The 144,179-nt window shown below is 32.2% G+C and overlaps 2 protein-coding genes across 6 annotated transcripts in view; both read right to left on the bottom strand.

Moving 5' to 3' along the window:
- Nucleotides 1-21,264, bottom strand: part of LOC108904672 — a 56,635-nt gene extending 35,371 nt beyond the window's left edge. The window contains exons 1-4 of the mRNA XM_018707314.1: nucleotides 21,139-21,264; nucleotides 11,319-11,454; nucleotides 2,568-4,037; nucleotides 1,153-1,838 (exon numbers count right to left, since the gene is read on the bottom strand). Of these exons, the coding sequence (XP_018562830.1) occupies nucleotides 1,153-1,838; nucleotides 2,568-4,037; nucleotides 11,319-11,454; nucleotides 21,139-21,214 (2,368 nt within the window). The 5' untranslated portion in view covers nucleotides 21,215-21,264. The remainder of the gene's footprint in view (nucleotides 1-1,152; nucleotides 1,839-2,567; nucleotides 4,038-11,318; nucleotides 11,455-21,138) is intronic.
- Nucleotides 21,265-38,944: 17,680 nt separating this feature from the next.
- LOC108904702 (probable nuclear hormone receptor HR3) lies at nucleotides 38,945-90,284 on the bottom strand. Of its 5 annotated transcripts, XM_018707356.2 has the most exons (11): nucleotides 90,230-90,284; nucleotides 88,482-88,858; nucleotides 80,002-80,229; nucleotides 58,352-58,517; nucleotides 51,688-51,875; nucleotides 47,087-47,392; nucleotides 45,310-45,582; nucleotides 43,929-44,153; nucleotides 43,719-43,872; nucleotides 43,435-43,591; nucleotides 38,945-39,927 (listed from the first exon to the last, which is right to left on the bottom strand). In XM_018707356.2, exons 2-10 carry the CDS (start codon nucleotides 88,642-88,644, stop codon nucleotides 43,486-43,488), a joined length of 1,809 nt encoding a protein of 602 aa, XP_018562872.1. In that variant the 5' UTR covers nucleotides 88,645-88,858; nucleotides 90,230-90,284; the 3' UTR covers nucleotides 38,945-39,927; nucleotides 43,435-43,485. The 5 variants fall into 5 exon arrangements, with proteins under 5 accessions (XP_018562872.1, XP_018562864.1, XP_018562881.1 ...); XM_018707348.2 differs by lacking the exon at nucleotides 90,230-90,284 and having other exon boundaries at nucleotides 88,482-88,909; XM_018707365.2 differs by lacking the exon at nucleotides 90,230-90,284 and having other exon boundaries at nucleotides 47,108-47,392; nucleotides 88,482-88,909.
- Nucleotides 90,285-144,179: the final 53,895 nt, after the last annotated feature.

Below are 144,179 nucleotides of genomic sequence, written 5' to 3'. Positions count from 1 at the left end.
GCTTTTTTCTGAAAATGAATAATATGGAACATCTTTTTTTAATTAGAGGTGGTAGACATCATATATACTGCAAAACCTTAAAAGTATTTTGAGATATCATCTATTTTTATGGGCCTCTTTAATGGGCTCTACCCTTGAATTAAAAAAAGTCAACTTAAACCAACTTACCTATACGCATACAGAAGTCAAGGCCTACTGAGATATACCCCTATCAATGTGATAATTCGAAGAAATATTTGTTTATACTTTAAAATGATTTGAGCTAGAGACTGCTGGTTGGTAAGCAGCTAAAGTTATTTAAATCTAATATGCTACTAAAATATGGTAGAAAATTGTTCATCTTGAAGTCTTCTTAATTATCTACAAATGAATATTTTATAAAATGGAATGGAAATAAAGCAGTTGAGAATGAAACACTGTCACAGTCCCAAAACTACCTCTTACGCTACATGTGTCATTTAGATAATACTGTAAAAATTAGTGCCGGGGTACCCTAAGTGTAAGTTTAAAATGTATAAGATATTCCACAATTTTAGAGATATCTCAAAACATAAATTTACCATTCCTCTTCAAAGATGTCTTCTTTATTATTAATTTTCGGAAAAAAGTTTATATCAAAAAATGCTTTAATTTTTTCGATCATCGAGGGATAAATAAAAATTAAATTTCACCATTTTGGAGATATAAATTAATTGAAACTTTTCTTATTGCGATTTTCATCCTATAGATTTGAAGAATTGTTTTGCTATTTTGGTACCTTTTTCACAACAAATTTGTACATTATGCATATTTCGAAAGAATAACATTTTCATTGGCTTTTAACAATCAACTAGAATTTCAGTGTTATAGACTTAGGCCATATAGTTACCAATAACAGTAAAATTTTGACTTTAAAACTCGTCTCGAGTTTGACCTTTTAAGTACATATAACGATTGTATTTATGCACAACGTAATAAACTTAGTTTTAGATCACAGAATAATTTAGTTGATTTACACAACTGGATTTTATATATCATTTATGGTTTTCGAGAAAATTCTTTACTGTTGTTATGTCTATGTTATGCCTTCAATGTTGACTCAAATTATTTCAATCAACGGCTTCAAATAAATACAGGTTACATACAGAATCTACAAGTGGTATAGCTACTTACGGTCTTTTATTTCTGTGATAATAGAAGTTATCTGTTCTCCATGGGGTCCAATGCTCGATGAAATTATGGACCCATTCTCGCTATAAATTATCTTCTGCCCACCCGGTTTATTATAATTATAGCCACCATTTGGATTATTTGGATCACTTGGTTCAGTCGGCTTATTCTTTACTGATTCATCACTATATCCATTACCATTAGAAGGCCCTGGACTGTATGGGTAAGGCATGCCACTGTCTGGCTTCCCATCAGAATCTAAACCAGGTTTCAAGGGTTTGTCGTAATGATACCCTGGACGATCTCCATCAGGTTTACCGTTCTCATAAATTCCAGATCCTGGAGCTGGTTTAGGTGGTTTACCGTAATGATAGCCAGGACGAGAATCTCCACCAGGGCGGCTATCGCCATAAATATGAGAGTCAGATGGTGGCTTAGAAGGTGGTGCGTCGTAATGATAACCTGGATAATCTGGTTCATTTGGGTGGCCGTAGAAAGGTTTCCTTAGTGGTTTATCAAATTTGTCACCTTCTGGATAACCATTAGTGCCTGGTCTCCTATTGTAATCATCCGGATGTGGTATAACGGACCCATACTTCGGAGGAAGAGGTCGGTCGTAGTAAATTGAGTTCAGAGAAGGGTCATAGGGGCGATCCCCTGGTCTAAATGGTCCCGCTGGTCTGTCGTACCTAATTGAGAAAAAAATGTAATTTAGCCAACAAGTTTGTAATTCCATTCTTCTGATTAAACTAATGAATACGATATCTAAAAATTTTTGCTAAATCTATATACAGGTTGTCCGGAAAACCGAAATGGTGGAATTATATGGGAAGTGTTCTACATATATAATTTTATCAATCTGAGCCTAGCTAAGAAGTTGCAATCCATTTTAAGTGGGGGTTGAAATAATATATTTTTAACATTTCTCCAAAGTACCTGTAGTTAAAAATCATTTTATCACTAGTTTGCATTCCATTTATTTTATGCTTTTTGCTGCTCTACAAGGACTTGACATAATAAAAATATTGATAATAATAATAATACTGATCTGATAATAGCAAAATTAACTAGAAATTTTAATGAATACAAAATGTACAAAAATAAAGGCAATACTGAAATATTATAAAACGTATAATATTTTGAAATGGATAGAGCAGAGCAAAAATATAACTTTGTTTTCAGTTCCTTAAAAATAAAGGATGAAAAGAACGAAAAATATTACAGCTTACATCAGTCCCTTGAAGAGAACCAGGAAATAGTGTATGAGAACTTTTTTCTAAGTGTAGTTTCGATTTTTATGGAACACACCTCGCCCCCCCAAAAAAAGATTTCCACCATTTCATATTACAATAATTTCCGGAATACCCTCTATATCCGAATTTTATGAAATTGTATAATTTGTTAATTACCCGACGTACCCTTTATCATGTGGTCCTTGGGGTTTGAAGTGGTCATCGGATCCCAGTGGTCTCTTAGGAGGCCTATCATAATCTGAATCAGGTATACGATCCCAACGTCTGGTATCAAATGGAAGATCAGGTCTGTCATAAGAATCCGGTCTATCGTAAGGACGATTTGGCCTATCATAAGGAGGATCAGGCCGATCGTAGTCAGGACCCGGTTTACTATGCGATGAGCCTGGTCTATCATAGGGCCCATCAAAAGAATTTGGTTTGTCAAATGGAAGGTCTGGCCTGTCATGAGGTTGATTTGGTCCATCATAAGGACGATCTGGCCTGTCATGAGGTCGATTTGGTCCCGGAAGATCTGGCCTGTCATGAGGTCGATTTGGTCCATCGTACGGACGATCTGGCCTGTCATGAGGTCGATTTGGTCCATCGTACGGACGATCTGGCCTGTCATGAGGTCGATTTGGTCCATCGTAAGGACGATCTGGCCTGTCATGAGGTCGATTTTGTCCATCGTACGGACGATCTGGCCTGTCATGAGGTCGATTTGATCCATCGTACGGATCTGGCCTATCAAATGATGAACCCGGCCTATTATGATCTGGTCCATCGTAAGAATTTGGTCTATCATACGAAGGATCTGGCCTGTCATGGGGTCGTTTTGGCCTGTCATAAGGGGGTTCTGGTCTATCATAGGATCCATCTGGCCCGTCATAAGGAGGTTTATCATATGGCGGTCTATCATTTGGTGGTTTATCATATGGCGGTCTATCATTTGGTGGTTTATCATATGGCGGTCTATCATTTGGTGGTTTATCATATGGCGGTCTATCATTTGGTCGTTTATCATACGGTGGTCTATCATAAAATGGTCTATCTAAATCATCTGGTTTTGGTCTATAAGGCCTTTCGTCATCGTACGGATGGTTGAGAATCGAAGGTCTAAAAGGAGGTAAATCGCTTGACGCACAACACTCTTTATTTTTTTCGCAACATCCGCTTGGTCTAGGAGCTTTGTGCGGTCTTCCGTAGCTATAAGGTCCATCACCTACTAAAATCTCATGTACTGGATGCAGGTAAGAGCGAGGTCCACTAGCTACACTAACAAGTGTTTGAACATGATGAACTTCATCCGAACTTGGAGGGAGGTAGTGTTGGTTATTGAAATTGGATGCGTATGGAGATTTTGGGTATTCATTTTTCGGATGATGGTACTCATCATCAGGACGTGCATCACCATAAGACGGGTTAATATGTGAATCTGATTCAGAAACGGCATCAGTTGGTCTCATGTCTGTGTCAGAATCAATGAGGGGTGGTTTATCGTGTGGGGTTTTGTCGATAACCACGCTGCATCCCAACTTTTTTATATATAGATCATAATCAGTTTCTGCTACGGTGCCGATGGGTTTTAGATCGGCCGTTTCTCTAATGAGGTCGGAACTCAACTCGCAGGTTCCATTTCCTTTTGTACCAATCCTGAAAAATGATTTTATTTATTAATACAAAAAATCCTATTGCTATTTTCAAAGTTGGAGACAATATTTTTAATTAGAGAAATATTTTTTGATCGTTGTTTCTTTATTATTGACAACTTAAAAATTGATTGCCATATTCATTGACATATGCTGACAAATACAGGAAAGCATTCCAATATTTCTGTTATCAAACAATTATAGCAATGCAGATAGTTTAATACAATTACGAAATACATATATTGTACTCCTATTATCGCTGTTGTATATAAAGTTGCCTATAATATAGAAAGAGAACGATCTCGCTATAAATCCCATCTAGTTAAGAAATATGTATGAATAATAATAGGTAATTTAGAATTTTCCTTCAAATATATTTTTGAAAAATAACGGTTCTACAATTGGAATCAGTTATTATTTTTTCTACCTCCTTATACGTAAGTATATGTTAAATTCTATTTTATTTCAAAAATGAGAATATGGAAAGGACCAGAAAAAACAACAAGCAAAGCAAAAAGATTTTGTGTGACTTGTTAATCTTTTGCCTAACTAAAGATGGTAATTGTCTCACATTTACACAGCTGATTATAATTAATGAGAAGTACGGTATGCATGCTTTTAAAGAATTTTAGAGAATTTAATAGACATATTCTGGTTAGTATAAATTAAGGGCTACCAGTTTTTATGCCGCTGGCTAAACGGTACGTATCGCCATTAGATCAACAGTCCCTCTTATTTACACACATTCAAAAAATGTATCTGCTCTTTTTTTAAGTAAGTGCGTTCTATAATTAATCATAAGTATACAGACGCAAGAGAAAAATTAGTTCAAGTTTTAGCCACATAATTATCGAATCTTAACATAAAACCAAAATTTATCATTTGTAAAAAATTGAGGAATCCATTAGAAATAATTTACTGATGGAATGTGCAAAAAGATAATAACGACAGTACATTGGCACTGGTAGAATGAGAGAGCAGAAAAATTAAAGAACTATATAATTTGTCGTCGGCATTTTAGGAATGTAAAAAGCCCATCTTTTGATTTAACAGGAAATCACAGGTATTCAACTTCTTTACTAGAGAGGTAAGTAAACTTGAGTAACATTTTAAAATTACAGTAAAAAAATATTTTTTTCTTACTGCCACTACTATTATGTTTAACTGCAGAGATTTTATAAGACGGTTGGGACTCTTTATCACTTCATTCCTTTTTGTTTTGGTCTTCTGTCTAGACAAAAAAAAATCTAAAAGTTAAGTTTTAGGAAATCTTCTTGCGATTTCAAAGAAATTTCTATTATTATTTAATGGAGCATACTGTGTATTTGCAATTTTTTTCTAGTTACAATATATCTAAGTCATCTACGTACAGTGCCGGCCCTTTGAAAGTGGACGACTCTTATAAGCAAATTGTCTATAATTGGCCTTTGTGAAACTGACTTGAAAATGTGAGGTTCAAATCGGCTGTCATTATGTCAAATTTAATGTGTGTCTATCCTACTGGTTCTAGTGAGCAAAACAAATCCAAATTAGGTAACAAATTATTTATTTTTCCAATACTGAAATATATTATACATTCTAACGACCATTCATTCGCCATCAAAGAGATCTAAAAATGAAACACTTTTCGTCGTCAAAAAAACGCGATTCGTAAAGTTAGTATTTTGCCCAAGCACCATTTTTGTCTATAAGACTGCAATCTACATGGCATTGATAAAATTAATGTCCTTGTTATAATCCTCAGTGATGTTATCTCATGCGTTTTCAATTGCCTCCCAAAGTTCTTCGACGTTAACTGGACGGAAGTTTCTGCCGTAAATTTTTTTCTCCATATATTCCCAGGACTTTGAGGGCCAAGGTAAAACATCGATGTTGTTATCAATGAACCATTCTGACGCAGCTCTTGAGGTGTGAATTGCACAATTATCCTGCTTGAAAGTGAAATTCTGAGGATACAGCATGGTTACAACAAACATCAGGTCTTTGGCTTAACCAAGCCCAAACGTTAATGGAGAATCTATCGCTGCGCTGTGTGGGTTTCACATAAGGCTCCGAATACCACATAATCTCTAGTGGGTAGACACGGACAAATATAATATTCTCCCAGAAGTTGTCTGCGCTTCCTGCAAATTGTCTTGCAAACTCTAACCCCTGTTCTTTATACTGGGGAGTCAAAGCAACTGTTACACACTACGTTTATCTCGGAGGTTTCAATCTGCTCGAAAGTGAAAAACAAATTGTTGGCTTGATGGATGGAAAAAGACTAAGAATAGTCGATGTTTTTAAAAGTTTAGTTGGGCCTATGGTTGAAGCGGGTTTTCAAAGGGATGCGTCCCAACTGATCATAAAATGGAAGAATTTAAAAAGTGAGTACATTAACATTAAGAGAATAGTAGGTACCTAACACAAGTTATTTTCAGGCGACTATTACAAAAGTAAAAGACACAATGCAATCAGTGGCAACAGTCCACATTATTGCGATTTTTTTGATGCATTACATGAGATTCTTGGCACGAGACCATGTGCCCAAACTGAAGGGTTTGATTCGAGCGTACCAGAAATACAAAATGACTACGAATAATTCCGAAGACCTACATGTTAATGCAGAAATAACGGTTGAGGAAGAACTGGGTAGGTATTTTTAAAGGGTTTGTTTAACTAGTTTGTCTGTATGCAAACAAACGAAATTTATTTTAAGTTTGTACGACATAAGAGTATAATCTAATTTATATTATTTTGTAGTGGTACTAGAAAATTCCACAGACTGTGACAGTGATATATCGGCCACAACACCAACTACTAGTAACAAAGCCAGACAAACCAAGGTCACAAACACACGTCGAAATAAGAAATCACTGTCGGAAATACAATTACAAATACAACAAATGAAAAAGGAAGAAGGGGAAGCAGAGAAGGAAATGTTCGATCAATTTTTAAAAAAAACAAGAAGAAATAATGTTGAAATGCATAAAAGTAATGTTAAAAGGCTTGAAAGAAATTTTTACTGGTTCACGGGATGATGATGAAAGTGATGAAAGTGAATATTAATATAAAATATTAAATAGCAAATAGCTCTTACTACTACATAATAATAATAATAAAATATAATACAGAAAGTTGGTAATCTTTTTATTGGTTATTTATTTGAGTGTTAACAGAGGATCTAAGTGGGTAATTATCACAAAGAAAGTTTGTTAAAAAAGTACGTATGTTATGCCCTTCAATACTATTTTTTTGCCGATTTATACACTTTTTTGATGGCTCCAAAATCATTTCAGCGTCTTGCACAGCTTTCATCCAATTTTCTTTAAAGTTATCTTTATGAAGTTCAACAATGTTGTGAAGTGTACAACAAGTTGCTACTACCTGTGGAACAAACGAGTGATGAACAACTAATCGTTTCATAAGGCACCTCCATCTTGATTTTAGTCGTCCAAAGGCAATTTCAACAGCCACTCTTGCTGAATTTAGATATACATTAAACGAATCCTCAATTGCTGTCACTTTTCCTGTATAACCCTTCAATAACCAAGGAAGTAAAGGATAGGCTGGATCGCCAATTATTATGTAGGGTAATTGCCTTCCCTGTAAATATACTGTGCCCTGCAAATATCATTAATAAGTTATACTTTAAAATACAAAATAAATATATTCTACTTACTTTGGGCAAGATGGTTTCTATATTTTGATATATTTTCGACGTAGTCAAAATTGCAGCATCATGTGTTGCACCTGGATTTTTTATGCAAATATCCATAAATTGATAATTATGGTTTACCACTGCTTGTAATACTTATGATGCCCAACCTTTGCGATTTATATAATCTCTATATTCTTCAGAAGGAGGAAGAATAGGAATATGAGTTCCATCAATTGCGCCGATAATATTTGGAATGTGGGTAGTTTTTTCAAAAAAACTTGCATTTTCAATAGCTTCAGCTTCATTAGGCATTTTTATATGTTTTGGTGTTAGTTTTTTTATGCACGCCAAAATGAATTCATGTGCAATTTTACACACAGTTGATTTATGAACACCAAACTGATTTCCAATAACTCGATATTCACAGCAACTAGCCAAGTAGTACAACGCTATGACTACTTTTTTTTCAACTGAACATACCATATTTTGTTCTTTAAAAACTGGATTTGGGCGGGGTGAAAGTTGTTGCCTCAGTTCATTACATATATACATAAATGACTTTTTAGACATTCTAAAATTTTCTATCCACTGGTTTTCACCAAATGTGGATTGCTGGACTATATTTTCCCACCAATCATAACTCCTCTTTTGATTATGTGCACGCCGTCCCTTCATTGCTAATTTAATTTTGTGTACATAATAACACCTGCAAGGTAATTAATTAGTAATTAGAATGAAATCTTTTCAGAAAGATTTGTACCGACTTGTGGATAATGCGTCGTTTTCTCCGGACTTGTCTCCATTTCAAAAAACCATTATTAATAAATGCAGTGAGAAACGTATTATATGCTGATAAAATCATACCACTATAACTTTCCATTTCTTATTCGATGGGTTATTTCATTACATATGGTTATTTTATTGATAGATACTTAGGTTATTTGACAAATAAACAAATTAAGTTAGCTTAAAAATTCCGTTGGATGTTAACAGAACCACCAATAACACAAATTGATTATTTACTAAATATTCTCAGTAATGCCAACACTGATGTTTAAAATTGGATTGGCTCGATCAGCTTTAAAAAATAAGCCACACAAACGACATAAACGCTAGTGGCTTGGGAGCGAATTGATTTGATTCTATCCGATCGAGTCAAGCCGCTCGACTTTTTACGAGATAAACGTAGTGTGGTATTTGCGGCCACAAAATTCTTCAGCTTCAAATCTTTCAGTTCGCACTGATCCAGGAAAATTCGTCTCAAAGGAAGCCGCTACAGCCATGTCAAAAGGATTTATTCTTACGTGGTGCTTACTTTTCGACGTCCACCTCCGTGAACATACGTACGTGGCCCTTCGCAATCCATTTTTCTTTGAGTATAAATATGCTGTTCTTGCATACATGCAGATCATCCGCAATGACCAATCATTCTGAAGTAAAGTTATAGCTTTCACTTTCTCTGGTTCCGTTAATCGCGGCATCTTGAATTACCAAGCAAATTACTAATGACACTGACATATAAAAACTTGTCATAGTAAAAAGTAGACCACATCACATTAGAAAAATAAATCGTCCACTTTCAAAGGGCCGGCAGTGTACTTCGTCAATTTGCACACTTTTAAAGGGGCAATTTTATTGGTCACCAAGAAGTTTTGATTTAACCCTAATGTGCTACTTAATATGAGGAATTCCGAATGATAAAGTAAACAAAGAACGAACTAATAATAATTGAATCTAACTAGCAATTTTCATAAGGTGGATAACGTCGGGCATTAAAAAAAATTTTGCTTGGAATATACGTTTATTTTATTTTATTTCTTAACAGAAAATATAGAGATCTGTTTGATAGACTTACATCAGATGAATACACATCAGTTGCATGGCAATGTTAACTATATTACTCAATGTGTAGGATCAATAAATAAACATAAACAACCAAAAAAAAAACGCAACATTCAATTGCAATATTTCTTTGAAATCTCAAGTAACTATTTTACAATTATGAATTATTATTTTTTCCTAGACACTCTTAAACAAGCAATACTCCTTTCCGACATCTAGAGTATCTCTCTCCGTGATTTAGAGTATCTTTCTTCGAAATCTAGAGTATCTCTTGGACATCTAGAGTATCTCTCGACATCTAATGTATCTCTCGACATCTAGAGTATCTCTTTTCGAAAACTAGAGTATCTCTCTTAGACATCTAGAGTATTTCGACATCTAGAGTATCTCAGAAAATATTGCAGACACAAAGTGATAACAAATCATTGAGCTCGGTCAAGACATATTCAATTGTCAAATCAGAAAGTTCATCTTCATCTCTTTCGATTTTTACAGTTACAGGGACGTAGATATACATTTTATTCACAGTTTTGAATACCTTTCTGTGTCATTTGCTAAATCAATCTGTTTTTTTAATGAATTCATGGCTATGAAGATATTAAGCGAAATTGCATTTTTTAATGGAATTGTACCGGAAATTGTATTATATTCTCCTTGGTGTTTTATATACGAATAAAACGTATTTTTACTTTCCGATGGAAATAGTTGGCTGTGATAATAATTTATTTTTAACTAGATAACCATATATGCCATAAATTTTTTTCTACATTGAAGAGTTTAGTTTAACTAAATTACTATTCGTTAGTTTTTACATGTGCAAAAATATCTACATCCTGTATAGAACTGTTAAAACTTATAGCTGAGCAAAGTAATCAGAACTTGTTTAGACAAATTAACAGTTATTAATAACGTAATTTCAACAATATAATGACATCATAAAGCATATGATTATTTCGATTTTATAAATTGTTTGTGTTACAAGTAAATCTTAGTGTTTAAATTTAATCCTATTTAGCCTTGCTGTTTTTTATGTAACGGAATTACACTCCATAAGAAGGCTTATTTAGCATGAAAATGTGCCGAGATGATGAGTTGATTTAAAAATAACTAATGCGTTGCAAAACCTGATTTCTCTGTAACTTCGCAGGGTGGGTTAAAAAAAATATAAAGCACATAAATTTTTTTTTAACCGTTATCAGAATTCGCACATATTTCTGTAATTTGATATTCAAAACTTTTCTATGAGAAGGTATGTTCAGAGCCATCATAAATGATTACAAGCCAATTGTTTTGATTGAAACAGTAATTTTATTTCCTTCATGTTGGCAAAAAATTTCGGTAAAATTAAAACAATAAAATCAAGGTTCATTAAAACACAACATTCTGTTTCATCAGCCGTGTTTGGTGTAATTCTTCACGAGATTGTAATCAACCTCGTATTCAACCAATCAGCGATCGCATTATCTCGAGCATAAACGTAGGTAACGGTTTGTCTTTGTTCATTGTAAACGAATCATACTGGTGACTACAAAATTTAGGGAATTTTCGTTACAGTACCAATCGTGCAATGTTGGGTTGCCTAATCTCAGCGGTCACGTGGCTTCTAAACATTTAACAAGGTTCTCTATTTTAAAAGTAAAATTTTCTTATTCTTATTTTCTTTTAAAAATCTGTCACTAACTACAAATAAATAAATATGAATTTGATATCATCTGATAACAATATTACTTACTTTTTAATTAATCTAATTAAATATCTCATTATACAATAAGGACAGTTAATAAGACATTATATTTTACTTACCCAAAACTGAAAGCTCTACAAGCATTTTGCTCTTTCGTGCAAGCTTCCTGACATTCGGGCAAGGTGTTGTACTCGAAAGATTTGTAAACATTTTTTGGATTCAGTCGTTGACCGATAGCCAGTCTCTCAAAGCAATCTGCAAAACATTAAAATTTGTTAGATTAGATGAACCAATATTGTCTGAAACAATTAACTTGCTATATTTTTAAGTACTTTCTTTTTTAGTTTTTTTTGTTACGTATAAATTAATCCTTTATTAATTAGCACATAAACCCCTGCATTATAAGCATTAGTCATAGGTTGTTTTTTGACAAACCTATTTTTGCCATAATGAGAACTATACTATACATATTCTCATATCACTAAAAAAGATAAGTGTGTTTAAATTTTTCTAGAGACGTTAATCAGTACCTACTGGTTGAGAATCGTCAGAAATTAGGCAAGTAACATTTCGAGAATATTAATAATTAATTAATTAATTAATTAATTAATAGAAACACAGGGATATTAAATATTATATGATACGTCAGCTCTTCATGAAAGGATATAAAAAATACATTTTACGTACGACACAGCAAAGTGCTGTCTCTATGAGTGGTCACTGCTACTCAAATAAAAAATGTATGTATCAGTCGTCAACTGCTTCAGTTAAGGCATACTGACAAGGACTAGTAAGTACGAAATGTTTGTTGAGTTGGGCTAAAGAATGATCGTAGCTGTTTATTAGATATTGATGGTATAGTTCAATGTCGATCATGAGTTAAACGCATTTGAAACAGTTACTTTTATGACAGATTCGGCTGACAAATGATCCTGGCTATATAATACAATGCTGGTCGAGGCGTATAGTCTGTAGAGTAGTAGTTTCCAGAAATATCGTCAGTTAGTACATTTTAAAATATCCCATTTTAATTTTAGACAATAAATACACAGTTTTCAAAACGATAGAAATAAATATCTAGAAATGTATCTTACATTATGAAATGCGTTTTTGTATTTATCTACTTCTTATAGAGAAATTTCAATAGTATAAGCAAAAATACGAACGTTAAAAAATAAACACATTTTTTAAAATCTAATTTACATTGAAATAAAAACTATATAGACTAATATTCAAAAGTAGGTATCCCTATGTACAGGGTGATCGAGAATGATTGACCGTGCCGCCTCATACTGATTTTTGTTGTGCGGCGTACCAGTTTTTGATACCAATACTAGAATCATGAGCGCAGGTTGAGGGATTTTAATGGTAAACAAATAATTACGTTCAAACGTCAAATAAATTACGTTACTGTCAAAAATGGAAATTCATAATAAAAATATCAATTATTTAACAAAAATCAAAGTTATTTCACAAATTAAGCAATACTGATGGACCAATAAATGTTATTATTGTTATTATTATTAAAGAGGATGACAGAATCAAATGTAGGTTTAGCCTAACTTTTCCAAAATTCTTATTTCATTTACAATTAGAAAAACTTTTAAATCAAAGTTTGATGTAGCTAATTTTGAATAACGACTGTAAGTGCTTCAGCGATTTTATTTTTAAAACGTTATGAGTTAATTTTAAAACAGAAGCACTATTGTGGCTACATTCTTGGCATCTAAGACGATTCAGCTATACAGCGATACGCTGCAAGCTGCTGTTTTTCATCAAAGCAAACTGCTGTATGCTTATAAGACGACTATTTTGCAGCTACTGCTTTCACACTTCTGAATATCCAGCGCAAGCGATCCAGCCCAAAAATTTATGCTGAACATTTTAGTTAGCTGTCGAAATTCAGGAAAAGTGTCTTAAAAAAATTTGCTTCAAGCAAATGCAAGCAGTTGGAAGTGCTTGATTATGTTAGATGGTAGGATTGTCTGTATGACCGAGAGCAATAAACAACAGTTACATGCAATATATAATAACAGAGTAATTGGAATTTTTTCACATTTTATTGAATATTTTACCTTAAAATTACATAAAATCCATAAAAATATCTATATTTTTACAATAAATGTTCAATATGATGTCCATTGTTGTTCAAGCAGGTATTAATTCTTCTTTTCATATTATTAAATACATTCTGTAAAACATTTTGTGTAATACTCCTAATTTCGTTTGTAATTGCCTCTTGAAGTTCTTCAATCGTGTGTAACCGTTGAGCAAATACTGAATTTTTTAAAAAACCAAATAAATAATAGTCTAGGGGTGTAAGGTCAGGAGAACGTGGTGGCCATCTATCTCGACTAATTATTCGATCATCATAATACTCTCTAATCAACTCTAAAGTTTCGTTAGAGGTGTGAGCTGTTGCGCCATCTTGCTGAAAGTATCCATGATGGATTTCATCGTCGTGAAGTTCCTCAAAAAATGGTAACAATATTTGCTGCCGATATACCTGCCCAGTTACATTTTCACGGAAAAAATATGGTCCGATTATTCTTCTACGTGACATAGCTACCCAAACACCAAGTTTAATAGGGTGCAGAGTTGTTTCACGCAAAATATTAGGGTTTTCTGTGTTCCAAGAGCGATAATTTTGGGAGTTTACGTACCCACTTAAATGAAACCACGCTTCATCAGAAAAAAATGTTAGATCTAGAATATCGTCGTCATTCAGATTTTCGTTAAACCAATTACAGTATTGCACACGTTTTCCAAAATCTAACGGAAGTAGTTCCTGCACAACACTAACTTTATAAGGATGAAAATGCAACTTCTTTACTGCTTTATGGCATGATCCATATGATATTCCTATAAACAATTTAGGAATAATGATACAAATTTTAGAATAAATATTTGTTATTAAGTACCTGTTTGAGCAGATAACCGACGTAGTGATTTGGTTGGACTAGCTCGTAAGCGGTTTTCAACATCTTCCAAGACTTCCTCTGTAAGAATAGACTTTCTGCCTGGAGATTTTCCTCTACAAACACTTCCAGTGTTATGGAAGCGTTCCACTAATCTCTTCACGTGTCTCGAAAAAATTTCATAATCAATTTCATCATTTGGAAATTGTTCTTGAAATTGTAAATGACACGAATTCATCGAATATTTCCAACCATTACCATTGTTTTGTCCACTACGAAAATAGGCCTCCAGAAGAAATTTATCATGTTCTAATGAAAATGCCATGTTAACCTAAATTAAAAAACCGATTAGGTTAGAGAACAACATACGCAATAAATTAATTACTCACGTATAATATCCACCTACTCTAACTGTAGTATTGAAAAATACTGTTTTATAATGTCGCAAAATATATCAGGTAACAACAAAATCTACAAAATAATATTCAAGCCAAAAAATCCGTGCGCCAATGAACAGAACGTCAAATTGTGAAATCGCCACAGAACACCATGAAATCGCACGGAAAAAAAAGTAATTTTAGCAAACGGAAATCAGTTTTGATAGCAATTGAGACAGGGTACGTTCAGAATCCGGTCAATCATTCTCGATCTCTCTGTATTTGGGAATATACTTATTAGTACTAACGAAAGAAAAGTCTGGAAAAAAGTCATCATCAGGGTTAGTATGATGAAAAACTTACATACGTATTTAAGTTACCATGTTTTTTGTGTTACTGTGCCTATGTTCCAAATCGCAGTAATTACAGATTTATAATCACTTCCTTAGTCTTAGATAGAAATCTTTGACGTGCCCCTCTAGGATATGTGTGGGCGGACCTGCTATCAGAATTAGTCCCTCTCCTGATACTGTTGTTGGTCCTAAGGTCACTACGGACGGGGCCGCTTCTCAGACAACAGTAATCTTTTGAGGCGTTCCGTAGCTTCTTATCTGCAACTGGTTTCCCCTAACACTTCAACACGTTTCATTGTTCTACATTGTCTGTACCTTCAGTGGTGACTTTGTAAAATCACTCAGAAGACCACCATTATCTGTATCCGTCGTGTCAGCCCCCACACAGCCTAACCCGAGAACAACCAGAGCAAGGTCAAAAATTCATAGCTCAGGTTAAGAAAGTGCATTATAAGTTTGCAGCTAGAGGCGAGCAGATATATAAACTACGGCCTAACAACCCAAAAAAGAACCTAAATAACAGCAAAGAGCGTGAAAGCCTTAAAACTGTTACCCACTACAAATCCCAATTAGTTCGTAAAAAGCAAAATTTTGACTGACTACTATTTAAATTATATAGTTATGAATCAAAATTAGAACTAAAATATATGAAACTTATATTTGAAGCGATATAAGAACTAAAATTATTACGTCATATTTAAATTAAAAGTAGGCATATAAAAAAAAAATTGCGCCATGTCGAATTGAATTGAAATTTGTACCTGTATTCTTAGATCGAGTTAATTTATTCTATAATAGGTGTTTTTTTTTTATTGAAGATCTTTGTTGGTGTCGTCTATATTTTGATGTGGATATACATGTTCAAGGTCATCTAGTGCATATTTATTACTACATAGCAGCTCAACTTTAAGTATTAGCTAGCCCACAGTTTAAATTACACCTGCTTCAAGATTCACAATACAATAAATCGACATATACCCTCCGATGACACATAAACCACCATTTATTATACCATTTAGTTTCTCCATCTCTTCGCGGCTTTTTACGAACGCCTCACGTTAATAATTTGACTAGGAGGTCAGAAAAAGTTCGTTAACATTCTCCACATCCGAGGACCAGATTTGCAACAGTTATACAGTTATTCGGATTTTTTATTCGATGCGTATTTAGATACGATTGAAACGAGCTACTTTTGGCAAGGAAGTCGCTGAAATTATCCGCTTGTTACATTGGCGAGGGTCAAGACTGTAGTGAGGCCCCTTTCAGATGTGGAGCAAAAAAATTATAAAGCATAATCATCTCGTCGAAATTAAAGCCGATAAAAAATGGCATGTGAATCGGTCCAGTTTTTTCTTATCAAGCTTGTCAAGATCGGATAGATAATAAATCATAACCAGGTTATATGAAAGGATATTGGACCATGTGTAATTATTGCAGTAATCATTAATTAATATACTGTCAAAGACCGGAGAAATATAAAGCTGTAGTAAATGTGTATAACAAATACTGCTAATAATAATAACAACAAAAATCGAGTTGAGCAGATTACACTTGCTTATTCTAATGTATTTCGAAGTATGTTGCTTTTCCTTTCAGTTTTGTTTTATTAATATAAGAACGTTTTTTATATAAACATATTTTGATTTTTTATAAACATTGTGAGTAATAGTTCTATAAAGGGTAGACAATATTCTTAAAAATAGTTCAAGAAGCCACTATTGCAAATATCCACAATTTGGATTCATGTAAGAATATTAATTATATTTTCTTATTTTTACAGGGTGTAAGGACTTTGACTGCCCTTACTTCAGCATGAGATAGAGTAACCATAAATGAACAAATTAGTTGTATATTGCAGAGGCGTAAGATTAACGGTATTCAAAATACAGCGAGTATTAATATTGGGGCGTTTCATCACAACGTGAAAACAGGGCTTAACTTGCTGATGCACACCACGTGGTCACGCTGCAGATTTTCCTATGGAAAAAATGTATACAACAATTATTGTGGGACACTTAGTAAATTTTAAGTTTTCCCGTTTTTAAATAAATAAAATAAAATGTATCGATTTTGTAGTACGAAGATAGTGTTGTGCTAAAATTTTAACTCGAATTTTTGTGAATGTTTAATTTATTTATTTTACAAAAATCATTGGCGCAGAAAATATTTTTTAAGCATTTATTTTTTATTTCATTGTTTTTTTAATTTAATATGTATTTGGAATTATAAGTCCTAACTATTCTATACATATTTTTTACGAAACAAATAGTTTTAGAAATATTTTCTTTTCGACTGTGTGGTAAATGTAATGTTAAATTAAAAACTAATGTAATAATCTTATTTTAAAATTAGAAAGACAAGTGTTTCCAAAATACAGTGACGTCGAAATTCTGGTGATCTTATTAAAAGTGCCTCAGACAAATAAAAAAGAAAAGAGCTACTGGTTAAGAAGATTATATATTAGTTTAGTGAATGTTTTACTTTAATTAAATAGGTATATTATTAAGCCAAGTTTCTTATGTTGGTACTAAATATCTTCAAAGATATTTGATTAAATGCGACATATCTTTTCAGACTTCAGCAAGTGTATCTCAAAAATGAGTAACCCTCGAGTCATTAAGATCAGTATAAAATAATTATGACAGTTATTGCTTTATTTTGCTAGTATTCTTCTACTAATAAATAAATCGTATTATTTATTTTATTATTTTATTATTTTAATATTTTAGTATTTTAGTATTTTATTATTTTATTATTTTAGTATTTTAGTATTTTAGTTTAGTAATTTAGTAATTTAGTAATTTAGTATTTTAGTATTTTAGTATTTTAGTATTTTAGTANATGATCATCATCATCATCATCATCATCTTTTTTTCCAAAAATAGAAAATACTGCAACCATGTAAACAATGTCAATATCTATTTTCAATAATTATGTAACAAAAATACATGTAACATTTGAACGAAGAAAAAAATTACGTTAATATAATAAAATACAAGAACAAAGAGGGAAATATGAAACATGAAACAAAATAAAAATAAGAATTGAAAGAAAATTTCAGTGTAAATCAATCAAGACTATTGAACAGCATAACCAACTTCAATTATTATTTCAGCGGATATTCTACATAATAGAAAATTATTTCTTTAAATAACATTGAAGATGACACGTTAGACTAAAACAATAACTATTGAAAATTATTTACGCATTAAAAAACATAAATTCATTTGATTGGAAAGTACAGACACAATAATATTCAAATGATGATTATGTCGATTCAGAAACAAATACTAAATAAAAATTATTTTTAATAGTATCCTATGCAACAAACTTTGGACCTACTGTTCCATTGTCCCTCTGTCGTCCTTCTTTTAATAGTGATAACTAAAAGGACATAAATTACTCACATTTCATAATGCATCTAAATATAAATTCTATACAAAATGTAACGACCACATTGCAATAAACTTTAAGGACTGATTCCTCTCACCCAAACAAAATAGGGCTTCGAAAAAACTGCAGGACAGCTACAACCTTTGAAGGACCTTATAGTCTTTGGAAATCGTTTTGAGAAAAATCATTATCATTATTTGCTTTATATGTTTTAACGAGACGGGCTTCGTAACGTTTCTGATACATCTCGTATATTGAAATTATAATTTTGATTATTATTATTATTATTATTATTATTATTATTATCATTATTACTATACACCAACAGCTAGACAATTACAGGGTAGAAAAAGTACATAATATACCAAATAAATCAAGAAAAATTAAGTAAAATTGCATAGTATCTCTTTTGCCTTTGTGTCAACAACAACAAACATTGTAAAAACTAAAAATTTTCTTGTGATCTCAAAGAAGAATATAAAAAACAATTCAAATATGCACAGATTCCATGACGATTGTGATTTAAGACATGTATATGTTGGTGTAATTAGAGCACAAATAGGATTTTAAAAAACGATAAATTTGTCTCTTAACTCTTAAATTAAGTCGATAAATGTAACCGTTTAGCAGGAAATCACTATTAATCGCAATTAAAGTGTTATTAAACATCAAATTTTTGATAATACTTTCTGCAATTAATCAAGTTGCCATGTTGCAATACCATCTCTCGTAAAACCAGCTTCGTTAATAAATAAAATTTTATTAGTAAATTCAGTATCCTCATCGTATTTTTCCACAACGATATTACAAAACCGAAAAAAATATATTATGGTGAAAAATACAAATATACCTGCTTTAAACAATTTTTATTACAATTCATAACACCAAAATTATCTACCAATGATATGTATTTGAAGCATGGTAACTTGATTAATTACAGCGATTTCCTAGTAAACTGTTACATTTATCGGCTTGAACAAAGAGTACATAATTTTTTCTGATATTGTTTCTCTTTTCAATAGTGTTTAAATTTCTACGATGTCTAGGAAGAGAAAAGAGTTATGAACAAAACAATTTTTGAGTTCTAGGTAAAGTGCCCTCTAGCGGTGCATAATAAAACTTTTCTCTGGTCCAATAGAGCTTCATCTACTTAGTTTGTGTGCCAAATGAGAGACTAATCGAACTTGAATGAATTAAATAAGTTATTTAAAAGGAAAAATAAAAAAAAATTGAACTATGACAAGCTATAACTTGCAAACAATTGACAATTCGAAAAAAAAAATGTAATTATATATTGCTGTTACTTTAATCCGTAGAATCACCTCCTGGAGTTTCCTGACGGACTTTCAGAGCACCCTAGGTATATACAGGGTGGGCCATTAGTGTGAGAAAGTTAAATAACTCCTTTGTTATTCATAATACAGAAAAAAGTTTATATAAAAGTTGTACAGAATCAAAAGACCTAAATAACAAAATTAATTTGAAGCATACAGGGTGATGAGTAAAAACGAGACACGCCAAATATTACATATTTTAAATAGAACACCCCAGATATGGCTTTCTGAGAAAATTCTATATATGGCAATATAAACAGTTTAACATTTTAGTGCGGGGTTGCCAAGTTATGTAGAAAATTCTTCGAATTTTGGAGAAAACATGACCTCGAAGAAGTTGTATAAACTTTCAACTACTAACACTTGGAGCAAAGATATTTTATAGAGTTATAGGCAAATGTTAGACAAAGACTCCTATATTAACTAATATCGATATTTTATACACGGCATTTGTTATAATACGATAATTTTAAGAAAGTTCAAACTTGATTTTCTAAAATTTTTCAAATGGAACACCCTGTATTTTATTGTTCTATTTTATTCACATCTCAGTCCACTTCAACTGTTATTAAGTACGTTCTACACCTAAAATTGTTAGTTTTTAAGATATATTAACATTTTTGGAAAAACCTAATTTTTAATATTTTCGGTCGCACGGCTTTGGAAAAAACTGTCACATTGTGTCAACTTGTCAGTTCATAATTTACCATTCCAATTTGAGTTAGCTTTATTAATTAATATTTATTTTTGGTATTCTATAAAATAATAAAAATTAAGTTTTTTCAGAAATGTTGCTATATATTAAAAACTAACAATTTTAGATATAGAACATGCTTAATAAAAGTCGAAGAGGACCGATATGTGAATAAAATAGAATAATAAAATACAGGGTATTCCATTTGAAAAATTTTAGAAAATCAACTTTCTTAAAATGATCGTATTACAAAAAATGCCTTGTATAAAATATCGATATTAGCTCATATAGGAGTCCTTGCCTAACATTTGCCTATAACTGTCAAATATGTTTGCTCCAAGTGTTAGTAGTTGAAAGTTAATACAACTTCTTCGAGGTCATGTTTTTTCTAAAATTCGAAGAATTTTCTACGTAACTTGTCAACCCCGCACTAAAATGATAAACTGTTTTCATTGCCATATATAGAATTTTCTCGGAAATCCATATGTTAAAAAATATACAGGGTGTTCCATTTAAAAAATGTAATATTTGGCGTGTCCCGTTTTTTACTCATCACCCTGTATGTATCAAATTAATTTTGTAGTTTAGGTTTCTTGATTCTATATAACTTTTGTATAAACATTTTTTCTGTATTATGAGTAACAAGGGAGTTATTTTACTTTCTCACACTAATGACCCACCCTGTATATACCTAATTAAACACTTAAAATTATTTAGGTACATTACTAGTTTAAATGTATTTTACGTGAATGTACAAGAAACGTAAAAACATAAAGTCTGTTTTCTAATTTTTATATTGTTTTGGAACTGTAAACAATAATCGACAATTAACATACTAGTAAAACGAATAATTAATTGCATGTGACTTACCGCTTTTTATCACCGTCAATTGATTGTCTATGGTCAAAGCTGTAACTATGCCTAAATACGCTAAGCCGGCTGCCATCCCGAAAAATAAATAATTACTAATACATATACACATCTTAGTTCTGTCTAAACGTAGAGACAATTCAAAAGCATCACTATTTCTTCACAAACACAATAGATTAGAACACCCAGGGGAGCGTTATCCGCATAAACAATCGCCTTAATTCATTTGTTTAATTAAAACGCGCTCTCTTGCATCCCATCGTAGCAGGTTTTGCAATCACAGCATGCCTTGAGGAGCGTCGGTAAAGTCTGAGGTGGTGCGTCTGAAGAAAACAACCTGCGACCTAGAAGGCCGTGGACAGCAGCTTAAATGCGGAGGAATCGAGTTATCTGTGGTCTTTATCGGCGCTATTTAGTCTCTACACTGAGAGAAGTTTTATATACAAAAACTGTATGCTGCTACCACGAGTTAGGAAAATCTCACAAAACACTGTCTCTGACCAATAAGAAATGTCCAACTTTCATAATCCATGGGTAGTTTACATTTTTATATTACACGAAGTAGACTATGAACGAATGACTCTGGAGTGAAACAAAAGCTTTCGTTTTTCTTTAGTGTCAATTTTTTTTCTTTTAGGTGGTAGTCCTTGTTTCTCTAAAATATTTTCCGATTCTTGGGACGGTCGTGGAAAAATTGGTTCTTCTGACAGAAATTGTCACCATAGCAAATATTTAAAGATTATTTATGATGCATCTCATTTGCTGTTTTTCGAATTTTAGTCCATTACAAAATGCACATTTCATTTTATTTTGTAATTGATCAGCATAAGTTGACCAAAAGATCAAAGCTCGTCAAAAGATCAACATACGCTGATTAGCATAAGCTAATGATGATCAAAAGATCAACATAAGTTAATCAAACGATCTTTTGACAAAATGTACTAACACCTGTATTGATACACAAATTGTATTTTCAGTGTACCTAGACCGGCAGCCGAATAAAAGGGGGAGGTGTGATTTTGTGTGAGGAAGGTCGAGTTTCTTGGAAGTCTTATCGATCAGGCCAGTCATAGGAGCCGGCTGTTTTTTAAAAATAAATATGTGGTTCATTGTAATTCATGGCCAGCAGATCCCTTCCCGAGATACGCTAATTAAAAATCGTAATTAGATGAGTAAGATGAGCGTTGTTTGGTTTTTGTTAATTACGTAGATAATTTTCTCATTCTTGAAAATGAAGCGGCGATTTTTATATCTGTGATGTCATTCACCGAAATGCGATCACCGAAACGAAAATCTTCTTCAATACATATTCATGTGTTGTGGAATTAATTGCCCGTATCGTAACAATCACATTAAATATGGTGTAAGTAAGAATTATTAATTATTATAACAGAAAAAATATAGGATGAGGCTAAGATTATTCCAATATTTAAGAGAAAAAGACGAAGTACAATCAATCAAACTAATCAAACGAGGCGTTACAGGGCATTGTTTTCGCCCTATTTTAAAGATATTAAGTTAGGAACTCAAACAAATAAAAAAAATTCTCAAATAAAATTAAACAATGTGAGATAAGTTAGGAACCCAAAAAAATTAAAGAAATTCTCAAATAAAGTTAAACAATGTTTTTCGGTACCTTCTAGAAATGTAGATACCCTTAATTGGTCCGTTAGTGTAACTACCTTGTATACAGGGATGGCCAAAAGTACGGAATAAAATTAATATTTTTTGAATGAGTTAATTTTTTTTAAAACGCCGAAACACGTTAACTGATTTTGATTTTTTCCCATCTTTCGGTTATATAATAATTAATTTTTCTTCAACCCTCTAATCCCAGCTACCCCTACTTTCTTTCTTCAAATGGAAACATAAGGCACGAGGGGGCTCATTGAAAAGCTTATAGAAAATTGAATCCAGCCATACCAAATAAACAAGTTTTATTTTATCAATAGCAAGGTTTTTAGGGTTGTATAAAACACCTACTTAACAAGTGAAATAAAATTTAATTATCTTCAGTGTTATCCTCCATGAATCTGTACAGAATAAAATAAAGAATTTGAAACTGTACCTATCACTGCTAACGCAAAAAAGATATATTTTTTATGTTGCATTTTTTTGGCACCACTTACTTGCCAGGCTTTCTGGTTAATTTTTCGCTATAGTTGTAAATTGGAGTTCGAAAAGTTACTATTGTGTCAAAATCAAGTTATTTACTGAATTGCAATGGTATTGTCGAAAAGGCAACGCATCATCTTGATATTGATTGGATGTGGAGACAAAATAAGAAGTCAGACTGAAGTGCGCGATTTATTTAATGCAAAATATCCCGAAAACCAAATCTCGCAAGGGACAGTTAGTAAAATACTTCACAAATTTGAGGAACACGGTACAGTACAGACTTTGCCCAAAACTGGACGGGCACGTGCTTTGAATGAAGAAAAGAAATTAGACATTGCATTAGAACTTGTTGAAAATCCTCATACTTCAACTGTTTCATTGGTCCGCAATCACGATGCTTCTCGAACTGTAATTCGAACGTTTCTGAAACAAGAGAAATACCACCCCTATAAGGTATGTCTTGTCCAAGAGCTTTTGGAAGACGATTATGATAGGCGATTACAATTTTGTGAGGAAATGATGAGACGGTGTGACGACAATAATGGTTTTCAACGAGACGTACTTTTTTCGGATGAAGCTTTTATTTACATGGAGTGATTAACAGGCACAACTATCGCTTTTGGTCCCAGGAAAATCTACACTGGACATGCGAATCGCATACGCAGCATCCACAAAAAGTTAATGTATGGGCAGGTATCATCAACAACAGAATCTTGGGCCCATTCTTTTTTGAAGAAAATCTTGCTGCCGCACGCTACCTGGATTTTCTAACATTTGACCTGATACGTGCTCTAGCTGTGATTTTCCCTCGTGAAATTGATCCAGATATACCGAATGAAAAAATTTGGTTCCAACAAGATGGCGCTCCCTCACATTTTGGTATTGATGTTCGAAGATACTTAGATGAAATGTTTCCAAATCGCTGGAATGGTAGATGGGGTACAGTTGAATGGCCGTCAAGATTCCCCGACTTAACACCCCTCGATTATTTTCTTTGAGGATATTTGAAAGAAAGTGTCTACCAGGACAGACCGGATAATATTGAGAATTTAAAGAACAAGATTAGGGCGGAGATGCATAATTTACCAGCGGAAGTCATTCAGAATACTGTGGACAGCTTTTGCTATCGTCTTGGAGAATGCCAAATAGTGAATGGAGGGCATTTTTAGCATTTGCGACATTGAGTTTGTTTTTGTAAATTATCTAGTTGTTACAATTTCTAAATGAAAACTTGTTATTGAAAAAATAAAACTTGTTTATTTGGTAAGGCTGGATTCGGTTTTCTATAAGCTTTTCAAGGAGCCCCCACATGCCTTATGTTTCAATTTGAAAAAAAAGTAGGGGTAGCTGGGGGTTAGGGGGTTGAAGAAAAATTAATTATTATATAACCTAAAGATGGGAAAAATCAAAATCAGTTAACGTGTTTCGGCGTTTTAAAAAAAATTGACTCATGCAAAGGATATGAATTTTATTCCGTACTTTTGGCCATCCCTGTATAAATAAAATGAACTGGCGAACAGAATAGTATGCAGATATTATAATTTTGTTGTATTAGATTTATAAAAAATTGTGAAATGGCTATACTTAATAGCTAAAATATATAATAAATATTTATTAAAAATTATCAGTTGAGAAAATCCATAGAAAAATTATTCCTGTGATTTATTATTTCAAGTCAACGTTTTTTATGTTTTACTAATGCAACTCTTCCCGTCAATCCAGGAACATCTTATTATAAACACAAGGATCTCGAACATGAAGGCAGTTTTGGCGAGTATTCGTCTTCCCATTCACTCAGTTCACTGTTAACATTAGTACCTAAACCGGTCTTAGAGGCAAAGTTGGGAAATTCGAGATACAAATTGCTCATGGGTGACCTAGGAAAATATGTGTCTAATTGGGGGCTTTGTAGACCTGTTGTAATTTCAGAAAAAAAGTTAATGTCCTTAAGTATACACGACACCACATACGAAAAATAACGGATGAGTTTCGTAAGTTTAAAACGATATGGTGTGATTAACCTTCGGTTTCATACATTCACAAAAAATTTGTTGACACAAAAATATATTGTTGAAAGACATATTAATAGAAATTTCGAACATTCTTGGAAAACATGGTTCAAACTAAATTTTTCTGACATTAGAGGCAGAAAAAATAGAATCCCACGTAAAAATTCAAAATTAAAATTTATACAGATCACAAAAAATCTACTATATCAGAAATCAAAAATGTTTTATTTGCCTCAGTTGAAACAGACTTTGTTTAGAATATGTTTTAGTTAAGCCCTATTCGTTATTTTTACCAAGATTGATCTGCAGGCAGACGTCGGTACCAGTTGATAATAGTTGAAAGTAAATATATGAAGAATTTCATAGTTGTCATCGTTGGTTTAGATTTCTTCAATTTCGAAAAATTCGGTTTGGGGAGTTCTCCTGAAGCTGACTTTTTTATTAGGTATACTGGGTTTTCAAAAAGTTTGGAACCCCGGCTCTATCTCAGAAACAAAAGTTGCAGGGTTTTGAGTCAGCAATCCAACGGTGACCTTGACCATGACCTTGAAAGTCATTTAGAGGTCAAGTTGAAAATTTTAAATGGAACCGTATAAATTTAATACGGGAAATGGAAATAATAGAAATTTTTACGTTCAGATATGACCTTGACCATGACCTTCAAGGTTATTCAGAGGTCAAGTTGAAAATTTACGATTCCATTTAAAATTTTCAACTTGACCTCTAAATGACCTTCAAGGTCATATCCGAACGTAAAACTTTACATTTTTTCCATTTCCGGGGTCAAAAGTATATGGTTCCACTTAAAATTTTTAACTTGACCTCTAAATGACCTTCAAGGTCATTATCAAGGTCACCGTTGGATTGCTCACTCAAATCCCTGCAACTTTTGTCCTAATCATTTTTTTTATTGAGCAGTATTTTCTGAGATAGAGGGGGAGTTCCAAACTTTTTGAAAACCCGGTATATCTAAGTTATGTAAACATTAATAATAAGCGTTTTAAACACAATTAATATTTTCGGAGACTGAGAGACGTCTATGTTGAGTGGAAAAGTATTTACAGTTAAAAAAAAGATAACACCATCGGTAATAATTATAATTGGTAATTATTACACGTGATTTAGGTACATGGCGAGTTTTATGAGCCCGAGATTTGCCATCTGTCAAAAGAACCGCTGCAGAGATAGATTTAAAGACAATCCATTTGGCCAGCTATCTTACCTCGTCTCCTGGAAACAGTAATAATAATAATAATTTTCCATTGAGACAGTATTCATGTAGGTATAGGATTCGTCACACACTTAATCTAACATAAAAAAAATAAAAAACTTCAATATAAAAATTTAAAAACTCCGACACACTAAAAACATTTATCGAGTAAATGTAGCTTTAACTTTCGTTTAAAAATATTTACAGACAAACAGTATTTAACATCGTTTGGTAAACGATTAAAATATTTTGGACCCAAGCAACAAGGAGCATTCAGGGCTAGTTTTAGTTTAGCAAACGGCACTCTAAGATCACCAGCATGTCTCGTGTTATACCATCTTATCACGTGTGCTGTTACATCTTAAGGCGTCAAAGATAATTCCAGGTACCTAATAATTCCAAAGATTTCAACTTTTTTACACCAAATGACATATTAATGTTAACCATAAGTGTTGGTACATTTGTAAATTGAAAATTAGTCTAAGATTAGTATAAGTTACACTCCCGCAAGGGTAAGGCTTAGGGTAGTATGTATGTATGTTCTGTCTTGCTGAAATAATATCAATAATTATATTGAATGTTTAGTGGTTTCCTCATTATAGTTCTCTAAGTTAATATACTTTTTTGCTGAGAGCACCTAGAAAGAAGCCAAAGAAATCACTTGGCGCCCTAAAGTTTATACATTTTTTCTGTTTTGTTATATTGCTTTCTGTCAAAAGAACCCACGCCGCGCTGAAAAGCTAACTAGCCAAAAAGGATTTTTTTATATTATCAGGAATTACTGCACTATTGAGAAAATAGAGAGAAAATAAGATGTAGATATTTTACATATCTACTAAAACGCGAACGGAGAAAACAATTTGTATTAAATAAGTCATTTTATATGCAAAACAACGTTCGTAATGTAATTCGTGATCCGAAGTGAATATTTTATGAAAATAGAACTAAAATCTTAAAAAATAACTGTTAATCTGGAAAAGATAGAAACATTTAATTAATAAATGTAAAAAATGACACTGATAGCATTTTTGAAACATAATAGTTCATGAAAACCTAGATAATGAATTTAAAGATTATTTCACGTCAAATATTGAAAATTACCTAAATCATGCTATAAATATTTTATAGAAATATTAAAAAATCATTCATTAGCACCAAAATAGCAGAACATGAAATCAACTCTAAATTAATAATAATACATTGCCTTATCTTTTACGTGCATTAATACTTCTTTACGTATATTTATTATAATCCCCTCATACCAAGAGTATCTGGTACATATTAAAAATATAGAAAATTTGACCATGAACACTTTGCCCTGTTTATATAAAATGTTGGAACTCACTGTTGATGAATCTATCAATGATCAGTCAGGCTTTCGAAATGGATTGCATTGCAAAGAGTAATTAAGTAATGATGTTAAATATACCATTGATAAGGGTCAATATCAGTTTTCTTAGATTCACATCAAGCCTTCGAAATGGTTGACAGAAGCATTTTATCAAAAAAAATTTATTTTAGAATAAATGAATATACTTATTGTAATGATGTACCATAGGGTAGTGTACTTGGCGTAATGGTATTTATATCCATCAATGATCTTATTACATGTAGACTGTGAATGTACAATGCATTTGTTTGTTGATGACACTATTTCTTCATTTTTGAATCAACTTTATAGAATATCTTAATCTTGACCAGGATATAGAAAAAGCTTGAATTCGTATATATAATTAATTAGTAATAATAATATAACACCATTATTAAGCTACATTTTGAATATTCTTCAGTACTATTTATATTACCATTCGTACTTTCAAAAGCCTTAGATTTGACAGAACAGAGTTAAACGTTTTCTGCATTAAATAGATACAAGTCCAATATAACTGCGTTTAACTGCATATCTGGAAGTTCATTAATTAATTAACTAATGCTTCCTGTATGTATACAATTTCTCTATGAAATTCATTCGTAAAAAATTCTAAAAAGTTTTAAGCCCGGTACTTTGAGTCTCCGTTAAAATTTGGACAGGACATAGCTAATACAATGCGAAACATCGCCTTAATGTTAAAAGTGCTGTCATCGACGTTCTTGGTGGTGAAAATTCGAAATATTTGAAATTATTCAATTTTCGTGATTGAAAACAGTGTTGCATTGTCGAACGCAAGAGAGTTGCATGAACAAAATTTGGACAGGACATAGCTAATACAATGCGAAACATCGCCTTAATGTTAAAAATGCTGTCACCGCCGTTCTTGGTAGTGAAAATTCTAAATATTTGAAATTATTCAGTTTTCGTGGTTGAAAACACTATTGCATTGTCGAAACCAAGAGAGTTGCATGAACAAAATTTGGACAGGACATATATAGCTAATACAGGGTGTCCCGAAATTCATGCAACAAAATTTGGTCACGGATTCTTAAAACAAATTTAGGGGACCCGTATTTTTTATTTTTGCAAAGTGGCCCCTCCTTTCGGAGTTACAGCCCCCTGAAGTCCGCCCCTAAGAATAATCTTTTTTTTATATCTCAGAACCCTGTTGTAGGAGAATCACTAAATTTAGTACACAGGGGTTTTATGACATCTGGAATCTGATGGTGCTACGTTTTTTGGCGGGGAACCCCCTTCAGACAATTTTTCGTGGACCCCCTTGTCTTTGGAGCCAAAAAAATTTGCTCGCATATTTAAATTTCTTAAAAATTATCAGTCCACTAGAAAACTATTAAATTTAGAAACTTTTTTCGAGAAAAATATGTGATTCGCCATTTTCCTCAAAACATTGCGTTTTTCGAAACAAATATCAAGAGACAAAAAAGTTTCTAAATTCAATGGCTTTCTGGCTAACTAATTATTAAAAAAAAAATCAAATTTGCGACCAAATTTGTCTGGTTCCAAAGACAAGGAAGGCCACGAAAAAGTGTCTTAAAAGTGTGTTTTCGCCAAAAAGCGTAGCACTGTGAGATTCCATATGTCATAAAACCCCTGTGTACCAAATTTAGTGATTCTCATACAACATGGTTTTGAGATATAAAAAAAGCTTCTTAGGGGCAGATTTCAGGGGGCTGTAACTCCAAAAGAGGGGGCCAGTTGGCAAAAAGAAAAAATACGGGTCCCCTAAATTTGTCTTAAGAATCTATGACCAAATTTTGTCGCATGAATTTCCGGACACCCTGTATAATGCGAAACATCGCTTTAATGTTAAAAATGCTGTCACCGCCGTTCTTGGTGGTGAAAATTCGAAATATTTGAAATTATTAAATTTTCGTGGTTGAAAACAGTATTGCATTGTCGAAACCAAGAGAGTTGCATGAACAAAATTTAGACAGGACATAGCTAATACAATACGAAATATCGCCTTAATGTTAAAAATGCTGTCACCGTTGATTAACTGATCAGGCGATCAGACTGTTGGTACATATATTTTATAAAGTATAATCGCAGTCTAATCTCCTCATAAGTTAATCAAACCTTAACCGACACTCAAAGTACCGGGCCTTAAAACTATATTTATATACAGGGTTTCTCTTAAGTATGTGTACAACGGAGACCGCAAATTACTGAATTCGAAATAGGCCGATATAGGTTAATAACCTATATCCGAAATCGCTTCATTTGGCCACTAGATGGCCTCAAAGTTACTGACATTTTTTTGAATATTTTAATTAACTTTAATACGCGTTAATCGATTTTGATTATTTCTGGGGTGTGAGCTGTGGTGTACCTACATTTATATCCATCGGGTCTCCCCTAGAGTAATGTTGATGCTGGGTTTGTCTTTATTAATATTGTGAATATTTATCATCTGCAATAACCCTTACACACTACATTGGTCACATCGATGATGAAATTTCTGTGGTCTGTGGCCTTCCGTTGTACAGTCCGGGATACGATGTAGGTATACATATGTTGGTTTTTATTTTATGTAATGTCTATTAGGTATATTATGTAATTTTTATTGTTCGTTACATATATAAATGATTAAATAAATAAATATATATTTAATATTTTTTTATCGACCCTCAATAACTCTTCTACGGATCACATAACAAAAAATTATTGATTGATGTGCAATAATCGGGACAATTAAGATATGTGGATGGTTACTTACACTACAAAAAAAAATGTCGGACAATATAGAGTACCTATAGAGCATTAGATGCTGAACTTGGTAACCTATAATCAAACAAAGAGGTTTGGAGTCTAGACCTAGACCATGATGTCGAGTTGGCGAGAAGAACACCTTGTTATTTCCGTCAAAATACCTTATTTGAATATCGCAAAACAGCATATCGCATCGATTGTTTAACACGAAGCAATCTTGAATTTGTATGTATGATTTCTCGGTAAATAGATGGATAACAACTTGAAAATCTTCGGAGCGTGCCGTGGAATACCTTGTGATTTGTGATTAGCATAACTCACTCCGCACTGAACCTCTTGGGAAGGAAGACACCTTTGTTTTAGTGTCAAATACCCCAGTAAGATTATTTTTGATCTAATTAACTTCAGGAAATGTTGCTTACGACTCAATGTCACTTTTTCTCACATCATACACGTCGTTTATACCTAAGACAGGAATTGTTTATCGTATGAATCTTTGTTTATAGACATAAATACATAGTAGTGATAGTGAGTCTGTCCCAGAGCATACCTCGGCGATGAAGATTTTATTTTATTTGCGTTATATTTTTGGAAATAAGATGTCACAAATATATAATTATTATCAATCATAAGATATCTATAAATAAGTAGATATATAATATGAATATGAATCTACAATATAAATGAGAATTATATTAATCGAAACAAGAAAAATGAAGAATTTTTGTCTTCTCACATATGCGAAAATAAAGATTTTCTTTGTCTATAGATATTAAAATAATAAAAGAAAAGTGATTCATGATATTTATAATTAAAACACCAAATTAACTAAATTTACATTTAGCGATTACACAGCCACACAAAAAAGTCCAAACCCAAGAGAGTCATATAGCATTTCCGAAGGAATTCAATGCGCTGAACGTGATGCTGTAGTCAAAATTCATAACTACACGACAACTTATGGAGAACACTGAAATTGATTTTTTCCTAAATTGTCTCTAAATATATCAATTTCGAAGTATTTTGGGGCGCTGAACACGCTGCCATTAATTAAAATTAACCCATGATCATGATATTTTTCAGAAAATCCACTATTTGGGTCCTAATATGGGTCAAAACTGATTTTTTCTAATTTTTCTCTAAAAATATAATTTTTCTAGTATTTTAAGGCGCAAACACGATGCCCTTAGTAAAAATTACCCATGTCGACCTTGATATTTCTCAGAAAATCCACTATTTGAGCCCAAATATGTTTCAAATCTGATTTTTTTAAAATTTTTGTCTAGAAATATCATTTTCTCGTATTTTGAGGCGTTAAACACGATGCCATTAGTAAAATTTAGTCATGATCTCTATATTTTTCAAAAAATTCACTACTCGTGTGATAATTGGCACAAATATGGGTCAAAACTGATTTTTTCCTAAATTTTGGCCAAATATATTATTTTCGTAGTATTTTCGCCAGCTTTGATGAATAAAAGAAAGTCGTTTAACAAAAATAAAATAGACTGAACAGTACATAAAAGAAAACCTAGCAGGAAATCAGCTTTTTTAAACTCCACCGCAATAAAAAACAAAGTACCTATCTATACCTAAGCACACGAATAAACAAATACAAATTAACTTCCAAAATAGTACAAAATTTTGCAAAACTTTCCTAATGTAACTATATATCTTTTTTAAATAATAATCAACATCTATTAATGTATGGTTTCTTACCTACCTAATTTTTTCTAGTAAGTAGTAGATATTAAATATTTTTGTCGTATTCTTATCTACGTCACTTTACCCACTTTTGTTTTTCATCGCAATGTCCACAATCCACATTGTCCATCAAGATCAAGAAGTTCTTTTTGTTGTTGTTGAAATATATCTGTGTGTATCGGTGTGGAGCATATTAAAGAAATGTAAGTGGTAAGTCCTTTCTATTAATTTTATTAGAGCTACATGAACCATACTTACTTAGTTATTAGGTAGGTATAGAAGAAATAAAGGATAAATTAAAAATTTAAAAATGTTATAAGAACTTCAAATATTGTTTGTTTATAATTGAAATAGGAGGTAGATGTGTTTATATTCACAGCGATCTTGCTTCTGCCATTTACTCGATATTTCTGTACAATTAATAAAATTATTAGTGATGGGCAGTATTGAACAAAGATTATTGTACCAAACTATCTGAATTATTCGATAGTCCAAAATATATTTAAATGAATATAGTAACGGTTAGCAAACAACTACTGGTTTCAAGTCACACTGAATTATTAGTCACTGGCCGATAGTAGTGATGGGTACTATCGAATAAAAACTATTAACATATACAATACTACTTACCAAATTATTCCAATTATTTGGTAGCATAAAAAGTGTTCCGATGAAAATAGTAATGGTAAACCACTAAACTGAACATGGTCAAAAGTTTAGTGTTAGTAGACCAGACGAGACAAGCACAAATATTAAGAACGATATTTATCTGCATAAACGAATGACTGTCATACCAACTGACTCCTGATGAATCATCTTTTGTTCTAAAAGGAAATAAAGATATTTCATAGTCCCCCAGTGAAAGTATTTATTTGATACCTACTTGAGGTCTATTAATAGTAGGTAACTATTCCATAGCTGAATTCATTCAGCCATCACTAATAATAATAATTCTTACTTGAGAATATGTATTAAGAAGAGTTGAGATTATTTACACATTTACACAGCTACATATTTACACCCTTAAAAAATACAAATACTTATCTATGTAATATGCAGTTATTAGTACATATATTCAGTTATATGATAAATCTACCTAGTAGAATATTAATTATAAATGTCTAATGATGAATTTAGTTTATTCTTTCTTTAAATTAATGTGTGACAAAAGAAATCAGTTCGACTAGGTAACATGTTGTCATTCTAAAGGCAGGTATCCACTTGTGGCAATGCTCCGTAACGTAACAACGAACATGTTACGGCTTTTTGCAAAAGGTGACACGGTTTGCTGCGAAAGTATGTGTGGTTTTGGTCGTATCATTCATTCTGTAACGTAACAAAATAAGGTTATGAGACGACATAGGAACATAAACTCGCAGTGTGAACCTGACTGCAATAATGGACTTGTCACTGCAATTGCAGTTAGCATCAGCGTCATATATTTTTATTCATCATACAATATTGAAGAATAAGAAACGGAAATTTCCGGAAATCTTTTTTTTACTCCACTTCATGGCACAAACACAGAAAAACACACTCTTCCTAGTCACTGCAGAAAACATACTGACCCCAGACCATATACAAAAGACTGACAAAACAAAAAATAAGACAAAATCACATGTGCAACAGGCAACGTTACAGCCAAAAGGGTAACCCTGTCTCAACATGTGGCAGAAGGTACTGTTGCATCCCTTTGATGCGACGACTAAAAACTGACAACTGATGATTCGTCCCGGATTAGTTATGCGTGTCAAATTTGTTACACGTACCATGCAACAATTTTCCGTCTCCAGTAATTGTAACGTAACACGTTAGGTGTTACGTTACGGGGCATTTGACACAAATGGATACCCGCCTTAAGATGCTGATAATTTTTCTAATTTGTGGGCAAATTGCTCAATTTGTAAATAATTTATTTACTGGTAGGTAATGTTGGTGTTATAAAATTATAATAAAAGGAAAATTTGAGGCTGATTTTCATTTTTAAAATGGAATAAGTACTTAGTCTAAGGTAATTTTTGATTAGGTATATTTTGTACCTTGTACCTAGTGTTTACAAAGAAAAGGATGGTGCAACTGATGTTAAACAATTTCAAGTATATTACCTTGTCTATGAACCTATTTTAAGTAGGTACAAGTAAATAAAAATAGCTGAATGTTCTGTATATCCATCGTACTGTAAACATACATTACATGAAGCCTCGTATGAAACATAGATTAAGTTTTCTGCAACCAGAAATACAGTGCAACACTGATCATTTTATATGTGTAAAACATAGATTTATTTACTCAGTTGCGATACCTACTGATAATAAAATTTCTTTTTGGAGATGAATAGTCTACTGTTATTATTTTATATTAATAATAGTGATTTAAACTCGAGCTTAAAGATACAAAAATTTGTAGTCATGATCTAATCACACCTGTTTTTAAGCATATCATCTTATCTTAAATTGTATTACCATTTGATGTACATTTTGATACCCAGGTATACACAAAATGTTGATTTTGTGCTAATTTTATTAATAATTTTGTTAATTTTTAGTATGAGATTAAGTACGAGAATAATTTGTTATCATTTGGAAAGTGTATTAAAAATCTATTTGACTTTAAAACTTGTTTGCAAATATTTTAAATTTTTACAAACAATTTTATATAGCAACTCGAAACGATGCATAACCCTTAACACTTTTCCCATCATCATGAAATGATTAAACGTCTTGTTTTATAATATGCGTTATTAATATTGAGAAAGAAAGGGAAAATATTTCAATTAGAAAATAAACTACCTATCTATATTTTTCTATAAGTAGCTTTTAACAATCTGCAGTTACAGAAGCCATTGGGTGATCAACACATCTAAACGCAATCGTTTTTTTCAAAATGTTTTATTTTATTTACGATCTTATTCATTTGTAGATAAACTCTTTAGTTAGAAAAATTAGATAAAAAAACGTATAAACATTGTAAGGAAATTGCATGCATCCTTAGACCACAACATCTTGATGTAAAAATGAAAATGCATGTATGAATGTGAATAAATAAAAGGAAATGAGGAGAGGGATGAAATAAATGCAAAGAAATGAATACAAAAAAATATATATAATTTCTACTGGTGCAAGAAACAATTGATTATATTTGTAAATATTTTTGTTATTTCTCATGAAAATTGCACTTTTATTACACTAATATGTCATACAGTAAACACAAAATATACAACATATAGGATACAATTTAAATGATGACAATGCTTGGAAGTATAAGCAGTGACAGCGTATTTGAAGATGTAATATAATATAAAATTAACACTCAAGTCAAAGTTTAATTTAATTTTTTGTTTTTGATAAATCACCGATATCCAATATGAAAAATATTTTTAGACCTTATGAGAAATTTGTAAGTATAGTAATAACCAGAGGTGTATTATTAATATTACGTAATTTACTTTGATTACTTAACTTTTCACAAGTTTATTAAGAAATTTTTTGCCTAAATGTAAACGTCATGTTCACTGTTATCAATTAATTTTCTTCTTTCAGTTATGAGTGCACGATAAATAATTATATTAAATATAATCTAGTAATGAGTAGTAAATCAAAGTAATACTTAAAACTTGACTTAAAATTTCTTCAACACTAAGGTGTCATGTACCTCTTGTTCTAAGAATCATCATCATAGTACATAGGATGGGTATATTTTAAAAGACAAAGTTAACAAAAATATTAACAAAAATTAACAATTGCAAAATACCAACAGAAATAAAATATATAAACAAAAAATGTTAGATACATCTACACTAAAATTTTCACCAGTAGTAAAGTCTAATAAATTAAGAAAATGTACAGTTTTCTCTTGTAGCAAAGGTACATTAGAAATATGTTTTAAACACTTTTCCTGTAATCATTTAATATTTAACAATAGCGATACCATTACCCATTGCCAACCCTCAATTTTACAAAATGGCTATTCTACAATGTTGTAACGCACGTCCTGTTAACTCTTCATTAAACATGATCGCCAGTTCATCCGCCTTATATATAAAATGTATCGAGATGAGAATATCCGTCACAAGAAATAAGATAATAAAAAAAGGTATTTCTTTATTTAACAAAAAGTTAACACAAAAGGGCACATTACATATCATAAAAGTTAGAAGGTATGTAACACAGCCATGAGTTTAGCTTATCTCGCAATCTCTAAAACAGCATGGTTCGTTATATGACCGACAACTAATAATAGCCTCTCAATGTTAAACTTGATATTAACCATTGTCAAATGTCCATTCTTAACGACTAAAAAAAATAATATAAAATCTCTATACAAAATTAATAATATAATATTTTCTTCATAAAAATATAAAAGTTGTGATGTTAATTCCATACTAACAACAAATTATAAATAGTTTTATAACACTGGGTTGAAAACACTATCTTAACAATTTTTTGGCAGTGGTTAATATCTTCTCAAGCACTTTTAAAACTAACTTAAATTAGAACTATTTTGCCTGGCATTTTTGGAGAAGAAATTGCATAAACACCAATTATTATATATACAATTCACCATTTATAAACAATAAGTTTTTATAACAACGTAATTGTATTGTAAATTTTTATTGTTTACAAATTAAAAAACTGGTTTGTTTAACTCACGATTAAAAAATGTATCGCTGTAGTAAAGCAAAACTTTATAGGTATCGAATACCAGTATTTTGATATCACGATACCTGTCACAAATCAGTGATTGAGTTTCGCGAAAAGCAGCATTCGTGAATCTCATTTCTTTAATACAATTAGTTCTTCCTTTTAGATGGGTAAAGGAACTCAAATTGAAAGAGGCTATTAATATGTTTAGAAAATTTGATGACAAGGTAAAATAAAACTGCAAAATAAATTGTGCTTTTAAGTCTTCATACAACTTGGTAGTGTGAATTACCACAACAAAACTATTCAACAGCAGCAAATAGACTAAAATTTTTATATCGTTAAAAAAAAATTTACCGTCTATCAAAACTGCTATGATTAAAAAAAAAATAATAAGAAGAAGCTGTTTGATCAAGTTTGCGTCAGTTCATGATTTAATATTGCACATTACTTATTTGTATTTTTTTCTTTAAAAAGAAGTAACAGTTATCACAATCCATAGCAGTCCTATTAAAGATATATTACTGTCTCCATTATCATGTATTTTTTCTAGTTTTCTGCTGATAAGTTCTTTTCACAAATATTTGTAAATTTATTATGATCCAACCTCAACAAGTGCGATAATTACAACTAAATTTTAAAACCTTGAATCGATTAGCTAGTCCTTATAGAAATAAAAAACACTGCTTTAATTTTAGTGGAATACAATTTTAAAAATTTTGGTTACTGTTTTATTAGATTTCACTTTGACTTTAATGAAATAAAGTTTGTTCCTATATATTATTCAATATTAATTTCAACATACTTAGGCATATTTAAAATTGATCCAATTAGAAAATAATAATAACACAGCCACACAAAAAAAAAGTTGTCTGTACTTTCCATGCAACATATGTTATCCGTAGTATTTTTGCCTCCTGAATCCGTTGTCAGAATTGAGCTATCACATCATAGGAATTTCCTAACTCAAAAAACAGGTCAAAAATAGCAAAAATTCACGAAAAAGTGCTACGAAAAAAAAAAAAATTATATGGTTAAGACCCCGTCGAACGTGAATCTGCAATCAAAATTGATGGTTCTTTTTCTAACCTCAAAAAAACAGGTCAATTTCGCATTTTCAAAAAATAACAATTTCGCGCCAAATTTGGTATACAGTTGTTTTCGGGGTCGCTGATCACAGATCCGAGGTCAATTTTGCAAAATTCAAGATGCTGGATCAAAGATGGCCGAACAAATTTTCAAAAAATAACATATGTACCAAATTTGGGACACTGGGGTTTTCGGGGTCGCTGATCACGGATCCGAGGTCAATTTTGCAACATTCAAGATGGCGAATCCATGGTGGCCGACCAAATTAAAAAAAAAAATAAAACATTCGCGTCAAATTTGGTATACAGGGGTTTTCCGGATCGCTGATTACGAATTCGAGGTTAGAATTGCGAAATACATTTTATAATGCTTTTGTTTACTTTATAATCTGGGTACTCAATCATGTTTTAACCTTCTTAAAGTACTTGGGTAATTGATTAAATTTTTAAAAACGAATTTTGTAAATCTGATTCGGATTCGTGATCAGTGACCCCGAAAACCCCCGTATATCAAATTTGGCGCGAATCTGTTATTTTTTAACATTTTGTCGGCCATCTTCGATCCGCCATATTGAATTTTGCAAAATTGACCTTTGATCAGCGATCCAGAAAACCCCCGTATACCAAATTTGGGGCGAATCTGTTATTTTTTGAAAATTTGTGATATCTGACATTAATTGGCCCGTTTTTTTAGGTTAGAAAAAGAACCATCAATTCTGACCGCGAATTCACGTTCGGCGGGGTCTTAACCATATAAATGAACATTTGAATATAGAAAAAAAAATTTTGTGTACTTTTCCTAGCACTTTTTCGTGAATTTTTGCTATTTTTGACCTGTATTTTGAGGTTAGGATATTCTAGTGATGTGATAGCTCAATTCTGACACCGGATTCGTGATCAGGAGGCAAAAATACTACGAATAACATTAGTATGTCGTATGAAAAGTGCAGACAACTTTTTTTTTGTGTGTGGCTGTGTAATCAATCTGAAAATGAGTAACCAGTCGATTGTCTCCAAAAGAGGTGTTATATTAGCTTGCTGACATAAAATTTCAGGAACAAATTTATTAAAAATGCGGTTGTGTTTATGTAATCTCTGGTAGGTAATGAATTGCGAGTCTATCTGAAGCTGAAAGTAAATTTCTGTTTATCACGATTTTAATCCATTTCATTCTGGAGTGAGCTCTTGCCCGATTCCACAACAAAACAAAACAGTGTAAATAAGAATCAGATATAGTTCTATTTCATAAATATTCTATATTCTATCTCATATACTTTATACATATACATCTCTTTATATATAGTACTTTTATAAAACCATGTGTCACCAAGTAAAACTTAACTAAAACACACCGTGTTAAAAAATAGTAAAAACTTATGGATTTAAGCATACAGTCTTTCTATATTGTATTGTATTTTAGCTAGAATAAGTCTAAAACTAAAGTGATTTAAATATTATTTCAGTATACGTTACGTATATATAAACGCAGTCTAAACTAGTATTTTTAAAAACTAAAATAAATCCTTACTATTTTGAAACAAGGTGTCAATATATTATATATCAGTAGTGTATAACTTTAATCTTACGTGTAGTAGTGTGTTATGTTAAGTGGCAGATTACGATACGTAAACATTTCATTTAAAAAACCGCAAAAAATATTCCAAACAAAGAAATCAGCACCTAGGATTCAGAACCGTTCAACACTCTGCATAGATATAATAACAAACAACAAACAATAAGTTGTACTTTGAAATCAGGGCCTGGCTCGACAGCTTTTGCAGTTTTTTAAACGATATCTCAGAGATCTGCGATTCTTTAAATTTCTATGTCACAACAATAAATTTTTATTCCATAATAACGAAATTATATTTTAATATTATTTATGTATTTAAGGCCGATACATTCAGTATGAAGGAATCTGAAACAAGAGAAAAAAAGGTTTTTACTAAAATATCACAATTGATCAGTCAATACGTCACAAGTAAAATGTAATAGGTACATAACGCATGCCATAAGACAAGGCAAAAAAAATTTCATAGATGTCAGAGATAGGTATTCAATACAATATTTGTGTAACCACTATACAAGGGTTGAATACGTTTATTAAACAATATTCATCACTTTTGAATATGTATTCAGAATTCAATACTTAGAAATAGATTCACGAGCACTGAAAGAATTTTATGAATAATAGGGTATACATGGATTCCCAAATACTGATGAATAGCGAGTCATTAGGGAATACTGAGTATTCATGAATAGTCAGGAATCATTATATATGTGCATATTACATCCGTTTTGCCCCCCTACAACAAAAGGTCCTATCTGATATTTGGTTCGATACATACAGAGTCTTCATAAATGATTACAAGCCACGTGACCTATGAGCTTAGGCAACCAACATTGCACGGTTGTTACTGTCAACTAAAAATTCCAAAATTTTACAATCATCAATATTAAGACTCGTTTAAAATCACCAATGACAAACCGTCGCGACTATGCTCGCGATAATGTGACCGCCCATTGAATGAATAAAACATCGTGCAAAATTACACCAATCACAAAGCCATGAAACAGAATTTTATGTTCTAATGTAACCTTGACTTTTAATTTTACCAAAATTTAATTGCAAACGCAAAGGAAATAAAATAACTTTTCCAAAGAAAGTTATTGCATGGTCACATGGCTTGTAATCATTTATGGAGGATCTGTATTAAAGTGGATTCACAGAAATGTTATGTACGCTTATACTATATTTTGATGTCTATTCATATATTTTGAAGGTATAGAATATCAGATAGTATATTAAAATTTAATATGTTTATGTAACATATCTGTAAGCTCAGTCTACAGGGTGATTCACAACTTATCCAAAAAAATTTGGGAATGGATGCTGCACGAAAAAATTGGGTAAATATCTTAAAAAAATTTTTGTAAAATTCTTATAGTTTCCAAGAAAAAAATTATTGAAGTTGTGTACTTTCCACCATTACATCGCCGGACAAATGTCTCTAGAGTCATTCGCGTTGTACGCTCTGAATACTTAAATCCGATTTTACAATTAGTATTAACGTCATTGCGATAGTATTTACAATAGTTTTTTAGTAGTTAGTGTCAAAAATGACTTACGTGTATAGCAACTAATTAATTTCATTAATTAATAATAACAATAGCGGTAAACTCAGTTGAATTTGCCGATATAAAATAGGTGTTATAAAATTCTATTTATTTCTTTCTTTGTAAAATTCTTACAAGTTTTTGTCTGTTTTTTTACTACACTTCACTTTGTGTAAGGTCAGGTTACAGTGGACCAGTTTCCAGTGCTATGCAGAAGTGTATTTTTACTATTTTCAATCATTTTCGAACTGCCTTTTTTATTTTTTTTACAAAATTGTAGTTCTCTGTACATCCAAAATTTGTTTTTTTTTGGATAAGTTCTGAATCACCCCGTGTAATAGAGAATTAAAAATAGGTATTTTACAGATACAATCTTTTGTTTTATGAGGGCAGTATAATATTACTTAACTGAAATATATTTTAATTTGAAAAACTTAGATTTTACAAAACTTTTGCATCATTATAGGATTTTTTTGTGCCAAAATTGTCAGTATTTTATTATTCTAACTTACTGAAGAAAAGCATGCGACCGATACTTGTGTTTTACGGAATTTTTTTTAAGCTCACAGAAACAACATTTATGATGAAGAAACTTCAAACGAGATTTACGAAATAAAAAATTAAAATAGGAGTTGCCAACCGTGAGATCTTGAAAAGGGTTTCACATATTTGTGCAAAATATTTTTCTCTTCATTCTTGACAAAATTAAATTCTGTATGTAGTTATACCTATTTAAATTTGAATTTGATACTAGCCTTCCTATGTTTCAATTTTCATAATGCTGTAACTTTATGAAAAATAACAATTTTGAGGAAAATAAAAACAGCTGTTTGTATTTATCAGTGGATTACAGAAAAAACATTTTGCAAATATACAGGGTGATTCAGAACTTATCCAAAAAAAAATTTTGGATGTACAGAGGTCCCTTACAAATGCAATTTTGTAAAGAAAAAATCAAAAAGGGCAGTTCGAAAATGATTTAAAAATACACTTCTGCACGGCACTGGAAACTGGTCCACTGTAAAACTCGACCTCGCACAATGCGATCGAAATGGCGGTGTGATAAAAACGGACAAAAACTTTCGCAAGGAAAGAAATATGTAAATAGAATTTTATCGCACCTATTTTATATCGGCAAATTCAACTGCTTTTGCCTTTATTAATTAATAAAATTAATTTGTGTTTTTAAATAATAAAATCATTTGACATACCCGATGTTACAACAATTGTTCAAAATTTTATCCACCAATGTGTAAACACATTTGGGTCCGTTGTACTCAGTTTCTACGAACTAACACAAATGTTGTCTTGTTTCACCATAACACACACAAATGCTTCACCATAAATTAAAACGATATCCATCAACACACAAACCATTTTTGACACAAACTACCCATTTTTTACACTAACTACTAAAAACCTGTTGTAAACACCACAGATAGCAAATAAATATCGCAACGACGATTGCAAAATTCCAAATTCAGTATTCAGAGTCGCTGAGGCCACGTGGCGAATGACCCTAGAGACTACAGTTGTCCAGCTATGTAGTGGTTGAATATACTATAACTTCAATATTTTGTTTCTCGGAAACTATAAGGATTTTACAAAAATTTTTTTACGATATTCATTCCATTTCTCATGCTGCATCTATTCCCAAATTTTTTTGGATAAGTTGTGAATCACCCTGTATATGCAACCCTTTTGAGATCTCTAAGTTAGCAACCCCTATATATTGACTTTTATTCTCAAGTTTCTGTAGGTATGCATATTCTTGATAGATGTACACCTGTTTCATCTTTTTCAAACATATTTCAGAAATATTCAACTTAATTTTAGAAAACATAACAATTTCATCTCAGTAAATTTAATTTCACATTTTAATAGTTTTAAAAATTTTCAGGGTTTGTCTGCTGAGAAAACCTCTGCTAGAATTATTTCACATCTGAAACTGTTGTTGATTTTAGGTCTTGGCATAGGTAAGTACTCAATGGTAAAACTATATTTTGATAGTAACTTACGAAGATTAAAAATTTTTCTAAGGATTATGTTTCTGAAATGCTTGTTGTTTTTAAGTTTCTTGATTATTTGCCTACAGTGACAGAATTAAGTAACTAAAATTTTGAACGCTATCTTAATTTTTTAAAGAGGGATTTAAAAAAAAAAAATCATATTACAGACTTAGAGGGTAAGGATTATGGATAGGAGTTAAGAAATTTGAGAGAGAATAAATTTTAAGTATTCTCACACCAGTAATAATTTATGAGTTACATATAATTCATGATCCTCTGCACTTTGAATCAATACTTACAGTAGCTACACAAGGCTGCTGCTACAGATCAGGAGATGTGTCAGAAGGTTCTCAACTATCCACACTAAATAACTCCTTATGTAACGCTGGAAAGTCCAGATGGGGCGCAGACCTTTTCAGTTTCCCTAAAGCTTCCATGTGAAGCATACTAATTTCCCTAAAATGAAAATGAATCATGTTATTGGACATCTTAATTCCTTAAGAGATTCAAATTATTAAATGTGGAATAAATCTGATAATTTAAATATATACAAGTCTTTTGTGGTTTAAGCAAAATATTTTACCTTAATGTAGGTATTTTAGTAAGCAAGGCATCACAAACAGTAACGTCTCCCTTAATAGGTAGACTGTGGTTTCGGTCAAGTTCAAGTCTTAAAGCTTTAAGAACAGCTTGGCTAAGTCTTCCAATCTCGCCTATACCTTTCAATCCGGGTCGATCTGCAACAGGATCAAATGAGAAAACATAAATTTTTCCATAAAATAGATACACTTACCTGGAGACAAGAGCACGCATGCCGAGTATAAAGCTAATTCGGTTTCTGTCAGCTTTAGTTCTGCTATACTCTTAGCCACTTCGAACACATAAGTGACCAGTTTCATTTCCGTGGTGTCTGAACTGAAGAAGAGATTCTGTGGCAGCATCGTATCTCCGTAAAGGACACTGTTCTGAGATAGGTCCAGATATCGGGACATTCGTATTATTGCTAATTCAAAACTTCCTGCAAAAGACATGACTTATTAACAAACAGGAAGAAAGAAATAATGGTCTTCCTCAAGTAGTAGTTCTAGGCCTATAACTATATAACAATGAGAATGCATCACAAACTTTAAAAAACTTGAACCAAGGACCAGTCTCCTTGTAGTTAGAAATACAGAGCCTTCATAAATGAGTACAAGCCACGTGATCACTGAGTTTAGGCAACCAACATTGCACGGCTGGTATTGTCAAGTAAAAAATTTCCAAATCTTTGCGCCAGCAATATTACTGTCTCGTTTACAATGAACAATGACAAACTGTTACGTCTAAGCTGGAGATAATGCGATAGAATTTCGTGAAAAATTGTAATCTTGATCGCATTGTTTTAAATTTACAGGAATTTAATTGCCAATTTGAAGGAAATAAAATTAGTTTTCCCAAAAAAATTACTGGTCAGGTGGCTTGTAATCATTTATAAAAGCTCTGTAGATGTAATATCTGAATACTGTCAATTTTATAAAATCAGAATCAAAATCGCTTTGAAGACAACAAAATAGCAGCTGAGACTATGTTCACATTAACCTTTACATTTTGGTTATTGGTGATTGTCACGATGATAAAAAAATTTTGAATTTAGGATTAAAAAGGGATTTTAATTGACTATTCAAAATAAAACAAAATATTTAATGATACATTTCAATGTGAGTGGGCAGAGAATAATAAGAAATGTAGAAGAATATAAGAAAATACTTGGGAATGAGACGAAATGTGAGATAATAGCAGCCTATTGGTTTTTTAGTATTAAAGTAAATTTTTACATAGGGCATCGTGCACGATCAGAACACAATGAGTGTCATCTGATTTTGGAATAGCAACATGTCCTATTTAAATAATATGATTGTGGGAAACAACTACTCTGTGGACTAAAACTCTAACCAGCATTGAATTACATCCGCAATATCCAGTAAACAGATAGATGTTATCATATCATCGGTAGAATAATCAGAAAGACCGGTTTCGAACCTATTAGTTCTCAGCAGTATGCTAGATGTTTGGATGTCTATCTACTGATACGTTTTTGGCGTGGTGCATGGTCGATAATGTCGAAAGGCACGCAACAAGACAGACCGGATGCGACGCCCTACGTGAAAATTTACCTTTCACCTTAACTTCCTTACCTGCTTTGAGTAGGACGATTTGATCATCTTGCGATAATTTCATGAATCCAGGTACCATTTTAGCAAATTCAATGATTTGTTGTATGATTGTTGTGAGTTTTTGCGCGCACTCCAGCCATAGGTCCTCGTGCACCATGTTCTTGTAGAATAGCAGTCGGGTGAGATCATGCGGTTTCCGAAACATTTCGTGAATATGTTCGAGCGAATACAAACAAGTACGGGTGTGTGCGTCTGATATTGTCTTTGATAAAAGTTCTGATATCTGACTTGGATCTGAAAACAATAATATAATCAGTTTTATGTAACAAGAGATGAAACATTGATTGTCATGGAAATGAGTGCATTTCAATGATGCCAAGCTGTGTTGCGTCTATATATGAAACAAGGATTTAGCTGCTTAAGTTCAGTCCAAATCTACATACTTCTGTTCACAAATATGTAAAAAACTGCAAATTTCGTGTAAAAATATTTATACAAATGCATCTGAGTTGTTTGTTTTCCATCTATGATGGAAAACAAGAGTTTTAAACACGAACATTTGTCCGGAAATAACTAGTGTGGACATATTTTGTATCTTTTAAACATAAAACACCACAGAAATGAGACAGCCCTCAAATCCAAAGCCAAAGTCTGTGCGGAAGGGGGCTACACTTGAAAAACGCAGATAAACACCCATTATCTATCGACTTTGCCAGTGCCGACACCAGGGATCGAATCCGGACCAGAATAGGAAGTCTGGCCGAGAAATGCTTGCCATCGCAACTTTTACGGACTTACTTTAAGTTTCGAAATCAGTGAGTAAAAAATCTCGGAATCCAGTATTATCATTATTTTCAACTCCATTGTGAAAAATGTCATCCTCAAATAATAACTACTTGAACACAGAAAAATGTAGCCTGCAAGTTGCTTCACTTTGAAATATTGAAACCGAATGAATAATATTTTCTGACGTAAACATACTATTTCTACCCTTAAATTTTCGTTCAGGAGCAATCAAAACCCTTTATAATTGACGTTTGGTTTCGTTTACGGGCAGATGTTTCTGTTTTTACATCGGGTATTTGTTTAAAAACATTTATATCTAAACATTGTAGATCTGCACTAGGCATTAGTATGTGCGAAATTGGAAACGTAATCCATTTACATTTTTATGGTTTAAAATGCAATAGAAACGGTGATACTACAAAATGTTTTAAATACTTCTTAATACATAAAACATGTTATCCTTTGGATTTCCAAAGACTATCATGATGCTTCCTTTCTAATGACGTCAGAAGAATGGGAATTGCACTTTGATTACGCAAAGTTAAAGATTTGAAACGTTGTGCCTACGAATATAGAAAACTGGGAAAAATGATGAAACTTGGTATGAAGGAAGGGAATTTTATAGTGAATCTGGATGCATCAGTGAGATACTGAAGGTGCAGCTGACCATATTGGAATTTTAGGTAGATACGTATGGGAAACATTAAAACAGGGAAATGTCATGGAAAAGAGGAATTTTTCTTTGGAAATCCAGAAACAGCTTATTAAAGAATTCAGTGCTCCGTGACTTGAGGAAATCTTTACTAACGTGACGTTTTTATGTTTTGTAGCCACTCAGTGCAAATGAAACATCTGTTTATATAGTGGACCATCGTACTTATTTCCATTACGTAAGATTATGCGAGGCTGCACATGAAATGCATGCATTTGCAAGGTTAAATATTTGAATTGGCGTGACCCACGCGAGCGTTAGTATCACAGACATTTAAGTGTTAGTTAGGAAGGGACTTACTGGGTAAAGCTACAGACTCACAATCGTCTCCGCTTCTATGCTGCACACTTTGCGCGCTACTCTGTTGCCGGATCGTGTTAGTTTGTTGCATGTTCGGGGAACTAACGAACGTCGTACTATCTACATAACTGGGCACCAGGTTCTCCACCGCGCCCTCCTGTTTCACCGATACCACGGTACCACCGGAGAGGGTGGTGCTAGATGACGTCTGACTGACCCGTTTAAATGTGCGGGAATCGGACAGGGACAGGGTTGTTTGTTTGTTGCCGCCACCACCTCCACAGCCGTTATTTGTGTTAGTATTCCCTAAACCATAAACCAGGTTAACAGGCCGGCGAATGAGACGAAATAGGCATCGGTGATTCGTGAAGATTGAACGGTTTTTGGAAAATGGTCTATCATAAGTGTTTTTGGAGAAGAAAATGGCATTTTAAATTATCATCGTTATTGAGTTCGTTTTTTACAATCCTAGAGGTTTAAAATTAATTAATACTTTCAGTTTTTTTTAAGAAAAGTGATTAGTTTCATTTTTTATTTGATAAATTGTTATTAAAACACGCTTATAGTCCACGGGCCCACGTACAAAGAAAAAAATGTTTACCACCAAGCTGTAACTTTGCGTGCAGCTTAAGTTTGACAAGTCTCCCCAGATTTGACTATGAGGAAAATTCAACAATGGTAAGTTTTCCCGTGATTTTCAGGAAAACATGTCAATCTGGCATAAACATGGAATGTTATTACTTAGCACTTTTATTTAAGTTTAAATGAAAGATATATATTTTTTTAAAACCCCCAAAAAATTTGTCCGACAAAAATGTTGGTATTTTGAGTTTGTCCGCCACCTCAAATATGTCGATTTGGTGACAACCAGCAAGCTGATTTTTCTGGGAGGGTTTCGTAATAAGATTTGAAATGAAAGTATTTTATTGTCCGACAAAATTCTTGAGAAGTTTTTGCAGTCCGACACCCCGAAGATGTCGATTTAACGACAACATGGTTGGTGATAACCAGCAATCTGGTTTTTATTTTTTCCTCTAATAATTGAAATGGATAATACAATAATTTACTTGTCCGACAAAACGATTGGAAAATTTGCCTTAAAAATGGGAAAAATAACTATTTTTTTACGTAATGTTCATTCCGCTATAAAAATAATTAATTTTTTAATGAAAAAATAAAGAAGAATAAATAAGAAAATTATCTTGTTAACAGGAGCAACAGAAATTGAAATTCGTAAATAATTACGTCTAACTAATTTAATTAATATCCATCAAAATGATTTCATTGTTCAAAAAACTTATATGTACATTTTATTTTATAAACTATTGTAACTATTTAATAAAAAATGGTAACTGTGCAATGAATGCATACATTTTTGCTTGTGTTTTTTAAATTAAAATTTGCAATCTTGTTATGACAAACAGTTTACACATAGTTTTGTTCTTGAAAAACCAGTTAAACCAATTTTAAAAATATTATTATACATTTATCAACGCGTTTATTAAAAGATTGTCTTGTTGTAAAGTATAAATCTTTAATGCGAAATGACTTTGTACCATTTAAAACCTGCTGCCAAAGTTCTTAACAAGTGTTTATAGTTTCTCCATAAATAACTGATTTGTAACCCCAAAAACGGAAGTCTCGGTAAGACAAGTGGAATATGTCAATTATTTGATTTTCGTCCAAACTTCAGAAACTTCACCGCTAAATTAATAATAGGTAGGTACTTCATTGTAATTTAATTCAACGGCATTGGATGTTTCAAAGCTAAATATCTCGAAAACGGTGCGAGACAGCTAGTTTTATAAAGTGTAACTATTTTGTGTAAAAAAAAACTTGGAAAATAAGAATTTGATACCAAAGATGAGATACCTTAAAGTATAAAAAAGTTATGTCGTTTTTAACACATTCAATCTACTTCAGCTAGCGCCCTCTATGAACTTTAACCAAAATGTGAACACATTTCAATTCCTCTACTTAAAGAATTTTGTGAGGATATTTGCATTTGTTAAGGAATAAGTAAATGAAAAAAAACTAAAATAATATTTTACATTTAACACCCTGTATCTTTTTAACTATCAACTTTTGGACTAAGGTAAGTTCGGCTAAATCGCAATATTTTTGCTTCGAGAATCTACCTATGAATTTTGACCTATTAGCTCGGGACCACCCTGTATACAATTTTTTTGTAATTGTATAAAAAAATAAATTTAAATTAGTCATATTTATTTTGAAATTTGAGAAATTTAAACAAAAATTTTTTTATTCATGTATTTTTGTTTATTAAATATAATTTTTTCTTCTACATCATGCGTAAGTATTGTTTAATTTTGTCCGACAAGCAAAAAAAAACCGATAATTATGTCGGACAATTAAATTCTCAGATTAATGCATTTTTTTAAATAATGACGCTTTTGTCCGACAGCTGATTATCACCAACCATGTTGTCGTTAAGTCGACGTCTTCGGGGTGTCGGGCTGCAAAAACTTCTCAAGAATTTTGTCGGACAATAAGATACTTTCATTTCAAATCTTATTACCAAACCCTCCCAGAAAAATCAGCTTGCTGGTTGTCACCAACCATAATGTCACCAAATCGACATATTTGGGGTGGCGGACAAACTCAAAATACCAACATTTTTGTCGGACAAATTTTTTGGGGGTTTTAAAAAAATATATATCTTTCATTTAAACTTAAAAAAAGTGCTGGTCATAACATTCCATGTTTATGCCAGATTGACATGTTTTCCTGAAAATCACGGAAAAACTTATCACTGTTGAATTTTCCTCACAGTCAAATCTTGGGAGACTCGTCAAACTTAAGCTGCACGCAAAGTTACAGCTTGCTGGTAATCATTTTTTTCTTTGTACGTGGGTCCATGGACTATTATTAGAGACCATTTTCCAAACATGCATAAAGATATGTTTTAAATTACGGTACTGATATCGAGAGTATTTTTTATCATTAAAAAAATGTTTCTGTAGTAGTATCAGATCGCAATTTCTATTCTGGCAAATATCAAAATATGAACTTATAGATGTCCTATGAAGAATAAGACATGGTTCATCGATAGTCATGATATATGAGTGAGGTAATTAGAAATCGAATTTTGGCAACAAATACATGTTCCGAAAACCACAAATTGAAAGTTTTACTAGATTTTTGTGGGTATTAATTTCAGCACATACAGAAATATTCAAATATCTATTATCATGTTTAATCTGCGATACCGATTTTATATCGAAGACTGCATCAATAGTGTATTGCTTAACTAAGTATTAGATTTTGGAGTTTTGTTTAATGTCGACCGAATATTACTATTGGTGAATTTTTAAATTCAGTTATGCAATCCATGGAATGTTTCTTGTTTTTTTAATTCCTAATAGACAAACCTGTCAACACAAAGCATCTCTTTATGAGTGACGAGGTGCAATTTCATCTGAATGGTTATGCACAGATACAAGTTTCGTTATTAGCAAACTCACCAAATACCACTCTATGCATCTCAAGACACGCTATGAATTATTGAACTCTGGTCAAGACGTAGCAGCTTTGTTTTTCGTGTTTTTGTTTGAGTTGGTTGTTTACTGTCATATTGACATCAATACAGTTTTCGAGTCCGATCTCAATGAAAAGGACCTACGAACTGCGGCTCCTGCAATTCTGTCAAATTACTACATGGAAGTTGTTTATATTTGATTTTATAAAAATGTAGTCCAAAAATAAAAAGGGTCTTTCATTAACATTACAAAGTTGGTCCTTCGAGCCGGATTGGATGACGTGTGGAAAATTTGTGTATGCTGGAAAGGATACAAGTGCCAGAGGTTCTACACGTGAGCGCCAGCAGAAGTATAAACAACTTCCTTGTAGTAATTTGACAGGCTTGCAGGAGCCGCAGTTCGTAGGTCCTTTTTATTGAGATCGGACTCGAAAAATGTATTGATGTCAGTATGACAGTAAACAACCAACTCAGACAAAAACACGGAAAACAAAGCTGCTACGTCTTGACCAGACTCTATTACTGAAAGAGAATGACCATTCTGTCACAATAACTTCGAAAAACATAGAAAAATGTGACAGATGGAACATTTATCTCGAAATATCTATGGAATACTCTAAGAACTTTTGCCCCGGCGATATCATCCAATCTTACCATACCAAATTTTTTTGGGGCTACCTTAAGCAGAAGATGTTTATGAATAAACATCTTACTGGCTTCAAAAGGGATAAACAGGATGGAATTTGGCGAACAAATATTGCAAAATCTAATTAATAATTTTGTTGGGCGCTTAGAAGAGTGCATTACGGAAGAATAACATCTTTTATTAATGAATCTTCAAATTATTTCAAATATTGTGCTGTTACTAGTACTACTAGTATTAGATATTTGATTTTCTGTATCTATTTTAATTTTCAAAGTGACCAAAATTCAATTTGGGGAATCACCTTCATTGAAGATACCTTACAGATTTCTACAAAAACTGCCCTTAAGAAGCACTAACTTTCCGATAAACGTGAACCGTCGATCTCAGTACCTAAATCAGACTACTTAATATGTATCGAACCTCTGGAAAAAAGCCAATCACGAAAGAACTCGGTACCTGTGGTGACGACGTTGGTCATGAGGCTGCCATTGTCGCTTAGGGCGTCGAGCCCCGGCCGTGGATCGTAGGCGGTCGTGCTGTCCACGAAGTCCGCCGAGATGTCATAGCCCATGGAGTTGGGCGGTACTTGCGTCTGCCCCGTGTAGTACGGCGTGTATGTGCCCACCTCGCTGTTGTAGGCATATCTGGAATGTAATAAAAGAGTTAAATGAATTAATAAGTCAACTAAACGATTTATGCAATTTCATTCTTATTGTAATAGTTCCCTAAAGCGTGGTTCTTCGAAGATCCTTTTTGGGAAACTTATTTTTAATTTTTTTAAGCGATAATTTAAAACATTTGTAATTTATAACGCATATCTATTCGTGTATTTCAAGAAGAAGTGCAATATTGAGAGTGTCAATTATTTAAATCGTATCCTAATAAGGTAGAAGAAGAAAGAGTAAAAACAGAAAATATAGTATTAAACAGTCGCAAGAAGATGATATCAATAATAATATTTTGAAAGATTTGAAATATTCTGAGAGCAGGATTTGAAAGAGTTTACGTTCTCATGACACTTCAACAAAAAATCCTCTAACAGCTTCACACTGTTGGTCCCGCGCTTCTTCGAAAAATGCGTTTGCTAGGCTCTATTCATTATATCACCTTTTTCGATCTATTCTAGAACAGGTTTATCTGTCCTAGAAAAGTTGAACAGAACCTTTCCAGCAAAAAAAATTGCTCTTGATCCTGTTTGTAGCAGAAAGATGTGTATCTACATCGCATGATCTTATCTATTAGAGAGAGTATCTTCACTCATTTGGAATGTCCTTTTGAAGAAATATTTGCTTTGCCGTTACTTTTTTAAATATCCTCTGAACAAAATTTTCTAACAGTCAATTTACGCTTATAAGTGATCACCATCAGATTCAATTTAATTCTTAAATACTCCAAATATATCTAGAAAAAAGTTTTGAGAACAATTTATGAAGGCTTAGAATGAAGATGTAAATGCAAGAATAATAAAAATAAGCAGAATTAGAAAATGCAATAAATATTAAAGTGTCGCAGAAAGAATGCGTCATTGAAAACATCGTTAATACGAAGGTATTAGGAAAATACAGCAAATCTAACTCAATTAGAGATATAATTATTAATTTCGTCATAATTTCTAAATATTCATTTTCTCAAAGCGAGCTCCAAAGTTTTTGAACACTTTTAAATACAAATTCTTTACAACTGCTTCACATTGCTGATTTATTAATCCACCCGTTTCATATGTTTCAATATAGGTATATCTATATCCTAGGAAAGGATTCCAGAGAAAAATTTTGGCTTGAATCTGTTGATTGCAGAAAGGTGGTTGTCACCATTACATGAGATTTATCTATACCTATATCTTCTCTGTTACTTCCGAATACATCTGAATATTTTAAATATACTTAAATAGAAATTCTGAGAAGGATTTACGGAGAAACAGACACTTAAATGATAAGATGGTCAAAGTATGTTTTTAGAATACTGGTTATGACTGGCAAATAATTGCAAAAAGAGTGGATGAGACAAAAGATGAAGAGCCTAACGGGGAGTGATGCTATTAAGAAAGACCCAATAAAATGAATAGGCGTATAGATAACTGTCATAGAAGCCTGGAACGATACATTCTGTACCTCTTGTAGGTGAATGATTTATTTTGTGCTAGTTAGACATTGTATATATTTTTGTTTTATATTACCACACAAATCGAACTAAATAAAACTTGTCAAGAAGGAATTTAGGATTTTAAACCCATGATATGGCGGGAACCAACTATTTTGCGGAATTTTACCCGCAGTATGCAGAAGAAAACAGCTAGCATCAATCTTCAGCTTAACCACCAGATGTATACCGTCTTCAAACTTATTAATTTTCAGAAGTAGTGTGTTAACTAGAGTGAGTGTAGGTGAGATTAAAAGTGCTACTTCTATGAATGATCACTGCTACTTAATGCGTAACTTTCAAGCCGCGTAACTGACAAATAACTGGGATAATTCAGTGCTTGTTGGGGAACTAGTCTACAGAGTAGTTATTTCCCACAATCTCGTTTTAAAAATAGCAGGTCGCTCTCTATCAGTATACTTAGCCGTTTCAAAGGTTAAGGCATCGAGTAGCAGTGGCATATATTGAATATAGGATTATTTGTATCAATTTTCTGAAAGACACAGGACTTCCATTAGTATAATTTGCATAGTTCAATTAAATGATTGACATTTAAACCTAAAAAGAGTAACCCATTTATTTAGCAACACTTTTTTAAAATTAAAGAACAGTATATTGATAAAAATCATTAAACATAACTAGATTTATTGAATACCAACTGGTTTTAGATATTAACCACTGTATTTAAATTTGTATATAATGCTCTAAATCATTTTATAACGAGAAAGAATAAAAAATTTAAAACTGGCTCCTTCGCCAAAAATTCAAATATGACGACACATGTTTGAATAGCGATGCGTATCTTTAATTTTGAGAAATTTGTAGTACAAAATTATGATATACATATGTATACCTTGAGTTATATTATTTGGATTAGACACTACACAATATTACAACCATATTTAAATTTTATTAAAAAATATATTTTAAATCTCTCGAAACCACTTAAGAAAATAAATTATTTTTATTGTAATTTTAAAAAATGGTATAAATATTCTGTAAAGGAAGCAATATAAAAAACATTAAAAGTCCGTCGTCATCAAATTTGTTGTTTTAATGACGTGTGATAATCCGACCGGAAGTGTGCTTCGGAAAGGAATCCTGAACCGCAACACAGCGAACATATTTATTTCCTAGCATGGCAAAATGTAGGGCAGCCCGTTATGCCGATCCGACATCAAAATGACCTAGTTTTCCCTCTCTAAACAGGCCATTTTACATCGGTCTGGGTTAAATGGACGTAATTTTTTATGGATTTACTTTATCCGTCGATTCCGTTTTCGGCAAAACTCAATCTTTTAAGTCGGAAGTTGTGGTACGCGTCCTCTCAAATAGCAGAGTAACGTTGGCGATTGTCTGATGTAGATGGATAATGTCGGTATTTCCAAGTTATCGAATAATAGTTAAATTTAAATCATTTTAGGGAAAAAGTCAATTCTAAATTGGTTTTATTTACTCAGAAAAGAGTCAAAAGTCACCCAATTTATAGTTAGCAGTAACTCGCATTTGAGTAAAACTCTCTCATTTCTGATGCAATAGTTTCACTCAGTTGTACTCATACTAATAGAGTGAAAATTTCACTCAATCGGGTGTGGGCAGAAATTGATACATTATTGAGTAAAATTAAGGGAAATTTGAGTGAATTTTTTTTACAACGTATGCTTGCTTCTGTCACTACTTTCTCTGATATACTACTAAATATTTTCATATCAATAATAAAAAAAATAAGGCAGTATCATACAATCATCGACTTTTTCTGCCAAATGACATTAAAAAAATTAACGGGGAAATTTTTAAAGGATGTTTTCTAAAATATATTTTTTCATGTTTTATTAATTTATTGTAACAAGCTATAAAATGAGGAAAGCTTATGGTATTAAGGTCTTGAAATTATAGTTTGTGAAAATAAATGTAAATTTAATTCCTAAAAAAATATATCATATTGTAAAAATATTAGCGAAAGGTACTTCTACTAATATAAATACTATGAAATTACTTACTATACAGGGAAAGTGATAACTAGATAAAAATAATTTTGTTAAAGCTTCTTCTCAAAATAAAGCAGGCCTTTCTTAAAACAGGACGTTTCAGGTCTTCTAAATACTCTTAACACTTTTTAATAAAATTTTCCGTAACTATTTAGATGGAGATTTCTAGTTTATAAATGTAAAGAGTGATCCTAATAAAAGTTGCATTTATTAATCTATTTTGACCGGAATTTTTTTTTCCATAAACTTTTCACTTTAAATACAAAACATCGTATTCTATTTTTTGTGATCTAGGCCTGCCGCAATTTCTTATTGGGGCCAAAATTGAAGAAATCGTAGATATATATTAACAAATTACTTTATTTTAAATTTTAATATCTAATATCTCTTTACTCAGTACTCTCCTCAACCAACCAATTTCATAAAAATTAGGAAATTTCAAAATTTTTACAGATAAATTTTTATACATTTACTATTATAGACAAAGCAAACTATGAAATAAACATTAAAACCAGATGACAAAATTAATTCTAATAAACTAATTAATATAAGAGGTTTAGACTTCTCGGAACTTAGTTCTTTACAAATAATATATACTACTTTTTCAACGGCGCGCGACGTTTCGGTTTTGATCAAGAGCTTTATCATCTTATTGTTTCATATTCCATTTAAATGAACTTTTTTAATGTCAATAGAAACAACGAAAAACACGAATTGAAATTAATAATTATTATTTGTGATTGTTTTGCTGTTTAAACTTTAATTTATTGAGTACAATTACCTTATACCGCTATTGGTTACATGTTATTTTGCTTAGTTATAATAATGAGAATTTTGTTGTCATTGTTTTGTTTGTAATCGATGTTTATTCCATGACTTATTTTGTCTGTAATAATAATAGCATATTTTCATTATTTTTATCTGCAAAACTTCTAAAATTTCATACTCATTTAAGGGGGTGCTGAATATAAGAGTGTATTCAAGTATTACAGAAGATAATCGCTAATGATATTTTTTTAATTTTAATCCCCATAAGCCGGTAGCCGCACGGTTTAAGGCGCCAGTCCTTAAATCGATGTGCGCTAATTTTGCCCGGGTTTGATTCCCGCGGCCGGTAGATCGTAAATTAGCTATGCTTGTACGGAGGGTTGACACCCTCTGTGCAGGTATGGTAGGGTGGAAGAATGTTGGTTTGGATCAATTTGAGAGATTGACATCGGTTGGCATTTGACCAATTATGAGGTTTTCCAGGTTTCCCTTATACCTGCACTGAATGGTGGTTAGGACCTACCAACATAAGTCGTTCCTGGGCGCAAATGCGGCCTGCTTAATAATAATATGCCGTCTCCTCTCCCGCACAAGTCTTCGACTTCTGGGCTAATTCTCGTGGTTAGAATGAGGAGTAGAGATATTATTATTATTATACTATTATAAGTGCGATATGCCTTGATCATAAAAAATTAAATAATGTGTTTTGTACAAAAGTACATCAATATTAATGAATGAATGAATATTATCACTAAATGTAATTTTGTCTCAAAAATAAAGTGAAAATGATGTGTGTGTTTCCAAAAAATGTTTTCGACATTATAGCATTATCATGGTAGTAACTAGGACTACCAAGAGCCATTCATGTGGCTGGACGATGGGTGCCTGCGGTGGATGAGGTACGTCATCACTAAGCTTATAAGTAAATTGTACGTGACCAAAAAAAAAGGAGTGTATTTAGGGCATGGCGCTGTCACAGAAAGAACAGCAATTGATATGTTATCCTAATTGATATGTTATCCATTATATCGCTATTTTGTAAAATAACAAGTTAAGGAAAATTACCGCTAAATGTTCGTAGGTAATCTTACAATTAGTCATTAATCATCAAAAATAAACTAGGAAAACAATCGACTAAGTTTTATAAGTTGTATAAAAAAGAGATCTCCGGTACATGACCATAGATTAGAAATAAATAGAAACATATAATTGTCCCTTCGATATCGTTAGAAATAGTTGCCACAATTTATCATTTTATTCATAAAGGACAGTCTAATTCGTTAATAAGAGTGATTATGAAAAAATATCCAAAAATGCATCTTAGTTTATATACACCTACACTGTAAAAAAATTTCACTCAATTTTACTCAATAAATTATCAATTTCTGTCCACACCCGATTTAGTGAAATTTTCACTCTATTAGTATGAGTACAACTGAGTGAAACTATTGCATCAGAAATTAGTGAGTTTTACTCAAATCCGAGTTACTGCACTATCAATTGAACGACTTTTGACTCTATTCTGAGTATATAAAACCAATTTACCTATTTCTCTATTATGATTTAAAATTAACTATTATTAAGTCATTTTTTACTCAGACTTGGTTTTTAATTAACTAAATATTCTGTGCAAAAATAAATCAGTCATAAATGATTAAATAGGATATACAGTGTTGAAATTAATTCCCGGGGCCTCCTCCTGTCCTGGCCGAGACCCGCCAGCTGAGACCCACCGCCGCCGGCTAAGGCCTGTTCTCCTGGCGACCACGCTTTTCTGGAGCATCTAACGGGCCCCTATTAACTGTGGTCGAGATTACAGAAGCAATATGTAAGTGGTGCCATCTTCACGGCGCCATTCGAATTACTCGAAATTAATATACATTTAAACCCACTCAGTAACGAGGAGATTTACTCTGATTTAGGTATACAAGTACACCAAATACGAGTTTACGTGAAGAATTTATTTAGGGAGTACTTATATTTGAGTGAAAGTACTCAGTTTTAGTTTAAATATAATCACAAATGAGTAAAATGATCAAAATGCCCGATATTGAGTGAAAATGTACTCAATAATTTCACTCAATTTTTTTACAATGATACAGAGAAAGGCATTAATTGTTCCTTGTAACACTGAATCAAATAATAAAGAAGACATACATTTACTGTGTTGCATTCGAAACTTTCCAAAATTACGCTCCACTAATAAAAATGTAAAATCCACTTACCCTCCGTTATAACTATGATGTAATTGGTCGCTACTCGAAGGCGTCTGCTGCTCGAAAACGCTGTCAGGTGCGGTGTCACTTTGTGCCCTTAGTTGCGCCCGGTGGAATCTGACTTCGTCCTCCACCTTCTCCCTCTGCTTCTTCGACATCCGTCCAAACTTTACGGCTGTAAAAAAGCGTCAGAATTACAAGGGGGAAGTTAACCTGAGCATTTATATTACGTAGGTCACGTATAAGTCCGTTTTAGATGGTGTGGATGATGCTGAAAATGAAGACGCTGGTTGATCACCTAGCGGTCCCTTTTATCCGCTTTCAGGATGATTCTAGGGTACTCGTTGATGAAAATGTAATTGATTATGGTGATTACAGTTTAGTGTTAGTGATGCGGTACGCTGGTGATTTTAATTTTGGTCAACATGCGGATTTACTTATTTAAAAACATGACATTTATGCAATTCCGATCGCAATTGAAGAACCAAGAGGTCGGCAGTATGTACCAGGTTTGGTCGCTGACGCAGCAACTCGGCATTAAAATATTTGAAAAACTTATTCCCATATTTATTTAGCCATACTCATATACACGTCTGGTCGAACTAAATGTGGAGGTGGTAGAAATGTATACGCCCAGTTGAAGAATGCACGCGCGGGCAAACGGCGTACACAGACGAACTGGACGATTGCCTAGCAGTGCAGTGCAGCACTGCGGAATTTGGTGTGATTCAGGTAATTTTAATTTATTATAGGCACTTTCTATTAATCATTCATATTACAATCGCGAAAGGGAGAAATAACAGGGTTATTTTGTGTACTAATATTATTACAACATGGTATTTTGGAGACCTTTTGAAACGGAACAGTACGAAATTTACCATCAATATAATAAAATTGTTTGAGGACATAAATAATTAAAATATGTTGTTGGCCAAATGAACATATAATATAAATTTTCTACACATTACATACAAATTATTATAATTTTTATCTTTAGCAGAAAACTTGTTTAGGGACGCCTATGAATCTCTTTAAATTTTATTGCTATGCGTTTTTATACATGTTCAACTGACTTCGGAAAGACTATAGATCATAATGCACAAAATGACATAAACTGTTATCTTGTCTATATTCATTTTAATGTTAGTGAAATTAAGGAAAACGATATTCTAAAGAATGTTCAAAGAGAAATGTTACAAAAACTAAGTATTGAATATGTAGACAAGGGTTTAATTATGATCAAGTCAGGGATGTAATAGACGATAAGTAGATAAGTAAGTGGATGGTGATAACTATGATGCACTGAAGATCAAAATCTGGATAATCTTTGCTGTGACGGGTAACATATGGACATTAGTCCTATGCGAATACAATTTTTTTTCCATAACATTGACCATTAAACCAAATAATTTAAAAAGTAAACAATACTTTATTTTGTCCATGTTTCCCTTAACTGAATCTTAGCTGAAACCATTTCTATACTAAGTTATATTTATTGGTTTATTCTCGATGGTATTAACCTGTATACCTACTGTACACTACGTTTTACAATTTTAGCAAACTAATTCTCGAAGGAGTTTCTTTTTGAAAATAAGGTATCGGTCCAATCATTGTTTTTTGGTCAGCAGCTCGAACCTGACTTTGATTAAAATAGAATTAGTAGTAATATTTACATGGATTTATTTGGTTTTGTTATCTTTAATTATGTTTTTATTTTAAAAATCTTTCATTAGTTTTCAGGAAATTACGAAAGTGAAACATAAAAGTTGTTAACTTCTGAGATTGTCTATTTAATAAGAAACAAAAAGAGGTAATTATTTACTATAATGGCACCCTCTCCAATTTTCACAAAATGTTCTCTACCCCCCTATTTTCGATAGTGCTGAACACGAATCTGAAGTTTTTTTTGTGCGGTCGAACCCAGTTTTTGAGAAAAAATTTTTTCTAAATTCTAACCTGAATATTTCAGATAACACAACGTAGAACTCTGTATATTTTATGTAGCTATCAGAACATCTGTAATAAACAATCAACATTATTTAAGAAACACATTTTCCCAAATTTGAACTAAAAAAAAATATGTATTTAATAAATAAAATTATAGTAAATTTATGTGGGATGAACAGAGATGAATGAGAGTGGGGGAACTCAATGTTGTCATCACGAATTACAAATGGCGGATTCAAACTACAAAATTTTTATTTATTAAATACATATACATAAAATATACAGAGTTTTACGTAGTGTTATCTGAAATATTCAGGTTAGAATTTCGAAAACTGAGTTCGACCGCACAAAAAAACTGCAGATTCGTGTTCAGCACCATCGAAAATAGGGGGGAGACAAAATTTTGAGAAAATTGGAGAAGCCCCGATCAACTTTTATGTAACGATAATTATAGATATTTTCTAAAACTTATCAGTTGGTGACAATGAATTGTCAGAATACTTTTTGAAGGCAGAAATTGAATTGAATTGATCTTATTTTCTGCATATATCAATTTGAAGCTCTGCGTACTCTGCCCAATTGATGAACAAGATCAGCAAGTTTTTAAAAAGAATACATTTTTGAGAAGTACCTTACCAATTACTAATTAAAATTTTTAGTGCCGCTAAATGTTATGTCAAAATGTGTTTCACATAAAAATTAACCTGGTTCTACGATTATATATGAAATTATATTATAGAAATAATGTTGATAATGCTTATATGATTAAGGAAACGGGAACTTGTTATTATGTTTTCAAATTTTGTGGAAAATCTTGACTTCTGGAACTGCAGCGAGACAATCTTGGTAGATTACTTGCCAAAAGAAATCACAATTATTGTAAGAATATTATCGGAACTCTCTGGCTCACTACTTGCTTGATGAACAAAGGAAGTTTTAAGTAATTTAATCCGGAAATTACTTCCACAATCACGCCATTCGCCAGGTCCAGTTCACAGTTATTTTCATCCATTTCCAGAGTTAAAAAAATCTTTGTAGGAAGTGCCGTATCAAGATTTAAATGATCTAAAGTGATAGATTGCAGATACTGCCAAAAAGTTCTTTGAAAGAGGTACCTATTCAAAACTTGGTTACGCATTGGAATACGTGAATGCAATTAAACGGAGACTACAGGATGTTAGAAGTTTGACTGCCTTAATTTTAACAGACGATAGAATATGTTCAAATAAACAAAAAACCTTATATGACATGGGTCCTAAACTCGACCATTTCCGAAAAAAAAAATTATCAAAATCTCCAACTTGATGTACAAAGTTCTATTAATTAAGGAATATTGACATAACTGCGCGCATAGAACACCATAAAATACAATGTTTACACTTTTTTTAACTACTCTATGCTTAATTCTAAAAAATAATTAACGTAATAAATTTAAAATTCAATAAAATTCATATCGAGCAATGTGACAACGGCGCGGCGGTTTATTAACACAAGATATTAAGGTGTACAGCAACCACCAATACGTAATTCAGTTGGTATCTGGATCCGACCGTGTCGGAATGTTTCTTGCGTACCACTATTTCCTTTTCTTGAGGTGTTTTCCAGCGAGTGCACGAAAATTGGATTCGAAAATGTCGTGTGCATCGAAAAGGGTGGTGGACATTTTGAGCATACGTTGTAGTACGAGGCGTTTAAAAATTACTGAATTTTGCTTTTTGGTAGGTACCTAAATTATTTTTTATACGTATGATTATTTGGACGACGTGAATCTTTGGGTACTTTAATTACATATTTTTCAAATACGCAACTTGATTAAAAGTTAAGTTCCTGTTTTAAGAGATTCATAATTACTAAAATTCGAGCTAAAATTTAAGCACAACACTATCTTCGTACTATAAAATCCATACATTTTATGTTACCTATTTAAAAACTGGGAAACAATTGTCTTGAAGTTTACTAAATGTTTCACAATAATAGTTGTTTACATTTTTTCCGTAGGACAAGTCTGCCGCGTGCACACGTGTGCGCATCAGCAGGTTAAGCGCTGTTGTCACGTTGAGATGAAACTCCCCAATGTTAGTACTCGCTGTATTTTAGAAACTGTTAATCTTACGTCCCTATAATATACAACTTTTTTGTTAATTTATGATTATCTCATGCTGAATTAATGGCAGTCAAACTGCTTACACCCTGTATACTGAAAAACTACATTGTACCTAGTATTGATATAAATTAGTTAAGTAAATAAAATATTTATTGCAAAACTGGGAATTTTACAAACACCACTCGTATCATAAAACTTCTGTTTAAATGTTGTGTACACCTAAGTGATGTGAATTTAACAGTAGATTTTAATTACACTCTTAATGAATGAAAGTTTGCACTGCAGTTTGTATTATAAGTACAGTATAATGTTGAGGGCTATAAATAATTCTTTTAATAATAATTCAACAGAATACAACTATATTTAAAAAATGTTTTCTGTTGGAAAGACCTTTTATTCCTTTTGGAAGCAAATGGAGACATTTAAGTAATTTATACGGTGCTCGCAACATCAATGAATAGAGTGAACTAAGCTGCACCATTCGAATCGGAATTAATTGCGCTCCTCGGGAATCCGGAGGAGTCTAATGACCTACAAATGCAGCAATAACTGTCCGCACTTTTACAACGAATCGCATACCGACCAAGTGCTCTTCGCATGTTGGCAGTTACGTGCCACGTAATAGCGGAAAATCGACCGAGTGGGACGACCGATCGCCGAACCATCGTCCAAGATTCGTCTGCACAATCGGCATAGCGGAGTCCTGCCGCATGACGAGGATTACGTCACCACACGTTCGTCCAAGAACAGCTGATATTTGATATTGGCCGATGCACGGGGCTGATAGCGTCCCAATCCGCTCCCCGATGCCTTTTGCCGAACAGCTGATCTCCAAATAGGGAATCAAGTTTCTAGAAGACAACATCCTGGTTAACCACTGAGGGAATAGGTGCATATTTCAAATGAGATATGGAAGAAGTGATAGGAAATATAGGAATATAAGAAAATATGTGGGAGGAAGAGGGATTTTATGGGAATATGAGAAAATACGAGCAGATAATCAGGAACACTAGGGAGTGTATTGATTTTTGTTTACATGGAATGAAAACTAAAATATTCCCTAAGAAAGAATATGTGTGTTTTTCTGATGTAGATGAATCAAAACCATATACTTCGCAATCGAAGTACGTATTATACAGGGTGGCCAAATGAAAACGAAACAGAGCTATTTTTAGGAACTGCGTCAAGATTGTAGAAAAACGCTGAGACCCGTTGATTTTAGATTAAAGGGGGCATTCTTTGCTGATATTTTTGACTCCGCCACTTTTACCCCCAAGCAAGGGTAAGCATCACCCCAAAGTATTTAAATGGCACTAGGAGTTGAGTAATATTTCTTTTGAAAGCTCTTACAATTCTCTTTACAACAGACTTTAAATTTTATAATTCCATCCAATACTTTGAAAAAAATTTACATTTTAAAATTTAAATTATGTTTAGTTGCTTACTTACTACTTAGTTGATTAAATGTTCAAACTGATGACCGATAAGAAAAAAGATTCGTCGACGATTCTTTGACGTAAATCTTCCAGCGACGCTGGCTGTGTTTTATAGATTTTACTTATTAGGTATCCCCACAAAAAGAAATCAAGGGGCGATAAATCCGCTGATCGTGGAGGCCACTCAATGCTGTCTCTTCTCCCAATCCAATTCCGTAAAAAACGTTGGTCCAAATACTGACGGACAATTAACGCATAATGCGGAGGAGCATCGTCCTGTTGAAAAATCAAATGATCTTCATCATACTCTGGAACATTTTCAATAATATCAGTAGGTAGCGTCTTCCAGTAATTGGAAATACATTGGGCCAGTCAAATTACCAGGTAAAAAAAAGGACCCACCAGCCGGTCACCAAAAATTCCAGCCCATACATTTAATTTTTCTGGTTGCTGTGTAGGCACCTCGTGAAATACTCTTGGGTTTGAATCGGACCAATAGCGGCAATTGTGACGATTTACCGTCCCGTTCAAGAAAAAACTGCATTCATTAGAAAACAAATGTTAAAAAGGAACTATGGATCGTTCCCTGCTCGCTCACCCATAATTTCGCAAAATTGCAAACGGCAAATGTATTTTGTATGGATGGAATTTATTCTTTTTCAAAATGGTTTGTATGCTAGTTCGATTGATCCCAGACACAGATGCCAGCTGCCTCGTACTTAATGTATGATCAAGATGAACTTGTCCCAAAACTGCAGCTTCACTAGCTTCATTAACTATAGGTTTTTCAATTTCTCGTTTTTTATTGGCTACGTTCCCTGTCTCTTGAAATTTTTTTACTAACTCTAGAACATACTTCCTCCTGACATGTCGGTCTTGATGTTGTTCATTAAATAGCTGAGCTGTTATATTCACACATTTATTGTTCACAAAGTAAAGCGAAATGATATCTATCCTTTCCGCAATGGAATAAACCATGGTGTTTAATTTTCAAAAACAAAATTAAATAAACTATCAACCAACGCTTCCAGAAAATACTAGAAAATAATTTGGAATCCACTAATTTTACGTTCATTGTGTGTGTATAGCATTCATTTCTGTTTTTTACAATTGTGTTTTTTTTTACGAAAGTGATAACAAATCGCCAAAAACCAATATGACGCAAGAAATACTAAATTTATACCATTGGCGTACTTAACTCGAATGACTGACATTTTTACCGTTACTAATTGTTTGTACATAAGTTTCAACTTTAAAATAAAAATTCTCAATAAGTATTGGGCGGAATTATAAAATTCCGCCCAATACCGCCCGTCTGTTGTAAAGAGAATTGTAAGAGCTTTCAAAAGAAATATTACTCAACCCCCAATGCCATTTAAATATTTTGGGGTGATGCTTACCCTTGCTTGGGGTGAAAGTGGCGGAGTCAAAAATACCAGCAAAGAATATCCCCCTTTAATCTAAAATTGACGGGTCTGAGCGTTTTTCTACAATTTTGACGCAGTTCCTAAAAATGGCTCTGTTTCGTTTTCATTTGGCCACCATGTATAATCATTTCTGTGTGCGTCTTTATTGATTTGGGTAGTTTACACCAAACAAGACGAGTACCGTAAATAACAAATTAGTAATGTCCAGATGGATACTATAAATTTTCGATGAGAGAAACTAAAAGTAGTTTAAATAATTGAAAATCACTACCAAACTAGAGAAAAATTGACATCTTGTAGGAAGACCTTGATGTGAAATTGTCATAAAATCGTGAGGATTATGAAGATGCTTGATCCGCCAAGTTCGTAACTTACGAGTATTATAGTAAAGTAATAGATACTGTTCTTTGTCATTGTCAATAGCATAGGTAATATGCTAGAGCTACTTATACAGAGGATTTTGCTAGCTTTGTACGTTAAAAATAACCAGCATTGTTCTAAACGCATGTGGCCGCAGGGTATTCCTAGTGGGTATATGTACTGTGCGTCCATTTTCGATTGTCTTGGTAGGGTAGTTTGGTCATTATTAAAAATAGAAAATTGTGATTTTCGTAAACGTTAGTCACATTTAGAGAAATCTCTTGAAAACAGGTTTTCGATATATTATTTATTGGTCTTGACGTTATAGTAAAAAAGTCAATTTTTTAGCGACTACTTTTTTCTGATCGACTCTATCTTAATTTTTTAGTAACATACTGGTTTTCGAGTTACAGTTTTATAAATGGAAACCATGGCCTAGTTTTGCACCTTTCAAAAATATACAAAGTGTCCCGCATAAGAACCAACACAAAGCAGGTGCATGCAGAATTGTCCAAAATATTGTGAATCAACCAAACTTACTTATATAGAAACTTGCACCCAGACAGAGTCACAGACTTTCAAAGTGAGTCACAAATTTCGAGACAAATTAATATCTGCAATGTTTTAACTTAGAAGTACCACATTTGGTATACAATTTAGATATAAAGTGACCATGAGTTCAAGGTTATTGAACTATCGCAAGATAGTAATAAGGGGATACCCACCCTTAATTTCATACGATTTTTTTGGCCCTTTGACTAGTTTGACTAAATATATTATACATAATTTTTATTCTAAACCTTTTCTTGTGCTTGATAACATTGCCATTTTACAAATAAAAAGTAGGATTATTTGAAGTAAGCACTGTGAAGTAGAATCAACAAAACATCATTAGTCAGATATGTATTTATCACTCAGATTTGACAATTAACAGATGAAGATTTGGTTTCTGTCTTCAAGAAATATTTTTGAACAAACTTAGTCTCTAAATTTCTTATTTACCCCATCGCTTTTTTGTATTTGTTTTTCTTCATAGGCAGCTATAATAATAACATCATATTCTCTTTGATAAAGCATTTGTTTTTATTTATGGCTAACTTCACCTTTATCTTACTACATTAAAAGAACCGGCTACACCTGTTTTCTGCTTTTTGAGACAAATAAACTAATTTTTGAAAATGTACTCTTTTTGACTATGCCATGGTGAGCTGCAGTTTCTATTAAAAATATATTACTTTGATTTGAAGGTCCAAAACAGTTTGAGTTCTGACCGAATTCTACCAAAAATCTATTCTACCAAAAATCTATTTGTAGCCCCTACGCGAGTCAAACAAAATACCAAAATGTAATTTTTTTCCACTATAATCCTAAACAAAATCAGAAAATGTGTGTGTGACCTGAAGATTTCTTTCAAAAAAGTTAGGTAGGATAACATCGAAATTAGGATGCACTGTACTCTACAAATTGCTTTTGTTTGTGGATAGCGCTCGTCATCAGTGATATTTAAAAATAACCGGAAACCACCGCGAATATAGTGTACGTATGGGTTTGTCTATTTTAAACGTTGTTGACTATTTTATATACATCTTTCCAGCCTAGCAAACACACTAACAGTATCAGTATTTTTAATGTACACTATGTTTTAGAAATATACCTATACATTCTCCCTAATGCGATATTTTTGATAAAGCAAGAATAGTTTTACAAAACAGCTCTTAATCTATTAGACGTTTTCAGTTTAGTTTTAGTTTTCATTTCGCAGATGGCGTAGTACCCAATGGAATGGAAAATAAACAAAAATGTGTTAGAATTGGGTATCAAATGGTCAATTGTAGATATTTGTATAGGTCGTTCTTAGATTCAATGTATTTATTTGGTTTTTCAGTATTTCTTATGGCCATAGGATGTTTCCTGAAAGTTGCCAAGGTATGAGTTTTATTATGAAACATTCAGACTGTTAGGAATTGCACCAAACAAGATGGTATTCTGTAATATGTCCCAACATGTTAGTGATGAAACAGATACGTACTTATAGCGTTTCAGTAGATACTATTATTCCAACTGTATGACTCGTTCCGAAAAAAACTGTATTGATGGATGAATTTTGAATACACTGTATAATCACACATATATGTCGATCACGGTTTAGCAGTTATTTTTTAGTATAGCTGTACCTGATATAGTTACAAATATTTCTGTTTTGCAATAGGTAAGGTACTAAATAAATATAAACTAAGCATGTCTACGTAATGGGTTTCCCCATGGCACCTACTTAAGCGTTTGTAGAATATATACAAACATATATGTTGTACTATATACCTACTACTACTTTTTGGAAATTTTATTGTGAAATACTGCATAAGGATTATTATTTTCCAAAAAATAAAATATAAATGTACCTTTATTGTATTATTCATCTTTTTTGTGTATTTTGAGATCACAAGTATGCGTTTTCTTGCGATTGTAGTGATATTTTAAGGGAAATATCGACATATACTGCAGCTACAACAGTACTGACCGTTTTTTAAATTTGATGGCGACATGGCTATATATTGCCTTTACCCTTAAAGCTTTATATTGTTCTAGTTGTAATAAACTGCTCAATCTAAATATGTAAAAATGTAGTGTACCATTTTCACGTTTCCCAATGTTATTTTGGAAAGAGAAAAAATCTTATATCATTTTTATACAACAGAAAATTGCTAATATATACTTTTGTAGTTCTTCATTTTCATCTCAACTAAATTTTGTAGAGTATATCATAAATTTTTGTATTAAGTAATGCATAGTTTTATGTTTTAACGTTGAATCGCTAGGTTGACGTATGCATCGAGTTGTTATTTTTATAAACGGTGCTTTTCTGTTAAGTTATCACAAATAATTTAGATTTCATATAAAGAGGTGGAGTAAGAGTTATGTTTAACACCGGCAAGTAGAGTGCGGTTTTCAATAAGTTTTCTATTAAAAGAATCAAGTATACTTATCTTAAATTTGACTCATTATATATTAAATGGACTAAATACAGAGAGAAAGAGTATAATAATATTTCAGTCATTAGGCCATGTTACCTGTTTACAGATATTTCGATGTGTAGTTTTTTATGTATATGTGTATTTACTTTGGGCTACTGCAAGTAGACAAACATATAACAGCGTAATTAGTATGTGTTCTTTAAAACATCCCCTTTGTGTAGATCTGCTTTTGGTTGCTCATTTCTCTTTAAAACGTTCTACAAATAAAAAAAGTTTTATCTTCTATAACCGGATCCTTCGCCATTTATTAGAAATTTTCCTCTGTGATCCAAGAATGGCTATAGAAAAATTTTCCGATTTCTTTTATACCGTTGCGAGACCAAACTTATGACAATAAAACGTTTTTTTCGTTTCGAAAGTAGGTAACAAATTCCTTGGACTGGAAGATAAGAGGTTTGTTACCAACTGTCGTGACGAGATCCAGTCCGCTTGATATTAAATCCTACCTTAAATGACGATTTGGCTTGCAAATACCTGGATCGTATCTGGTTATCGGAGTTTCAGCAATCTTGAGCCACGAAATCGTAAAGTCGGGTATTATGGACGGAACGACTGCATAAATTCATTAAAAATGGAAGTATGACCTGTAATTAAATCGAGCAGCAGTAAGTTCCCGAGAGGATTGAATTACGAAACCCGGTGCTGAAAAATGATTGGAATTTTAGGGATGTTGTACCTAGGCGGTTTTCAAAATATATCAGTTATTTACTTGTACAACATTTCAAAAAAGTAATAAATAAATTTATACAAAATTATAAATGTTCTCTAAAAGTCAGGAAAATAAAAATTACTGTCTCAATTAAAATCCAGAATTCCTAATTTTTATCAGAAATTGTATTCCAGGAAACGTAAATTGTTTTTCAGAAAACTTAATTTTTATTTCAGAGCATGTAGTGCACTTGTTATATTACAAATAAATCTATTTTAATTGTCTCTTGAATATACATAAGTGTGAATGGACGTGTTCTATAACAAATCTAAAATTCCAATCATAAATACTATTCTGAAATGCAACTGACGATTTCTGAAACAAAATTAGTTCCCTCAAATACAATTGATATTTTCTAAAATGTATATGGCAAGGATGTAGAACCTGTATGTTTGTATTTACAAATATGGTTAATATAATAGACATTTCTTCAGTATGAGTAAGGCTTGGAACATTGCTGTTGCTGCAATATAATTGTTAACATTATTGAAATGTGTCGTATTGTATACATATCACTTTATCTGATATACTTATGAGTATTAGTTAAGCAACTCTATGTACCTATATTTCAGTATTACGGTAGCAATATTTATCGTTATCATAATTTATCAACATTTTCTTCCTTATAATTCAATATTTACTAGTAGCACTTCTTATTACCAGTTTACATTGTTATTTTCTTTTTATTTATTCAAACCATGATTTCAAATTACTCGTTAAGATTTTAGTTAAAGTTAAGCTTTAAATAATATTAGTTATTCACCAAACATTGTACGAGGTCTATTCAGAAAATAACCGAACTTTTTGAATTATACGCTAATGGAGGTATTTAATGACATGCGGTGGGCAGCAGTGCGTTGCTCATAGTCTCCTCTAATCACACACATGTTTTTGGATTGTTGATATATTAATGAATTAATGTAATATTGTTATTTGAGTGCAATGTGTTTAAAGTATTAGTGGCTATTTTTGAAATGTGCGATTTTCTGAAACAACGATGCAACCTAAAATTTTGCGTGGTTTACACGATTGAAAAGTGGTCGTTAATCAATTAAAGATGATCCTCGACAAGGAATCCCTTCGAGTTCAATTGATGACTCTCAAGCTTAGAAGGTCGAAGATCTGGTGAGTGCAAATCGACGATTAAATGTCAGAGAAATTGCAGAAAAGGTTGATTCATTTGGGTCATGCCATGAAATTTTGACTGGAAAATTGAACATGCATCGAGTTGCAGAAAAATTTTTCCCTCCTTTGATGACCCAATAACAGAAAGGAAATCGTGTGGGCGTTTGTCGGCAACTCCTTGAACAACCCAATGACGATGAAACATTCATTCAATGGATTGGCAAAGGATATCCACGCCCCAAGAAAGCACGTCGATTCAATGTTAAAGTGATGTGATGTATTTTGAATTCTTGACACAAAGCGATACAATGTGTACCATCAAAGCATTTTACAACGGTGAAAAAATCCGCAATAAGAACCAGAGTTCTAGCGAGACAACTCATGGTTCTTGCACCATGACAATGCGACCGCAGCTTTGTTAATTCGTCAGTTTTGTACCAAAAATCAGATTACTGTCCTTCACCCTCCTCACTCGCCAGACCTAGCTCCTTGTGATTGTTTTTTCGAACATAAAATCAGTGCTGAAAGGACGCCGTTTTTAGAGTATTGATGACATAAACGCAAATTCGTCATACATTAAAGGCCATTTTAATTGAAATTGTTCAGGAAATGATAATACCGCCGGGAAAAGTGTCTGAATAGGGGGCAGGAGTACTTTGAAGGAAACAAGGACCAATAATGTATAAAATTAATACTAGTGTTAAAAAAATAAAGTTCGGTTATTATCTGAACAGACCTCGTATCTACTCACTTTTTGTTTTTTTTTTGTGAAAAGTACTTATTTGTGATATATCACCTTTGTCGGATGCAAATACATTATATTATTTATTAAGATTTAAGGCGTGTTTGAAAATTCCCCCCTTACCCTGTAACTTTCTATGGAATGAATTTTTAAAATGTCATCGTAGTAAGTAAAATTTTATTTCTAATTTTACGATACATGTGTGGCTACTTGCGTCACTAGATAGATAAACAAAACTTAGACAGTAACACTAGTAGTAAATAACATTAATTTTTGTTATACATCTGTCCTACATCTAGTACACATAAATTACATAAAACGTAATTTATTATTGTCACAAATTTCGTATTAGCAGCATCAAAGGAACTAAAATCTTCGGAGACAAAGAGAAAAATAATGAGCAAGAAGAATATTAAAAAGGTTAAAGTTCAGAAGAGAAGATAAGGCCAACGCATATTTTTTACTTAGTGATATTGAAATTTATGAAGTGACAGATGCACAGCATACAGTAAAGAGTCATTTAACGCTAACAATGAACTTTCAAATTGGAACGAAGAAGAGTACCTAACTGCTTATGAGACGCCTATTGAAAACGTTTTTTTTATATAGACGGTAGCGTATCAGTTAGGTACACTCATACACATTTGTAACATACTATGAATTGTTAATTGGCGGTAGAATTAAAAAACGTTTTATATCTAAGAAAGGGGGTTATCCTGATCAGATATCGAATGAAGTTATTTGGAAAATGTGTTCAGATTTTAATTTCCGCATAGAAATTTCAAAAGAAATAATAGTAAACCTTGAAATTTTTCATTTTTGGCAATGGCCGTTCTAATCTTCTTAAAATTCTAATAATATCAAAATTAATACAAAATAAAACTTTTTCACGGTGTCGCAGTGCACGGAAAATAATGGAATAGGCATTACCACCTAGATTATCAAGGCTGCCACGCTTCACGCATGACGTCACTTTAGAAACGACAGACAGATTACTCGGTAAAGTAACAAACCGTTAACGGTACAGATTTATGAATTAAAAATTCAGTGAAATAAAAATGCAAAATATACTTTTACATGATCAGGATTTAGTAGTAAATCATAAAAAAAACCTAGAAATATATTTTTTAATTGAACTAACTTTGTTTTTTACTTAATTGTCATTTCTATCGCCATAAAATACAATATACAAGTGCAATATACGTTATTGTGATACATCTAAAATAAAAATATCCTCTGTAGATCATTATATGAAATCCACTTTACTGTGAATACTATACTGTCATTTTTAAAACAATGCAAATGACTAATCTCTGCTTTTTTTTGCGGTAATATCGTATGGAATCAGGAAGACACAGAAACCACAATATGACTTGCACAAAACTTGATCTCTTGAGAAACCAATGAAAAAAAGTTAAAATCCATTTTTACTACTTCTACCGCAAACAGGTAGATATACAACACTGTCTTTTTATCACCCAACAGTTATTAAAATGCAGTACACAAACTAAAAATTTTCTCCTCTGTCTAACCTCAAATTTACGTTACTTGAAGTTCTAGAATTAGCACTTATCGGGTTATTTAAGGAGGTTCGATACCAAAAAAAAAATGGTAAGAAAGTTTTCAAAATCATTGAAATCTGTTAATAAATATGCCAACTGCCTCGTGTAAAAATATCAGATCGATTGCCAATGTAGTTTTTTTGAAAAATGATATTAAAAATTATGCTCTTATACACAGGCTCTTATGGGAGTTGGGGAAAAAACTTTAATCAAACGTGAATATCGCTCTTAAAAATGGTTAGGATCGGGAAAATAAAATTGTAATTAAAGAATTAAGTATTACTAAACATTTTAAAACAATAAAAATATGCACTTACAATGTAATTATTGAGATAATGGAATGAATATACAACGTTTTGACAAATTTGAACAAACATCTGATCCAATGAAAGGAAATATGGCAACACTGTACGCTGTATTTAACGCTTTGACTGACGCGCTATATTTGAATAGCTCGATTATAGACTATAAAATTTTCCAGTCGAAAACATATGTAGTAATAATTAATATTAAATAAATTGTTCGTGATCTAATGCAATATAATAGCAATTTGAAACAAAAATTGAAAGGATCTCTTTGCAAAACGAACAGTATAGGTGTTCTGTCATAATCTTCAATTTGACAAGGCGACGTCTCACTATCCGGCATACACTGAGCTTCTTGATAGTTATCATATAGATTCTCGGTTTGCACATTTTACTTTTTTCTCATCAATCCATATTATGTTTCATACGCATTTTATATTGCTTTTCCTTTGTATCTTGGATGTTCATCAAGTTTATAGAATATGCGCAAAGCACAGTTGACAGTAATGACAGTTGACCCAACTTTTACCACTACGGCATGGCAATGGCACTGTTGCCAAATTTCATCCAGAATGAATTTTACAAGCTCCTAATAAATAAATAGACACTTTTATTCAAATAAAAAGTTAATTGCCGTGCATTAAACACGAAAAATATATGCAAGCTAATATGTGTTGTATAAATTTCATTCGTATATATTATATTTAGTTCACTCAAATTATTTTATGTAAGGTTGGTACTACAACGAAACTACCGTGTATAAGCATAGGCTTCCCTCCCGCACCGCCTGCCCCGCAAGAGATGTATCGAACGTCCTTAAATCATGTTTTATAATAATTAATCCTGTACAATTACCGAAATTATTATTAAAGTAAGCTAACAAGAATATGCGGGCAGTTTCTGTAATTTATAATTAAAGAGTAGCTACTGGCCATGACGACACCAATCAAAGGAGCATCGGATCTGAGGCTTTTTAATATAGGTGGTTGTTTTGTGGTTGATGATTGAGTGGACTGTATCTTTTTTAAAATTGGTATATTTGTTGGATGAATGATACATACACAAGTTGACAAGACGTTATATCTATTTTTTTTACTTATTTATATACATAGTGACACATTAGGGCCTACTTGTTTCGGCTCAACAGTGGTAATGTCAAAGGTACCGAGATGGTGCGCATTGCAACAGTGGCTTATTTACGTATTTTTCATTTAATACTGTATGGGAGATAGGTGTTAATAAAAGAAGCTTATAACTAAAAATTTACCATAGTAGGTTGCCTATAAATCGCGGAAAAAATATTTTTTTAATAGTACGCACCACTGTTCTAGAACTGCTGACTTGTTTAAAAGCTAATCCTGTATAACCGAATGCTATACTGTTTGATGCCAACGGTTCCTATTTAGTCCAATATCGAAAACAATGATCCTTTTCCTAGCTTCCTCATACAATCGTAAAGATTTAGTATTTTGAGGCCGTTTTTTGTTTTCCCTTGAAATTTCGAACGCGAGACAAAAATTTTATTTCGATCATTTCCTTTTAATAACTTGTTGTGTCACCTGGTTAGGAAGATCCATATTTTTTTTCGATTTAGATATCATATTTTTCAGTTTTCCCACCAAAAATGTTTCGGATTGTTTAAAGTGCGGAAATGACTGCTTAAAAAATTTTTTGTGCGTACACTGTGGTAGCAGGATAGAAGCTGTAAAAATTCATTATTTCTTGGATTCGACTGCAGCAAAAAACGGTAGCAATAAGGAAATCAGTTAGCGGACCCATGCCATTGTTTCAGTCGAGTATATATTTGTTGCGAATACAATAACTCTGTTGCCATTAGTTATGCTTTATAGGTTACCAAGTGTAACATTAAGCAATGTGGGAAGTTGGCTAAACAATGAACAAAACAAGCAGATATTAAAAACAGACCAAGCGAGCAAGTAAGAGATTTGTGTGAACGCTGAGATTAGAGACATACGTGAAGCTTTGGTACAATAATTGGATCGAGTTGCTGCTGTGGTTTACCAGAGTCTATAAATTGCGAATGCGGTAATAGGTTATGGTTGCGACATTACTGGAGTACCTATGTCACGAGACATTGATATTTTGATATACTATACCATTAAATTTAATTTGCTGTAAAGCTAAATGTACGGTACAATGTGCAGGATGAATCGGCGCAGATCATTTAAATATTTCCATTTCTTGGATTGAAAATTATTCTAAATAACAACCCGAGAACTCTGTTCCTCGGTTACTTCTCAGGAGTGCGACATAATATAAAACCGAATATAAAACTACCGTTGCTAAAATACGGTTTAAATTTAAAAACATAGTTAACGTCGGTTTCCTACAGAAACGTTACTATTTAACGTTTTGGCGGGTACATGCGAACGTAGAAAGTTACTTTAGTTGAGTTGAATTTATGGAAAGAAACATAATACAGTCCGTATGATATTTGTTAAGATAGAATTCGAAGAAGACTCCTGCGTCACTTTCTTGAAATTAAATTTCAAGACACGCCCCAGCCGCGGTAAATTGTTACAGTAGTTCCGATAACAGATCTTTATTGGCTTAACCTTTTTTTTTGGAATTCTATCTCAACAAATATTGTTATTTATACAACTATCCCGTCATCCACGATATTAATGAAAGTTTTTCGATACCTACATTGACAATTTGTAAATTTCATTTTCATGGCCAATGAACGGTTGGCAATAAAAAATATCCACATATACATACAGGGTGTTTTCACTTTAAATTTGGAAAATGCAGGAATGTATTCCCTATCCAAAATTAAGTGTAGTTTGCTCTATAAATTTTTTTTATGAAAGCCTTTGTTTTGGAGATACAGGGCGTTGAAATTAAAAAAAAATAAACACTTTTTGACATATCTCGGCTATCCACGAGTAGATTTGATTCAAACTTGGTACACATTTTGCGTATTGGGGGTTCTCATAATTAACAGAATATTAGTCCTATCGGATTAGCCAGTGGCGTGCAAAGGTAGGGATGCGTGGCACCTTTTTCAAAAAAAAGTACGCCATTGAGTTTTTCGAAGAATGTAAAGTAAATTTAAATACTACCATACAAAAGTACTCTAAAAGGTCTCTTGGTATTTTTCGATAATACGCAGCGTTCATGAGATTCTTGGACTATTAAGAATTCAGTGCATAAAAAAAAAATTTCGACATTTAGTTTTTCGAAGAATGTAAACTAAATTTAAATACTACCATACAAAAGCAATCTAAAAGGTCTCTTGGTATTTTTCGATAATACGCAGCGTTCATGAGATTCTTGGACTATTAAGATTTCAATGCATGAAAAAAAAATTATTACGACATTGAGTAGAGGAAAGTAATGAAAATATTTACAGGTTCTTGACTTGCTGCGAAACAAAAAAGTTGCTATAAATTTTAATGCAGCATTTGAATTCAAAGAAAAATATCTCTTTTTCTCATTCAGCACTACCGTGCCATGTTATCATGCATTGGAATCTTGATAGTCCAAGAATCTCATGAACGCTGCGTATTATCGAAAAATACCAAGAGACCTTTTAGAGTACTTTTGTATGGTAGTATTTAAATTTACTTTACATTCTTCGAAAAACTCAATGGCGTACTTTTTTTTGAAAAAGGTGCCACGCATCCCTACCTTTGCACGCCACTGGCTAATCCGATAGGACTAATATTCTGTTAATTATGAGAACCCCCAATACGCAAAATGTGTACCAAGTTTGAATCAAATCTACTCGTGGATAACCGAGATATGTCAAAAAGTGTTTATTTTTTTTTTAACTTCAACGCCCTGTATCTCCAAAACAAAGGCTTTCATAAAAAAATTTTGTAGAGCAAACTACACTTAATTTTTGATAGGGAATATATTCCTGCGTTTTCCAAATTTAAAGTGAAAACACCCTGTATGTTCCGAGCCACCTTTTATTCTTCAAAAAAGTTAACTCACTAATTAAGTAGCAATAACAGCACGTTGAAATAATTTGATGAATTTATAAATACAAATTAATATCTTTTGAAAGTCAATTAGCATATTTTGAAGGATAATAAAAGTTCTTAACAACTACTCTGTGGGCCATAGACATACACCTACGACATACTGATGATAGCTAATAAATTCGAAACTTCTCTATATCTGCTGGCCCTGCTGACGAATGATCTTAACTGTTTAATTATTGCGGGTATAATTCCAAAACTTATTCCAAATTCTAGTCTAATGGGGTCATTCAGTAAATTTTCAAAATCGTTCTTATTTTGTATAAACAAAGTATTGCTCATGATTACACGATCCTGAAAATTTCAACTCAATCCGTTGAGCGGTTTTCAAACTACTTATATGATTTTTAAATTGCGAATACTTGTTTCAGCCGTGGCAATACAATGACGTCACCGCATGGGACGATCAGCCGACTTGGCGCTACTTCCAGATGAGTTGCTGCATCTACAGAATGTTTTAGCGTTTGTGCATGTTAAATTTAAAAAATGGAGGCAAATTTCGTAAAAGCAGATTCCTCTAATTTGCCAGAAGTAGATTTGTTAATGGTTTTTTTTTTAAATAAAAACCACGACGTTATCAGTGCTGAAATGAGAGGATTGAAAATGCAAAAGGTTACGTTTCAATAACATGTAAAGCTTATTTAAAGTACGTTTGTAGCGAAAGTTTTGATGTTTTGGTACAATAAGAATAGTAAATAAGAATAAGGATTTTGCGTTTAATTGTACGAAACCGTTTCTGTCACAGGTTCAAAGATTTACCTAATCAAATAAAAAATTCCTATTAATATTTTTATTCCCACGGAAACTACATAAAATCTACCTAATATCTTATAAATATATTAACAATAAACAGGGTGATTCACAACTTATCCAAAAAAAAATTGGGAATAGATGCAGCATGAGAAATGGAATCAATATCGTAAAAAAATTTTTTGTAAAATCCTTAGTTTCCGAGAAAAAAAAAATTGAAGTTATAGTACATTCAACCACTACATAGCTGGACAACTGTGGTCTCTAGCATCACTCGCCACGTGGCCTCAGCGACTCCGAATACTGAAATTGGATTTTGCAATCGTCGTTGCGATAGTATTTACCTGTTATCTGTGGTGTTTACACTAGTTTTTTAGTAGTTAGTGTCAAAAATGGGTAGTTAGTGTCAAAAATGGTTTGCGTGTAGGTATAGCAACTCGGAGTTGATGGATATAATGGTTTTGGATGGATGGTTTTAATTTATGGTGAAGCATTTGTGCTATGGTGAAGCAAGACAACATTTGTGTTAGTAGGTAGAAAGTGATTAAGACGGACCCAAATGTGTTTACACGTTGGTGGATAAAATTTTGAACAATTGTTGTAACATCGGGTATGTCGGATATGTCGGGTATTTTATTATTTAAAAACAAATTAATTTTATTAATTAATAAAGGCAAAAGCAGTTGAATTTGCCGATATAAAATAGGTGCGATAAAATTCTATTTACATATTTCTTTCGTTGCGACAGTTTTTGTCCGTTTTTATCACACCGCCATGCCGGTCGCATTGTGCGAGGTCAGGTTTTACAGTGGACCAGTTTCCAGTGCCCTGCAGAAATGTATTTTTAAATCATTTTCGAACTGCCCTTTTTGATTTTTTCTTTACAAAATTGTATTTGTAAGGGTCTCCTGTACATCCAGAATTTTTTTTTTGGATAAGTTCTCAATCACCCTGTATATTGTTTATTATGTTTTTTTATATAAATACTTAGTACCTATAGGTATTTGTATAATATTCACAAAAAAATCAACAATGGAAAACACAAGTGTATAGTGTTTCTGGGAACAATACAATACGTATTTGTTTTTTGTTTTGTGTCTTCCATATTGCTATGAAGTTATTTTTTATGCGCATGATCAGGAATATTGATATAATTTTAATTTATTAATTATTATAAAAGTCAATATTGTTCTATAAATTTAAATATATAAGTTCTACAATTCTTTTAGTTAGTCACTTGGGGTTTGAAACTTCTTAAATATTTTCTAATATTGCCAGAATATCGCGACATTTAAGGTCGTGACAAAGAAGACATTTTTTGGCACTATTTTCGAAGTATATAAGGTCGAAAATCGATCTAGTAAAAATATTGAGAAATTCTTCATGGCAATGTGCAAAATGGGGTTGCCTATTATTTCACGTATGTGAAGTCACTATTAAAAAGGTCTATTAAAGAAAATTTTTATAATTTGTAGGTACCAGCTTAAATAATTTGTGACATAGTTTTTTTCCTTTTTAATTTGTGAGTATTTTGTCACCTGCCAACAATTTAAAAATTAGTGAAATAAACCATTGCGCCAAAAGGATCGGTCAAGGATTATTTTTATGAAAATAATTTTGCCCAAAAAATCCCACACTGAAAAAAGCAGACAAATACAAAATATAGTACAAAAAATACATTATTTTGTATCGTGCACGTCAATTTGTTGACGTTTCGTGAAACTATGTTTTCCTCTTCTGACCTTTTTTTACTTTTGGTTTTAATTGCTTTGACAGTTTAAATTTCTTATTTTATGTACGTAATCATACAGGCAGTAAAAAACTACAACTGCATCATTGAATATATTTTTATTTCGAAAATTTGCAATACCTACCAAATTAAAATTTTAAAACAAATTCCTTAACGGGTTGAAATAAATTTCAGAAGAAGCGAAAGACGGTTTAAGAATTTGAATTCGATATTAATTTTTTGAAATACCAAATTTGATCGAATAATAAGATAGTTCTTCACCACCGAGCGACTGACCGTAATGAAAGGTTTGAAGTTGGTAGCTTTAAAGCACATTCTTATCAAAATTCGACATATTTTCATCACCAGCGTACCACCGATTTGCCTGCCCTGTGGAAAAATTGAAAAAGCATTTCGAACTTACCATCTCGACTCATCCCCAACCGAAGACATTTCTGTAATCTACAATATTGACACCGATTTCTGTTCACTCTATCCACTACACAGTTCTTGTTCCTCGGACACTGATAGTTCACCACCGAACTCTGCGAACGCCTGAAGAATCCCTTGCATCCTTCACAAGTTATCACACCGTAGTGCACGCCACTGCTTTTGTCCCCACATACTTTGCACGGGATTATTTCGATTTGTGCTGAAAATAAAAAAAAATATTAATCTACCAAGTCGTAAAAGAACGAAGGAAGAAAATAAAATGTCTGGTAGTGTATCAGAAAGCTAACACTGACTAAAAGATGTCACGTCCTAATAAACACTGCAGTGAAAATATTGTGTGTGGTACTGAACCAAAAACAAATATTTTACAAGTTCATAAAATCACTAAAAGTCCTGCTGTAAATTTATAAAGTGGCAAACACAAGCAAACGGTTACCTTTAAAAATCATATTGCCCGTTTATTAGCTAAATTGTGTCTGAGCGGGATGAGATACATTTGCAACTAAATATATTATTGAACAAAATATATCTGGAAGCACTCACAGGTCATTAACCTTGCGTTGTTTCCTACACACTTGAAAAATCCGATGCTATTTACCAAATTTTATCCCATTGATACCAACGTTGATTTGCATAAGCAACAAGTATGTTCAACCGACGAAAAGATCTGTTTATACATCCGGAGGTTATAAAACTATAAATTTTCGTGTAATGAACGTTTGTCATTTTTCCATTATTAGGGATAAAGGAAAATGTCCTAACAAATAAATGTGAAACTGATTATCCAGAGCTCAAAGCATTCACGCATATTGGAAAGGTCAATGACCTCCGTCGGAATGATATATTATTAAATTATACATATTTCTAAAAAATTGAGAGTAAAAGATTTCCTGTACACTGTTTCCTTATTACAAGTACTTGGGTAATTAAATAACATTTTTAACAAAAATAATATCACCTTTTATTATTTTCGAATAGACGAAACGGGTATGACTTGTTAATTTTATATACATACATCGTCTAAATTTAAAATACTATAAAAAATACAAGGAACATAATATTTTCAAATGAATCAGAATATTTGAGTACTCCACAGGGTCAGCGACCTTTCTTTATACATCCTACAGACGAAAATATAAATAATTTGTTTCTACTGTTTATCGCATCTTTTTTAATTCTACGCACGTTTTTCTAACAATTACTTATTTTTAGCACATTTTTGACAATTTTAGACCATTCAGTAGCTTTCTAGTGGGAGTATTGATTTGAACAACATTTTTTTCAAACGATAAACGATTTTCAAGTGGTTTTATTCAATATTGCACAGTCCACAGCAAAGGGTTCTGAAGGTCGTTGTTCCCTCAAGGAGATTTTGCGACGGCCATTCACCTTATATTATCTACGTAAATAAATTGATAAACAAACTGTTTTTGTTATTTGATAACATTTTTGTCTAATGTAAGACACTTTTTGCAACAAGGTGATTCATTTTATTGTTTTACACATTTGATTATTGCCAACAGCAAATATTTGATTAACAATTACTGGGTTTAAACTATTTTTTTTTTCTGTTTGAAAAAATAATATTGCGAGTTTAAACTTGGGAGCCCTTCCACAAGACATCTTGTAGGTTATAGAAAATGTATCAAAACTGTTTGAACGAATATTATTTTCTAGTGATTACATTACCATACTCTTTATATATGTATATATTTTATACAGGGTGTGTCAGAAAGACCTCCCGTAAATACAGGGGGTGATAGTATGACAAAAAATAAGAATTTTTTGTCTTATGAACTATACCTCTATCTCCTCTTGTTTTCGAGATACAGAGCGACAAAATATAATTTTTTAAATAGAATTTTTACGTAAATTTCCAAACGGTGCGAAATATTTATGAAATTTGGTATTCCGGGGTTTTTAAGGACCCAAATACGCTGGCCTAATTATTTTTTGGATATTCCATAAAGGGCACTAGTTACAGTTACAGAGGGTGATAGTACAATAAAAATTAGAATTTTTTGTCTTATGAACTATATTATGTCTATCTCTTCTTGTTTTCGTGATACAGAGTGACAAAATTTTTTAAATAGAATTTTTACGAAAATTTCCAAACGGTGCGAAATGAAATTTGGTATTCCCGGGTTTTTAAGGATGCCAAATACGCTGGTCTAATTATTTTTTGGATATTTCTTAGAGGGCGCTAGTTATACATTTCTATTACATTTTAGGTTCTAATTTTTTTAAGGTTAGGTTTTTTACCATTCGGGCTCCAATTTCTAATGTACAGTTTTATTTTCTGAAAATAATGTACCCTTGTTAGAACTTCCAAAGAAGAAGAAGGTATGTCAAAACTTATTGATGGATGTCTCATACACAACGCATACATTCTCAGTAATATTTTAAGCTCTAACTTTACGAGTATATCAAAATTTTAGTCATTGTCAGTGACTGTAGTTAGTAATGACTAATTACAGACACTAAAATTTTGTTATAAAGTTAATTAGAGTGTAAAATATTACTAAGAATGTATGCGTTATTTATGAGACACCCATCAAAAAGTTTTGTCATAAGCTTACTTTGAGAAAAGTCACTTATTTTACACCGTAATATTGTGAGTTCAATTAAAAGCCTTTTTTCTCGAAAACCGTCCACATTAGGAAGTTCTAACAAGGGTACATTATTTTCAGAAAATAAAATTGTACATTAGAAATTGAAGACCGAATAGTAAAAAATCTAACCTTAAAAAAATTAGAACTTAAAATGTAATAGGAATGTATAACTAGCGCCCTCTAAGAAATATCCAAGAAATAATTAGACCAGCGTATTTGGCATCCTTAAAAACCCGGGAATACCAAATTTCATTTCGCACCGTTTGGAAATTTTCGTAAAAATTCTATTTAAAAAATTTTGTCGCTCTGTATCTCGAAAACAAGAGGAGATAGACATAATATAGTTCATAAGACAAAAAATTATAATTTTTTATTGTACTATCACCCTCTGTATTTACGGGAGGTCTTTCCCCGTATAAGTACCTATGTATACTCAATAGAAAATATATTTTTTGTTTTAATATGCAGTTTAATTTATTATGCAATATTGTAAATAATTGTTAATGTCCCAAAAATCCTCCACTCTGTGATAACCACTGTACATACATTTTCAACACGTCTGAGACGTCCTTAGGACGTCCAGTCAAGGATTATTGGTGGACATCCCAAGTAAGGGACGTTCAAATATGTGGAAAACGGATGACCCAAGTACGCTTATCGTACGCTCAACGCCCCTAAATGGACGTCCGTTGGAATATCATAATATTCATTAATGAACGTCAATATTTGTACGTACGTTTTGTTGACCTTTAATACGTTCATTGGGTATCCAGTGCCTCTAAACCGACGTCAGTTGTTCTTTCTAATACCTATTAATGAAAGTCTTAAAACGTGCTTAGGATGACTCTGTGGTGTACGAGTTACGAAAACTGAAATAGTCTTTGTTTTCGTAAATAAATACCTAAATCAATTTCGTGCAAGAAATTAAAATGTGCTTGTCTATTTCCAGTATTTTGCAAGTGGTAACACCCCATTTTTATTTTTTTTTCGTATTTTTTCTTTTCATAAACGAATATTGATAATGAGGAAAAACTGCTGAATATCTCTTTTTAGAAAGTAATCTTAGGTACAGGGCATTTTTTTTCGCAAAGTATTCACACAGACCTTGGAACGTTAATAAGACAGATTGCGTCGACGAATCGATAAAAAAGATTGGGCCCATCCCCTAATGGATTAGATAGGGGAACAAACTCCGTGTCGTTAAACTCGAGCCTGTATTCGCATCAAACCACGATAAGTACCCGGCAAAATCGAATATCTACGCACAATAGTGTTTTCAGTTTTTCGTTCGTGGCACAGGTGATAAACCCGAAGGACGTTCACCCTGCGTTAGGTAATCCTGAAAATGTTTGTCGACGTTGACGCGCGTTATTGTTCTATGCTAGATCTCATTGGGATGGCAACAAAGAGCTTTGTCTTCTAGAGATCACTACCGTTTCAGGGAATTTTCGAAAATACAAATTAATTATCTGCATTCTCGTTATTTACGGAATACATTTATACGTTTTAAAGAATGAGCTTCAAATGAGGTTTGGAAATAGATACTGATCGTTCAGAGTTACATAGAGCGATGACCATTGAAGCGAATGTCATCGACTTTTTGAAGTGATTCATTTTTATCACCGCGCGTTAGGAAATGCGGAAGCTAATAGATTCGGGATGCGTAGAAAATTAAAATTTTGAAATTTAATTCCAGGAATAAATATATTTGGAATTTTTGTCGGTTGAAAAAAGTTTTTCTTTACAGTTTCAGTGTATTTAATATTGCACATAAAATGCATTAACGACTAAATCAAATGTCGTTTTTTTTCGTTGGGTAATTTTAAATTTGTGATTTATATTAATAAGAAATGTTTGTACAGTTTGATCTTATGTCACAAGAATAATCTATAGAAATTTGTTATTTTAGATATGTTTATAAATATAATATTACCAAAAAAAAAAAAAAGATTTTTATGCTTAATTTTATGATCCTGGTGCGACAATTTGATATATTTTAAATCGAGTGAGAACAGACACATCGGCCTTAACACTTAAGATATTTAAAAATAAAACGTTGAATAAAAATTGGACGTAGAAAAAAAAGAAACAAAATGAAACCAAAAAAACTAAAAGAATAATAAAAAAAATTAAAACTAAAGAAAAATAAAAGGCAGAAAACAACCCTTTTAAAGACTGTTACTTTGACGCAGTAAAAGGGCTTAAGTTTTTAGCTGAAATTGTTGAAATTTTATAATTTATCGAATGAAATTTTGTCTATCTAAACATTCACTTATTTTTTGTGGATTTGAGGGTTTGAGGTTAGGTTTTTATGAACATATCATAGGTTTGAAGCTTCACATTCTTTAGTTTGGAAAATATCCTTCGTTTGACTTTCTAAATTACAGAAAATAGTTTTCAAAGACTTTTATTCTTTGGTGTGGAACATATACATTCTATGAATTTCTAGCTCAAGTTTTTAGAATTTGAAGTTTGGTTTTAAAAAGGTTTGAGGTTAGGTTCTTATTGGTGTACGTTTATGGCTTTAGAGTTAGGAAATATGAGCTCAAAAATATAGTTTTGACGTAATTATACCCATAGATTTAGAAAAGAGTCAGTATTATTACTTTGAGGTTAGGTTTGAAGAATTTGAGGTTATGTTTTTGGGCTTAGGTGTAAGGTTAGAAAGTATTGTGAAGCTACATGATAATTTTCATTGTTTAATCAACCGCAGACACGTTTTTTTTTAATTTTGAAATACCGAATTATAATATTTGATGGCTGATAGCTTCCGAATCGATTTAAAAAATTTCTATATAGATATATCAAATTATCGTACCAGTATCAAGAAATTAAGCATATTTGAAGTAGAATAAAAAAGACTGTACGGTTAAAATAGCCGAGTGCGTAAAATTTTTTCCCATGTTTCCCACTATGCGTATGGTGAAATTTTAGATTTAAAAAAATAACTTGAAAATTGCCTGTTTTTCTTATAATATATATATTTTTTTAATTCGAAATACAATTAGCATTGATTGAATTTCAATAATTTTGAGTGACAAGTAATGAAATAAACCCATACAGGTTTATTGATGCAGATAAATCACTTGGATTTAGGGATACCTACATGTATTTTTTTCCTTCAGAATATTTTTTTGGGATATTATTTTGTATTATTTTTTGTATCAATTTATATTTGCATGTGATATTAATGATTTTTTTTTCATATAACTTTTGAGACAAGTGTAAGGTGGAATGCACCACCATTTTTTTATTTCATTCTCTCAGTTATATTCTAATAATAATTACTCACCAAATAATATATTTTATATAATTTATTTACTCATAAATCAAAATAGATAGAAAGTGAATAAAACATCAATTAACATTTTTAAAATTATACCGATAAGAAACATTCACAATAATGATATTTAATGTGAAAAAATTAATTACCTCTCAAAGCAATCGAATACAATGTTGAACTAACTACGTCTTTAAGTCTATAATTATTGCAACAATAATTATAAATTATATTATTTAATAAGAAAAAGTACATAGGCACTAAGTATTTTTCTAATTATTTAAATTAAAAATCGATTATTCATGTTACAGTTGTTGTTATTCATTCACTTCATAGGAAAAAAAGTAAAAAGTAGTCCAATTGAAATGAATATGCATATTTTTTAATTGTTCAAATATTGCCTAAAAGTAACCTTAGACCCCCTAAAGAAATTAATATTCAAAAATTGTGTCACATTTGGTAATATATAGATCAAATGATCAAATGCCTCCATTAATATTTAACTGCTAGACAAAGGTCACTGACCCGATGGCTAATAAAAACTACTATCGAATATTCATATACAAAAGTAACTTCGGTGCCTCTGTACCCCCTTTCAACAATACGTATTCAGAGCCGGTGCATAGGACAACGTGAAACTTTGGTTATTTTTTACCAGAGTTCCTTGACCCCCGAAATAGTTACAGTCGTTTTTATTTTTAATGTAAAGTGCAATGTTCAACGTAACCTCGGGTTAAGAATCTCGTTAGCAAAACAAATAAATCTCGGATAATAAATGTTTATTTTATTTTTGCACCGTTTTCTTGAAGTAAAAATACTGTGCATTATTTAACTTTTACAAAGCAACTGTTTAAAGTCTACTAATTTTTATTTTTTGATAGAAGAGTGATTTAAATGGCGGATGCTGGTGGCGGTCAGGGGCGTATCCAAGAGGGCGTTTGGGGGGTTATTATTTGCGCTATAATGATGATTTAAGTTCGAAATATTCATCTATTTGCATTTAATCACTTAGGAATTTAAAGTACATTAATTCCTTGACGATAAAAATACATTCTAGCTCTCTAAAGACTAAAATGCGTTTTACTATTTAATAAAGTTTACAACAGCGTCCTTACTGCTCCATGCTGCATAAAACTAGTTTTCTGAATCAATTGATCTGTTAAAAAAGTGATTGTAGTACATATTGTCTGTAGAAATAAACACCACTGTTTTTATTTTTAAAATTAGATAAATATCAATGCAGATTTTCATATTGGGTAACATTGCGAAATTGTGTACATGCGAAAGTCTAACTGTTAGTCTGCTAATCAATTATGAACCTAAAATCTGTACCGAGAACCAACCTCTTTTCTTAGTGAAACTGAAATTGGTTTTTCGTGATACTAGTGTGACACGGTAAAACCCAGTCCACATCTTTCTTATTCTGAGCGGTAGCTTTCATTGTTCACACATATCGCTCTACTGAATGTTTTGTCCGGATGGTTAAAATTCCACAAGAACAAAGAGAAAATTGAGGTCAGTTATACTACATAAACGACAATGGATCCTTAATTTTTTCTTAGTAATATTTTTCGATATTAGTGATGTGACCTACTTACAGAATTTCCAGTCGATACGGGGTTTATAAGTTCTGTAAGATACTGTCTCATTCGTTTTTAAAATGAGCGAAAATGTATATGTTATCTACCCAACAAAGTTTTCATTAAATATTATTTAACAATTATGTATCCTACAGGTATATTCCTTAGTTTCTATACATTTGATCGATTTATTTGTGTACCAGTAAATTTTTAAATATGGTGCATTATATTGGGTGTGAAACAGCAACGTGTCAAAAATGAAAAGGATCGTTTTCGTTCAAATCTAATCTTCAGAGATATGTTTCCGATACCATCGTTATTTTTGGAGTGAAAATTTTATTTCGAACAAAATGTCCTTTTTTATATTGCACAGCTGGTTCCTTAATGATATGCGAATATTTAAAGTTGTGATTCTACATGGAAAATTAATGATAGTTTGCTATAGTCCAAAATCGTTCCGTTGCCAAAATACGGGGTGTTAATGTTTTAGGAAAAAGAAGGAATTTAATTTTCGAAACCGCTTCAGATATTTCAGTGATTTTAGTATAGGTAGTGATAGTTAATAAAGGGACATGTTTGTCAATACAAACATAATTTTTAGCTCTAACAGTAACATTGACGCTGATAATTTTAAAGAAAAAATTTTATTTTCCAGTGACGTGCCATAATTTTAGGAGAAAAGGCAACAAAAATTCCCCATATTTACGCTACTAGTTTGAGCTAGACTTTATTTTTCGCGTTGAATGTCATTTTATTCGTATATATTCACAACAAATTTACCGATATTTTAATATTGTTGTTATAATTGTTCACATATGTAATATTTATCGAAAACTAAAACTTCAGAAAAAATATTTTTAAATTTGAACAAAAAACACCCTATATTTAAGGGTTACAAGGATAACCGTATTAGCGGCTCTAAAGTAACAACCGAACGACCGAAACGTCGAAGGAACGCTGCTTAATCACTTTGTGTTACCTCTGATGGAATTCGCACTCTTCCTCTCATCCTTCTCGTCGATGTTTTGCGGGGGTGGGGTGGTAGAGTCCGCGGAAGAAATGTTGTCCGGCCTCAGAACGTCTCTATTGTCACCTGTGGTCCAATTATCCCCACCAGCGAACAGTTCTTGGAACGAGTCCATCTTACAACACGAAAAAACGTTCGATCACTAGCACCTTTTTGCTGGGCCGAAGGGCGCATGGCCGCCGAATTAAAAAATTAACAAATACCTCCCTGGTTGGTCTTTTAAACAGGATTAGGGGTAAGGTTAAGTCACAGCACAGTTCACGTTACACAAGGCCCTTGCCTCTCTCTGGACGGGTTGAATTTGTTTATCACATCCACTTCCATGGTACCTGCGAACAATCAGAAAAACGACCAAAAAGCGCCTGTGTGTGCAGCGCGTCCCGTACCCACCGCAGAATCCTCAAAAACAGTCGCGCGAATTTCGATTGCGAAGTGAGCGAGCGCACCGCGATAAATCACAGGTTCGAATTGTGCCGATCAGTTTAGGATGGGCCCAGTGCGAGTCTAAGCTGGGTGATAAGAAGCCGGGTCATTGGTAAATTCAACGCAAAGTGAAATACTTCTCGTAGCGGGGTCGACGAACCCGCGCGTCACGGGATCACGTAGTAGGTATATAGCCTTTTAATTTAATTACCACTTGGACGCCTTCGAAAATAAGCCCGCGTATCGATTCCCGAACTTCGAACCGGTCCGACGTTGCGAAAATTCGCCACACGGAAAACGACTTCCAACTTGCACCCCCCCATGAGGATTCGTGGGTGTCCTAGGATCGGCCGACGTCGTGACGTACGATGTAAATAAAGGTTCATCAAACCATCCAAAAATTTCGAAAAGGCCGTTGACCCCGGTCCTTACGTGCGTATGATGCCGCCTTATTTATCAAATTCGATGAACGTTTATCGGAGAGTATTAACTGATTCCGTAGATATCCACACTTATCAGGAACGAGTTGAAAATTAAGTACCCTAAATCTTAGATAATAAATATGTGTTGTTCCACCTGTGCTGTAAAACCGCGAGGTTTTTCGGAACAGAACAGAAATTAAATTTTTAACCATTTCCTTCATTAGTAATTTCATAGTAGGTGTGTCAACAATCATATCGGGCTTCCGAAAAAACATGCATGCTTTAAAAATACCCCCGCGCTTGTACTCCGAAATTCGGCGGTGCGGCAAATTTGGCATGGAACGGTGTTCGCGTAGTCCAGATCGCTATTCAGCCTAGCGGTTGATGTTTGGAGGCGCGGTTGCGAGGCATTGAACTCGAGGTTGTTCACCGCCGAATATGGTTGAGCGATAGATGTGATCGTTAATAATTCCGAAGAAGGCTGAAAAGTGACCGAGTGACTAGGAATTTTCGGCAATCGAACGCGAACGCTGAGCCAATTTTTTTTTATGCTAGATAGACGCGATAGACCCCTCGCCAGTGCAATAAAACGATGTATCTGACGTCTATTTTTACACAAAATGTGAATGACCGATTATGAATACGAGATAACGAGGCAATAACAATACTACTATCTTAATAAATTTAAGACCGCGTGTGTGTGCATTGGAAAAATTACAATACGTCACCAAATAAGACCTGCCAATTTTATACCTCAGCTAAACAATTTTGATGCAGCCAATTTTACCCAACAATTAAATTTAGAAGCCAATTGTTCTGTGTTAGTAATTTCCCTAATTGTTATTTCATAATTACTACTTAATGTTGTATGCAATTTTTATAAGGTTTCACTTATTTTTCGTTGTGTGTGTGTGTAAGACTGTAATTATGAAACACTTCCACTAATAAGCCGTGAAAATATCGTTTAAGAAATGTGCAGTTCGGATTTGAAGGCATGAAAACTCCGGCTCGAAACTTAGTAAGTAACTGTCTGTCGACCACACACAAGTAAACAAGCAATCACCACCTGTTTAGATTATCACCAACTAATTAAAGCCTGGGTTCGAATGTTAGATAACATTTCTTGAAAAGTAAACACTGCATATTGTTAACACTACCGAAACCACTTCCTATATCGCGTTACACGACGGATATTGCAAGGCAGAGCGCGGGGCGGTCTAATCTACCCGAAAAAATATGAATTCCTCCGGTAATCACCACGTATTTTGGACATTTTTTAAGAAAGTCTGTCCTAGCAAATTGTCCATGTATCTGTGTAGTAATACGGGAATGGACTTGGGGCAGAGACGGACGGCCGCCGTCCCGTCCTTGTTTAGCGTGTGCGGGAAACAGCGACGTACGTCGCAGTGCCGGCCTTCTGACGTAGCGTATCCCCACTCGGCCGCGGAGTTCGTTGACCCCACCATATACACTATGATTGTGTGCACTCTTCGGACATTATCGTTCGATATCGAGGCTGGTCGCGGTTTTTACCGTCTGCAAAATTAAAATTTCGCTGGGAAAACACCTCTAAATCATCCCCCGGGTTATCCTAGGCGATCACGAAAAGCTTTCTGTTCGCCGAAACTCCAGGAAACGTGCGAGATAAAACAGGTGTAGCGCGCTAAAGCGCTGAGAGATTACGCACAAGACGTTGACACCAACTATGTAATTCCTAGTTTACATATTGATTATGTTATTATTATGAGAAATTAATTGTGCGGAAACGACGGAAGGTTTTCTTTTAGATGTTTGTGTGTGTAGGATATACACAAACGGCGAATGCCAGTAATGCGGCAATAATCACAGGGTTCAAAGACGTTGTTTCTCACGTTATTCGCTTCTCAGTTAGGCGAATGGTCGGTAATTAGTACCCTATACATAGCGTTTCGTGTTCAAAAAGAAGAGAAATTATTTTTATTTCAAAATTGACTTAGGTATCTGCTTTGCTTCGTTTTTTTCAAATTGGGAAACTAACAGGTAATTAGGGATTAAACAGGAATGTTTAAAAACATCTAATGATCGTAATGCACGAGTAGTAGTAGCTAAAATTGAAAGAACAAATTTAAGCATAATATCGCGTAAGCAATACGTAGAATAAATAAAATAAAAACCTATGATGTCATAATGCAAATTTATGAGATATACATTTGTTTTAACAGTATCTTTTACTAACAATAACAAATATAGGTAGGTATAACTCTATATCAATTCTTTGTCGGAACTGATGTCATAGGTATTTTTCCGATTGTCATATTTTGAGACATGTATTTCAATTGGAGTTAAGAAATATGCCGTTGTTCTAAGCGCACATGAACATTTTCAGTAGGTAAATGATACAATACTCTTTGACCAATGTCTTTAATTAAATCAGAAAAATATTCAAGTAAGAATCACTTCTTTAACCTTATTAACATAAAAACTTTTCGTCCAAACTACTCTTTAAATATCTAAGGATGCAATAATTATCAGGTTAGGGTTGTACAAAAAAAAAATATTGAAATTTGATCTTCAAATAGAGTAAGAGTTGCACTGCAATTAAGTATACAGGTATAATTTTCATAAAGTGAAAATGTTACTTTACATGAAATCTATAGCATCCTCGTATTTGTTGAAAAATTAACAGGTATTTAAGGACTTCATACTTAAAAATATCTAGAGATTATATTGTTCGAGTAATCTTAAAAAATAAAGGAGGAAATTTAAGCTTACTGCACAACTAATCGACACTTGTATACTACAAAGTAAATAGTATTAAAACTCGTGATGCTACAATGCAAATTTATGAAAAGTAACATTTCTTTTATGGCATTTTTATTTGCAATAACAAATACAGTGTAATTTTTTTTTAAAAGCTGACGTAGGCCAACTTTTTTATTTGAAATGATAGACTAGTACTTCCAAATGCAGAGTTGTAGGAAATAACTTGACTAAGAAACACTTACAAATAATGCTTTTCGGTGTTGCCAGATTTCGTCAGTTACTACTAAAACAGTATTTTTTCAAATGGCAACATCGTATTTTTTTAAAATAAATTTGACAAATCTTCAAATTCTAAATAACAACTGTTAAGTCACATTTCTTTATTGGAGTAGCCCTTTTAGAATAACCAGCAAAAACCGCGAAAATAATCTGCAGTCGACAGGAATTAAAAGAAGATAACATTGCATTAGAAGGCCTTGTATATTAAACGAAAATTGGGTTATTTTGAAAGAAGCCATCATTACTGTTCTCTCATTGTCATATTTGACAGCTGTTGTATTTGAATGTGTATAAAAATAACGTTTTAATTCAGTTGCTAAGATAATTCAATTATTTAAACCAAAAGAGAAAGTTGACTTAAATTTTCTTCATGTTGGTGGTTTAAATCCACGCAGAATTCGGTGCAAGACATAGCGATAAGTCTTTTCCAAATCCGGATATTTTAAAAAATTACTTAGTAACAAAAACAATTAGTAGGTAGTGTGTGCCCAACCATCTGCAAAATCATCTTAGCAACTGAATTAAAACGTTATTTTTATACAAATTCAAATACAACAGCTGTCAAATACCACAATGACAGAACAATAATGATGGCTCCTTTCAAACAGCATAATTTTTGTTTAACTTTCAAGGACTACTATTGCAATGTTAGTTTCCTTAATTCCTGTCGACTGCAGATTATTTTCGTTGTTTTTGCTGATTGTTCTAAAATACGGTGTTGTCATTTGAAAAAATGCTGTTTTAGTAGCTACTGAAGAAATCTGGCAACGCCGGAAAGCATTATTTGTAAGTTTTTCTTAGTCAAGTTATTTCCTACAATTCTGCATTTGGAAGTACTGGTCTATCACATCAAATAAAAAAGTTGGCCTACATCAGCTTTTAAAAAAATTATACTGTATTTGATATTGTAAATAAAAATAATTGTTTTAGTAGCTATTGAAGAAATCTGACAACACCGGAAATATTTATTTGCAAATTTTTCTTAATCAAGTTATTTCTTACAACTTTGTAATTGGAAATAATAGTCTATCACTTCAAATAAAAAAGTTGACCTACGTCAAGTTTTAAAAAAGTTGCACTGTATTTAAATTTGTATAATTTTGTTGAAACTGACGCCAATTTTTACGAATACGATTGGAGTTAATGAAGATATTTTAGTTGTCTGGAATCACATTTTTAACCTCGCTAGCATCCAATTTTTTCTCTCAAAGTGTCTCTTAAAGATCTAAATCAGGGTTCATAGTTCAAAAGTGATAAAGAATTCCCTGACTTTTCCAGGTTTTCCCTGACTTATAAAAAAAGATCCAGGTCACTTGTAGTTCATTTTTATATAATAATTGGTGTTTATAGATTAAATTTTTTCTCGACTGGACTCCATAATCTCTTTTATACCCTAACAACCTCTTATAAAGGTATCAAAACCACAAATAGTTTTTTCTTTCAAGAACCCAGGGCCGGTTTTTACAAAATTTCCAGTTGCAAACATCAAATTCCCTGACTTTCATGAATATTTTAAAAATTCTCTGACTATTCCCTGTTTTTTATGAAGAATAACAAATTCCCTGACTTTTCCCGGTATTCCCGGTTTTCCCGGCCGCTACGAACCCTGTAAATATTCATAATCGGGAGAAGGAAGGTTAGAGTTGTACGAATAACACCAAAATATCCTAAACTTGATCATCATCTTTGATGCCACATTGCAAAATGGGATTTATTTTTATGGATTTTTTTACTTACAAACTTTTTGTGGAAATTAATGCCATATTTTTACGAATTTAATATTTTGGGACAGTTGTTCTGGGCAATCACAGTTTTTTTAGTAGATACAATATATACATCTCTAACCGATTTCTCTAATTAAATTAACAAAGTTATTTTGATTACGTTTTCAGCCAGGAATCAAATCACATCTTTGTCTTCATCTAAATCTTTCCTCCAAAGCGTCCTTTAAAAATCTAAAGATATGACAGTCAGAAGAAAAATGTTGTACTAAAAACAGTAAAAGAATTAATTTATCTTTCTAGTAGAGCAATAGTTGCATTTTCATAAAGACAAAAAAATGTTGTAGATAAAATTATTTTACCGCAACTTTGTATTACTGGCTCCCAGCTCATCTTAACAATAGGTCCAACTACATCCCAGAAAAAAAAATGAAAGTAGCTTCACGCTGAAGTTTTACAACTTCTTAATAATTCGAGAAAAATGTGTGTACGAGACCATCTACTAGAGGTAGACAGTGTACAAATCTTACATAAATGGAGTATCAAATGGGTTTCTAATACTTGGGGATTCATTTCATGAAGCATAAAGTTTGCCGATGCTTTTTGAAAAACTTTTCTAATAGAGAGAAACAAAACCTAGAAAATTATTATTAAGTTCGATGGCTATGTTCCTTTTCAAGAAAGGTATTTAAGAAATGTTTCTCGGATTTACTAGATATGACATGAGTGGGAAGACTGTTGACACACCCGAATTTCAACTACTTTGTTGGACCGGTGGACTTTTGGAGCGCCATACGTTTCCGAGTTATAAAATCTGGAATGCGTTGCCGGTGAATCTCTTTACTTTTATTGCCCGAAACATAAATGAGACATGGCTCTGCCGGGCCATGCTAAATCTGACTTAACACCTTTCCAACATCGTTCTTCTTTACAGCTAATTACCCTGACAATTCGCGGCACTTTTTGCGGAACATAATTACACATATCTTGTACGTTTAACTGCCCGTGAGTCTTACTGGGATCATTTAAAAGATATGGAGAATGATTACAAATTGATCTAAACTATTTCACTTTTAGTTTATTTGAAATTTGAAACTCAATATATTTTACGTCACAGGTACAGGAGGCGTGCGGGGAACGGATGATTTTGCTCGAAAATGGTGACTAAAATGCGATTCGTTAAAAAATAATTTACAAAAGTTCGGTTTTAATGAATTTATAGTGGGTAGTTAGGTACATGATCTTTAATAACTTACAGTCTTGTTGGAGTAATGAGACAGTTAAATATCATAGCTGCTTTCGCTGCATTTTGTTTGATCTGATTCGTTATTTAAAAATACATTGTTCCACATATTTTCTTAACCGAAAATTGCGTATATCGATTTATGACACGTATAAATGTGTCTTCTCTGTAACATGTAAAATGGCTTTAAGATTCTTTTAATAAAAGATTACTTTGACAGCAAGAAGGTGTCGACTGACTTAAATAGTTCACAATGAACATGTATTGGACAGCTGGCTGGCGGCTTCAGGCAAAAACTTAAAATATTCAAATAGGTTATTTTATAATAAATGATCGTGATTTTGTAGACGGTAATTTTCTTTTCAATAGCTTGTCATTCAAAGAGATATTGTGACTATATGAGACTTGATTTTATTATAATACCGAGTATAGTTAAACCTAGCCTCTATTCTGAACATATTAACGATTTTAATATTTTCTTTGTCTAAATTTGTCACTTGTGGAAAAAATAAATATCAGAATCGCTGACCACGAAAATTTTTGAAAAGGAAAATAATTTAAATGAAAGTAAGTAATTGCAATATGAATAAATAGAATACTGTAAGCAGTTCCATTTCACCCCAATATGAAAAAAAAGAGATTTTCAAAACGGACACTCCTACAAGAAAAGTAGTGATGTGTATTTTTAGCATTTGTTTGTAATATAAGTAGTAATGCTTAAATTTGGATTTATGAAAATACGCATTTTATTATCACTGTGTTAACAGAAATAATTAATACTAAAAATAAACAGTTTCAGAAAAATAACTAAATATAGTTTGAACATAATTAAGGAAATATGTTTTTGAAGTCTTATCCAAGGAATAATTAAAATACACTGTAAAAAATCGGTGTGAGTGAAAGCAATAAAGGTTTGGAGTGAATCCATCGAGTGAAATTATTGAGTAAATTTTCACTCAATATTGGGCATTTTGATCATTTGTGATTATATTTAAACTAAAACTGACCTCCTTACTCCTTAAATAAATTCTTCACGTAAACTCGTATTAGATAGGTGCACTTGTACCTAAATCAGAGTAAATGTCCTCATTACTGAGTGAATTTAGATGTATATTAATTTCGAGTAATTTGAATGGCGCCGTGAAGATGGCACCACTTACATATTGCTTCTGTAATCTCGACCACAGTTAATAGGGGCCCGTTAAATGCTACAGAAAAGCGTGATCGCCAGGAGAAGAGGGGCCTTAGCCGGCGGCGGTAGGTCTCAGCTGGCGGCTCTCAGCCAGGACAGGAGGAGGCTCCGCGAAGTGAATTAATTTCAACACTGTATATCCCAGTTAATCATTGCACTTATTTTTGCACTCAATATTTAGTTAATTAAAAACCAAGTCTGAGTAAAAAATGACTCGATACCTAATAGTTAAATTTAAATCATATTAGAGAAAAAATCAACTCTAAATTGGTTTCATATACTCTGAATAGAGTCAAAAGTCGCTCAATTTATAGAGTAACTCGGATTTGAGTAAAACTCACTCATTTCTGATGCAATAGTTTCACTCAGTTGTACTCACACTAATAGAGTGAAAATTTCACTCGATCGGGTGTGGACAGAAATTGATACATTATTGAGTAAAATTGAGTGAAATTTGAGTGATTTTTTACAGTGTAGAAAAAACATTAATAGGGATATGAAAAATCTTATTACAAGTGGATATATTTCTATTATCTACCTACTTACAGTAAGAAAAAACAAAATATTCAGTACCTATACATTAAAAATTTAAAAGTCTCAACATTCATTTACATTATTAATAAATATGTTAGAGTAGTTTCAAAATCTCATGAGTCGCGAAATGCGCGAAAGGCGTAGCGTATCCGCATAATTCTTCTAATAAGCACGTTGTGACTCTGATTGACTCTGAACTAAATTAGACCACGTGCCTTATTACAACCAGAAATGAACTATGGCGTTTGGGCATCAATAAAGTCAACTGGCGAACATTTGTTGTATATATTTTTATTGCTTAAATTAAAATAATAAAGAATATGGCATTTTATTATTATATTTTTAATCTGATCAAAGGCTTGTTTACGCTACGAGAGCTCGAGATAGACTGTGAATAATAGATGTAATGTTTTTAGGACGTAGAATAATTTAGGCGACGGTCGGAATTATGTTTCTGCGCATATCAAGGTCAAAGCTCATAAGATTTTGAAACAACTCTAAATAATAAAGCATCTAAGTACGACGGGAGGCTTCCGAAGTTATTCATGAAAAACTTGAATATTAACCGATTTTAGCAGTTTGATATCTACTGGAAAAATACGACTGAAATCAACACAGTAAAGACCCATTTTTACCAATATTTCAGCAAGTTTTATTAAAATTTGATGTTCACGGATAATAGATTCGAAAAAATTTGGTACTGAACGGTAGTTTTCAAAAAAGTTTAGTATGTTTATCTCCAGGTTTCAAAATAGGAATAGTTTTAGTTCAAATATTATCAAAAATCTGTAAAATTATCAAAATATCTAGTTTATGACTGAAAATGTACTCAATAATTTCACTCAATGGAATCACTTTGAACCTTTTTGCTTTCACTCAGGCCGATTTATTTATAGTGTAAAGAGAGATATAAAAGGGATTTATTAAAAATTAAGGGAAATCGCAAATTATTGCCACGTTTCTTACAAAACTATAAAAACTGTTTTAATTGCCTGCTGTACATTCAGGTTGATTCGGACAGGTTTAATATTACAACACATTGTGGAGATTGTTGTTCAGCAAGTCATATTGCGGAAAAGTAGAACCATATGTTACATGAATTTTTTTGCAGGAACATCCAAATATAGAAAACCTCAAACCGATGTTTAACATTTACTTAAAACACTGACAAAGTCGCGAGGAAGAAACATATTTAAGAGGAATGCTATTTCACCAAGACTTCTTAAAAAAATGTTATATATTGAATGATTTGAAAGCTTTAAAAGGATCAGCATTTATTATACTCTCGAAACGGGCTCCGTCGAGGTATGCTTGCGAACGAACGCCGCCATATTACAATTTCCTAAGCCTTAAGAGAATTTAATATCTGCAAGTATCTTGCTGCTACCCGCCAAAATTCCTAAACGAGTCTGCGGATGAAAAGCGGCAATCCGGGGAAACAGCAGCAGGAAAATTTTAAATTGAACACGAATTCCGGCGCCAGCGGCGCACTTAATATTCGGATCTCCAAGAAAAAAATGTGCCGCCATCTGAGAGGATTGGCGAGTAAGTTGTAAGCTCCGTAAGCATAGCTCGTAAAGCTTCCTCATTTCCATGGAATACTTTAAGTGCAACGCCCTTCGTAACAGTTTAACACGGACGTAAACGACTTTGTATTGCATATCCTGAATATGCAATATGAAAAGGTTGTCAAACTTTTTGCTCATTTTTTAATATTCAATATATGACTATTCCTTCCATATTTACTTGAGACATCGTGTTACTGTAAAGTCAACAGTAGAAGAGTATAACGCTATAATTGAAAAAGTTGAAGGTAAAAAAGCGTATCTATGTTTTTTTTTCTTCAGCAGAAAAGTATGTTTTTCATTTTATCCATCGGCATTGACAGTGCCGACGCCAGGGATCGAACCCGGACCAGAATAGGAAGTCTGGCCGAGAAACGCTTTTAAGGGTATTACGAATTGAATAATTTCTTTATACATTATGAAGGGACGAGGAGATCAGTTCAGGTCTGGCACCCTTGTTCCTACAAAAATTCCTTTATTCTCATAAACTATTTATTTTAAATGTAATTTATTATAAATCCAATTTGTTTCCTAAATTCCACATATGTACTACATTTTACCTCTGTACGCGCCACTGTTGTTTACTTGTTTTTTGGAAGCGCTCTCTAATTGACGGCAAAGCTCGCCAGGTTAGTATTTGACGTATAACCGACCAGTTCGTACACTCGATGCACCTGGGCGACTACAGCTACTACCAGAACACAGTGCGTATGCAGCGGTATTTCAGATTTTACATTGAATTTCATTTTAAATTTGAAATGATTTATCTTACGCCTCCTAAAAATGATGACACAATTTTCCTTTGATAAAAGACAACTCTTTGCTCTACTTTGCATCGAATACGATCCTACTATAGCTAACTATGTTTGCGAATAATGTTACAAAATTTGAATTTTCACTAACAGTCGTACCAATATAGGAGTCCTAACAATACTATTCGCTGCCATAATTCGGGTTCTATCTTCAAAATGAGTTCAAAATAAAAATTACAAAATATTAGTACAAAAGTATTTTAAAATACTTAAAAATAAAAAACTTCTTCGGTATAGTATTTTAAATATAAACGACATAGTATTTTAAGTATGTTCAATATTAAATATTCAAAATATTCATTACCTAACACTATTTAAAATATTTTTGTGAAATATTAAATCTGACACTCTTAAGTTGTGACTTAAGAACATATATTGTATGTGCAAGGCAAGCCCGATTTCAAAATCAAAAAATTGGAAATAGTCATTTTCATTTGGATTACTGAGGTGCCGAATAATTAATTCACTCATAATTTTATATTAGTTTTTCTTAGAATAGCCATCATAAAATAAATTAATTTTAAATTCTGATGATTGACTAGTGACGATAATGACCCAAAAGGTAGTAGACAGAATAGCAATAACACAACGTACATTGCAGAATGAAGAGTAGAATGCGCTAAATTCAGTCGTGCAGATGCGTAATTTTTTTTAGCACATATTGTAATATACCAGTCGCCAATCGTAACAGGCAAAAAATATTTGTTATTGGTAGGTATTTTGGGTATTTTAAATACTTAAGAGGATTTAAATTACTTTTAAAAGATTTTAAATACTTCTTTAAAATATAAAATACAAAATACTTTATTAAGTATTTGAAATACGAAATATTTTTGTGGTTATAACAAAAATATTTTAATTACAAAATACAAAATATGCACAAGGGTAAATTTGAAAGTAAACGTTAGTTGAGAAAAAATTAAATCTGTTCTGACAATGTAGAGAAAAAAAATTTGATTCCAAAAAATCAGAAAGTAATCTAATTATATGAATGAACATTTTTACAACTAACTTGAACATTTAAAATAATCCAAAATTAAACTTTAACAAAATAAAGCCTAAAGTAAAATAGTTGTCATAGTTATTGAATCAATTAAAAACTTTGAAAAGTTTTGAAAAATTGGTTATGAAATTCAATAGATACATTACATTTTTAGAAGTATTTTCGCTAACCAGTAATCTTAAAAGTGAAAGCTAGTGTTTTAAATGTTTTTCTAACATTGGAATCCTGCCGAACAATTTTGTCCAATCAATAAGATATTCAAAATTTCATGAGGATATTCTTCTAAACAATTTGAAACCATTTTGGTCTTCTATTTAACATTCTTCTTCTGCATTCGTTTTGACATATTGCCAGTATTGCAGCAGGATACGAAATAATATCGTCAGTACAACTGTTTAAAAATATAGACTGTTTTAAATACATATCAGCTTACTTATTTAAAATATCTCACTTGATTGTTTTGAAAAGTTAAAAATTCAAAATATCACTTCTATATTAACAACCAGTATTCTTCCTTGAATATTTGAAGCATTTTTGCCTTGCTTACTCTTATCCCGCACTAGCCTTAAGATATGTGACTTTATGGTGACTGTTGGCAGTTACTGAGTTCAGATGCTAAAGCCTATACCAGAGTTACGTCATGGTCACGTCATTAATTTTCTCATTTGAATAAATCATCGACTTGAGTGTATCGGTAAATATGGTTATTCATTTTAATGTGGGTGCCTCATCTTAACGAACATGCCTAAACATTCTTCCAGAACAATGTCCGCTGACTTTGATTGGTGAACATAGCCAATAATGTTCATGTCGACTCGTGGTAACCCGTTATATGTAAGTACAATATAACATTCTTGCCACATTAGTAAAAATATACAGGTGTTACTAAAAAAAATGATTGAATGAAAATATTTCTGTTTCATCTTTTAAGTATTAATATATTCCTTAAATATATTAACTGTAGTAATATGATCAAAACTGGGTGGCTTGTTCTAGAATTAAAAAATAATTTTTGGCTATAGTAACACATATTAAGGAACGTAAATTAATTGCAGATCACCAATCATTGGTTATTATTTATGTACTTAAGATCGTGATAATTGGACAAAATAACAATTTCGGTAAAATAAAAATAATAATGCTTTATGATGAATCATTCATCATAAGTACCAATTTTATTTTTTAAAAGTATTACAAAACTATGAACAACCATTAAACGTACAGAGAAGTTTTAGATATTTATTTAGCTGATATATCAGAAGCTATTGAAAATGATTATGACAATGCATTCTCGGAAGAAGAATACCAAACACTTTCTGCATTTTTGTATTTCAAATGTTAAAAGATATTTGTTACAAATTCAATCTACCAGAACTCTTTTATTATGTATTTATTTAAATTGTTGAGGCGATCTAATTTAAAAGTTTGAGTTGTGGGGTTATGTTTCTAAAGGAGCTAGATACTAACCCGAGAAGTATTGATACCAAAGAGGAACGGGTTTTACCATAAATTAAACAAACTTCTTACTTCATAATTACTAGTCGTTTTACCTCGACGGTTCTGCTAATGAAAAATCGATCGTTGTTCTTCTAATTTATTGTGGACATAATTATGATAATCAACTTTAATAGGGGTGGAGTAGGTGAACAGAAGGCGATTTTCTGAAGCCATGGAACACGCGAGCACGGCACCAAACAGTTCATGGCGTGACGCTAACGACATTCACGCATGCATTCTTTGCTCTATTCTTATGCAATGAAGGAATACGGCTTTATCATCATCTATCTGTTCGTGTGATGTAGCATGCGTAAATAGGTAAGCTTATATACTCGATCCATGAGAGTGTCGATTGCGAAACGACATTAATAACTTATTTTGTGATGGGTAGGTACACCTTTAATGAGTAATATCTTCAAAATTTGCTGTCGGTTTCAATATACGTTTGCTAACTGTTTAGAAAGAGTTTCTTTTAAAGAAAAGGACTGTGAAACAGGTTGTATTTCTTCAAAAGAACTGTTTCAAAGGTTCTTTTGAAGAAAAGGGCGACGAATTTTTGGAGTTCTGTTCTAGAACTGAGATATTTCTAATGAAGAGTCTAATGTTTCTTGAAATTAAGACATTTTCAATCCTAAGAATATAGTAATACTTTGAGATATCGGTTGCTATAATCTTTGCTCTAGTTTGACAGGCTGTCCAAAGATTAATTTTATAGAATACATGTTATAACAAAGTATGGTAAAAATCAGTAATGAACAAAATGATAAATGACACCACATACCAGTCCAGGGAAGTTAGACATAAGAAGACGGAATAAGCGAACTTTTTTACTCTGAAAATTTTTTATAGAAAAGTGTAGATTTTGAGTTATGAAAACATAACAGTTTTGAGATACAGATATACAGGGTGTCCCAGAGCTATCTTGACAGGCATTATCTTTTGGAGCCGAAATAACGGTCAACTCATTTAGGGCCGCATAAACTTATGGTGAGGTCCGGGGCTACAAGCTCTACGCAGGCCCTTTTTCTGAAAAAAGGTTTGGTTTTGATTTAAAAAAAAAAGCTAACATTCATTTTACCAGATCTTGCCGATCTCGTGGCTACAGCTCCCGTAGCCCCCCCCCCCCTAATTCCGGTCCTGAATGTGCATTTTTAAGTAACAAAACAAAAGTGAATTAGAGAAAATAAAATTGCGGAAAATTCTTGCAAAATCTTATAATATATAGTTTTCCGTGGTTTGAATGTTTATGAGCATCAAACGTATCATTTTATAGTTTTTCGAGTGTGTACCTACATTACGAATTAATTACGCGCTTTTTACTATTTTGCGGAGAAATCTTTTTTTTTTAAATTGTTTTACATAAGAAAAATAATTAATAATTAATACAATGTTTTTATTATTATACCTTTGCAGCTCCAGAAAATTCCTTTTCTATTGTCATGAAATTTAAATTTCCTATTTCACTATATGTATTACAAATTTTTATTTTTTAATACTTAGTCAAAGTAAAAAAAAATGGTGAATAGCTATTATTTGGTTATGGGTATACTAAACAGTGCCCAAACTGCATAGTAAATATACGCTACTCCCACTCCGTCTTATACTGCTGCGCGACAGTAACCATGGCCACCGCTGTAAACACTTTACAGATTTTGTCGAGTTAAATTGACTGCATATTACAAATTTAACATTTTCTTTTTAATGTGTTTCATAAAGCTAATCTATTTACTTATCTAGGTAACATTGTAAACTAAATTTTAAATTAATATTTCCAGGGGCTGCGGCGCCCCAGAACCCTCCCGTGCCAGGCGCCACTGCATAACTGTTAGCGATTTCTGCACTAATTTTTTAGGTGCGATTCTGAGAATTAGCGTCCTCCGCTCGATTTGCAGATAGATATTTTTTATAATAATAGAATAAGCTATTAACCTTGTTTGTATTCTCGCTTTGGTGGACGAATCTGGCAACACTGAAGGAATTGCTAATGAAAATGCGATGCGAAAGCAATGCACTGATACTGACGCGCACATATTGCCAGTGCAATAAATTAAAATATTGTAAAAATATTAAATTTGAAATTTTCGGTTAATTTTAATTTTTTTAGGGCTTAAAGGAAGTCAAAATACGGGTGTCATATTTTTTAACTATTTTCATTTGATGATGTTAAAAAATTGGAAAACGACCTATTGCCGTTTTAGTTTCAGTCGTAGCGTTCAAAATCCTATTTCGCAATGAATTTGAAAGAAAAAATTAAAGACAGTAATCGAGATTTAATAAATAGCTTCTGTTGGAAGTTCATAGTTTATTAACCACTTCAGGAAGCGTTCCAAACGCGAAGACTATCACAAAATAATAAATATCCCGAGCATAATAATCAAACCAGCGATAAGAGTTGCCAACTGACAACTTCCGCATGTCTCTACAGACCGACGCCGCACAGCGTGCGATCGCCTCAAAAATCGAACAATCAAAACAAACAATAGACAGTCGCGGAGCGCAGATTCGCGAAATCTTGGCGGGCCGTGGATTTGCCACCGCGCGGTTTGGAACGATCGGATCATCGAACCCTGCCGATCGTCGCCGATAGCACATGTGTTCCGTAAGTAGGTCACTGAGACTGACTCGCTAGTTGGGTCATTGCACCAAGTCGTTCATGGCTTTGCTTGATGCCGTGTCGGACTTCCAGTCGCCAGGCCGCGTTGCGACGTTCGGTTGTTCAGTTGGAGGAGGCGAGTGGAGAGATCGATTCATGCCGCTTCGTAGTAGCAACTCGTATTTTGTTTTTCTAGGGTTATAATTTTCAGTTGAAGCCTCCCCGAATTCCTAAAAACTGAGTAGTCAAAGACAGTTTTCATAATTGACTGTACTTAATAGGTTTAGGCGTAATTTTAATCCATAAAATTATTAATTAAGAAACCAGTCAAGATTTTGTCCAGACTGTAGTTGTACAACAGCTTTATTGAATGTAATAGATGATATTATTCGAGCTGGAGATAATGGTAAAATTACGGCACTGATATTGTTAGATTATCCAAAGCTTTTGACACTCTTAATCATGAAATTATGTTAACTACTTTACATTTCATGGGTTTTCCAGATAAGGCAATTAAATTGAGAGAGACCTTCGAAATAGAAGCAATTTGTTGCAACTGATACTGGACAATCAACTATACAAGAATATACAGTGTGGCGTACCGCAGAGATCAATTCTTGGTCCCTTCTATTTAGTATTTATACTTGTAATTTGACTAGCTGCATAAAGGACTGTGTTGTACTATTAATTTTCTCCAAATAATTTACATATAGTAAAAGGTCAAAGCACAATTTATATATATTTTTTTATTTTATTGTTACTTATAACGATTAACGTAAAACATGTAGGAAACATCTTTTTCTATTAAACTACGACAAATACCGATGTTGACACACGTTTCTACATGATCAGAAACTGAAAGATGCCAAAGGAAGCAAATTAAAAGTATGTCATTGTGTTAATGTAAATCTGTAATCATTAGATTTCTATAATTTTTTAATTTAAAATGTAAGAAGAGATTAATAATCCTACCAATTTTGCACTCCTCTCACTCACTACCACTGTCCTATTTTGTTGCATATCTCATTAAGTTATAATACAAGTTTAGTATTTTTAATAACAAATTTTTATTCACCTAAAAGGTATAATGTATAATAAAACCAATAAAATTGTATAAAAAGTTAAACCAATTTGTCCAATACACTTGTTTTGGAATAAATAAATTGTTGTAAACGCTTACATAATAGTTACTTTTTATTTTTAATACAATTTTTATAATTAAAAAACATGAATGAACAGATACAAATACATAGATGTAAAAAACATACACAAAAGAAAAAATTGTAAATATAAAATATATTTATAGTCAAAAACTGTTAATTTTTACATTCAAGTATGTTAATAATCTATTCGAGAGTTTTATTTTAATTGAGAATTTATTTTCTTTTTAGGTTATTTTTAAAAAGACGATTATTATTGTCGTAATTTTTCGGTTAGTAGTTAAACAGTTTTGGTAAATTCTAGGCACTGAAACGCTAAGGAGAGGATTTAGTTACAAAAAGCACAACATGGAGATCCTTATTGCGAGTAAAATACATATGAATAAAGATAATGGCCATATGTTTTGAAAAGTGGTTTTTAATAAAGTATAATAACAATAAACTTGTTTTATGCCTATTACTTCGCTTTCTGAATAGATAAATTTGATGGGTACATATTGCCTGTCAAGTATTATTTCTAAAATTCTTTTTTTTTTATTTCAAGAAGATTAATATGAATTTTTAATGTTAGCCCTCAGGCCGACGCACGGTATGTGTCTCTATTGATATACGATAGACACTACTTAAAAGGGAGACTGCCATATAAATTATGTTGGCAAAAAATTATAAGAAAATGTATAATTTCACTGCCAAAAAGAAGGGAGACAATTTATTTGAAGGGTACGGATCAAGTTTAGTCAACATGAACAGTGTATGGCCCAGCCAATATTTGTTTTCTACAGTCTTCTGTTTTTCTTACTTTTCAAATTTTTCCAAATTTTATCTTCATAGAAAGATCAGTATAGGCCCTAAAATCGTACCTTGTGGAACCCCTCCCCTCACTAGTTTCCGCTCACTAACGTCATTACCCACTTTCACAACATAATATCATACATATAAATTTCAAAACATGATGTATAATATACATCTTAATTTCTTTTTTTACAAGAAAGCATTGACAAAAATTATTGATCTTTGACTTCTTTTATGTGTAGATATATAAATTCGATAATGTAGCAAGTAAGAGATATATAATTTTAATTTTAATTTTTTTTTTGAAAAACAGTTTGAGAGATTGATATTTGTAAATAATTTTATTGTGGAAAATATTCCTGATAACTGAAATTTGTATGTGAATATTGAATTATTCTTTATATCTTCTATTACATAACATCGGGGTATGCTAGAAATATAATTTCAGGCATTTACTGTGAATATCGTAATCAAATTAATTATGCATTCCAATAGTCGCTGATGTCTCTTGAGTTTTTTTTTATTGTCAGTATTCCAGTGTAATAAGTACGTATGTAAATATACTGTGAGCGGCAAAAGTATGGAATATATTTATTTAAAAATCATATGTTCGTTATTTGAAAAATCGCTCGGACCCGTCGAATTATATTTTTAGTTGCGCATTTTCTAAAGCAATTTTCATTTATACAGGGTGACCTCAAAAAAGTTATGAAATCAAGGCCAACTTTTTTAAATTGAAACCCCACTTTTTTGTATTTTTGTTCAAGTCTCCATGGAATTCTGATAATTTTTTATGTAACATAACCTATACCTATCTTTAACCGTTTTCGAGATAATGGCGTCTTAGGACGCAATGACTTGAATATAAAAAATATAAGTGAGGTATTTAGGTATAATTTAATTAAAAAGGCATAATTTTATTGTATAAAATATAATTTTGTTAAATGTCGCCATATAAATTACGAGCCAGGTTATTTTGCAAATTTTTAGCACCAAGCCACTTATTTCTTATGGATTTTTCTGATTTGAAGCAACTTTCTGTGAACCACACAAATCTAAGATGGAAATTATTGAAAATTTTCCATATTCTATATTCAGACGCCATTATCTCGAAAACGGTTAAAGATAGGTATAGGTTATGTTACATAAAAAATTATCAGAATTCCATGGAGAATTGAATAAAAATACAAAAAAGTGAGGTTTTTTTAAAAAAGTTGGCCCTGATTTCATAACTTTTTTGGGCCACCCTGTACAAATTAAAATTGCTTCAAAAAATGCACAACTAAAAATATAATTCGACGGGTCCGAGCGAAATAACGAACATCTGATTTTTAAATAAATATATTCCATACTTTTGCCGCTCACGCTTAACTGTTTTAAATTTCTATTTTTAATTTACTGTTTCTATGTTTAGAATGTTTATATTTAGATGTTAGATATCAGACGTTTAGTAATATGTTTATAATCAGCTAATTTGTTAACTTAATCTTATAACTAAAACAAAATGTAATATTATTTAATCTGCAAAATATAAAAATTAATGAGAAATTTAGAAGAATCACATCGATACCTATACATTTTTTAGTTTAAATAATGAGTGTTCAAAAATTTATATTACTTTTACATTAACGAAAATCCTATGAAGCTGTGGTCTACTGTTTTCGTGATACAGAGTGTTTCCTGGAATAGTAAGCAAATATTAAGGAAGAACTTTTTTTCCAGTTATCAGTTATGTTAATATGTATTTTGTTAGGTACTCCCAAATAGTTGGGATTTGATAATCTGAGATTTATTTTTTTCATATTTTTGGTTAGGTTATTTACAAATGCTTTCGACAATTGCAATCATTTGTATATTGTGAAAATAAATTTCTTAAAAAGTTTGATAGGTGAAATCATATATTACAATATTTTTTACACACAGCGGTGTCACGTTAATTTTCTATTTGAACTGAGATTTTATCAAACGTACGTTTTGTAGTTTAAAACTAGTAAATAACAGTTATGCACCCTCTGCTTCAATACAAGGCATCCCTAAGATTAGCACCCTTAAGGTTACTAATTTTAGGGTCATTCTAAGGTGTCGTGAGAGAGACCAGGAAACCTTTTAATTTGCACTGTTCCACGCAAGTAAAAGGGGATTTGCGAAATCAGCATGGGAATAATAAATTCGAACAGAGTTATTTGTGAGAACGGTTGTCTTAACGGTGCGGATTAATTAAATATTTCCCGTTCTTCAGCTTCAAAATTCACAATGTTGCAACGTTTTATCTATGGAATTTTAAGCAAGCATAAACAACCGGTGTTCTACTGTAAACAGAAATTTCACGTTTCACAACATGGTAAATATTTTTGTACGGTTAAAAAACCGGGTAAATATTGGTGGTTTAATTGTTTGGCCTCTGCTTCGGGTAAATATATGCATTGTTTCATTTGATAAAATTTGTGAATTTTCCTCATAACTGCATATTACGGCTCATGATCTGATCAATCGAATGTCCGTCAATGAAATAAAATTAACAAAATTTAGCACGCACCTATATGGTGTTTGATAGAGTTGTTAAACCTTAATACATTCTGAATTCTGAATTTGAAGAACAATGCAGTAATTTCACAATAATTAAGAGTATTATTTATTTCCAGCAATAAAACTTGGAATGTGAATTCACAATTACTTATATTGTACTTTAATTTAATTTCACATTTGAAGTATTTAAAAACTTTGGCTTTATCTAACAGTTGCCCAAAGGATCCAATATTATTACATAACTGCAACTGTTTATATAATTGGGGATATAATTACAACAAAAACACTAGCGGTTTTAAGGCTTTCCCGGCATATTATGCAATAATTTTTCTTATATGGTCATCACCTGTAACTGACGACTTATAAGACTTTTACAGAGTCACGACTGATGATCCCACAGTGAAGAACAGCGAAACGTTTGAAAGTATAGGATACGATCAATCACGGAGGACACTAGGGAACCTCTCCACCAACAACAGGAACCGAAATCAATATCAGGGCAGGCCTAGAGGTTTTGATAGTGGGTACGTACGCCCCCATAGAGTCTGGCCCGAGAACAACAATGGCACGTCAAAGAGATTCTTAGCTGAGAAGGAAATGCATTATTAGTCTATAACTGGCAATGACCACTGTATAAAAAATAGTGCATTCTTATGCTCCCTACGGTCGATAAAGTTCTATGTTTTTCTAGTTTTATTCATCCTTTGAACTATATTATACCTGTAGCTTTCGTTAGCCATACAAGACTCAAGTAGTCAATTTACGGGGCCAGGTTCAGTAGTTTTACTATCACAGATATTTTAAACAAAATTGATTAGTAATTGGATCGAAGATTGGTGCAGTGGATCTAGTATGCTACAGGTGAAAACGTTGAAAAGACGCAGCACCTGGGTGTAGCACATCTATCACCCTAGGATATCAGAAACTCCAATGGAGATGGTGTTTGCCTTTGCACTTACAATGAGTCTGTTTTGAACCCTTACTGGCGGCATGCGCAATGGTTTGCGTAACCTGCGTGTTTTGAGTCAACACTACGTGGTAATATTGGTACATATATCGAAATATAATAATATAGCATTTAACGCACAGTAAATAACTACTGACGCTCTAAATAATTAAATTCTCATACAATATACTAGGAATATAAAAATAAGTCACTACAGTTTCGAAACTTGTGTTAAGGGCATTGTAGTGGCTAGATAAGCTAGATGGAGTAACCTAGTTTTGATAAATACCCTCATTTTAAATATACGTCGTATGTCGAATTGACTTCATTGATCGCTATCCTGTATAGGCGACAAATATTAAAATGTTAATTAGCGTTACTGTTGCATCAACAATATGTTTTCATAGATACGTTGCGCAACGATGGGTCAATGAAATTTCAAACCATCATGAACGTTATGAATATGAATAGGTTTAAAAATGTTCTACGGTGATTTATACAACGATTTGAAAACCATTCGCCAAATTGCCAAGGATATGTTTCGCTTTACCGGAAAGATACTTTTAGTGTCTTGCCGGCACGTTGATTATTGTTTATTGGTATCGTTTTGGTCGTAAATTTATTTCATTCGTATGAAATTACTATATATATACTTTAAAACGCTTTAAAATAATTGCTTCCTTTTTACAATACAACGTTTCGTATTGATAAGGTATTAGTTATAAATATAACCTAACTGGAATTAAAACTGCATGAAATTGGATACTTAATTTCATAAGAGACAACGATGTTGGAAGACATACATACAATGCCAAGACCTCACATAACCTGCGCAAAAGCTTCTTGTTTTCCGCGACTAAGTGAATAGGGGAAACAGTTTAAACTCGTAGTACAATCTGAGCGATCCAAATAGAAAATAGCGTGGTGGTGGGGAGGTGAAATACTTCTTATATCAATTGAGACAACAAAATTTACACATTGATACAAACGTGTTTAGAATGAGAAGTAATGCAGATTATTAAGAAAACCATTTAACTGGGATTTAGTCTTGTCACGTTGAATTAGGAAATATGCTTTTTGAATTTAGTCACTTTCTAGTATCACAATGACAACACCGAAGATTTCACTTCTTAAGGTTATTAAGAAAGTATCTACGTTTTTAGACATCAAATTCATTGCTTCTGCACAATAGGATAAATACGAGTGAGTTGCACACTTTAAAAAAATCGTCTACATTGACACTAACGGCCAAAAATTGTAAACTGTGAATTCGAAGAGTTCTTTTGATGACTACTTATTTATTTATTTTTTGATATAGGGTTTAGTATTAAATTTCTGTATCTAGTCACAAAAATGAAAGTATAAAATAAGTCCTAAATTTTTAGGTGATTTTCGAAAGATTGTTGTTAACGAAAAATGATTTTAGAGCAATAAAAAAACAAATTTAAGCTTGATGGTTCTAGTTTCAGGATTTGAGAGTCAAAAAGTTCTTATCACTGATCAGCTTTAAGAAATCATAAGAAATCCACCGGCGATAAAATTAAAAGTTGCTTCCTTTCAAAAGGTTTACGGACTTTGATTTGAGCTGTTCCAGAGCTTTGTGCCATGATTTGTAGCTGCGTTATCGTGGTTCAAATCAAAAATTACCTTTTTGTCTTTGATAATAATTAATTACAATGTTTTTTCTTTTTTTTTTTCAATATTTAACATTTTAATGAAAAAATAATGGATTTTTATGAAAAAAAAAATTTTCATTTTAAAAAAATGGATAAAAAATTTATTCTTTAATTGATTTTTAACAATGAAAGAAAAATCGCGGCGGTTTGAACTCCTTGTTTGTGATACTTTGAAGTAAAAAAAACTGCAAATATCTTTAGTCTATTAATTATTGGTAAAGTTGTTTCAAGTGCAGCGAAAATCCTTCAATAAGCAGCTTTTTTACTTTTTTTTGTCTTACATCGAAAAATTACTTTTTTGTACGATCATTAGTTCCCGGATAATAATTAGTTTATGTGATAGAATGTATTTGTCGAAAAATTATTAGCTAAATACTTCTTCGTATTGTTAATTTTTACGTGTTTTTTTTTTAGGTGCTAGATATATTCTCATATTTTTTTGTAAGTAACATACAAAAGAAACAGCCATTTGTTTTAAATCAAATCAAGAATATATATTTTTTTAAATTAAAATTGTTAAAAAATTTCCGCTGATGGAAACCACTGAACACTTTAACATAAGTTGCTTATACTACAGTGAAGACAGTGGTTGTTGGCTGTACAAGTTTTTGTTTTTCCTGTATGTTACGAAACACCTTCAAAAATAATTTGTTAATGCTGTTCATGTGGGCGCCTGCAGAACGGCGCGAATTTCGCAACAGCACTTGGAGGCAACTTTCTTAATACCGACCATAAAAACCGGTACCTCCAAAATAATAACAGTCGTATATAATTCGGAAACTTGGTATTAAAGCTTCGGGGATAAAATTTTATAGTAGGAGTTAAAAATTGTTACCGCACAATGTTGACAGCGTTTATTGCTGCTTGCCACGATTTACAATCTATTTATTTAAGGTTTTATCAGCCAGATATTGGGGCTTTATTGTTATGCAATTCGTTTCTGGGTAATAAATTTTTTGTTAGTAATAAGTATCAAATCGCAGGAATGCTGAGATCTGCCATTGATTATACTTAACCAGCAAAAGCTGTGCTGTCCTGTTATATTGATCTGAATATGGAGGCCCATCTACGCTTATGATGGACCGTCCACTAATATAAATAAATTGTGGTGCAAATACGCTGGAGCGACGAGTTATTGATTATAAAAGTCAGTCCACTGAAACTAACTTAGATGTAAAATCACTCATCGACTGAAGCGTCGTTTGACGTGGAACAGAGCTCCAGCATATTTGTTAAGAGTTAAGCATGCGAAATTGACATGTTTTGCATTACTGGTATATTCCTACTTTGCTCCTTGGCTGATTCAAGCTGTGTTACTGGCTAGCTAACTCTGACTATTAGTGAGATAGATGGGAAGTAGATTACTTCAATATCTATTCTGATCTGTGTCTGTGGAAATGCAGGATATGAAATACAAAAATCAGGAATTTCGAGAACATAAGTTTATTTTTCAGACAACAGGTAGTAAGTAGATGGTTATGTTATGGTCTTTACAAACTTAAACAGTCTACAGTTTTTACATAGTGTGGACACTCTTCAACAACATTTTAATTCATTCATGTTGGCATTTACAACTTGTGAAAATAAGAAAAATTGTGGAACTATCTATAACTTTTCATTCTGAGTCTTTCTAAAGACATATTTACACGACTCACTTTAGAGATACATTTTGGATATGTCATCTAAAGTAAACTGTTGTGAACAAGCTCTGCTCCTCTCGTTGGTAAATTTCCTAAAAATGAGCCAGATCTGAAGATCCCCCCATGAGACCACGTACAAAGCAAATGCTTGTTACATTTTGGCGCCTAACGTGGTGTATCAAAATGTAGCAAGTACTTTGTTTTAACCCTCATGGAGCTTCCAGATTTAGATCTGTAAATATAAGTCTTGTTGGTATATTTCTTGTGAATAGACCTGAATATAAAATCCCCTTTTCCCACAAGAGTAAAGTCAAAGTAAGTGCTCGATGCATTTTGGCGCCCTACGTGGAGCGTTAAAGTGTAGTGCATATTTAAATTGTACGCTATCATGAGGGGTCTCGGAAAACACCCACAAACAATTCATGAAACGGTGGGATGAAACGATTAGCTGTCACTTCACTAAGGTGCTCTTAGTGTATCCTAGCAAAGACACAGCCAAAAAATACCTGGCCATGTCTAGGTATTCAAACTTGACACTGTTGGCTAGGGAAACACCTTTACAATATGGGGAAGTGTGAAACACCTCTTTGTAGGGGTTGTGAACTGGAAGACGAGACGGTATTGCATGCACTATGTGAATGCACTGCCGTCTCGTCAACAAGAGAGTCCATGTTGGGAGAACAGGGAGCCTTCAATGGCCTATATCAGAGAGAGCCACCTGAGCAACATCACCACATTTTTCACTGTAATAGGCTGGTTAGCGGCTCAGGTGGATTGATCTCCTAATGGGAGGAAGTACAAGGGACACAATGGGGCCTAAGTACTGAAACTTTGCTACTCTCCCCACAACTCCAGAGGGGTCTCGGTTCATATCCGTAAATATAAATATTGTTGGTATATTTTTCGTGAACCATATCTAAACTTAGATCCTGCTGAAAGTAGGAATATTGTTGGTATATTTTTCATGAACCATATCTAAACTTAGATCCTGCTGAAAGTAGATATAAAATAAGTGCTTTGGTCACCAATTATTTAGCTTAAACAAGACGACATTATGCGGTATTATGCAAGTTATTTTAGATAATCGACGATTGAATGCAGGGGTCAGGTCGTCAATTGAAATATTGCCCATCGATATTGCTATTTTATTGTTTTTGCCTCTGGCTACAAGATATTTAGGAAATTTTTTCGAAAGCGACGAGAAATTAATCGCCAAATTAAGTCGCTATCAGTTGTGAAGATTGAATCGTTTAAACAATTTCTAAAAAGGAACAGTCGAAAAGAAGAGTTACATAGCGCTTCCTAGAAATCTAATTACCTTTATGAAAAGAAGAAAATGAGAATATTGTGTCATATTTTTGTGCAATTATGTTTCTGAATAACAAGCTTGAAAATTATTAATGAACTTGGTAAGATATCTATGAAAATACATTTATAAAACGTAGGAACAGAAAGTGAAATAGTAGCAAGTCAATGTTAAAGCAACTACAACCAGTTAAAAATTGAGGAGAAAAATAGATTTTTTCAGAGTTACTTGAATTCTAAACAATTTTGCTAGATATTATAAGATACAAAACTTTAGTTGCTTGTAAAAGCCATATATTATGTACATATATTTGGATGTTTTGAGTACTAACTTTGAAGAAAGTAAAAAATGTTACATTGAAGGTTTGGCAAGTGGGATACTTAATGTTGAAATGACTTTTTTTTACTAACATTCAAAATATACCTAACAGACTCTAGTTTGATCACTACTAGGGTTTCTGGTCGAGACTTCTCGAAGCGAGAATTCCCGGGAAATCTGGCCTTACTCGAGACGAGAAAAAAGTGTCGAGAAATCGAAAAATTTAAAAATCACGCGCGTCTTAGTTCTTGACTGGAGTTCGTTTCGTTCATGCTTTCAATTCGTTTCTCGACAAATAACTGAGCGGTTAAAGTGGTTTCTCTACCAGCTCATGATTTATTTATTTTAATTTTTAAGGCTTTAGTTTACTTTGATGATTATTTTTTTGTATGTACAGGGTGATTCACTATATTTTGACCCCCCCTTTAACTTTTTTGTTTTAAGAGTTATAAAAAAATGTGAAATACAAAAGTTGCACGATTTTTTATGAAGTTTTCGAAAATGATAGTAGAAAAACAAATGAAGTTCAAACAAAACGGCCGCGAATGTTAACTTTGTTAATTAAATATATTTTTACATATTTGGATACAACGTTCCTTGTCGAGCATAGTCATGTAGGGTTTGTTGGGTCCATCTCTAATAATAGGCGAGATGTTGAAGTGATAAATTAATAGGAAGAACGCTTCTGTATCTTTAAATTAGAGCTTGTTTTTTTTAAGATTTCTTCGGTTAAATTCCTTATTTACTATTTATTTAATTAAAAGACTGCATGATTAATGATTATTAATAATTATTATTGAAAGAACACTACGATTCAAAATCATTGAAATAAACATAAGTATATTGAAAGTGTTTAATAAAAAAAACAAGTTAAATGTTTTTAAGAAGAAACTCAAAGTTTAATTTAGTTTTGTTAGTAGAAGTAGAAACATAAGTAATTAATAAAAATACTTAATAAATAATAAATGTTAATGATGATTGTTAAGTATAATAGCATGTTTATATTTCGCATTACAATACCAAAATTATGACTTTTTAAGTTTTAGAAATTTCTCGAGAATTCGGGAATTCCCGGGAATTCCTAGTCGAGAATTCTCGAGTCCCGAGAAAAAAAATAGGCCGAGAAATCAGAAGCCCTAATCACTACGTTTTTAAATAGTTTGCATCACTTTTTGTAATCTATTTTTTTTCGCAAATCAATAGAGGTGATACTGTCAATCATTTGACACTAAGCCATGATCACTATGACAATTGTCGAATTCATATTTATGTTATAATAGGTCTGATATTTATTTCTATGGACCTAGAAGCCTAAATTTTTATATATTAATTGACTTCATGATTTCCTTACAAAATTTCAGCACCTAAGACAGATATCCTATATTATAGGCCAGGTTATGATACCTTTTAACTTGGAACACACCTGGTTCGTTTTACCACTTTCTAAAATATAAAATAATGGTTAATAACAGTTTCTCACGGTAAGTATTGTCGAAGAATAGCGACTGTAGAAATATACAGAACTGGATATTTTGGGGAATTATATAACACTTTTTATATAAAACGTACAGAAATTATTACCAGAAGCTAAAATAAGATATGTAATTTTATTTAACGAAAACATGGTCTTAAATTAAAAAATATATTAGGATATGGTCATAAATTGCAAATTTCGAACGTGTAAAAATGTCTTTCTAAACTGTACTGTACTATAAGACGTGGCATATATCCGTAATAAAGTAACGGAATCACTCTTATTAGTATATGAGCTAATTTAAGGCGAAAGAGAGATCAAGATTTTGGTTCAAACTGCGTCTGTACATCTTGTTTTCTTGTAAAAAGTAACTGCTATAATTAGAAGAAAAAACTATATTCAAAAGTGTAATTCTAAGAAAAGAAGGTTGTACATTTTTTCTCCAAAGTGATCAATCTTATAAATTTTTGTTTGTCATGTTATGTTTGAATTCTGCGTGTGTCTTTATGCCAAAGTACGAAATCTTGACTTTCTAATTTGCCTAGTCAAGACAATATGCAACATTTTAAAGAATTTAATTTTTCGTTTTTTTCTGTGTTTCAGGAATAGAGGCAGATATCTTGGATCTCATATACCTTCGAGTGCACCTACTTTGCATCTCTTACGGTTTACGAGTTGCTGTAGATTCGATTGAAGTAAGTTGATGTTTTTAGAAACCATTTAACTTGATTGCAAGTCTTCAGTTAAAGTCAAGTCATAAATACCTACGAGATGTTAATTATCACCCTGTATAGTAATATAGGACTGGGAATACTATGATAAATAATACGTTTAAAATGGCGGTTCAGTGTTTGCAAAACTTGACGGGCCCGTCCTTCTATTCTGTTTGGTTTTTAAATATCGTTTCGTAAATAACTTTGGATATAAATATTTGCGTACTACGATTTTATTACAATGCGAATGTGTGACATTGTGATGCAATACCTGTGTCACTGATTTTAATAGATGCGTTCACCTGCATTTTAATATGAATTTATATGAGCATAGCCTTCCTGCAATTCTCATTCTGTGAAGCGAGAAAATGAACTGTACGCTGCTGAAATACGAAAGGGATATTTTTCTGGCAGTTCAACTCCGCGACACGAAGAATTTGAAGTGTGGGAGTTGATAACTTAATATATCTAGAAAGTTCTGAGGTAGTTTCTAAACAATGTTTGAACTTTTCTTTAAATAAAATATAGGGTACATCCTATTTTGTTCTAACGTCTAAAGAATTACTGTACTTTTAAATCAAATCTGTCTAATTTAAACATGATTACCAATTTTAATGCTATTTGGCGAAGCTTAATTAGAATTAATTGTGTTATTACTGAAATTATTTCTGGTTACGCCAATGCTGGAGTCAGTTATCTATTTTCTCCGAGTTCTGTTCTATGATTCCGAGAAATTTGTGCTATGATGAATGTTGATGATGCGGATGCGCCGCATGAGGCAAGTAAAATATTAATCAAGACGGGAAGTTTGCAATTAATATAAAAAATCGAATGTCATGTCATATATTTACTGCCTACAACCGCTGACTATAAACATAACCAATGGGGTTCACAATCCTTGTATTACCTTTTGACGGTGATGGTTAGATTATTATTGATTGATACATATTTCTTTGTTGATTGATTTCTCTTACGTGGTGTTTGATTTTTGTATCCCACCGTTGATAAGTTAACATGTGTATATTGGTTATTATACAACCGACAGATACACATAGTTCAATAGTAATTCAAATAGTAACATTATTTTTTTCTGACAGAATTCAATTAGAAAGACGAATTGATAACCATCTTGCCATTATATTTAGACAAATGTCTTTCCAAAGACTAATAAGAGCTACACGAAGAATATAGAACCTAGAGCAGGAACTGTAACATTAGCTTGAAGAGAAACACATTTTGATTACTTCAGCACCAATGTCCCAGAAAAAGATGAAAAGGATCCACTGAAAAATATACTCTTGATTTTCTTCTTGAAGACCGAGATATGTATCACATTGTAGGATATCACGTCCTGGTTAATTTTGTCAAAATTTAACACAATATTTTTTCCTTACAGTGCAAATACTTTTAATGTGCTTTTATTAAATATCGTTTAATTGCAATTACTTTTTTAAATGTCATCACTGAGAATTATTTTATGAAGAAAACAGTTGAATTCATCTAATATTTTGTTTTAATTTTGTTTTAATTACAAATTTTGAGTGAAGTACTACAATTTTTTTATTTTTCTCGTATATATTATATTTTCTTATATTTGGATTAGATGCATTTTTCTTATAACTTGATGTTTCATTTGCATTGTATTAAGTACTGCTGAAAATATGTTTAGAAATATAAAAACTGCTTTTTAATATACATATAAGAAAAGAAAACTAAAATATTTATATAGGTATTTTTTTATGTTAACAATTAACTTTCTCTTGTAGTGAACTTTTATTGCTAATAAAGTCTATATCAAAAAATAATCCAAACTATTGAAAAATTATGAATAAGAATAACATACTTAACGTTTGATAAACGCGAGCGATTAAATTGTGTATTAAATATGAAACATTTTTGGATATTGGTTACTTTTTACTGGTGTCACATCTAACATACAAATAGTAATATTGATTGCCTCGCCCTCCTTTTATCAACGGTATTTTTGCCCACTCCTATATATTTTGAGTAACTTGATTAATCGATGTGTCAACGATATAAAAAATATGTATTATGTTTCTCTTGTGATACGAATTTGAAAAATGTGAAGTTATGTCGCTTGTGGCATTTCAGGAATCTTATTGCTCAAAAATTACAGGTGTTAAACAGAATTGCACTTTGATTTGTTTCACTTGTACAGAAGTTTGTTTTCTGTGTTTTTAAGATTGATATTTATATGTATGGGTGCTTTTATAGGAATTTAATTTCCCATAAAAATGTCATGTATGTTATTGCTGTAAGTCTAGTTATGAGAAAATTGCAAAAACCGACAAAAAAGTAAGTTTAATATTGTTTAGCAGTGAAACCGTTCAAGTAACATAGATTTTACTATGGGCACTTTCAAAGAACAAAGATTCCTCTATAATTATCGCCTATGGACAATAAAATAACGTGAAATGCAGCCGACATATAGATAATTAAAAAAAAAACAGGCTTACGTCTTAAATGAATGGGAAAAATTTAAAATCAAATAGCGACTACTTAAAATTAAGAGTTGAAATTTGGTGAGAATTTTCGTTAATATTTTTTTTAATTACAATCCTTGTGCTTCAATTAGTCCCAGTCCACCTGCCTATAATATTTTAAATTTATCTCACCATGAATTAATTATTCATCTGTAAACTGTTGCCTCTGCAAACATTCTTTGAAAGATCCAAACAAATGAGAGTCTGAGGTACCAAGTTTAGACATTGAACCACTTACATTTCAGTAATACTCCTTCTTATTTAACTTTAAGGTGTTTCTTTTATAATTTTCCCAGCGGAGATTTGACTCGATAGTTTTTGGTATCACGATGAAATGTGAAACAAGTGCGTCCACCCTAATTTTTATATTTTACTTTCTGGTTAGATGCTAGACTCATCTACAGTTTCAAGAAACATTTATGGAGCTGGAAGTACACATAAAGCAACTGCACTAGAGGTTAAAAGCCATAACAAAATTTTTTTTCATCAATGTTATGTGGAAAAATATGACAGAAACAATTTCTGTAAACACTCCTTGTTAAACTGTTCCTGTTATTCAACCTTGTGGTATTCGCTTCTTTTGGGTACATGAAAATCTCAAAGGAGAATCAATGAGAAGAGAGGAATCGGCATAAGACCCTCGTGAACCAGAAACATGTAGGTTAAGTTGGGAATATCGTGTGAACCTAACCTGGGTTCCTGGTAACAGTAACGTGACTAGCAGTGAAAGGGCCAACGTGTGGGCCAGTCAAGGCTCAGGTAATCCATTTATAGGGCCTGAATCAATACTAGGACTACCGCAGTGTTATGTAATCTATTTATAACTGGATCAAAGAAAGATCATTGGAAGAATGATCTGGTAGATCTGGTCTGACAGATCAGACTTCTCATAGAGGGCCCATGGGCTGAAACAAATCGGAAAATTTGTTTGCTCTGCAGAATCAGCATTAGAATCTCAGGACTTCCAACAGGTCATGGATATCTAACAACCAGTTTAATAAAATTGTACCAAGGCGACATGCAGAGTATGAGAACATGAAGACGAGGATTCCATACATACACTATGTCATTGTTTTTGCTTAAAGGTAAAAATACACAAATACCTGGGAGCAGCATTTCTGTCACCTCTGGACATTAGACATATTCCAACAGAGGTAGTGCTTGCTGTCGCACGAAGCGTGAGTGTGTTTTGAAAGCGACATGCATAATGGATCGTAAGACCTGAGTACTGCCGATAACCTTAACAACCTTGTGGTATATGTCAATTATTTAAAACGATAGCCAGAAACAAAGCTGATGGGTTTTGCGTCAAAACTAGGCTCTAAAAAATGAAGTTTGTACTTTGAGCGTGGTGATACGTCCTTCATTTCCATTGTACTCAAAAAGAAATCTATTCGGTAAATACTTATGTTCAGCCTCGACGGCAACGCCGATAGAGCGTCACCTTCGCAAACATCTGGATTAGAACTGTTCTTGAAATATGCACGCCTCCGACTGAAATCCACTCCATCGCATGCCCTTAGCACGGAGCTATGGCCGTAGACCGCACCTTTCTATTGTGTCTAGAATAGCATTGCCATCGCTCACACGGATAATTCACTGTTTATTTAAAATTGGGCCTTAATGATAATGTTATTCTCGCGGTTGGAGTCATCGCATGTTAATATGAATATACTTGAACATAATTCTCGATAGATCAGGTTCACGATCTGACGCTTTGCATAAATTTATCAGATGCACACCGATCGTGCACAAGCTATGCGGATTTTTTTGTGTGTTTACGTCGCATATTTTTGCTATTTCTTAAGTGCTGCACAACTTAACAGAAGTACATATATACCATTAACACTGCAAGAATGTATCGATTAGAGTACTCTGTTATGTCTATTACATCTTGTGACTAAAAATAATAGGTAAATGTCTGGAAATAAGAAGGAACTGAAAGAATTAACCTTCACTGAGACGAAGATGGTGGAAATCAGTACGTTGATTTTTCCTTTACCCTGCATCTGATGTTTATAAAAATGTCTATAGCTGAGTAAGACATAAGTTGTCCAGTTATTTAAAACATTTTGTAGCGAATATTTTAGAGTGAATACATTTTACAGTGAAGTGTGTAGAAATGGTAAAGGGGTGTAGTGATGAATTGCCATAATTTTCCTGCTTTTCATTAAGAGGGAAACCACATTAGGAACGTCAAAGAATTGGATTTTTTATTGTATGAATTGTTAATTAAACTATTCAAGAATACGCTGCCAAAATTTCAAAACGAATTTTCTATTCGTTCCGATTTTATGAGCGTAAAACCGAACGCCCATCGGATCAGTGCTCGGGCACATAGCAGGTAGGGTGGAGCGTTTGTTCAAGTAGTCTAATCACTTAGCTCAGAATGATGCCTATGAGGAAGCAGAAGGACTGTGCTGATGCTGGAATCGTTGATTAATCGGAAAGCACTCTATATTATTGATAACTATCTCAAATTTCTAGTTCTCGGAAATCTTCAAACGCGTTCTTTTCGAAACGACATTTTTTGATTCAAGGGAACTCTAGCTCAAAAATTTACGTACCAATCGTTATGAAAATTGAAAGTGTATTTCTTTCTGCAATTTCAAAAAACATGGCCAACAATTGGTATTTTATCATAATTTTAAGGTTGTTTCAAAATAAATGAAAGAAAATGGCGAAAATCAATAATTTTTTTTCAAACATGTGTCAAAACGTCAATTTTCACAAGTTTTATCCGCATTGAGATTCATATTCTTAAAAAACATGTTAATAATGCATAATTTTTTAGATCAAAATTGTGACCTCCACATTTGTAATTTAAAATATTGATAAAATAACGTTAAAGTTTGATCAAATTCTATTCAATTTGTCCCTCTCAAAGAGAAACTCCTGAAAATCAACCCCCTAATGTAGTTTTCCCCCCTTAAAGCGCGCTTAGTTTCATATTCTGGTTGTGTGCGAGTTACCTCCCGCACATAAACGTAAAGAAAATATAAAAATAAGCAAGTTATTTGTTGTTTTATAGACTTGTAAATTTATTTCCATTTTTCGTCGCATGTCCTATTTCTAATTTAATTTAAAAAAAAAAATGTGATATAAGTACCTACTGCTTTTACAGATATTTTAATTGGAATATTCATGTCTTTGTATACATAGTTATTAATCGTGCTCATCACTTCTCTTCCTAGAGTAGGGTAGATGGTGAATGTTTCCTTTAATTATATCTTCGACAATTTTTTAGTTGAATATACCAGTTTAGAGTATGCAAACACAATAGTATCACAAACAGACCTAATACTATGAAGAATCATTTCAGGAATCAGTTAAAATTGTTGATGAATGTATACTAAGCATTAATTAAGGTTCTTAAAAAGTTGGTCACATTTATAGGGTGCTCCAATAAGAAGCAATCAAGGCACTCCTCTAATTTTCTTATTTTTAATTTTCGAACGTACAACTCGAAATAATTGTGACCTTTATACACCTTTTAGTAGTACTTGCTGACCTAATTATTGCGTTCCAATTGGCAACCCAGCGATTTCTTTTAGAAACGAAAAATAAATTAACGGACCGTTTTATTAAAAAAATGATTACCGTTTCATTAAAAAATTGATTACCGTTTTATTAAAAAATTACCGTTTTATTAAAAATGTTACTGGTTTATTAAAAAATTACCGTTTTATTAAAAAAAATTACCGGTTTTGTAAAAAATTGATTACCGTTTTATTAAAAAACTGAATTCGAAATCTTAATCAGTATCACTTAAAACTACGTTCATTTCACATTTCGTCGATTTATAAAACTTAATAACTTTTACAGATTTAAGGTTTTAAGTTTCCGTTTAAAAATTTAGCAATCTTTGGAAACGACTAAAAAAACAATTACTATTTCTACTGATTATAATTAGTAAATGGTAAAGGCTGCAACTTATTTTCATAACCGTAGGCAGGACTAGTATTTACACAATATTCAGAATAACCACAACAAAGAAGACACGAATCACTTGTCCTTCTGAAAATAAAAACAAACTAAAAATTGTAAAGTCACAGAAACTTATATTTGCAACAATACAAAAATAACATAATGCTGAATATAATAAATTTCAGTGATGAATAGCATGTAGGGCACTGTAATAATGAAAAATTTGTGCACTATGAAACTATCGATTGGACATACATATAGATTCACAAAGACTAGCTGCTGCTCCAAGTTAGCACAAAGAAAATGACTCTATGTCCCCGCTAGTCATCACCCTATCTCTCTTTTGTCAGTCACCACATGATGGAGAGATATAAATTACTACAAATTCCTTTGTAGCCAAATGTTTTTTCATAATTTTATTGCAATAGTTTATTTATTTTTCTTAGTACATATGTTACACTGAGTGGTATAAAAATTAAATTTAGATTTGTTCAAAATAACGACCTTACAAAATTGATTCAACACGAGTAAGAGACAATTTGATGGGATACCTACGATAAAAAATAATGGACATTTTCCCGGAATATTTTAATTTATTGTTACATGGAACAGATGCACAATAAAATATTTCCCAAGAGGAAACAGGTGTTCGCTTTTCTTAATAGTGAATATTAGGCCATTCAGTATATTATTTCTAACAGATCTGTACAAAAAGTTAGCAGGATGAATGAACTAAAATTGACTCTATTCAGAAGCACTTCATTAAGTCATCATCAGACAGTTAGCTGTGAAAATACATTGGATAAGCAGTAGATACAGCTGTGGACAATGAGAAATAAACTCGTTATAACCTTTAAACAACATGAATTTATTAATTTCACAGTTTTTTAAACAGTAACAATTTGCTGTAAGGTACCTCTACACAGATAGACTAACACGTTTTGATATTTTGAAAGTAAATTTGAGTACGCACTTGTGTAACACTATCCTCGCACAACAAATTGTGTGAATCTGTTGCTTTCTGCTTCAGCATCATTAAATGTTGTTATGCTTGCCTATTGTTTTATTTTCACAGCCGACTATAATTAAAACATTTTTTATTAAACAATCGCTGTTACTAAAAATTGTATGTCATAGTATTTACACACGTATTTTTGAAATTAGTAAAATAAAAGCAAACATGTTGTTGAATGAAGAAATAAGTATTTAAATACAAAAAAAACATATAGTTTCATTGCAAACAAGCAAAACAATGGGGGCGGAACAACAACTATTTGGGTCACCCTGTACGTTTACTATGCATAGCAGGTTTGTAACTAGCTTCATTCACTTGCAGGTTTTTTTTGGGTTTGTGATGCAACCGCTAAAGTATTATAGGTTAATACAGCAGTAGTGATAGTTGTTTTTCTTTCGTGGAATTAATTGGAAATGCCTATAACGTAATGCAGTGGGCAAAGTGCCATATTACGTTCATTGTACCATTCCTAATGGCACTCGGCAAATAAACAAATACATGATTAAAATTTAAATAAACATTCGCGCAAAAATGCGCATTCGGTGAAAGCTGATTGTTGTGTAATTGCTGTTGTGACATTAAGACGACGCGCGAACAGTAGTCGGTAAATAAAATATAAACGGTGATAATCAGGCTTAAAATATTTTTTCTGGCATTTATTTTATACAGGGTGTAACGGCGACGTAAACGTTCCTGGACGTAAAACAGATTGATCAATTTTTCAAGAGAGAAAAATTGCCGAATGTCTCTTTTTTTGACACAACGTGCAAAACAAATTGTTAAAAGCACAACGACAAATGCACTTGGCAGTTGTTATTGCGATTGGTGATGTTTTCATGATTTGGAAGGTGCCATTATTGATGAGAAAATTATATTAATCAACTGAGCTAAATTTACAATAAATAGCATAAAAAGTAAAATACAAGTTCTAACTAAATTTTCTAATGTATGGCATTTGGGAAAGCAGTGGGGAAACAGCAAAAATTAAGTAGTGTTAAAAAAATCCCAAATTTGTGGGTAGTTTTCAGAGCTGTAACTTAGAGGAAAATGATCGTAGAAAGAAACAAACAAAAGGAAATTAAAGCTTCAAGTTTCTAGTTTTCGGATCTGGAGTTAAAAATTTAAAAAACATTTTCAACTTAAAAAAATGAATAAAAAAGTGAAAAATTACTTGTTACATTGATTTTCACCAAGAACGACAAATTTAAACATTCCGGGCACTAGGAAAAAAATCACAACGCTTTGAAACGATCAGGGTTTCTTTAGGATGCTTTAAGGTCGAAAAGTTACAGTCAATATCCTTAGTTTATCCCTTATTTGCAAAGTTATGGCCAAGTTATTCAGATATCCTTAATTTTCTGTAACTGATTGCCAAAACCAAAAATCATTTTTCTTGCTTTGATTGACGATAAAAACAATTATTGAAGTCGATAGTCCATTTTAAAGATTTGTTTTCGTTGGTTTTCTTATGTTTACTCAAAAACCGCTCACGCTAAAACCATTTAATTCTTTTAACCTCCAGATTAGAAAACTAGAAACTTGAAGGTTCAGTCTTCTTTTTTTTTATTGTCTCTACGACAATTTCCCTCCAAGTTACAGTTCTCTGAAAATCACCCAAAAATTTGGGATTTTTTTAATATCCCATAATTTTTGTTACTGGTATGTATATTGGCAAGAGTTTTTCAACGATTTTTATTCAAAATTAACCAAATTAAAGAAAATGTGGATATTCAGTTAACCTAATATCATATTCCTTACACATAATTATGTTTATGCAATGTATAAGGAATCAAAATTCGTATTTGCTTCTAATTTTGAATATTTATCTTTTTCACAAAAATCCTATAAAATTTTAAAATATTGTCACTACTTTGCCAAAAAATAAAAATTCTCGTAATGCTCTATATATTGTTTGTCTGGGCATGCCAGAGGCATCACAATTTATCTTGATAAAACCAAGTGCATGATCTGTAGAGTAAACAGGTATAAATCAGATATACCTACCAGTGCAAGATATCCCTTGAAATTTTAAATAGGTACTAAAATAATAAAAAATATGCGGAATACCTCAAATTTTTATAATTATTTTTTTTTTATTTCTTTAAAAGAAACATGAAATAAATACAGAATTAACAATTGTTTAAAAAAATATTTCTGATAAATAAAAACGGATATATTTGAGGGAACACGAAGTCTGTTCCGAAGATAACTGAACTTTTTGAATTACGCGCTAATGGAGATATTTAGTGATATACGGTTGGTAGCATTGTGTTGCGCATAACCACATGTTCGTGGATGGATTGTTGATATATCATTTAGTTTTCGTGATATCGTCACTTGAATGCAATTAGTGTTTAAGTGTTAGTGACGATGCAGCGTAAAATTTTGCATAGAACTGGGGAAAACTTTCACGGAAGCGTTTCAACTATTTACACCAGCTTATGGAAATGATCCTCTGGGTCGTATGTATTGTTACGAATGGTTTTCACTATTTAAAAGTGGTCGTTTGTCAGTTGAAGATGATCCTCGACCAGGAAGGCCTTCGACTTGAACTGATGCCGATTGGCTGTTAGAGAAATTGCAGAAGAAGCTAACATCTGATTTGGGTCATGCTATAAAATTTCAACTGAAGAATTGAACATGCATGAATGAAGTTGCAGCAAAATTTGTTCCTCGACCAGAGTTGTGACAAGAGAACTCATGGTTCTCTCTAGTCATTTTTGAGCCAAAAATCAGATTTACTGTCCTCCCTCACCCTCCGTACTCGCCAGACTTAGTTCCTTGCGATTTTTTTCTATTTCCGAAATTTAAATCAGTGCTGAAAGAACGCGGTTTTCAGATTATTGATGACATCAAAGCAAAATCGACACATATTTCAAAGGTCATTTTAAATTAAGCTATCCAGGACTGCTTCGCGAAATGGAAACCGCTTTGAACAAGACAAGGATCAATAATGTATAAAATTAATAATAAAGTTTATAAAATAAAGTTCAATAATTTTCTGACCTACTACATGAAGGTTGATGCCTTAAAAGATTTTTTGGGCAATGTTTATAACATCCTTTCGCTTTGTACTCAACAACTCTTTGTTCTTGAAAACCAATTTCAAGTTTTAATGTAAATTACATTACCTTTAGATACATTAAAGTCCTTAAGATTTCCCACGAGCCGCAGTAGCGGTTGCTAATTGTACAAACAGACCCTTCGGCTCGGCTTATCTCCAGATCGATCCGTCTATCTTAATTAACTTTAACTATATCGAAGTTCTACCTTAATTGTTGTATCCAGTGTTCATGTTCATTGTAATCTAGTATGTCTATCACGGCTGAGTTATTCAACGCGTTAACTGTAAATTTAATTGTTTGTATAGTTAGCGTATGAGCTCATACTGCTCTGGATGCGATAAGATCGCCAATAATTCAAGCCACTTATGTGAATCATTCCGTTATTTCATAGCAAAATAACTGGAGATGCATGTCTTCTTGAGGTATTGTGTCCGACGAAATTTGTTAGAGGTAAAGTACCTCTACAGAGAGCATACTCGTATGCCAGTTAAATTAAGAAAACACAATTGAAAATCCTTTTACAAATTTATGTTTTGAATAGAAGATATTTCAGGATTAGTATGATACTTATATAGTTTAATTGGTTTTCCTCTAACAATAATGAAAGATTAAAACATGCCGTAAGTGAAATGCGTTAATAGGACCGATATACTTGAAATTGTTCTCCCTTCATGTCGTAAAGATGGCTTTTTAGATCTTATCCATACCATTGTAATTCTGAAAAAAGTTCTGTTCAAATATGACTTATAAGTAGATATAACTAATATACAAGCTACGCCATTAAAAAAAAATAGCAAAATTAATGTTTTCTTGTTAATTTAGCTGATTTTGTATTGTTACATCACTAGCCAAAGTTTCGAAAATAGCCTACTCTTTGAAACGGCTACTCCTGAACGAGTTAATTTTTAATACACTTTCGAGTATATCTCTCTGCCTCGATCAGTGGTCTGTCTCGAACCACTAAAGACCATCGACCCCTATCTTCGATGCAGCAGGGGACTAAAGAAGAAAATAGAAATTTTCGCTATGCTTTCGAATTTTCAAGCCAAATCGCTCTACCTGTTCAGTAGCCACTACACGCAAGAAAATTTCTTGCTTCAAATGTATAACATTTGATTTTAAGGTATCGCCTGTTTATACTATATACGCAAAAAAATATCTTCTTCTTTTAAGAAAATTATTTATTTATTTAAATACTTTAATTTTCTACCCAGAAATATAATTTCTTACTTTAAAAATAGGCATCATTTAAAATAAATATTTGACACTTACGTTAAACGAATTCTATTCCTAATTTTATGATTTACATAGATTTTATAAAAATGTTTTCTATTGTATATTAAAGTATCGTTTGTTTAATACAAAAGTGAATAGTTTTGGTCAAATGATTTTATATACTTATTTTAAGAATATATTTGGATATAAATATTTCTCAGTAATAAAAATATTTTGTTTCAAACTAACAACACACACCTAGTACATCAGCTAGGATGGTTTGTAAGTTTAACTAACCAGACATAAGTCGGTTTGGGCGTTATTGATGGTCCTCATAATTATGTCTTTAGAACGATCCAGCTGCTTTAGTGTCGTTAGTCACAAGGAGATGTGTATGCACAGAGCATAAGTGGCTCCATCTATCGTGCTACTTCCCACCTACTCCATTCTGTGACCTGCTACAATTTTCTTTCAAGAAAACATAAGTTTGATTATAATATGCTACATTTGACTTGAATAATTCCTACATTAATACTAAATGTTTGCAGTTTATGATGAACTGTAAGAGATATTGTAGCTAACATCCGAGATAATAAATTTCAAAACTATAAAAGATTTGAATTAAATTATATATATTTACAAATAATATAAAAAATATATACATTTGAATAGAATAAAATAACATTTACGGCAAATAATTCCATTTAACTATTTACTCATTTCATCCAAATATTTTATTTTATTTTCCAGTGTACACGGTACTTCACAACAGCAGCTTGCATCCCCCAAAGATACAAAAAAGTGACAAAGCTACCATGACAGACAGAAGGGTTTGAGGACAATGCAATTTCACGCCAATTTGGAATCCTACCAAGTGACGGAATGAGGAGTCAATCTGACGGACCCGACGAGGAGAGCGTTTAAACGTCGACTCATCGAGAACTAAGTTCCTAGTGACCTCCAGAGCTCCATAACACTTTTCATATATTTATACTACCTGTCATAAGCGAGGCATTTTGATAACTTATATGTTCATTTGTCTGCGAACAACTAACAATTTACTGAATTTTTTGTGTTTATAAATTCCGTCAATTCTAGTCTTGTAAAATAATGTTTTCTGTGAATAAAAGAGACAGCGAAAAAACACAAAATCAGTGCAGATTGAGGCCTCGGTATCATTCGATCATTCCTATTCATTCTTTTACCTTATCGAGGCTCTCAGTGACTATCTAATAGCCTCATTAAAGAGAGCATTCAAGAGACAATTCAATCCGAGGGATAGGCAGAATGAGCCCCCATATATTTTTTTTTTCAAAATTTAACTATCTTTAAACTCTTGAAAATGGCTGTACAACGAGAGCCGAAACGTCGAGACCTGGGTATATCCTGTTATCTGTTGACAATACGTATCTTTAATCAAAATTGTTGACAATCTTAACATGTAATAAAATATTAACACATAGTAACTTATATTTATAGTCGTTAAAACAATTTAAATCATATTCCTCGCAAATATTACAAGTTTATTTTATAAACAACATATTAGTTTAAGACAAACAACTAGGCTATCGATTTTTATCAAGCGGCTTTTATAATTTACGATACCGACTGGGTATTTGTTTATATAACAACTGTCTGTGCAACTGGTATACATAAATTCAGATTAAAAACTTATAATTTAATTTCAATTTAGCTTTCACTTTTTTAACCTGCACCGTCTGATGCCTACATCGCTGCAGGTGGGTCGTTTCCGCGCCTATATCGCTAAATTATTTATAAAAAATACGGGGGAGGCAAAAAAATTAGGGAATGATTTTTAATCCGTGGATTTATAATGTAAAAGAAACATGAGGTTTAGAGAACATTTAATTATAAGGAATCAAACAATAAAACTAAAATATTAAATTACTTGTACATATTACAGAAATTTTCAGAAATATTAACTTTTTTAACATGTTTTAATTTTAATCATTGTAATGCTTGAATTTGTCCATAATATATTTTGATAATGAAAGTACTCTACATGTTATAATATATCCACGTTGACGCCAAATATAACTAGCTTTATATAAGTATAAGAGGCTGGTTATAGTGGGTATTATGAAGTTCCTAGTTTATTTTCAAGGAATAATATGAAATAAACATCAAAGAAACTTTTTTAATGGTTTAATAGCAATAAAGCAATTAGAAAAGTTTATTACTTACGTATTACTTACCCACATATACTTGTATAAGGCTGGTTATACCTCTTTCAACGCAAATCATAATTACAAAATAATTCAAATTTTGAAATTCGAATAGTTAAAAAAATGAGTAGATATCATATTTTTTTTTTTAAATAATTTTAATTATTAATTGCTTTGCGGCAATGTAATTATAATATTAGATATTACTGAAATAATTATGTAATGTTGATTTGCAGGGTACCTACATTTTTTATCCCTCTATTAGGCATGTTTCTAAAGAAAATTTGTTTTCTTAAACTTACGCTATCAATTTAAACGCTTTCGCTCCTTATTCTATTATAGTAAAGTTTAAGCTGCAAATTATTTACTTACAAACTTTATAATGTAAAATTATGCAATTTTCCTTCAACATATTTTGCTTTGTTTTATTCAAATTTCTGCTTAAAAAACTTTATATGCATAGATGTGTATGCGAAAATACTTTAAACATGAATACGTAAGCAAAGTTTCTTCATATATACAGTCACAATATCATCAATTTTAACAACGTATTCAGAAGGCCTAATAAAGACAGAAAATTGAAAAAAAAATTACACTACTTTGAAATATAGGCAAATTACCCCTAAACTCCCCCTAACTCAGCACTTTACTTGGCAACTACGCAAAGCGGACTACAAAGCGTTTGAACGTTGAAGCGAAACAGCTGATTTCCTCATCCGTCTTTAATTTTACATTTGTTTCAAAATCAAAGCGCAGCGGATTCCAAGTATATTAACAAAGCGCTATGGACGAATACATATTTTTATTTAACCATACTGTAATTTTTTATAGGTAATTACCAAACTACTGTTTGAAAAGCAATAAGTTACTACGTACTACAAACTGAATAATTAATTATAGGTACATAATATTAAAAACTCATTTAATTATAAAACAAAGTGAAAACCTTAGCAATACTAAATTGTAATAACCTAACATTCGATAACAATTATTATTGTTATACATTTGTTTTATTAACAAATAAACAATACTTGAATATTTAAATGTAAAATTATATCTTCATTCATGTGTCTAGGTGAAAAGGTCTGTTTTTGTCGTTCACTACAGATTAAAAAACGCAGTAAAAGCTAGGTTAGTGACCGAATACGGTAGGTCAAGATTCACTCTCGATAAACCTTTGTAGGTCAGCGGTCAAGAGCTGCCCGAAAAAGGTATAAATAATGTTTTGAAAATATAGGCAAATAACATTTTAATTTTTTTTTGACATCGTATTCGTATTCTACTAATTTTTCGTTATCTTCTCTTAAAATTTATGACATTATGACTGAATCACCCTGTATATATAAATACATGTTTTCTTGGTTGAAGAGAGTTTTTAATTAATTCAGTTTATTATTTATCTATTTATTATTTATTATTTATTTATTTTATTTATTTGTTTAATTTTAGAGTATAATTAATTCAATTATAATTATGCTTTTTATTATGTACTTTTATTAGCATATACTTGTATATTTTTTGCGCTTTACCAATTGATTATGCTTCTTTTGGATACATTTTTTAGATACATTCTTGTCACAATATCTTCAGTTAAGAATCTTGTGTATGAAGTTGAATATTTTTTGCAAACTTACATTTTGGTATCTAATAACATTGATTTCATTTTACAGGATTTTGAAAAAAAAGTAATTAAATTATTAGTTAATAATAAAATACATATTTTCTAAAAAATGTTTTGAATATCCTATTTTGTTGCTTGTGCGTTTTCTCTGAATGATGTTTTTTCTTCAATCTGTTGTATTTATGTTTATAATTACATTTTAGCACATTGTTAAAAAATGCACTATAGTTTATGGATCACCACGTCCTGAACATATCGTGAAGCGCGTTAATTTTTCCGCTGAGTGACGAAAACTCTTATAAAACACACATTACACAATAACTTCCTATTGTTTAACACGAAGCACACGCAGCAGATATTTACATAGCTCTTTCGTATTAACGAACGCTTGATGGAACTTGCAGTTGGGCTAGGATCAATGACATAAAGATTTATACAAATAAAAAGTTATCTCCAGCACAAAATTAAATCAATCCATGTCCAGAGCAACTGTAAATTTCTTAACTGTAATCTCTTCTTGTAAACCGAAACGATCTGCGGTTCACTTTTTATTTTTCTATTTGTTTAAGTACCTACCATTGGACTAAAGACGACATTATTGAACCAATTTGGATAGTACATAGAAATATTGTATTTTTTGACCTTATAAAATTTGACTTATTTTATTCAAATGTTTAACAAAATGCCTAATTAGAAGGCTGTATTTAACCGATTACTAAATTTTGATCAGTTCACCAGTGATAAATCCACGAAAACTAGTCACATTATTTTCATAAAAATACGCACACCCTATAATTTAGGAACAGGATCATTGTGAACTTCTCTGTGTGGAATAACCTTTTGTATTATTTTGGGCTACCTATTTAGAGATAGATAAGCGGACACTCATAGAAAAAGTTGCACGGATGAATTACTCAATCCCTCTATTTTTTAGCTATCCCAGAAACCCAAAATGCAGACAAAATTCTGCATTCAGTGAATTACAACCTAAGAATCTATTGAAAGTCCGCATTTGGTGAGTCTGCGTGGACCAGGGAACAAGTCGACACATCGTATTCGTGAGGCTTATTGGATATTTTGGATATTAAAAGGCTCAATCAATCCTTCAGCTTCGGATAAACACCAGAAAACCACTCCTAAAATTTGTAGATAGAAATCAGGTAGAATTCTGCATTTGGCGGGTTAAAAAAAATCAAAAACTCAAACCATGAATTTACAAACCGAACACAGCAATATACTCTACACAGCAACCAAGTCAGTCCTGTAGCCCTGCAGTTCTTGATGGATTACCAAAAACCGACTACCTGAAAAATGGAAATCTCTAAAGGCAGTTATGAGTCGCGAAAATCGACTGATTTATAAAACTAAAAGCTGCAGTAAATCGATACGGTGGTTTCATCGGCCTGTGTATAGGATTTTTCTGTTTTCTTTCTTTGATAAATATACTTTTTTTAACATAAATCTACTATCATATTTTGATGATGGTTTACTACATTGATAGTAATATTGAATAGTGTCAATATGATGGCAGATTACTGGTGGATGTTACAAATAGATATGTTTTAGAGGGAAAAGAGAGAAAGTAAAATCCTCTACATAGATCGTTCGAAGATAAATGAGAACGATACGTAAGGTGTAGTTTCACACTGAGTTGATTTTTTCCATTCACTCACAACTGCCTGTAGAGAGTAACGCGTTTCATGAGAGGTAATGACCGTTGCACCACATTTAAGGAGAAATCCACCAAAGGTAAAGTTGTAGCAGATTTTGGGGTTTTAGTGAGTAGGAAATTTCTGGTATAAATCAAAAACTCAGGATTGTAGGACCGACTATGCCCTCGTATGTCTTGTAGTATTGGATGAGTAGATCGTAATGTGCATTCAGTGTAAACTCCACGAATATGGTGTGTCGACTCGTTTCCAGGGAGAAACCTAATGAATCTTCCAGTTTTGGCTGCTTCTTAGGTTTCATAGGTAACGTTGACAATAGAAAAAAAACTGAAAGGTTGGAACGGTGATATAGGTCTCATCCGTGAGACCTTTTTTTTATGCCGATATCATCTTAGGAGAAGTTATCTAGTACAATTTTACCAATGTTTAAACATTTTGAAAGCAGGTAGGAGACACTTTCTATTTAGTTTTTGACATGTAATAGAAAATATGTGTATTAATTTTTGTAAAATAAGAAGGTATTTGTTTTTGCTACATTCAGTAGCATAAATAAAGGTAAATGTGTTGACTAATTCTAATATTCTAATATAAACTACTTAATATGATTATTAGGACAAACAAATACGAAATAAGCAAACAACAATTGTTATGTCCATTAAATCCTCTTTTATTTTGTTAAAAGTTGCGGTTACAAACGATTTGTTTTGAACAGCCCGTCGCTGTAAAGCTTCAATTGGAGTCCGGGGTATTCATACGGTCTGTACTTTATCACGCTGTTGATATTAATGCAATCTTCTTCCTCCATCGCTAAATTTAGTCTCACTTGTATAACTCCTCAGATGTAGTGCATAGTAATAGTGTAAATATTTGAGCTTGGGATGTTACGCTATCTTACATGCAAAGCGGAAGCATTACTGGCGTTATAGTTCAGGCGAAATAAAGTGTTACTGTACTAGATTTCCCAACCGTGTGTGTAATATACAAAGTACCTAAGTAAAGTGAAATAAAAAATATGTATATGTGGTACTATACTAATTATTTAAATCAAATATTTAATTTAATAGGCTCCATATAATTTTCTATATTCACTTCATAAACTTGATAAGAAAAACTGACAAAAAAATGTGCGTCAGAATTTAAAATTTTCGGTCAAATCGGCTCTACGTACATCACAAATAAGTCTAAATGAATAAAACGATTCACATATTTTACATTTACAGGTATTGCACACGTTCAAGGCATAGGTAATTCTTTTACATTGCAATCAAACTCTTCATTTTGTAAAACAAGAGACACATTACAAATAATGTATAGATAAACTAATTCTTTAAAGAACTACTAAAGAATTCTTTAGTATAAAAAGCGAAACAATCAGCAATCAACCGTCAACAAACTGTTATTATCTATCTTCTAAATTTTTGTTATTATTAGCTATGTTCTAAATGTTTGTGCTATAAGCTATAACCCAGATATACAAACTTTTGCCGACAATCATACAAGACCGAGGATGAAAAACAAAAGTTTTAAATACAAGAATTTGCCCGCAAACAACTAATGAAGGCATGTTTGTTCACGAACACGAGCAAATTCAGAGTATTGCCTAAATTGTGTATTTTATATGGTCACACATAATTAAACCTCTTTAATTAAAGTTTCGAAAGAATAGAAAATAGAATATTTTCAAGATGTCATCCACCAACGTCTCTTTTTTCTTATTCAGAAATATGTAGCATGCAATAATTCATGCTTACTTTGGAACCTGTTCTTGAATGTATATTCTTTGAAATCGAATACCCTTAAACTAAAAAAAAAATTCATTAATTTCTGGTTTTGTTTATAAGTAAATATTTTTGTTTTTGGATCGGATATCTGTTGCTCTGGAGTAGGTTTAAGAAATTCATTATCATTTCGGCTTAAAAATATATATGTAATCAAGTGGTGAATATCCGTTATAAAACCATGTTCGAACATGCACTTTTTATAACATCGTCAACAAAACGGAGACGCAAATCTAGAAAATTATAGGTTCCCAGTTAAGCCAGTCCAAGTTATTGTTTTTGACTCTTGATCATATGACAAAGAGGCGTATTTCTATTGTCTTAGACGATTGAGACCAAGTTGACGTAATATACGATTTTAATAAGGCCTTTGACGGGTTAGGTTATAGTGTAATTATATAAAAATTGTCTGATCTTGGATTTACTGATTCTCTTATCACTTTTCTTTTCGAACTTACGTACCTAATGGTACACATCAGTTTGTGTACAACAGACATAGGTCTCATCATATGGTGACCACATCGTGGGTTCCTCAACGTTCTAATCTGGGACTGTTGTTCCAACTTTTTATCAGTTACCTATGCAGTAATATACCATGAGAAAAAGTGAAGAACTTTTATTGGCTGGCGGTTTAAAACATTTACGTCAGTCGGATACCGCATCTCTTTCCAACAATAACTTTTTATCTTTTTGAAAAGTGGTGTATTAAAAATGAATTATCGTTAAATACTTCAAAATGTAAAGTAATGTCTTATAAATGAAAACTTTATTTAGTCTGGTATGATTACAAATATTACAATATTACTATCTTTACCCTTCAGCAAGTAAAATACCCTAAAGATTTAGATATCTTGTTTTATTCTAAACTTCATACAATCAATTGTATGTCAATTAGCCTACTCCGTAATCCTAACCTTTTTCTATCACTGAAACACTGAAGATTCTATATTTTTTACTTGTACGCTTTAAACTTGATTATGGTTCTTTAGTTTGGTCGGCAATCTACCTACGCGAAAGAAAAAAAAATCAACGTCCTCGCATATAAAATTGACAGTATTTAGCCATTCCAAGGTATTGATCAAAAAGTTTTACAAGGTAAGTTTAATTTACAATCAATGGAATTGAATTGTGTTTCTAGTGGCTTAGTATTTGTTGTTAAAATAGTGCGTATAGATTCACCCTATATATTACGTAAATCAAATTTTCTCATACCTAAGAGCATTAGTCGTAATCCACTTACATTTTATTGCTCCTTCGCAAATAATATGCTGAAGTCGCCTATATATGTTATGTGTAATAATTTTAATAACTTTAGTAATAACTGTGAGATTAATGTTCTTAAAAATATTATGTTTATTTCCTATATATTTGTATTGTAATTTTAAAATGAATTATGGGTTATTTGTGCGTACTAGCTATTATATTCCTTTAGTAAACCAAGCATTAGCATGTAATAGGTTTTTTTTATTTCTTTCTTATTAACTATAACAATAGAATTATTACTATTATTATTACATTTATTTGTTTAGATGTGTACCCACTCTCATATTTTTATATATGGTTTTATCTGTAACTGTCCAAGACTGTCACATGTATCGATTAAGAAAACATCCTGAAGATGTCACAATAAAGGTGACGAAACCTCGAAAAAGAAAAAAATTAATGTATTTTCCTTGAGTTTTGCCTTAATTGCCACCACTGACTACCAACAATCTATATTATTATTATAATTATAATCTGTAATTTGTCTTGTAATTATATGTAGATTTGTTGGGCAATAAATACTACTACTATCTATCTTGTTTTTTTTACAAATGTTTAAAATAACTTCAAACTGTCTTATTTCAAAACCTGTTATTTTTTAGATATTCTCCTACGTTTTGTTAACGTGAATTCCTCTGTGGTATCTCCCTGTACCTTATTTGTGCAACCACTGACCGACTTCGGCCAGAATTTCAGACTCGTCGACCGTACTATAACGTACGAAACGACTAATGCGAATGTTTGTATGCAAGCAATGCGTTTGGAACCCACCACTTGCGTATGCAGTTCGCTCGTATCACGGCATATGTGATCTTATGTCACAATAGCAACGATTACCGCTCGCCCGTTAGGCTCGAGCGGGCTATAAACAAGACAGTCGAAGCTCGCGGCGCACTAGATGTGCCGCTCGGCGTCGATACCGGCAGGCCACGCTCGAAGTAGGCCATAAGTTGAAAGACTCCAACCAAGGACACCGAGGTCTGCAAACGTACGATTCACCATGGTCTAAGAGTTACAGTTTGGCGTAATTGCACTCTGTTAATTGCTGGTATTCGATTGCCTTCATCGACAGGTTTCTAAATTGATCGTTTCACGGTTTGGTGCATTTTTCGAAACCCCACGGCGCGCTCGAGAGAGATCCTCCCGATTGCGTAATTGAAATTTAAATTGTGATGTCACGTACCGGCAATTTGCCTGGAATTAGCCGGCTGGGATCCGCGTTTTACTTTTGATCGTGGCCGTAGTTTCGATCGTCTCTTGACTTGGTCGAACTTTGGCACATGATCAAAATTGCATAAGGCGTGTCTTTGCTAAGCGTGTTTACTAAACGAAACTTGCAACAAGGACGTCCTGTTTCGGACGGTTTCTCGTTGCGAGTAAATGTAAAATGTACTTCAATACCCTCAAATTGAGAGGGAGTTGTATTTTAATACTGTCTCTCGGGTGCCCATGATGAACTGGGTTTACAAAATTACTAATTAGCACTAGCTATAACACTAAAATACCTACCTAGGGTAAATGAAAAGCAGTAATAATCTGTTTTCGAAGTTTTTTTTCTCAAAAGCCATGTGAATTAAGAATCAATCGATAAGGATATTAAAGAAACTAGTGTATTTATCTGTGTATTAATCTTTTATATAAACAGGGTGCATTAATAATGTAATAAGAAACTTTCAGAGCTAATTTATTTCGTTAAAACAAACAAAACATAATAACTTTTTTTCTTAGGTCTCTTCAAAGCATGGATTGGATGCGAGATTTTGATTAATTACTCAGGAACTTTTGAAAATACAGACTTCACATTGAGTTCACTGCAGTTCTCTCATAGCAGCTATCTTTTAGTAAAATTTAAACAAAACTTTTTGATGTTATAGGGAATCTTCATCAAAACCTTTATCTCTTTCTACATCAATAGTGCAACCATAAAGCTTGGGGCCCTGATATAAGACAGTTATTGGGCCAGTTATTGGTTATGAAATGGTATTTCTGGCGAAAATTAAATTTTCTTGAAACATGAAACCTCTTTTTTACAAATTTTTCCTGATCGTTTACGTATTCGCATTCGTTAACAAACTCCAATGAAATGCTAGTAGTGCGAATACTAAACCGAATAGGAAATACATCTAGAACAGGGGTCGGCAAGTAATTTTAGGTGGGGTCCGGATACTTTTGAAAATTTTTAACGAGGTCCAGAAAAAAATTCACATTTCTTATTTTTTATTTTAATTTCGACTAAAATTTAATCTGCTTACTAACCATTAAGAACTCAAAACTCTCACACAATTGTAAAATACTAGAAAAAATGATAAGATTGGCACTTAAACGTAAAAACATTTTTTAAATAATTTATTTGAGTAATTTATACTTTAAACAAATTTTTGGCGGTCCAGTATTTTACCTTCCGCGGTCCGGACCTGGACCGCGGTCCGCCAGTTGCCGACCCTTGATCGAGAAGGTCACTGTTTATAGAGTACTGTACTTTAATATCTACTGTTGATAGTCTATGGTCTCTTGTAATTTTTCTTGTCTTACGTTATGAGCATTCAATGCTCTCCGAACAAAGGTGCCATAAAAGAGCCCCAAAATCGTGAAGAACCGGGGCTTTGATTCAAATTGTTATATGGTGGTTCCGTCACTGAATCTCTAATTATTGAGAAATTAAAGCAAAATAATTGACTTTTATCTTTTAACAGTGTCATCTTTTTTTTTTCTAATTGTAATCCATGTATATCACCAAAAGGCTCTAGCAGTAAAATAGAATTTTCTTAAATGATAACTTTTAAAAATTCTCGTGGCACTGATTACCTTTTTTTGTTCAAATTTGAGTCTACATCTTCAGAAGTTCTTAATCAAAAGTTCTTATACTTCTCATTGAAAGGAGCATAGGCTACTTTGAAAACGTTTTCAGAAAAACTGTTCTTGTTTTTTTTTTGTTTTGAAGTTGGTCATTGTAACGTCGATGTTTCACTTTGTTCCGCAATAAGCTCATTTTTCTATATACAATCCCTTTTCTTCAGTCCTTTATTCCATTCTGCATTTTTTTTATAAATTCAAATAAATATTTCTGCTAGTCTTGCTATTCTTTATTAACTAAATCTTAAAGGTCCATAGCTTATATGACATAATCAAAAGACCTGGGGCTAATAATTTACCTAGAATGCGAGAACTAAATTTTCAGTTCTCAAATAGAATAAGACTTACACAGAACTGTGATTTTCTGCTAGTAGTCCAAAGTAAGTTTATTCACATTCCAGAAAACTGAGTTCTTGATTATCAAAGGGTTCCCTAATAGAATATCATGTATCTCTGACAGTTAATGCTTGAGGTGTTTCTCCTATGAAATATTTCCAGTTCTAATATTGGGGGTGTTCCTTTGATGATGTTTTGAGTATGTATACCTATTGTCAACTCACTGTCAGTTTTTTTAGTTATCTCTATAGAACTAAATGGAAACCAGATAGTTTTTATTTTGTATGTATCTCTTATCCTATCTCTGCCACAACTTTTGTCATACCCATTTTTTATAATTAATACTTAGTTGGAGTTGTCAAAATAACATTTTTGATATTAACGATTGTTACTTCAGCAAACCTTACAATGTCTTTTACAACAGAACAAGTAGTCAGCTATAATTATTATCATGTTAACAACAATTAACTAATAATTATTAGAAATACTTGTTGCTTTTGATGATAAAGTTACGTTAAAACCATTTTACATAGCACCAGCAAGATCAAAATTATAATATACCTATATAGATTTGTGTTCTCACTATATGACATATATTGACAGTCTGGCATGGCTTCCACGGGATTTTAAATTATAAAACATAGATAATGGATGGTATATATCTTAATACAGTTGTTATCGTCAGTCTGATCTATTAAAAAATGTTTCTTTAGATCCGCAGAAGACAGGCTGTTGGTGTCGTGTATTCAAGTTGTTAAATAACCAAATTGACTGCAAATTAATATATTAAGTAAGGTCAACATACATCTTTCCAGAACAGTATCTCGGCAGTCATATTTTTTACTTGTCAACACCAATAATTAATGTAAAATATTATTCTCCTTTGTATCTCATATGTAACATCTTTAACAATATAGCATCAAAGATTAATTGTTCATCTGTTAATTTGAAACACCAGCACCATTTTTTTTCAATTTTTTGTATGTTTTAATATTATTTTCATTTTTATATTTAATTCTTTATTTTTTTCTTTACTAATTTAGTTTTCTTTATGTATTTCTATTCTGTAGTTGGGTTTGTTACTTAACATAACACTGCTCTATGTTGAACAAGTAAGGACTGATCTTACGACTTATTCTTTTAAATATAATCTTTCGGTTACTAAAAATATTTTATAAAGGCTTCTTATTTCAAAAATTTGTTTTGGACTATCAGTTTTGCCCAATTTTTATTTATTCTAAAAAATCCAATACCTACATTTCTTTGTTTTAAGGAAAACAATAGGAATTTTTATTACCAATAATTGTTGACAAAAATTTGCAATTGAAAAAATCGCAATTGCTGGACTTGTGCAAACAGCGACCATTCCATATTCGATTTCAATAAAAAAAACATATGCTCGGGCATGATTCACCGCACCTTTGTATAATGCTCAGCAGAACAGTAATTGCACGATTTGGCAAGATAAAAGATAGGATAAAAAATACAATTGAATTTGATTGCGTGTTTTTTAAGGTGAATTGCATAAAAATCATTGAAAACGACCTCTCCTGAACCCTCTGCGCGGTGTAATATGTAATGTGTTTACGAGTATGACAAGAAACTTTCAAAACACCATAACCAGCATAAAGATCCTTCAAACGGTGCGGTGCTGCTGTCTAGAAAAACACCGCCAAATTATTATGCTAACGATAATTCGATGTTGTAACAAGGATTTTCGCGAAAATAGCTGACGAACTGTGCGTTTATCTATCTAGAATAATTTATCGATCACCTTGGCAGGGCTCTCTAGATTGATTTGCTTATTAGCGGCGTTTAATTTTTTTTCAGTAGTAGAAATAATTTTCGTCCTTGCCTTCGCCACTAACGCGCATATAATTCTTAGAGTTTAATAACCTGTCGAATTGTTAGATACTCGAAATAAAAAATAAACTTTTACTAGTAAAAAAATTTATTTTAATATTTCCAGGACAGCTAAAGTTTGTTTTAAAATTTGGTGTAATAAATGTCACTGTCAATTTTTATTATTTACTCTCCAGTGAGGTACCCGCAGAATACTAAAAGTCAGTGTCGTGTAATCACCACGATGGTGAACTTTAAAAATAAAATATTTCACTGACTAATATTGGAAATAATGTGTTCTTTAGATTTAATCAGTAAAAAGCTCCAGCAGAAATAATATGCATTTACAAAAACAATTAATCTAATAATACCTTTCTAGTAAAATAATGCAGGTACTATAATTCGTTCTTGTTCTATAGTCAATTACTTACAATCATTTTTGAGATGAACATATCCAAATGTTTAAATGTGTTTTAAAAAAATGTAGACGGTAAGCAAGCAGCCATGTTTTGATAGCCAAACAAAATCACTTGCTGCCATTAATAATCATTCGTTTTTAAATGTAGTATGCATCCTGGGGATGCCGAGCAACATATACTTGGATCACTAGAATGATAAATGACGATCCTAATTTTATTTCGTCTATTTTATAGACTTATGAAGCGATTTTGACCAAAGATGGCATTACAACTTTTCGAAACTTGCATCATTATTCGTTATACAACCCACATGGTAAAAGAAGCTGAAGATTCCAGCAACGATTTTCTACCAATATATGGGGCGGAATCTGCAGTGTTACATTACTTACTGGAGTTGCAAGATCTCAATAATCACATGAACGCAAATGGTTACAGGAACAGGGACTTTCTCAAACCCATCTTCTGCATGATACACGTTAAATTCATTCAAGAAAATTATTTATTTATTTAAATACCTACTTTAAATTTCCAACCAGAAATACAATTCCTTACTTTAAAAATAGGCAGCATTTAAAATAAATATTTGATACTTACGGTTAAACGAATTCTATTCTTAATTTTATGATCTACATAGATTTTGTAGAAATATATTTTGTATCGTATATTAATGTAAGTATCGTTTGTTCAATATAAAATTGAATAGTTTTGATCAAATAATTGTATATACTTATTTTAAGAATATATTTGGATATAAATATTTATCAGTAATAAAAACTCATACCTAGTACAACAGCTAGGATCGATCGTAAGTTTAACCAACCAGATATAGGTCGGTTTGGGAGTTATTTGTGGTCCTCATCATTATGTCTTTAGAACGATCTAGCCGCTTTAGTGTCGTTAGTCACAAGGAGATGTTTATACACAGAGCGTAAGTGGCTCTATCTATCGTGCTACTTCCCACCTACGCCATTCTATGACCTGCTACAATTTTCTTTCAAGAAAACATAAATTTAATTATAATATGCTACATTTGTCTTGAATAATTTACATTAATACTAAATTATAAATATACATATAATATATTTTAAGGAACTGGTAGTTTTAAAACAAATATGTTTGCAGTTTATTACGAACTATAAGATATATTGTAGCTAAAGTCCAAGATAATAAATTTAAAAACTATAAAAGATTTGAATTAAATTACAAATAATACAAATTCTAAGAAAAATTATAGATTACAGCAAATATTTCAAATATTTTTGAATAGAATAAAATAACATTTACGGCAAATAATTGCATTTGAAACTATCTGCTCATTTGATCCAAATACTTTTTTTAGTCTACTAGAAGACATCTCGTTAAAGATATACAGATGTTCC

This window comes from Anoplophora glabripennis, unplaced genomic scaffold (assembly GCF_000390285.2).
Source record: "Anoplophora glabripennis isolate ALB-LARVAE unplaced genomic scaffold, Agla_2.0 scaffold8, whole genome shotgun sequence".
Lineage (NCBI taxonomy): Eukaryota > Metazoa > Arthropoda > Insecta > Coleoptera > Cerambycidae > Anoplophora > Anoplophora glabripennis.
This window is presented reverse-complemented; position numbering and strand designations above follow the sequence as displayed.

What these genes read in the sequence shown, in the direction of transcription:
- LOC108904702 (XM_018707356.2), bottom strand. Translation starts at nt 88,644, where the DNA reads ATGGACTCGTTCCAAGAACTGTTCGCTGGTGGGGATAATTGGACCACA. An exon ending in GTTGGGGATGAGTCGAGATG is followed by an intron (nt 58,518 to 80,001) that starts GTAAGTTCGAAA and finishes GCTTTTTTACAG; the next exon opens with CCGTAAAGTTTGGACGGATG. An exon ending in CATCATAGTTATAACGGAGG is followed by an intron (nt 51,876 to 58,351) that starts GTAAGTGGATTT and finishes ATTACATTCCAG; the next exon opens with ATATGCCTACAACAGCGAGG.